At 35.4% G+C, this 144,179-nt stretch overlaps 2 protein-coding genes across 2 annotated transcripts; one reads left to right on the plus strand and one right to left on the minus strand.

Annotated features, from left to right (window-relative positions):
• The first annotated feature begins 15,916 nt into the window (after positions 1–15,916).
• Positions 15,917–16,787, plus strand: LOC149548450 (UDP-glycosyltransferase 86A1-like). Its single transcript, XM_089794859.1, has 2 exons — positions 15,917–16,338; positions 16,436–16,787. The coding sequence occupies exons 1-2, from the start codon at positions 15,933–15,935 to the stop codon at positions 16,582–16,584; spliced, it is 555 nt and encodes a 184-aa protein (XP_089650985.1). The 5' UTR covers positions 15,917–15,932; the 3' UTR covers positions 16,585–16,787.
• Positions 16,788–17,349: 562 nt separating this feature from the next.
• On the minus strand, positions 17,350–120,466 carry LOC149548451 (retinal-binding protein). The gene is made up of 15 exons (XM_089792519.1): positions 119,841–120,466; positions 92,727–92,854; positions 92,259–92,391; positions 82,208–82,364; positions 82,036–82,114; positions 81,470–81,510; positions 81,172–81,288; positions 80,887–80,970; positions 53,822–53,884; positions 52,661–52,712; positions 50,856–50,921; positions 18,516–18,563; positions 18,097–18,132; positions 17,890–17,964; positions 17,350–17,794 (listed from the first exon to the last, which is right to left on the minus strand). Exons 1-15 carry the CDS (start codon positions 119,998–120,000, stop codon positions 17,714–17,716), a joined length of 1,320 nt encoding a protein of 439 aa, XP_089648645.1. The 5' UTR covers positions 120,001–120,466; the 3' UTR covers positions 17,350–17,713.
• Between the last annotated feature and the right edge of the window lie 23,713 nt (positions 120,467–144,179).

Consider the following 144,179-nt stretch of genomic DNA (forward strand, 5'->3'; position numbering starts at 1 on the left):
TGGAGGTTTCCAATATTGGTACAGGTACTGTTATGGCTATTTTTTAAAAATAGAAGACGGGGTACTTAGAGAGAACAATTTTTTAGTACTTTAAAGAGTATATTTACTAAATACAAAATAGTAAAATAAAGTAAATACCTAAGTTAATTTACCAAATTCTCTCCAGCAATCTTTAAAGTTTGGTTCGTTTGTACGAAGTATTGGTCCTTGTCGAATTCACCCCAAATTCTCTTACTACAAATTTGTTGCAAGCTCTGTCAGAAGAACCCAAGCAGAATTCACAGCAAATTTTGAAGAATTTGCGGCCCAGCAACCAAACCTAGGCTGAATTTGGTCTGAAGATATTTTTTAGACTTTATTAAGTTTTTGTTTTTACTCTAATTTGGTCTATTTTATCGTCTCACTCCTAAAGGGACCACTAAAAAGACCAAAAATGATAGTCTATATGTCATTTATGCATTTGTGAATGAAAATAAACACTTGCTTATAGAGGAAATCTAAATTGACAATTGGTGACATCCAAATTGATGGTTATAGAAGAATTTCTTTTTAAAAGATAGGATATCTTTGAATCTAGGGTTGAAATTTGAATCTCACCTTTTGATCTGGCCTTGTTACAAATCCTCTAACCATTACAAAATGAAAATTCAGAGAACTGCATTTATTCAAACCGTCCCCTTGATATGGAAATGTGTTCCATGCATGTGACCAAGCAAATGTACCATGTTGTATGTATGGCTAAATGATGCAGTTAATATCCTAGAGAACTGAAACATAGATATGGTGGTGTAATTTGTTGTGTTGCTTTATTGCTACCATAGTGATGTATGAACTTATTTGTTGTTGCATATATATACACACAACATACATATTTATTTTAAAACATATGTTTTGTACGTATGAACCCAAAATGAATCTGAACCCAACCCCAAAAACATTTGGATGAATTTTGAACCTGCATCTGTATCGGAATCCAAACCGGCAACTTAGGTAAATACTAATAGTAATTTCACATTAATATAGAGTTAAATAGTTCAAAACTCATTACATGTCTCATAGGCATATCTGATTTCTGAATTTTGCACATGATCGACATCATATTAGATTAATAATTGCTGAGATTATCATTCATATTTAAATTTTAAATAAAATATATATCGTTTGAAACTAAATTGCTGACACGCAACAAAAAACTATGAATTATAAACAAAACAAAAAAATCTATCTAGTATTAATATAATGATGATACTATCATCTACTCCTCAAGGTTGTGATCCACAAATTTCAAGTTTCAGTAAATTTCCACAAATGTTTGTCATCGTTGGTAGGGTTGGAAAAGCAATAAAAAAAAATGATGTTTATAAATTAAAATATTTCTAAAGTCTTCTAACTTATTAAAATATTTTAATGATTATTGGTTGGACTGGATTTTGGAATTATGGAAAAAAATGAAAATATTTATAATGCTTTTTAAATTATTAAACAAAATATTAAAACGACTTAAATGATTAAATCATTTAAATTGTCATTGATTTTTCATTAAAAAATATTATAATGAGGGCCAAAATTCATAAAATAATTTAATATTACATTTAAGCCAATAGACTTCGTGTGGAAGCTTTACTCCCGGAAATAACATTTGTTATCGGAAAAACTATAAGACTATTTTCCAATAACTATCTTTTCTAGTGATTTTTAAACAGGGTAACTAATCATCATTTCTATAAAAAAAAAAAAGCAATATCCAAAGTATCAATGTAAAAGTCATGTGACTATGGAGTAGAAGTGTGAAAAATCTCGAGAACTCCACTCATACTGACGTAAAGACTTTTTATTTCATCTTTGTTAAGGAATTAGGGTGGAGACGATTTTGGCAAGGACAGAGAGTTGAAATAATCCCAGCTACCATTGTCACGTATTTTGTCTTAAAAGCCCCCTTCTACATTTTATATTTGATGGCTACCATTTCCCAAACATCTCAAGCAAAGGCAGAGATCATTTTTGGATTTGACTAGCATTTCAATCTTGATTTGTTTAATGTAAATAAGCAAATCTCATTCATATTGTGGTTAGAATAAAAAAATATTAATATATGTAAGAGCTCTTTAGAAACAAATTTTCTCTTAGAGCAATGGAAAACAATTTATATTTTTATAACATATTTTTTGTTTAAAATTTTCGAGCCTTTTGACATGACTTTATTTGGGTTTGAAGCTTTTACTTTTGCATGGGTTTGCGATCAAATGGAAAGGCATAAACATGTTCTCCAATAATGAATTGGGATTTCAAATTAAAGGGAGGAGGATAGTGTTGGTGTAATGGGGTTAAAAGATGGTTCATCATTACTTCTCAATCTTAGTCATCGACTTTTCATCTATGTATACTATAATGTTTCTCTCTTGCCCTTTTCTCTCTTTACTATTAGTAGCATACTTAATGTGTTATTTTTCTTTTGACAACAAGAGTTTATGTAAAATTTGAGAAAATGGAAACTAAAGAAATAACTGAAAAAAAAAAATTGATTAATGTAAACTATTGTAAAAGCTTTGAAAAGAAATGGTAATTATATTTCTATATTATATTTTTGATTAAGGAAAACAGGTTTTGAAGGGCCTCAAATTCTGTACATAACAAAAAAAATTCAATGAAGCCCAAACCAACAATACAACAGGCCTAAGGGGAAACAGGTCAACAATCGAGAACAAGCGACCAAGGTGGCATTGCAGATAAACAATATTCTCCAGTCACAAAAACAAGTTTTAAACAGGCACCTGAAACCCCATGGTAAAACATACCATGATGGAGAACAAAAAACAGCAGGGCAAAATAGCCAGGAGAGACAAAAACAGGACAGCCACACAAGGGAATCAAACTTTCCCTTTCGGTTGTATTATCAAGCTTATAAAAAATTCTTCTATAAAATAAAATTTCAAAACCAATTTATGTTTTAATTTTTATCGTGTTTTTTCATTATAGAACATTGTTTTTTAAAAATGTCTAATTTTGTTATCAAGGTTTTTGATGAAGAAATAGAAACATAAATCAATCTAGATACTAACAACTCTAACAAATCTAATGGTTTATATATCCTATCGGCTCACCGTTGCATGCGACAACTAGTATAGATTAATTTTTTAATCAAGAGACTCCAGGGAGACTTCACTTTTAGGATTCTTGAGACTTGAAGTCTCCAACTTTTTTTGAGTTCTAGATGCAAAGTCCCATAAGGGGTTGAAATGAGTCTTCTGAAATGATGGTTAAATCTATAACCCTTACAACCATTAATATAGGTTATTACCAACAAGATGAGAGCAAGGCATTAAAAACTAAAAAAAAATCCTAAATCAAAAAATATAGGTGACGGTCCCATTGTCTTTGTTCTACTTTTTATTTATTGAGAAATTAGGGGCAAACTTTGGCTCTATAATTATATTTTTGAAATTCTGATGCGCAAACCTCAACAAAGCTTCCATGGATATATATTGAGCCTCTTACGTTGGATTGAGAGTGAAGAGAGAAAAAAGCTCAGTAGTCCTACCTTTCCTATTCTTTGGAGCTACTATGGGAAGAAAGGGCAATATATATTACTAGCACTTGCACCCAAAAGAGATGCAAGAGGTACTCCGATAGTTAAAAAAAAGTGCAAGTCTATATAAGATGGTTTTGCGCATATTTTTCTTGTTAAGCATTGAATATGATGTGAAAGCAAATGTAAAAGATGAGCACAAAATTAAAATAGTTAAATAATAAAAGCTTGGACCACATACATAGTTTTTTCTTAAATTCACTTTTCTTGCAACTTCACATTGATAGATATTTGGGCATTCCTTTCTTAGTCCAACCTTCCATTAAGGATATGTGGTTGTCGATCTTTTCTGAGATTGAAGACAAGTATAAAAATGGAAATTCCAACAGTTATATCTTGTTGGAAGGGTCCAGATTGTGTAAAAAAAATTGGCATCTCATGTAATATATTACTTCTCTTCTTGGATGTTTGCCAGTTATTAGTTCAATGTGATAAAAAATCTTTTAAGAGACTTTTTGTGGTCTGACGATTTGGATAAGAAATTAGGCATTGTGCTTGTTGGTATTATCCTTGCAAACCTAAAGTACTTGGTGGGTTGGGCTTAAAGGATCTTAAATACATGGTGTTTCTCTTGCTACCAAGTGGATTCTCAAGTCCTTGCTTGGAAATGAACCATTGAAAATTTTTTGTTCTAAGAAAACATATATTTGTAGGTTTGGAATAAAAATAGGTAAACAATGGAAAAATGTCCCTATATGTGATCTATTGTTTTTCGGGATTTTGAGATGAAAACATTTGGCTCCTCCATCTTTCATTCCTTATAGAAGGCATGGTGTCAAGTAAGGAATCTTCTCTATTGTCGAGTAGCCATTAATAAATCTCATGCATATGTTGTCCTTGATAGATCTTTATCGTGGGTCCCTGAATCTTAAGCCTCTTACCCTTATCCAATGTGGTTTTTTCAAAGAGTGGAATGCCAAATGGACTTCATTCGTTAAGGATATTTTGGTTGACAATTGATTAGATTCTTGGGATGAGGTTAGCGAGAAATTTGGCCATCCTTCCTCTCTGAAGAAAACATATATTTTGATCACCCAAACAATGGACAATTTATTTCTAGGTAAACTATATGACAATGATAGTTTTTTTATTTAATTACAATGAGATAATAGTCCTATGTTTTTTGATATATCAACTAAATAACTTTATAATATGATGAAGAATGATTTAGTTTTTATTAGCAACATTAACCAAAGTTGGGGCCTTGACTAGTCTATCTCTTTTTGGCATTCTCCTATGGAGCTTAAGAAAACTTGTTTTAGATGGTTTATTATTCTCAAAAAGTTAGTTGTTGGGTCTGTTTTATCCCCTATTGGTATTGAACCCTTGATGTGTTCTCTTTATAATTGGCCTAAAACTTTTGAGTGTCTTGTTCTTGAGTGCAAATTTTTTGTTGAAATCTGGTCATTATTTTTTGGGAGGCCAATTTTCTAGGATGGTCGTGTTTGTCTATCATAGCATGAGATCTAGGTTGGTTATGTTGATGCTATTAATCTCAAATTAAACAAGTTCTAGTTTTCCTTTTCCATTGAAGTACCTTCCTATCTTTGGAAAAAGAGGAATGTAAAGGTTTTCCAAAACAAGAGGAGGGGTCTTACTGAGTTTAACTTTAAACTCGTGTTTTTTTAACTTTAAACTCTCTTTTTTAACTTTAAACTCATGTTTTTTTTACCATGTCACATGTTTTTGTTGTTCTTGAGATCGTGCAAACTAGACTTGTGATTTTGTGATGTAGAGCATCCTAGGTGTATGGGAAATCTTGCATCACCCAAAAAAAATTATATTTCTAGTTTTATATTTTCAACAAGGACTATTCCTATGCAGAGTTGTTATTTGTAGAGGCTTGCTAATTTTAGTAAGTTAGTCTTATGTGCTCAAATTTTTCTAATCTTATAGGTGAAAGTTTTGCAAATGGGGTTGCAAGCTTTGGGTTTAACCATGGAGGAAACTATGTAGTTAAGCGCACTCCAGCTGGAGTAGTACTGGGGTGGGTGACCTCCTAGGAAGTCCCGGTGCTTCACCCCTATGAGCATCACCTAGATCCAATGAGTGCTAAGTGTTCCATTTATTCTCATGAGAGATGGATTCATGTTGAATCACTACTCATGAAACATGGGTCAATGAGTTTGACTCAAAAATCACACAGTTAAATCCTGATAGCAATATCATAATTTGACTAGCTATGGAAATTATCTCCTACTTATCAATTGATGAGCTTAAGGGGCTTTCTAATGAATGGTTCATAAGGCACAACACTTGGTGAAGGTTTTGCAAATGGGGTTGCAAGCTTTGGGGTTAACCATGGAGGACACTCTGTAGTTAAGCGCGCTCAGGCTAGAGTAGTACTGGGATGGGTGACCTCTCAGGAAGTCCTAGTGCTTCACCCCTGTGAGCATCACCTAGATCCAATGAGTGCTAAGTGTTCCATTTATTCTCATGAGATATGGATTCATGTTGAAGCACTACTCATGAAACATAGGTCAATGAGTTTGACTCAAAAATCACACAGATAAATCCTGATAGCAATATCATAATTTGACTAGCTGTGGAAATTATCTCCTATTTATCATATGTGAAGGTTCATCTTAGACATATGAACCTACCCAATGAGTTTCATTACCATAGATCATATGTATTAGTATAGTTATTATAGATTTTTTATCTGAATTTTGGCTTTGAAAAAATTGAAAAAAAAAAAACAAGTAACTTTTCTTTGCAACTACTACAAACACGTTGCAAAAAATAGAAAAACCCCAAATTAACAACATAGGAGATGAAAAAACATAGACTTCACTACCAAACTTCTCTAATGAATGACTTAATTATGTACTATTATTTTGGCCACCCTTCAACATCACACTAAGGGAAAAATTAAGTTTGGAAAAAGTAAGTCAACTTTGACTATTTAACACTTTTAGTCTAGGAATCAAGCCATAGTGTGTGGTGTTTAAACCATCCATATTATTTATCTATTGTGCTTGATTATGTTAATCATTTTTTTAAATTTATTTTTTATATAAATTTTAATTTGATGGTTTGTTTTCAAGCTATAATTTTGTAATTTTAAGTTGATGGTTTGTTTTCAAGCTATAATTTTGTATGTTATAAATTATAGTATTTATATTTTGTACTAATATTATTTACTAATATTTTGAAATCAAACATTTGATCAAAAATCATTTATTTTCAAATTATTCTTTAAACAATTACTGAAAAATCCAATGAACTCATGGTGTGTTATAAGGTGAACACACTGCCAATTGAAGAGGATGTATGAGATTGCAAGGGAGTACATACAGACAGCCTAGTAGACAACATATTTACACTTGTCCCAGCATCTATGTACTGTGAAGAAATGAAGCCACACAAACACCATGCCATTGGATATGCGAAAATACCATTTCCACCATGGAGGACACCTCTTCCATTAGTACATTAGTTCTTCCTTCTTTACAAGTTAATTTTCATTCAATCAGAAAGGAGGAGTACCTGGCGTGAGAAAAATTCTCAGAGGAGGATCCACAATAGTAGAATAGCCACCGAAACAACTAAAGCCATATTTTGGTCAGAAGCAATTGCTACATCGCTTGTCATTTGGAGGAGCCTATATGAAAGGAAGCCAAAATAGAAGAAGAAGAATCATTATAGGAATTGTTCTACATTGTAGTCAAAGTGCATTATGAATCTGTAGGTGAGTGCTTGAATCAACACATGTGCAAACAAAATTGTTACTCAGTGTGGCAAAAATGAAGGATAACTTCTACCATACATTTAATTCAATCATATTCCGAAAACTATAGGGAATTCAAAAAATGAAGGTACTGTTGAAGTTATATATAAGCCATGATTATGACCAATTGTGAAGTTGTAATAAAAAATTAGATTGAACTCAAAGCAAGGGAAATCTATAAGGAATATTTGTAGCATTTGGCTTCAACATCTCCAATTATGTACAGTCTTTGCAATGTCTTTTTTAACAAGAAAATTAGATCCACATATGTCCATGCATAGAAGATTATGAAGCAGTAGATAAGGAGATGGCATCGACAAATATTCAAGTAAGAGAGAAAATAATGATAGATGGCATGATGTTTTGATCAGTGCATAGCATGCAAGCCATGTCCATGCTACAATTTCGAGGCATGCCAACACTAACGAGAAGTTAAGGACACAACTAACAATACTAATGGAGATTTAAAATACTTGAACATTATTATTAGACAATCTTTTTAATTAATAAATTATTTAAATATTCGAGTTTCATGACTGTCTATTTCAACAATAGTCATATTAACAATTCAGAAATCTTGTTTTTTATTCAAAAATTTTGTTTTTAATAAAATTGACATAGAGCTTAATTTCTACAACCAATATTAATTCACTCCTTAGGTTGAATTCCCTTCTCAACAATTCTTCATCTACTTATCATTAATAATTCTTCTTCAAAGCTCCCCTTAATACACTTGCATGAATTCTAGAATAATTTTCTAAATTTAGAAATAGGGATATTTTTCTAATGAAATAGGTTTAAATTTTATCTTCTATGATAATAATTCTACACTAGTTTTAGATACTTTATTTTACCTATGTTTACAAGTGCCATACCATAATGTTAGTGCCTTCTATGTTGATGTTTTTGTATTCTTTTCAAATGTTATATCAAAATCCACCACCTTCCAAACATCTCAATATTTCTGTAAGAGATATCATGACTTTTTAGACGAGAATTCTCTGCATAAATTGACTAAATATAAGATATAAAAATAAAACTCAAATCGGTTGCAAGAATACACAGACAGACAATGGAAATTAAGGAGCCTAGATTTTATTGTCTCAATTGCAATACGCAAATGCACCCAACAAGCAAATTCTACATAAAAAACAATTTAAATGTCTCAATTCCAATACACAAATGCACCCAACAGCTAAATGCTACAAAAATAAAAGGAGGAGAAAACAAATGGGAAAGTTGAATCTTACACGGTTGGGTTCTGATAGAAATATTATGATTTGACCTATTGACTTATCCTCGAAAATATCTTTGTCTATCAATTAATGAGCTTAATCTAATCAATGGTATCACTTGCTTAAGGATTTACAAATGGGGCCCTAAGAAAAGTGACTTTAACCATGGAAGAAACTTTGTTGTTAAACATGCTCAAATTGGAGTAGTCGTAGGATGGGTGACTTCTTCGAAAGTCTTGGTGGTTCACCTCTATGAGCATCACCTATATGCAATGAGCACTAAATGTTCTATTGATTCTCATGAGAGATAGGTTCATGTGAATCACTATTCACGAAACATAGATCAATGAGTTCAACTCAAAACTACATAGTTGAATATTGATAACAATATCACAAATAGGAAAAGTTATCAAAATATGGAAACTATAAGGAATTTAAAAAATCCCTAACATAGTAACACTAGAGAAAGGGAATATGGATAATGCAATTTATATAGAGAACTATATTATAGAAAACTTAGTCCACTTGAAAAGCATGCAAACTAAGGGAAAAAATGGTGATAGCAATCAAAGCATTTAACCAATAAAGAAACCTTGTAAAGAAGAGAAAGTAAAGAAAACTTTGAAAGGTCTTGTGGAAAAATCTAGAGGACACACAAAATACATTTTCAAAAGGGACAATAAATAGGAGGGAAGTATCATGAAATTAATCAGGATTGAAAGACCAAAAGAATAGACTATTTATGGTGGGAACTGGCACAAGATGTAGAGTGAGAGTTTTCTTAGGAAGACAACATAACAATGAAAGTAACATAGTAAAAAGGGTTTTGTCTTTTGAGTACTCGGATAATCAGACAAAGCAATGTGTATTACCAATGATAATGTGAATGCAGAGGAGAAGAGTGATGTAGGATTATATTTGTTATTTGTAATTTGTATTATATATTCTTTAATAATTTAATAATTTATTTTTTATTTTTAATGCATTTACTTCCATTGTTGCAATCTAAATGTTAAATTGGAAGCAAAGAGTCTCTATGAGTATTTTACATTTGAGTTTTGTGGTTGGGGTCAACAAAGAGTATTTTGACTTAAATCAAGTTGTCTCATCCCATCATTGAATTTTTTTTTCCAAAATTTACTAAATTAAATCAACAAAATATAAAAATAACACATATTATGGAAAATATAAGAATCAATCTGGTCAATTGTTTCAATATACACTTGAATGAATTATAATTGACATATTTATTCCAACTAAACATCAATCTTCAATTCCTTTGTTTTTGCCTTTGATAAGTAGCCCATATTTTCCAAACAAGTCAAATTGTGATATTTTCTAGTAGCATTGGATTCAACTATGTATTTTTATTTTTATTTGTAGTTTTTGCATTTGTTGTCTTCAAATTTTTGTGCATGCATTACCAATGTTGCCTAAGTTTTACAATACCACCTTCGCTACAATCAACGTACCATGTATTTGCAAGCTCATCGAAATGTTTTCCCTTTAGAATAAAAAAAATAGTAACTATTTTCATTTACTTGTAAAAAATAAAAGTAATGTTAAGTTTTTACTTTATCCATACAAAGTGATTGGAAAATATTTTAATATTATTTAATAATTTAATAATTAAAACTCTCCCAACTTTCTTACCAATGAAAAATGTGGAAAATAAAGGGGAAATTAAAAGTGTACATGAATTCTACCATTAAAATAAATAATTTAATACTATATAAATATTTTGTATGATTGCCACATCAACCCCATCCAGGGCGAGGCCACATCAATTCACAAGAAAACTCGCCTCTCATGGAGTTTCGCTGACTTTCGTTCTCACTCAAGCCTGGCACAAAATCATCACAGAGGCCGAGAAGGATATTTTCTCAAATGCTCATAAACCTGGCCTAAACATTCAGGTGGGCATCATTCCACACTGCATTGTGGGGGAATCAAAAAGGTGGGGTAACAAGGAGACCTTTCTCCTCTCGCTTGCAAACATGGAATCCCATGTGGCCGACCTCAATCGCTCAGAAGTCACGTCGTCCTGCTTAGTAGCCGACATTGCACTCAGTTGGGCGGTTCCTCTTGCCAAACGACTTCATCTCCTCTCTGTTTCACTGTGGACGACTTCCGTCACATCTTTCCTCTTCTTCAATCATTATTTAATTTGGGTACAAATGAAAACTCAAAAATCATTAGCAGTTAATTTATTCCTAATTGCTTGGCATTGAAAAATCAAATGTGATTGTTAATAATTTTTCATTGCAATTGGGTCGCAAGGAGATGATATTCCTGGTGTGTCTTCGTTACTATGGACAGAATTTGTGGTCAAGCGTCCCCCTCGATCCTCCCCTGCGAGCAATGAGGTTTTGCGGTGTATAAATGCGAGAAAAAATCTGAGAATGATCTAGCGGAAATGACAGGTCATTGTCACATTTAATGCAAAAGCAAATCCATCTAAAGATTTTACTGATCATGGAAAGATCACTTGAGATCTTACGTCCACCCAAGAAGATTATCTTTGATTAATGCAGTCGGTGTTGTGTCGGAGTTGTATAAGATTGTATAGATATCTTCATTTAATAGTATGAGCAATTTATAGGGGAGATTAAAACAGGCAATGGTATCTGGTTTTAACAGACAGGTTTATATGAAATGCTCACATATAATAGCCTATCGGCTAATAAATGAAAGGGAATGTCTCCCTCAGCCTCTGTACATTTCATTGTCATAGATTTCTTACTAACACATTACCCATGCATTACCAATTCCCAATTTCCTTCATAAGATCTCATACACAAAATCTAATAAGCGTGCATATAAATAATATGCAAAATAAAACCTTACAATATACCTTTGTGATCGACATCTCACAAAAAATTGTCATATACCCCATTGAACATCAATGTAATCAACATTAGCACCATGGAACTATGTATTGGGAATTTAAATCCAGGAATGTAATCACTGACTGAATGGTTCTCGTAATACACGCAAGATTCCACCTAAAAATAATTACTAACCTGCAAACTCCAATTTGCAGACATCGTGGTACACCACATAAAACTTACAACAGTCACATTTAGAAACAGATGCACCTTGACCAGTCACCCATCATATTGTACACATTAAGTTTCTATTGGACAAAAGTCCACAGAACAAAAAGAAAAAGAAAATATTAGAATTGTTTAACTATTCGTATTGCATTTTAGTTATGCCCACAAATAAATAAAGCAGGGCAAAAAAATGCAGCAAACAATCATTGGTTTGAACATCATAGTACCTAAAATACATTCACCAGTCCTTTCCAAACTACAGGATTGATAAAGAATTTCAGTGATCACATAGATGAATTTGATATCTCACCATGAACCATTTCAACCAGAAATCAGCACCTTTTCTGGGAGCATCTAAATCATAGAACAAATTATGTGCTTGAGTTCAATAATTTGTAGTACATGCCTTCATAACCTTTCTTTAATTGTTTGATCACAGTTCTAGTTGCATCTCAAATTCAGTAACCACTGTAATCTACATCTTCATTCATTTCCTTCATTTGGAAGATCTAACTGTGTTGTCTCAACAACAGGTGGGAAAGCATCTACTTTATAACGCAAGACCTGATCCAAAAGAAATACAGGTCAAAATAAATATCAATGTCTTAAGAGTTTTGTTTGAAATGTCATAAATTTTGTTTTAAGTTGATGAATTGTTTTCAAGCTATAATTTTGTATGTTATAAATTATAGTATTTATATGTTTGTACTAATATTATTTACTAATATTTTGAAATCAGACATTTGATCATAAATCATTTCTTTTCAAATTATTCTTTAAACAATTACTGAAAAATCCAATGAACTCATGGTGTGATATAATGTGAACACACTGCCAATTGAAGAGGATGTATGAGATTGCAATGGAGTACATACAGACAGCCTCGTAGACAACATATTTACACTTGTCCCAGCATCTATGTACTGTGAAGAAATGAAGCCACACAAACACCATGCCATTGGATATGCGAAAATACCATTTCCACCATGGAGGACACCTCTTCCATTACTACATTGGTTCTTCCTTCTTTACAAGTTAATTTTCATTCAATCAGAAAGGAGGAGTACCTATCGTGAGAAAAATTCTCAGAGGAGGATCCACAAAAGTAGAATAGCCACCAAAACAACTAAAGCCATATTTTGGTCAGAAGCAATTGCTATGTCGCTTGTCATTTGGAGGAGCCTATATGAAAGGAAGCCAAAATAGAAGAAGAAGAATCATTATAGGAATTGTTCTACATTGTAGTCAAAGTGCATTGTGAATCTGTAGGTGAGTGCTTGAATCAACGCATGTGCAAACAAAATTGTTACTCAGTAGCAAAAATGAAGGATAACTTCTACCATACATTTAATTCAATCATATCTCAAAAACTATAGGGAATTCAAAAAATGAAGGTATCGTTGAAGTTATATATAAGCCATGATTATGACCAATTGTGAAGTTGTAATAAAAAAATTAGATCGAACTCAAAGCAAGTGAAATCTATAAATAATATTTGTAGGATTTGGCTTCAACATCTCCAATTATGTACAGTCTTTGCAATGTCTTTTTTAACAAGAAAATTAGATCCACATCTATCCATGCATAGAAGATTATGAAACAGTAGATAAGGAGATGACATGGACAAATATTCAAGAGAGAAAATAATGATAGATGGCATGATGTTTTGATCAGTGCATAGCATGCAAGCCATGTGCATGCTACAGTTTCGAGGCATGCCAACACTAACGAGAAGTTAAGGACACAACTAACAATACTAATGGAGATTTAAAATGCTTGAACATTATTATTAGACAATCTTTTTAATTAATAAATTATTTAAATATTCGAGTTTCATAACTATCTATTTCAACAATAGTCATATTAACAATTCAGAAATCTTGTTTGTTATTCAAAAATTTTGTTTTTAATAAAATTGACGTAGAGCTTAATTTCTACAACTAATATTAATTCACTCCTTAGGTTGAATTCCCTTCTCAACAATTCTTCATCTACTTAACATTAATAATTCTTCTTCAAAGCTCCCCTTAATACACTTGCATGAATTCTACAATAATTTTCTAAATTTAGAAATATGGATATTTTTCTAATGAAATAGGTTTAAATTCTATCTTCTATGATAATAATTCTACACTAGTTTTAGATACTTTATTTTACCTATGTTTACAAGTGCAATACCGTAATGTTAGTGCCTTCTATATTGATGTTTTTGTATTCTTTTCAAATGTTATATCAAAATCCACCACCTTCCAAACATCTCAATATTTCTATAAGAGATATCATGACTTTTTAGATGGGAATTCTCTGCATAAATTGACTAAATATAAGATATAAAAATAAAACTCAAATCGGTTGCAAGAATACACAGACAGACAATGGAAATTAAGGAGCCTAGATTTTATTGTCTCAATTGCAATACGCAAATGCACCCAACAACCAAATTCTACAGAAATTTTTTTTTAAAAGTCTCAATCCCAATACACAAATGCACCCAACAGCTAAATGCTACAAAAATAAAAGGAGGAGAAAACAAATGGGAAAGTTGAATCTTACACGGTTAGGTTCTAATAGAAATATTATGATTTGACCTATTGACTTGTTCTCGAAAATATCTTTGTCTATCAATTAATGAGCTTAATCTAATCAATGGTATCACTTGCTTAAGGATTTACAAATGGGGCCCTAAGAAAAGTGACTTTAACCATGGAAGGAACTTTGTTGTTAAACATGCTCAAATTGGAGTAGCCTTAGGATGGGTGACTTCTTCAGAAGTCTTGGTCCTTCACCTCTATGAGCATCACCTATATGCAATGAGCACTAAATGTTCTATTGATTCTCATGAGAGATAAGTTCATGTGAATCACTATTCACGAAACATAGATCAACGAGTTTAACTCAAAACTACATAGTTGAATATTGATAACAATATCACAAATAGGAAAAGTTATCAAAATATGGAAACTATAAGGAATTTAAAAAATCCCTAACATAGTAACACTAGAGAAAGGGAATATGGATAATGCAATTTATATAGAGAACTATATTATAGAAAGCTTAGTCCACTTGAAAAGCATGCAAACTAAGGGAAAAAATGGTGATAGCAATCAAAGCATATAACCAATAAAGAAACCTTGTAAAGAAGAGAAAGTAAAGAGAACTTTGAAAGGTCTTGTGGAAAAATCTAGAGGTCACACAAAATACATTTTCAAAAGGGACAATAAATAGGAGGGAAGTATCATGAAATTAATCAGGATTGAAAGACCAAAAGAATAGACTATTTATGGTGGGAATTGGCACAAGATGTAGAGTGAGAGTTTTCTTAGAAAGACAACATAACAATGAAAGTAACATAGTAAAAGGGATTTTGTCTTTTGAGTACTCGGATAATCAGACAAAGCGATGTGTATTACCAATGATAATGTGAATGCAGAGGAGAAGAGTGATGTAGGATTATATTTTTTATTTGTAATTTGTATTATATATTCTTTAATAATTGAATATTTTATTTTTTATTTTTAATGCATGTACTTCCATTGTTGCAATCTAAATGTTAAATTGGAAGCAAAGAGTCTATGAATATTTTACATTTGAGTTTTGTGGTTGGCGTCAACAAAGAGTATTTTGACTTAAATCAAGTTGTCTCATCCCATCATTGAATTATTTTTCCAAAATTTACTAAATTAAATCAACAAAATATAAAAATAACACATATTATGGAAAATATAAGAATCATTCTAGTCAATTGTTTCAATATACACTTGAATGAATTATAATTGACATATTTATTCCAACTAAAAATCAATCTTGAATTCATTTGTTTTTGCCTTTGATAAGTAGCCCATATTTTCCTAACAAGTCAAATTGTGATATTTTCTAGTAGCATTGGATTCAACTATGTATTTTTATTTTTATTTGTAATTTTTGCATTTGTTGTCTTCAAATTTTTGTGCGTGCATTACCAATGTTGCCTAAGTTTACAATACCACCTTCGCTACAATCAATGTACCATGTATTTGCAAGCTCATCAAAATGTTTTCCCTTCAGAATAAAAAAAATAGTAACTATTTTCATTTACTTGTAAAAAATAAAAGTAATGTTATGTTTTTACTTTACCAATACAAAGTGATTGGACAATATTTTAATATTATTTAATAATTTAATAATTAAAACTCTCCCAACTTTCATACCAATGACAAATGTGGAAAATAAAGGGGAAATTAAAAGTGCAAATGAATTCTAACATTAAAATAAATAATTTAATACTATATAAATATTTTGTATGATTGCCACATCAACGCCATCCAGAGCGAGGCCACATAAACCCCATGATGCACCTCGCAAGAAAACTCGCCTCTCATGGAGTTTCGCTTACTTTCGTTCTCACTCGGGCCTGGCACAAAATCATCGCGGAGGCCGAGAAGGATATTTTCTCAAATGCTCATAAACCTTGCCTGGACATTCGGGTGGGCATCATTCCACACTGCATTGTGGGGGAATCAGAAAGGTGGGGTAACAAGGAGGCCTTTCTCCTCTCGCTCACAAACATGGAATCCCATGTGGCCGACCTCATTTCGAACCTCAATCGCTCAGGAGTCACAATGTCCTGCTTAGTAGCCGACATTGTGCTCAGTTGGGCAATTCCTCTTGCCAAACGACTTCATCTCCTCTCTGTTTCACTATGGACGACTTCCGTCACATCTTTCCTCTTCTTCAATCATTATTTAAATTTGGGTACAGATGAAAACTCAAGAATCATTAGCAGTTAATTTATTCCTAATTGCTTGGCATTGAAAAATCAAATGTGATTGTTAATAATTTGTCATTGCAGTTGGGTCGCAAGGCTGCGTAAATGATATTCCTAGCGTGTCTTTGTTACTATGGACGGAATTTGTGGTCAGGTGTCCCCCTCGATCCTCCCCTGCGAGCAATGAGGTTTCGCGGTGTATAAATGCGAGAAAAAATCTGAGAATGATCTAGCGGAAATGACAGGTCATTGTCACATTTAATGCAAAAGCAAATCCATCTGAAGATTTTACCGATCATGGAAAGATCACTTGAGATCTTACGTCCACCCAAGAAGATTATCTTTGATTAATGCAGTCGGTGTTGTGTCGGAGTTGTATAAGATTGTATAGATATCTTCATTTAATAGTATGAGCAATTTACAGGGGAGATTAAAACAGGCAATGGTATCTGGTTTTAACGGACAGGTTTATATGAAATGCTCACATATAATAGCCTATCGGCTAATAAATGAAAGGGAATGTCTCCCTCAGCCTTTGTACATTTCATTGTCGTAGATTTCTTACTAACACATTACCCATGCATTACCAATTCCCAATTTCCTTCATAAGATCTCATACACAAAATCTAATAAGCATGCATATAAATAATATGCAAAATAAAACCTTACAATATACCTTTGTGATCGACATCTCACAAAAAATTGTCATATACCCCATTGAACATCAATGTAATCAACATTAGCACCATGAAACTATGTATTGGGAATTTAAATCCAGGAATGTAATCGCTGACTGAATGGTTCTCGTAATACATGCAAGATTCCACCTAAAAATAATTACTAACCTGCAAACTCCAATTTGCAGACATCGTGGTACACCACATAAAACTTACAACAGTCACATTTAGAAACAGATGCACCTTGACCAGTCACCCATCATATTGTACACATTAAGTTTCTATTGGACAAAAGTCCACAGAACAAAAAGAAAAAGAAAATATTAGAATTGTTTAACTACTTCGTATTGCAGTTTAGTTATGCCCACAAATAAATAAAGCAGGGCAAAAAAATGCAGCAAACAATCATTGGTTTGAACATCATAGTACCTAAAATACATTCACCAGTCCTTTCCAAACTACAGGATTGATAAAGAATTTCAGTGATCACATAGATGAATTTGATATCTCACCATGAACCATTTCAACCAGAAATCAGCACCTTTTCTGGGAGCATCTAAATCATAGAACAAATTATGTGCTTGAGTTCAATAATTTGTAGTACATGCCTTCATAACCTTTCTTTAATTGTTTGATCACAGTTCTAGTTGCATCTCAAATTCAGCAACCACTGTAATCTACATCTTCATTCATTTCCTTCATTTGGAAGATCTAACTGTGTTGTCTCAACAACAGGTGGGAAAGCATCTACTTTATAACGCAAGACCTGACCCAAAAGAAATACAGGTCAAAATAAATATCAATGTCTTAAGAGTTTTGTTTCAAATGTCAAAAAAGTTGGTGATAAGGACAAAAGTTCACCTTCTTATAGAAGGTCGAATATGAATTATCCCAAACAATCCTATAGGTGCCAGCTTTTGGGGTGCAAAAGTTTCCCTGCAAAGAGCAAAAATTACATAATTCATAATTTTATATTTATTTCACCATGAAGATATGCGGTGTAAGTATTTGTTTTCACAAATAGTCAAAAGTCTTATAAGTGCATGAAATTGATTATAACAAACATGCCTGATCCGATTCACATCGCTTATAAGGAAACATTGCCTGCAGAAACAAAGAGAAAGAAAAATACATTCTGAATTAGTTTGAACACCACTTTCAAAATCCAAACATGAAACAATTGGTTTGCTCTGCATAATATCAACACATTAAAAAAATTGAAAACTGGTCGTGAAAAAGCTGTTGCTTTAAATTATGCTATAAAAATGAACAAAAAGCATTCCACATGACTATATGCAAGTGCCACCATGCATGCCCATTTTCTTCCACACAATTATAGTGACATTTTTATATAATATTAAGAAATCTATAAAAAGATCACCATAATACCATTACAATATAGATTTAAAAGGTATATGAACTTTAGACATATGAATATCAGTTTAGAGGTAATGAAACCTCGGAAGAATAGTGCAGAAAGAACTTACAATGTTTTGCCCTGACTGGCCTATAAGCTCCACACAAAACCCTACATCCTGAAAGCAAACATGTGATGGTTAATAAATGTCTACTTCTTTTTAATTTCATTCATTGCACTGGCTTTATAAACTCTTGCCCGCCCTTTTGATCACTAGCATAGCTTTTACAAGTAAAGGCCTCAGAAACACACAAAATAATATAATATCATATAACGTTTAAAGTTACAGAGGACAGCAGAGTAATGAATGATCACAACTTTGGGAAAGGATATTGCATTGACTTGGTTCCCATTACAGCCTACATATGAGATGATGAGACATTGAGAAAAAAATATAAAATTCTCTTCTTTGGAACTTAGGCATGATAAGAAATGTTGTCTAATAACCTGTGACAATTACAGGAAGTCTTCTAGCATAAAGAAAGAATGATATTAAGAAGATTATATTAATTTTGTATTCCCTGCGAAATCAATTCCATATAAGTTAAAAGACAAAATGGTTAAAACACACCAGAAGAAATGTGTAGTACAAGCAAGATAACAGAACGAAGAAGATTAGATATCCAGTAAATATATACTTTCTAAAATATGCAACTCGTGAAATTAGAGAGACAAGAAATGAGGGATATCTCTTCTTCAGTAAAGAATGACAAACATAATTTATAGGGAATTAATTAGATGAGTTCGGTAATATAAAGGATCAAATAGGGTGGAATTGTAAGGAGCCCTGCTGGCTCTCACTCAAACTATGCCGAAGAATGGATCTTTTTGTGTTTTGAAAGTTTATGATTTTTGTGTTATACAAGCTATGCTTTATTTTGTTTTTCCCAGATTTTTGAAGAAACAACAATGCATAGAAAATAAACTGCAATGCACTTTCTTTATTTATTATGCAGATATATATATAATGCACACCTTTGAAATCAAAATGCAAGAACCTGATAAGCCATTATGCAACCCTTGACTTTAATTGTAGAGGAAATGATCATGGATTGGTCCCCATAGTGACATGGACCCTCCAGCAGCAAAATGCAGACCTGGGAATGTGAAAGACGGGTCTATATGAACAGACAATGCCACTACAATACAGATCACAGCCCTGTGATTTTTAATGCTGCTGCTCAATGGGTGAATGGAGCCCTTCTCCCATTGACTCTATGCAATATAGATGCCAATACTCAATGCTAATTGCCTCTGAATTCCCAGAATTTCTAACTGTCCCTTCACTTGACAATCCTAAGTAAAAAGAAAAGATAATCTCCAGCCAATAGAATCAATCCACATCAGCAAAATTCAGTCTCAGACCCTAACGCCAGCAAACGACAATCCTTCAGTTTGTAATCTCAATCCAACCCTTTCTTCAAAAACTTCATTTGCTCATGAATTTCCAGCAGTATAAAAGAACACAATTCATTGGTAAGACACCAACTCAAACTGCTGCAATAAGTCTGAAAGAAATTTACAATTTCTTCCGCTCAAACCCTCAAACTCCAAATTCACCAAAATAATAAATGCATAGGATGGTTTTTCATCTCCAAGAGCTTGCTTTTATAACATTTTAATTCAAATAGCTTCTTCACACCAAAAGGCTAGTGGCTTCTTGTTTACTCTTTTCATTTAAACATATTTTTCTTTTTGGGTGCACAATGAGGTTCTTTTAATAATAAAATTGTGCCAGGTATTATAACAATTACTCAACTCATAAGGTTATTTAATTAAGTAAAACTTAATAAATAAATTTCATAATGCCAAGGCTCCAGTCGAATACTGAAATAGCCAGAACAAGGGAATCACCACAGTGCACTGCTAAAAGTGGAAACTAGCTCTCCTGACTTACTACAAATAGAAGCCTGCTAGAAAGGGGTCATCACAGAAATTTACATACAAAATGCTCATGCTATCACAAAGAAAAAGGAATGGTATCTATATCATATTATTTCCACACGTTTTAGAATAATCCATCACTTAGAAGCACAATGCTCATATCTGGATATAGTAAGTAAAACTTATATAACAGTTGGTGGCAAGGGCACAAAAAAAAAGACAAACAAAAGGACAAACAACAGGGTTAGTACAAAAAACAAAGGCTCCAAGTGAACTAGTTGAGGAGACCTCGATAGTCAAAATGTCTCAAACTCTAATATCATTCTTGGAATGTTATTGCATGAGCACAAGTGGTCACGTGGAAGGAGAAAGCACATATATCAAAGTTACGATAAGAGACCATGATCCAACCAACAAGATAGGTGTGTTATGCTTTATGATCTTACAGGGGGAAGAGAGAGAGAGAGATAGAGAGAGAGAGAGAGAGAGGGATTGATTCCGTGGGCTACTGTAATGGGCTCTGCTGGCTTAGAATCAACTATGCTGAAGAATGAATTTTTTGTGTTTTGAAACTTCTTTTCCTTTTTCATGTTTTTTTCAAATATATGCTTTTTCAGGATTTGAAAAGAAATGAATATAATTCATAAGGAAAGATTCAACTTATTTCATTGCTTAAAAACATGAAACCATTTACAGTGTCAAAACTGCAACAGATATTTATTCTAAAAACATTAAGAACATGGTCATGCATATCAGACGCTGATAGTTCTTAGAAAGTGGTGATTAACCTCCTCCAAATCAAATGGCAGCTGGGAGGAATGCGATCACAGCCTCTAGAATTTCTAACGTGGCCTTCCAAGGATCGCATGCCTGCTAGAAGCCAACACAGCCTGTAAATGAATAATGCAGCCCTTCAAAAGCTCTAGCTATGCCCAAAATATGAAACACAACCTCTATCTTTACTAATATTGGCTTTTGATAACAGATCATGGCTATTCTTGGACCTTTGTTCTCAGCATAATACAAACATCTGGCCAAATTTGATGCCAATACCATAGAGTTCTCAGAATCTCTAGCCATCCCTACTTAGATTAAATCTTCAGCAAAAAACCATGCTTCTCCGTATAATCAATTCAAACATCAATAATGCAAGACACAGTTCATGGGCAAGGAATTCCCACTCAAAGTGCATAGAAAACTCTGAGAAATTTACAATTTCTTCAGCTCAAACCCTCAAACCCCAAATTCACCAAGATAATAAAATGCATAGAATGAATATCAATCTCCAAGAGCTTGCTTTTATTATATTTCAATTCAAATGCAGCAAACGGCTACTGGCTTTATGTTTGCACTTTTCACTTTCTCGTAAAGCAACTTTGTTATAATTTAAAGTTTACAAATAATAGTCACTTTATTAATTAAACTGCCCCATCGCTCCAAAATTAATCTTTTCACTGATATAGTGGTCCTGACACACAAGGTTCTTGTTTCGTGTGCCCATTATTTAAAACTTCTCTTCCCGATTCCAACAAGCTATAACACTTAGGTGCCCATTAACAATTTCAATTAAAATAGAAACCTTAGTAAATATAATTAGATTATAATCAATAGTGCACCCAACTTGCAAAAATGGCCTAATAGCGCTAAAATCGAAAATTTGATAGCACATGAGTGATCCCGATGATAAAAGATGATGAATGGTCCTGATTGGGTTACTAAAAGTAGATGCTCCCTCCAAGAATTTTGGATCCCAAACAAAAAGTCACAAGTAACATCTGAAAGCATCATATAACTCCACTAAATCATCTAAGCTCATTGGAATCATAATATTAAGTCCCTTAAAGCAGAGTCAAACTCACAATTGACCACTAGAGAGCCAAATAACTCCTCAACAAGGTCCTCTAATTGCCACTATCAGCCTACAAGGACCCAATGATAGCCATTAACTCTAATGCAACTCAAAAATCGGGACACTACAAATAGCAAGCTATGTTATGCTTGGTGATCCATGAAAGAACATAGATTCTACTGAACAAGTTGTGTTATGTTGTTGCATCTGCGAGATAGAATAGGAGGAAGAGTCGTAAAAAGCCTAGCAATCCGTCTTATGCTATTTCCACTCGTCCCAAGAGGGTTTGGTGCAAAGAAAATTTATAGTCTAGCAGATTGTACTATGCTAGTCAACTCATCTGGAAAATGTATAGATTCAAAGAAAAGGTCAAATAGTCTAGCAAGTTGTGTTATGCTAGTTGACCAAGCCCAAAGATAACCAAGGAAAGCATTGTATGCAAAGAAATTTGCTAAAAAAGGTGTCCAGGATAACCAAGCAAAGCATTATATACAAAGAAACCCGCTAGAAGTTGTGCAAAGGATAACATAGTGAAACATAGTATGTAAGAAAATCTACTAAAAAATTGTGCCTAAGGATAACCAAGCAAAGCTTTGTATGCAGTGAAACTCACTAAAATTAGTGCCAAGGATAACCAAGCAAAGCATTGTATGCAAGGAAATCCATTGGAAATTGTGCAAAGGATAACCAAGCAAAGCATTGTATGCAAGGAGATCTACCGAAAATTGATATCATGGATAACCAAGCAAAGCATTGTATACAAGGGGATCCACTAAAAGTGGTGCCAAGGAGAGTCAAAATAGTCCAGCAAGTTACGACCTGCTAGTTGACTCACCCTGAAAACAAGTTTTGGAAAAGGATAACTAACCAAAGCATTTTGTTTGTAAGGGAAACTCGCCACAATTGAAGGAAGGAGGATAGATATATGCCCCTCTTTTTAAGATGGCAATATAGAGCTATAGTGGCATCTTAAGGAAAAGCATAAACAACAATGTATACACAATCCAAGACAAAGAGGCATTACTCTTTTGAGGCAAGGAAGAAATAATTATTAAAAGTGTCATGCAACAAATGTAAAAGGATACTTTTGAGGGATGCACAAGAGAGAAGGAAAATATATTTGTTTAAAGGCATCAACGTCCAAGAGTAGATATTGAACAAAAATAACACCCTTGACCAAAAGAGGTTAAGGAGAACAAGAATTCACACTGCCCATATTGCAAGGTAAAGGGATTCTAGGGGAATGATAGCACACTTTCAATCCCAAGTGAGGGATCATTATAATAGACATACACATTCAAGAAAGTTAAGAGGTTGTAATCAACGACATAAACATGCAGCTCTTGAAAATGAGAGAATCCTTGAGAAAAACAAGCACTTCTATGCAAGAAAGGCATAATATTATCAATGAAGTCACTCAACAAAGGGAAAATGGATCCTTAGAAAGGATAGAAGATTGAAAAGATAAGCTTTGCTCCCCAACCATTCAAACAAGGAAAGGGCTTTTATGTTGTGCATAAAGTAAGATTGTATATGAGAAGCATAGCACCATTCAAAACAAAAGCCTCCAACAATGTAAAATACTAAGGATACATAATGTGTATGGATGTGGGTTTTGTGACCACTCCAACATGAAAAAATAAATACTAAGTATAATATTTTCTCATAAAAAGAAACTTTAAATGCTAAATAATATAAGAAATCTATGCTCTGTGGGGACATGTCCCCTGCGAAATTCCACCTGCACCCCTCCTAGGGATGGTACAGGGATGGGACTTTATTGTCCACTAAGGCGTCCCATTTTTGCCAAATCAAGTACCATCCCTAAAATGCCACTTTTAGAGGAGCATGGTAAAAGAGTACAGGTATAAGTCCTCGAGACATCAAGGGAACGACTAGAAATCTCCTACCTGTCTTGGAGACTTTCAGTCATCCCTTATGGCTCAATCCATTTTTGGAATGTCAGTGTTAAAAAATAAGGAATTTTTAAATATGAAAAAGATGTTGGCTGGCCCATAGAAACACCCATACCAAATTTAACAATACCAAAGCCCAATCCAAGCATTAAATAACCAAAAAGAAGAAAAAGAAATTCATTTTCACATTCACAAGGAGAAGAGCAGCAAGAGGAACAGTTGGTCAAGGAATGAACAATAGTTGAAAGAGGGGGTTAGGCATCAAATCTACTTGATTTAGACTCTTAAGACTTCCCATCTACTAATTATGGACAGTTAAATATTATTGCAAACTTCTACGTTTACTGTTTAGCTATCGTGTTTACATTTTAATATCACAATGGATAGTTGATTATGAAGTAGGACTTCTATGTTATTTTTTACTGTTTAGTATTTTAGTTATAGACTTATAATAGTATGTCTATTGTTAACATTTCAATATTTTTGCCCATATTTTTACAATGGAAGTATTTGAAGTTTGTTAATTTGCTATGGATTGAGCTTCCAAAATGTCTATCATAAATGGTTTTATAAATGTCATGATATGCATATTTGAAATCTCGCTAGATACATACATACACACACACACACACATACATACATACATATATACATATATATATATATATGAGTTTCCCTAAAAATTTTAATAGTCATACCCTAAAAATTGGCCCCAAACTGTACCTGTACTGGAAACATGTCCAGTCCTTGAAACTCCATGGAGCATAGTAACAAAAATTTGATCAAATGAAGCAACCACAAGATTTATACTACATACTTGCGACTATATGTTGAATTTACTCAATCTAATGATGATATGCTAGTAATCACAAAGGTACTTAACAGTATTTGTTTTGGATTAATCAACCCTTCTTCCAAAAATGACTAGAGCTTGAACATCAAAATGAATGACTTGAACCTTGAATAAAAATGCAAAGGGTTGAAGGGTTGGAAAGTGTATTCCTAAGGACATTGATATCAATGGATAAAGCTAAGATGAGAGGATTCCTATAACCAAGCTTTGCGTAGTGCCTCCTATGATTGTATTTTGTATTGTCTTATTTTGATCCAACCTACACTCTTTTATGTGATTCCAAGACTGTTTGTATGTGTGATTTTGTATTGGCATTGTGAGATGCACTAGGTTACAATACATTCTTTTGTTCTTACTAATATCATTGCAGATGGAGATGAAAGGTTATTACTTGTGCTCTCAATGGTAATCACATTTGCAAGATGACCCTTTTGTTATGTCACATGATGTTATATGATGATATCTGGTTTATTTTATATCCAAGGATATTTTGATTATGTTTATCTTGATAAGATTTTATGAAATGTTATAACTGATTCACTAATGCATGTGTCAATGATCATTGAGATATTGTGCATTACCATGCTTGATTATTATTTGGCTTGGGGATTTACTTGATGTAATGCACTTATATGTCATGAAATTCTATTTAAATGCTTTGGTTAAAATGAAATGACAATATATGATGTTTATTGAAGATTAAATATGCAATGAATGATTTTGTGCCATTCAAAATTCAAATACATCAATATGATTAAACTATTAAAATATCCTTTCATTAGTTTCATTTCAAGAGTATATATATGTTCTTTGTCCAATTAGCATTTGAGAAACTAAACTTGATGTGTTAGTGTCTTAGTGATAACAAGTATCAGACATTGTATTCATTAAGCTTCATAGGTCTAAGTGTGTCTTATCCTCAATGTGGAACAAAAGAGAGTTACATTGGACATACATAGTCTTACATGTCTGTCATGCCTATTTGGATGATGTATCTACATATGGTAACAATTTTATCATTTGATTTCCATAAGTTTGTATATTACCTCTTCCATTTTGGCCTTTTATTTGTTTTGAGGTAGGAATCCTCATATTTCACTTGATTATCCATTTTTTTATTTTTTGCTGTTGCATTTAGTTCGTGGGATGAGATGCTAGTTTTTCCATCACTTCCTTATTTGGGAAGGATTGCTCGAATTTTGTATGTGCCATCTTACGCAATATGATGTCACTCTCACTCTTGAGTGTCTGCATTAAACCATTGTTTAGGTCTAAGTAGTGACCTTGTGTATATGTGACTTGTTGTCCTTTAGTCTATGAGATTGCATTAGGCTTGTTATGACACCATCTGACTATATGCACTTGTACGACATAAGTGTTACCCTACTATTCCTTCTATCTATTATGCTTGTTTGGGTTATGTGACTATTTTTGCAAGTACTATGGGATGGCTCCTAAGATGACCACATGGTCGAGTGATGTGGCACATCAATGTTGGGGTCCAACCTAGAGCTGGTGGATCAGATTCAATGACACAATATCAAGCATGTTGTGCTCATTCCTATCCTTGTTTATTTATTTATAGTATGTGTGCTCTTATGCTATCATGTTTGGTTGGATAGTGTATTTAAGTTTTAATTGATCTTATCGAGTGAGCTTGACCTTGACCTTGTATATCTTGTACTCCCCAGTCTAGATCTAATTATATTTTACTTGTACCTTGGTGACAGCATTGATTTCTATATAAATTTCCATGTTTAACGTGTTTTTGCACATCCACCTACCACCCCTATGCATTCACCCTTTATTTATGCATATTCACCCTCTCTTCTACAAATTTGTTTCTATGCATTTGTTTTTACATGTTCACAACAGCAAGGTGTTCACATGGGTGTTAGTAAACAAGTATATTCTTTGATACCCTTTAATTATAGATTCTTTTGATATATTCATAGTCTGAGATTGATCATCGTAGGATCACATTTCCTTTGGTTCTTTAGAATGAATCTTTGTTTAGTTGTTTTTGAGGATTGACCTAGTCTCCTCAATTGTTAGCCATGAGCTATTGTCTAGCTTGGACTTGTGTACCTCGTTGGATATTCTTCAAGCTCTTTTGAGGCAACATGTGGATCATGGGTATTTCACTTCCGTGGCATTTTTTGGGTTGTCATGGAACCCTTGGGAGTTTGTGAGGCCACTTATGCATGATTGTATGATGATTGTTGTCCTTTTATTCTTATTTATACAACGTATATTATGTTGATGCACTTATGCAATCGTTGCTTATTTTATTATTTATATTAGTGCATGTTTTACCTATATTCCAAGGGTTCCTTGGCAAGGCATTACATCAAAGCTTCACCAACTAAGACAACACAAAGATGATATAATCTTCTGAAGGAACACAAAGAATTTTCATACTGTAATCATTCATCTAAATACCCATACTAGCACAATCCAAATGAATGTATCAAACTTAGTACTTAATCATGTCCAAACTATCCCTACACTATCACTTGCAATCAACAAGAAACAAAAGGTATGGATATGGAATTCATCATCCATCTTTACATTTTTCCCTGTCAACCAATGAACTTTAACTAAACTACGAGAAGTTGAAACCGTGAAAAATGCTGAAATCACACAAAAGTTCACTATATCTTCAATGGAAATCATGTCTTTATTACAAATATCTTGTTGGCAACAATTTCTAACCTCCTCTTAATAAAACTTCTACTCTAATGAGTTACAAATGAGGCCTTGCCTTTAGAGACCTCTCAATTAAAATGAAGGGCTCAAATTGATTTGGATTAAGGTTTGTTACGACTAATAGTTACAATCATTTAATGTCATCCAATGAAAGAATTACATTTCTTAAGAATACGTATCTTTTTTAGGATGAAACAACGAGAAAAATCACTATAGCAATTCGTTAAATGGTGTTCACATGTCTACTTGTGAATAAATTTGATTGGATGATCTTGGGCATGACTTGGAATTTCTTGATTGGTTGAAGATAAGTGAGCACCACCTCAGCATGTACATTCTTATCCTTGATTGACCAAGAAGATATATCTCTTAATACTCAACTTACTTTGATTAACTCTTTTAAAACTATCAACCTCACACGAATGATTGTGATGGCTCATATTCCCAAATTGCTTATTTTTGTGAATGTTCATCCTCTTCACCTTGAAAATCTTCTCATCCAATTAGTTATGAAATCACTTGTCTAGATATCTTCTCTTTCTTAAAGTGATTGGTTCCTTCACGTTGATCTTGGATTTCCAAGGGAAATCCATGATGGGGATAACATTCTTCACTCGCAAAGCAATCCTTCCCACTTGAATTCATCCTCAAGCTTGTACATCTTGAACTCGTCCTTATCAAAGTACGAAATTTATCTTTCCCTCGCATTATTATCTTGAATCTTTGGAATTCTTTACACGACTTGATTTCCCATGTTGAAGTCTTGTCTCTCTTCTTCACCTAATCATCATGGCTTCACCATCCCATGCGCTAATTCCTACCAAAAGATCTTAAAGTCATGAACGAAAACGAAATATAATTTTACTTCTATTAGAATATTCTCCAATTTTAGTTTTCTTGTTAGTTTGCTACTCTTAGCGTTTCTTAGGTACTTAATTAATGGTCATCTTAGTTTAAGTTGTCGCTATTTTTAGTCTTGTGCTTTTTAGTGCTTCAAGCTTGTAATCTTTATTGATGCAAATTTGGTCTCCTCGGTTTAATACATCGGATCACATTGAATATTTGAACATGATATCAGAGTGGGAGGTATGATTCCCTCATGAGAGAGCCCCAAGTCATGAATTTTTTTTTTTGGCATTTTTCAGCAGAATCAAAGGTTCTGAAATTATCAGAGCAGTGAGTTTTTGTTTGGGCAAATTTTTTGGGTGAGAAATTCAAAATTTCTTTTCTACAATTTTTTGCAGTTAGCTTCAAACCCACACTATGGTTTACTGTGAAAATCAATGCATTGGATCCAACTGCAAGAGTTCCATGGTCACATCTATTTGGTCTAGAGAAAATTCAGGGTTTTTGCTTAATGTAGAAAAATCACGTCAAACTGGTCTACGAAAATTCAGGTGAACTCCAAACACCTGGTATTTACAAGCCGAAAATTGCAGAATTTTTTCAACCACAGTTTGTATGTCTTGAATAAATTTGTTTTCTTGATATATTTTTATTCGGAGAATTTTGTATTTGTCGTGTGGCCTTCATAAAATGTCACATCACTTTTTATAGGCTAGTAAACTTTGATGCCTCATTAGCCAATTTTGCCTTGGACTTGTGGCTAACTGGGATTCCTCAAGGATCAGATCAAGTTTTGGTCTAGGCAATTTCCAGTTGTAAGCCAACCAATATAGCTTTAGTTGGACTAGGAGTGTCTCGTCAAGGCCTTTCCATCAAGCTATCAGACATGCCTAACCGAGTCATCTGATTAGTTATTTTAATGACTGAAGATTTGAATGGTTTATTAATAAAGTGACTTTAAAACATAAGTTCATAATATTAATGTCACTTTATTATTATATGAGCACTTTATTTTCTTACGTGGCAAAAGGGATATTTTAAAAGGAAATAAAAAAACAGGAAAGAAATGTGAAGAGTCACCAGGTTGGGCTTAAAAGGAGAACGAGGACGCATTTGCAACATACTTGGTTTTATGCTAGTGGATTTCTTTTCTCTTGGAGAACTCTGGAAAGCTTCAACTTTCAGCAGTTTTGAAGATAGAAACCTTTGAGCTTTGAGGTAGTGGATGAAAACCCATCGTCTGTTGGAGATATCACATGGGTGTCTCATAGGTGCTTATTTTATTTTCTGGTTTTCTAGTTTGACTATTATTTTTGTACTTATGATTAGATTTCGTTATTATTCTGTTGGAGACTAACTGCAATATTCAATTCTGAGACTTTGTTTTATCTAGATATTTTGTGGGGTTTTGTTGGTTAAATTTGATATACATTGCACAAAATTAGTTGTTTAAAACTTCTGAGATTTCATTGAGAAATCAGGGTAAATATCCAGTTAGGTATATTACAATAGTATCAAAGCTGGTTTTCATGCCAACCTGTATGGTTTGTAACATAAAGCATTTCAGACTTGTACTATTTGTTGTTGACAAAGTGAGCAAATTTTTGATAGTCGAAAATTACTCTGGAACTGTTGGGAAAATATAAAGGTTGAAGATAAAGTCGACATTCATAGAAATATTCAATTCAAGAGAATTGCCTCTCATAGTGAAAGGTTTAACTCGTTACTCCATTCCAAGTATCGTAGGCCATATATTTTTTACTTGGGGTAAAATTACTGTGAGTTTCATCTAGAACCAAAAAAAACAAGGTTTGCACAATAATTTACTTCTAAAGTTTGAGAAAATAATTGTGGACTCGATTATGAATGTGTTTTCTGAATTGACGAAGAAATTAAAAGCAAAAATTTAATAGTCAAGGATATATTTTTATTTGTGTAACAATAATCATTTCCTAGGAGTGCAAATATACTGTTGGCTACAACTGAAGATTATTAAATCACGAAAATTATATATAAAGCTTATGGAGCCGCTTCAATTATCGAGTAGATATTTGTATTATTATTCCAAGGTTGAGATTTATATTATAATCTGTTCACTTCAGTATTTTTGGGCACTAATATTACCAAGTCTACTATTGCGCAAGCCCATTCAATATCATAAAAAAAATTAGGTGATATTGAAGCACAAATGTGTGCTAAAATATTATATGGGGCAAGTACTATCTTTGGAGATGAATGTGAAGTATCGTTGGGGTCAATATAAGTTCAATGTTTGATTTATGTGTGGCAAATATTCGTTGGGGGTCGATAATAAATTGTCTATATCTCTTGAGGTTTAGAAGAAGAAATTGAATAGAGGATATTGGTCATGCATTTTAGTCATCACTAGGCGTAGACGTTGCCATTGGGTGCAATTATAATCTAAAGCATACAAATCATTCTAGATGTGAGATTTTAAAAGAGATAATTTTTATGGTTCAAGCTAGTTGAGATTCAAGATAGCCAAAACGTGAAGACTAGACATCAAGTCCCTTTGTATTTTTCCATGCGAAGAGTCAACTCTAAATCTTTGTAACCAAACCATTGACAAGGAGCAATTTAAAAAGAGACAATAAGAACTATCATGCGCCAACCCTGGGAGTTGAATGTGCCTACTACTAAATTAAAGGATGAAGAAGCCACAATTTGTTATGTTCGTTTTTCTTACTAAGCCATAGGATGAATTCTATAGATAACAAAGAAAAACGATGAATTTCCAACAAAGTAAAGAGCAAACAAAACGGTTGTTGGAGTTGTCCATAGCAACTAGTGTCCACACCCTTAGAATAGTCGACTAAGCATTTTGGAGTTTATCAAGACACCATCAATTAACAACAATCTTGAAGTTCCTTTTCATGAAATTTGGACTGAATAAGGACTTGCATGTGCATTGGAAATTATTGTAATTTCAAATTGGAGCATTTTGGGAAGGCAAAAGTTAAAATTTGAAACTTGTTCATTGGGCATTCTTGGAATCATTTGTCAAGTATCTAAGGTTTTAGGAAAATGATTTCCATCACCCTAGTTTTACAAGTGCAAGAGGGAACTATTTGAAGAGAATGATGCAAGTATGGAAGTCGTGCTTGTGGATTGACTTGGGAATGTTGACATGCTTGGAATGAATGCAAAGCCATTAGACTACTGAAAATCATCGTCAAGTTGGTACCTCTGCCATTAGTGACATCCAGCAAGAATATCTATTGTTCCATCAGTAGGAACCTTTACACCAAGCTGACTCTTTTGGATACTTTGATCGGATTGCCTCTGCTTTATGGTTTCGTGGTTTGGAAATTGTCCTTATTGGAGTTGTTCTGGGCTCCCATGGAGTGGATCCAAACTCTTCTTCTTTGGCATATTATCAAATATAGTTAGCATACCCCACATAGCGTTGTTCTTGGAGTTTAGGACCCACATATATAACAGAGATTAAGCCCTAGAGGGTTGTAAGACCACGTAGATATGTATCCACTCAACAGTGGCTTTCTTTTACCAACGTCCTCAAGAGTTCTCAAAGACAACTTGGGACTTCATGTCCTATGACCTATCTGTCAATTCTTGATTTTTTCCCAATGGATCGGAATAGCTAGTTTGTGGGTTTTCTCAGCTTGGCGGCTCTCACTTGCCTTGGTTCTTTGCTTCTTTTCTTTTTTAGTTGTCTTCCTCCGAACACCGTTAGGGTGCTCCTACTTTCAACTAGGTTGTTTTGTTTCTTGCAATCCCTTAGACCCTTCTTTGATCTATTGTTGGACTATCATAATACATTTATCTTATCCCATTTTGATCTATTATGACTATATATGCAGTATAACAATAGTTACACCATCCAGGGGGACGGAGGGATGGGGGTACAAGTTTCTGGGATGGGGGGCCAGAGTGGCCTTAATTTGGGGGCAGCGGGGGACTGGGGGGTTGTATATATTATACATATGGTACTTAAAATGCTAGTTATGGAAAGATTTATTGCAATATAAGATATAAAGATGTAAAATAGTAAATACTTGAACATTGCATTGAATTGGAGCATCAAACATTGAACATAAATAGTCAAATCAGCAAATAGTTAACACCGGGACGTCCCCCCATCCTCTTCGGAGGTGGTGGAATCTGGTGGCACCACTGAGGATGGGGGAACATAGTCCCCAAGTCCCTAGTGTGTCCAAGTCCCCAGTGCCTGGGGCAAGGAGGGTGGGGGGACGCGTCCCCATGTTACTATGACCTATATAACACTTCAACAAATTGAATCATGGTCAAAAGATCTCAATGTCTTACAACTACAAATGAAGATACTATGTCAGGAGACATTTTATAACATGTAAAGAGCCCTATTAGCTCTATGCTAGAGAATTGTCTTTAAGGTTTTTGAGAAATTTCATTATTTCTTTTGAATTTTGCAATATATGAATTTTTGTAATTCTTCAGAATATAAGATAACAATTTAAAAAATAAATGCAACTTATCAACTTCTATTTTGCTATGCAATTTTGCAATTATATACAATGCACATTTATTTATTTCAGTAATGCAAAGAACCTGGCAATGGGAATGATTAGTATTAGATCCCTATTGGTGGTGAATGAATAAGAAATTGAATTCCAACAGCAAAATGCCAACTCTGGATGTGAACGCAGCCTCTTTATTTGTCACCCATGACTAAACGAAGCTCTGCAATTTGTGACGCTACTCCACAAAGATGATCGCAGTTGTTCGTAAACTCCATGCTGCCTCTAAACTATGAACACCACTTCATTTAGCACACCAATGACATCTAACACAGGCTGTAATGGCAGAATTATAACCTGTTTGGAATAGCCATTTCTAATCCCAAACACCAGCAGCAATATTAAATCAATTCCTTAAAAAAAACTCATTCCAAACCTCAAGATCAATTTGTAGCTAGTAATCAGATTGTTGGCACAATTCATTGGCATTGGAGAACCAATTCAAAGTGCTGAAAAGATTGAAGAAATTCTCAATTCCTTCAACTCAATGTCTAAACCCTTGAATGCTCACAACTCATTAATTCATCACAAAGATAAATGCATAATGAGATGGATCAATTTTTGCAAGTTTAATTTATAACATTTAATTCAAAAGCTTGATCAAGACACCCAATGACTAAGGCTCCTCCGTACTCACACAAATATATCCACTTCACCCAAGCTCATTGCACTGACACAATTTCGTAGATAGTCCTCAACCCACTTATTAACAATCTCAGTCTGACCATCAATCCAAGGGTGGTAATTAGTGCTCAAAGTAACCTTGGTCCCATGCAACTTGAACAACACTTGCTAGAAATGACTCATGAATTGGCTATCTCTGTCACTAACAATGCTCTGAAGTAAATCATGCAATCTGAAAATCTCTCGGAAAAACAACTCAGCTACATGTGTTGCTGAAAAAGTAGAGGTGATAGGAAAGAAGTGGCTATACTCAGTAAGACAATCCACCACTATAAATTTGCAATCCCGAGCTTGAAATCCATAGATAAGCATTCCCACTTCCTCTTGGGAATAGGAAGTGGTTGTAATAAACCAGCTGGATAAGTATGCTTTTGTTTATTTTGTTGATAAACGAAGCACTCTCTAACATGTTGTACATCTGACTTTAGGCCCTTTCATGTAGATCTCTCTAGTATCTGTTTGTATATCTTAAAGAATCCAGGATGTCTAGCAAATGGGGAATCACGAAAGACCAACTACACGGTCTGTTGGACACTCGATCCTCGGACCATTAAAATCCTCCCCTGGTAACTCATCATCTCATTTACAAGAGTATACATGTTGTCCATCCTGTATAGTACTATCAACAATACTAGATGTCTCAACAATGATCAAGTGCCTCCCCTGGTAACTAATCAACCCATTTACAAGAGTACACATGTTGTCCTTCTTGTATAGTACTATCAACAATACTAAATGTCCATTGATCCCTGATATACTCAACAATGATCAAGTGCCACTAATCCTCTGATATACCCACTTTTGTTGCCTTTCATTGATATCTCGCTAACCAAGGAAATGCTTCGCACTATTACGGTTAGTTTTGATGCAAAAATTATGTCATTTAAATACACTAAAATCTCTCTCAAGACCCTTGATTTTCCCAATCTCAAAGGTAATAAGATGGTAATCCTAGGAAAGAACAACACCAATGCCTTCACCTGAGGAATCACAATGCAACTCAAAAGGCCTCGAAAAATATGGCAATGCAAAAACTGGGCATGATGTCATAATCTCTTTTTACTTCTCACAGCACTCATGTACTTCAGAAGTCCACTCAAAAGCACCCTTACGGGTCAAATCAGTAAGAGGAGTTGCCTAACGTGAGAAACCTGCCACAAATTTGCAATAGAATGCACATAGACCAATAACCCTCTATGTTGTGTCAAGTTCTATGAAGTGGGCCAGTCAAGTATAGCACAAACCTTTTCACTATCCATTCAAACCTCCTCTACACCAATAATATGCCCAAAATTAACTCTGTCATACTCAAGGCACATTTGGAGTCCTTGAAATACAAGGAAGCCCTCTCCAAGATATCCAATATTGTATCCAAAGATTCCAAACAAGCTATATGATCATCCCACATCTTGTACACAAGAATATCATCAAAAAAGAACAAAACAAATCTCCTCAATTGACTCTAGAACACTGTGTTCATAGTAGGCTGAATGTCGTAGGGGCATTAGTCAAACCAAATAGCATGACTAAAAACTCAAATTGTCCATAATGACACATAAATATTGTCTTCTCCACATCTTGCTCCTAAACTTTGACTTGGTGATAACCAGACCTCAATTCAATCTTTGAGAAGTAGCACGCCACATGTAACTCATCAATGCATGGGATAGGATGTTACATCCCATATATTTGGCTCGAATTTTAAATTTTCCTTTATAGCCATTGAGGCTTCATACGAAGTTGAGTGATTGGTTAAATTAGTTATTTGTTATGGTTTCATGTGAAAAAGAAGTGTTGGTCATTTGTTATGATTTCATAGGAAAATGGAATATTGGTCAATCCTTATGATGATATATGAATTGGAAATGGATGGCTAATATGCTCGGATGCTATGATAATTTCTACTTTGTAAAATGATGAATTGTTATCATGATAAATTTTCACTTGCACGAATGCAGCAAAGGGGAGGAAGCATTGCCGGAAAAGGAACTGGGCACGAGGGCACCACCTATCATTTGGAAAATAAATGAGTCGTAAACCACCATAGGTAAGGGTAAACAGCTAGGCAAGCAAGAGTATGCCTAGTGATCACCATGAGCTAATTGGTCAACGCATTTAATAAAATAACAAAATAATCAATCTAGAACAATTATTACCTTTATGTTTTTAGACGATCTCAGAGCTTCCTGCCATAGCAAGGCATGTTTTAACATAATGATACCATGGTACCTACACATGCATGTACATGCACGCACATATACACATACACATGCGTATATTACATATGATTTATATGAATGTATATGTCTTATACAAAATATACATATACATGTATCTATATATGCAAGTATGGGTGGGTGCAAATGATACCCCTATATTAAAACATTTAAGGGAATTCTTCTTTCCAACTAATGTCAATAATTTATTTCCAACTTTGGCGAATTTTATAATTATATTTGTGCCATCAGCCTTTACCTTTTCAACGGCCTATTTTATTTTTAGAGCTATTTATTTTATTGGCCACCTTGTTAAGGCTCTTGTGCGTTACTTATTTTGGTGCCACCTTTTTTGCTCCTTGCTCGTAACTCCATTCTTGAATCAAGCATGCGATTGAAATGGCAAATATCCTCTATTCATGCAATTTTCCTTCATACTAGCAAACACATTCCATATCTGTGTTTTGCAACATATTGTTGTTGAACTCATACATGCAATTGCATTCAGATTCACCATTGTTTCTTATCAGAAATTTGCATTCGTGGTGCACCAATGAGAATTGCATCCATACTGGGTGGATTTATATCTGTGATTCCATTATGTTACCTGTGATTTCCAATTGATATCTACATATTGCTCTATATTGACACTTGCAATTGCATTTACCATTGTTCATATCAGTACCTTGCAACCATAATGCCATTGACTCATACCTGTGATTTGCACTTATATTACCAAAGTTTTATATGAGAGAATCGCATACACAGTGCTGTTGATTTATGGGAACCGTGCTAGGAAGTGCAAGTTTCCACCAGCATATGAGGGTGACTAAATCCCTGCTACAAGCCAGGTCGTGCATTCTTCTGCACACCGTCTCTTTCATTATTTATGTTATATTTTATGTGTTTTAAGCATATAGCAAAAACAAATCATAATGTCATAGCCAGACAGACTGAGATTGGATGATAAGATTTTATAGTTGATTGTTTTAAGTACATAAAATAAAATCTAATTCCTCTGTTGTATAGAATTTCTTTTCCAGAATTTAAAATAAAAGAGAAATACTCCAGTTCTGTGAAATTATTATAAAGGGGCATAGTTCATTTGTCTCTGAGATACGAAGAGGCATCATCAGAGAGAGTTGGCAATGAACCTTCTAATATCGATCTGTTATAAGCCCAGGTGGGGCAGAGTATAGACTTGTCTGTAGTAAATAGAGTTTGGTTATGGTTTATAGACAGTCACACTCCGATTCTTCAAGGGCCAGCAAGGTCAAGATGAAGAGTGTGGACCGATAGCAAATGAATAGCGGGATATACCTGCAAGATAGAAGAAGAAATCAGAAACAAAATAAACAAATGATAAACAAACAAACACTGACTACGTCAGCTCATGGTGAACAAATGGTACAATTCTTGGTATCTAGTCAAGCGGTGGGTTAATACTCTAACACCAGGATGCTCAGTGGCAGGACAGAGGTGTCCTATGCCTAATTTTGGCTAGGATGGGCCTTTCTTGGTTGAGATTGTGTAGGGATGCTCAAGGGTCCACAGTTGGGAGGTTAAGCCCCTGACAATGCTTCTCCTCTCCACCAAATGCCAAGGCTTGCACAAAACAGAAATATGATCTACATTCAAATATTTTCTGGTAACGGGTATTTTACTTTTATGAATTTGCAATTTCAAGTTGAAGATATTTTAGATGTTTAATATTGTTTAATCAATTATTTTCTTTTCAGTTATTCTGTTATAGCTGTTGATTCTCTTCCATTTGAATATGTAAAGTAGTTGTAAAACTGTCATCATGTGATTATGAAAAGTAATGTATCTTTACTAGTAGAAAATGATCTATCTTTCCATTAAGTAACGGTTAGTTACAAAGGCAATTATATTCATCATATTTGTTGATTGAATACTCCATCAATCGTTAGTCAAGATATTTCAGTAAAACTGATTTTAACTGTTGATCCCCTTTCATATGAACATGTAAAATAATTGTTATAACTGCCTTCTCACACTCATGAATATGTAAAAGTATCTATGTTCAATGATATGATAGTTGTTAGTTAAAACTAGAAAAATGATATGTTACATAGGATACCAGTTCTTAATTGTCCTCTTATTCAACATCTGGTAATTGATGCACATCCTTAGTGTACCATTCTTTCTCTTCATTGAAACAACTGATAAAGCAAAAGGGGACTTATTCTGCTTAATGTGACCCATATAGTGAGTAGCTCTTGAATAGCCTCCTTTGTCTCATCTTTCAAATGCTTAGGGTGCCACTAAGGAGTAATCACGATGGGCTTAGTTCCCTCCTCTAACTCAATGATGTGCTCTAACCTGTAAGGGGTCTACACTTTGGGCTGACTAGGCCGGCTCATTTTACCTTGTTGGCACACCGACTTGGTAACTTTCTTATTCATGCAGGCCCACTGGGTCTTCACATTTGACTGGGTGCCAAGATGTGAGGCCGACCCACATTTTTTTGGAGCCAGGGTAACTTGGGTCCCATGGTGGGGTTCCCATTCTTTCCAACATCGGATTTGGTAGCGCTTCATTGGAGTTGTGTAACTATCTTTTTAACCTTGGAGATTTTTCTTTGGAGCCGACTAATGTAGCCATTATGGCTTCTTAACTAATGCAATATGTGGACTTGCACTGATTGAGGAGGTGGGACATTTGGGTCTAGCCCTATTTGGCAACGGCTAGTTCTGGATGCATACCTGAGGCGATCTCTATTTAAAGGGATCTTGCTCATTCATTTGGACATCATGTTATATTTCACATTTAAGTAACGAAGTAGTTGGGCGACAAGCCTTGGAGCAGACGAGCAAACTGGGTACTCCTGCTAGGCGAGTTTCGGAGCACACTTTGTATTCAAGCCAAGGGGCTCTTTTCTTTGTAATAAGATCTATGTCAAAACTGCCTTGGCAAGATCAAACCTTGGGGGTGATGTGCATTTTTTAATACATCCTATCCTTGTTTATGTAATATTGACTTGCATATAATAAAGGATTCTGGGCAATTCGCCTCACCATATCTTGGTTTGTGTTATTGCATCCTTTAATTTTGGCATCGTTCTGTCATGCACCACATCATTAAGCTTTAGCATACTTGGAAGCATCTGATTTGATTGTTTGTGCATTTTGAATAGGCACATAAGAGTGGCATAATCTGGGATACTATTTTGTAAGGTAACCACTTGCGAATTCCACACAGAATAGTCAGTATCGCATGGGCAGCTCCGAAAGTCCATGACAAGTGGTATCAAAGCAGTTCGACTAGGAATCAAGTTGGTACCAAGAAAGAAGTTGCTTGGAGATCAGATTTAGAATTGAGCAAAAGCATGGATGATGTAGGCAACCAATTTGATGTGGACTAGCCCCAGCCTCAGCCTTATGATGGAATAAAGAGTAAGAGTAGGACTCTGAAACACAAGGACTGGTTGCTAGATCATGAAGCAAGATTGGAAGCTTTGGAGAGTTCCAACATGGAGGAAAGGTTGGAAGATAGATAGACTGAAGAGATGGCTAAACTAGGTAATCAAATGCACTCTTTGAAGGAAGAAATTTGTTTCCTTAAAGAGGGCCAACAAATCTATCAAGTGTTATTGCAAGGGGGTGGGCAGGCTTCTAAGACAACAAGGATTGGTTCCTATGATGGTGAATGTGATGACACGATACTGCATAACTTCTTTTAGGATGTTGAAGAGTATCTAGCATGCACACCAAGCTTAAGTGATAAGGCTCAAGTCAAGGAGATTGTGAGGCATTTGACTGGGAGTGCAAAGCTTTGGTGGCAAACTCATCAGGTGGATGAACGTGCACCAAACTCAGCGATTTTGAGAAGTTGTTCCTTTTTACCAAGCGTTTGCAACCCTCAGCCAAAGACGAACTAAGGTATCAAAGCGTACAGACCCTTGCCAAAACTATCACAGTTGCAAATGGGTTGCTTAATTACAAGGACAACGCTGCAAAAGGCCTTGGTGGTGCCCAAACTAAGAACCATGGGAAACAGTTCCGCTGAAATGACAAGGGTGGCACCTACTCAAATCAAGACGACAATAAAAAGGGCAAGAAGAAGACTAACAAGTTGAATGTGGAAACAAGAAGGATCACAACCCTACTAAGAAGAAGAAAGATCGTGATCTGGGTTGTTTTATTTGTGGAAAGGATGATCACTAGGCAAGGGAATGTCTAGATCGGAGCTAGATCAGTGCACTTTTGGTTGAGGAAAAGAAGATGCCGGGGATGAGCACCTTACAACTCCTTAACTCAATGCATAGTTCCACAAGTACATATGTTGCTGATAAACATGAGCTTTTTCTATGTTGAGACATTCTTTGGGGGAAAGAAGGTGATGGCGATGGTCAATTTGGGGGCAACACATAACAACATATCGATTGGGCGAGCTAGGATGCTTGGCCTAAAAATGGGACCAACCTTGACTCATTTCAAAGCTGTTACAACACCTATGTAGAAGGTGAGTGCAAAGATCCAGAAAGAAGTCATCCGAAGTGGACCTTGGCATGGTGTCGTAGACATGGTTGCCATTGAGATGAGTGAGTTTGATCTCATCATTAGACAAGAGTTCCTAAGAACTGCCACAGCAGCAATTATGTTGCGTATGGGATGTGTGTTGGTACTCGATCCAGGCAGACCTTGTATGATCCCAACAGCGAAGAGCAAGGATTCTGAACAGGAAGTTAGTGCACTGAGCACGAAGCAAATTTACAAGAGCAGCCAAAGATGAGTTGCACTTAGCCACATTGCTTGGAGGATGGGATGAAGGAGAGTCGTCTGGGAGTTCCAACACCTTGGTTGTCCAGAATGTTTTGCTAGAGTACACAGATCTCATGCCTGACAAGCTTCCCGCAGTACTACCACCACGGAGACTTGTGTCCATCCGAATATCCCTATCTTTCTACAGTGTTGTTTCAGTGCAAGAAGGAAGGGACAATTAGGTTGTGTGTCGACTATTAAGCAATGAACAAGTTGACAATCAAGAACAAATATCCACTCTCCCTCATTGCAGACAGTTTTGACCGCTTGGTGGATGCACGAGTGTTTAGTAAACTGGACCTAAGACAAGGATACTACCAAATCAGGATTGCACCAGGTGATGAAGAGAAGACAACCATAACAACCAAGTAAGGGAGTTATGAATTTTTGGTTATGCCCTTTGGTCTTACTAATGCCCCTACTACATTTAGTAACTTGATAAATGATGTATTTAGATCTCTGTTGGATAAGTGTGTGGTTGTGTATCTGGATGACATACTTGTGTACAATGACAACTTAAATAAGCACAAGGAACACCTCAAGGAAGTGTTCAAGTTGCTTAAGATGCATGATCTGTATGTGAAAAGAGAGAAGTGCATGTTTGCACAAGAGGATGCACCATTTTTGGGACACATTGTTGGATGTGGTCAATCCCACCCAGATTCGGAGAAGCTAGCAGCGATTCACAACTGGGAGCCACTTCATAATGTTCATGAGGTGAGGTAGCTACTAGGTCTAGCCAACTACTACATGAAGTTTACAGTAGGCTATTCCAAGATAGCAGGTCCTCTCACCGACTTGCTAAAGGACGGAAGTTGGAAATGGGGAGATAAGCAACAACATGCATTTGACACCTTGAAGGAGAAGTTGACTAAGGAGCCAATCTAGCCCCACCGTGATATGGCGGACCATTTAGAGAGCAGGATGCATTGAACCTTGGTGAAACTTCAGTGCAGGATGGAAGCACATTTGCTCGAAGTCTTTGGAAGGTTGAAAGCACAAGCTATGATGAAGTGGTTGCAACTGGCCAGCTTAAGGATCCTTGGGAGGAACAAGCCGACAATCATACTTCCAGTGTTCATACTACCTACATTTTGTTCAAACGGCTTCTTGTGAGATTCTCACACCATCGCCCCAAAAAAATTTGGCGACCCCCTTTTTTTTAGTCACCTCAAAAAAATTTTGGATTGTCCAACAATTTTTCGATTTTTCGAGAATCTTGAGCCTTGGACACTTTCAAGCCAATGGAGAGACTTAGCTTATTTTCACCCTGTTTCTCTTGATTTTCCAAAACAACCAATTTCATCCTTAGGTCAGACAAAATTTCAACATGCAACGCTTGGCAGGATAAAATTGTAGATTTGTACTTAGACATTTTCTTTTGAAAATCCGGATATAATTGTGTAAATTTGAATAATCTTTCAAAAGAAGAAATTTTGTTAGACTTGAGTTTTGGAAAATCTTAAATTTTTCTTTGGTGAAAATTTTGATTTTGTAGAAATGAGGCTAAATTGCAAAAATCGATTTTTGACCCTAGAAGCAATTTTATTTTATTTTGGTCAAAAAAAAAAAATTCTAAATAGCCTAGCAAAATCGATTTGAATATAAATTGCAAAATTTAGCTTTAATTGGATTAAAATTGCCTTGAAAACTTTTTAGTCTTTAATGAAATTAGTAATTTAATATTGACAAATGGCTTTTGGCTAGCCAAAATACAATTTTAATGACGTATTAATTACTAAATCCTCATTAAATGAAAATATTTTACATCTCCAAGGCAACATTTAATTTCTTTTTGCAATTTAGAACTAATTGGCAATTTTCATCATGGCAAAATTAATTTTGGTTAAGTATTTAATTATGGGCCATAATTTTGCATTAATTATTATTTTTCTTGCTCCCAAGGTTCAAGTTGGCTAGCTTGGGGGGAGTAAGAAAGTTGGGTATAAGAGGAGGCCTCTCTCCCATTTCCTCCTCACTTCTCACTTCTCCTTCTCAAGGTGTTGGCGATTTTGCAAGAGCAGATCTGCATTCTTCTTGCTTGGCAAATTTTGTGGGAGCTGAAATTTGTGGGAGCCGAATTTTTTGGGAGCCGAAATTTGTGGAAGATAAAATTCTGATTTTTGCAAGAGGCTGCGATTTTTGCCCTAGGTTGGGCAATTTTATTTGGAAGTGAATTAAATGGTAAATTTCTGATTTGCAAGTGGATTTGAAGTTCTTGAGGTCTAGTCCTAATTCCGAAAAGTCACTGTACGATTATTGGTTAAGGTGAATTTTAATCATTTAGAGTTGAAAGGGGTCCTTAAGCTGACATCCTTCTTTCGTTCTAATCTAAGGATTGCTTCCCTTGGTTCTACTTGCCTTCCAGTCCACCACTCTACCATCCCGTAATAGGGTGACGAGTATGGAGAATGTTAGTGCAAGTAAGAATCTCAAGCGAAGAAACACTAAGAAAGACAAAGAGGATATGATGCCCAAAACACCCTTCTTCTCAAAAATGAAGCAAATAACCAACACCAATATCGGTACAGTGGACACGATACGGATGAATAACAGACTAAAGAAAGGACAATCCCCCTTAGCAAAGAAGATATAAAGAAGCGGAATTGTACACGCAGCGTGGTGAAGTCAGCAGAACTCAAGGCAAAGCACACACCTTGTCCTCCTATAGAGGAAGTTAACGAAAGGCTAGCTAAGTTCATTGTCTTAGCTAAAAAAATGAAAGAAAAGGGAAGAGTTATATTAGAAGGTCATTTGATGTAAGCCCAAGTTGCAAATTTCTCTTTCTTCTAGAATAGGACAAGTGTCTATTTCTGATTGGCCACCATTTTGGTGCCTTCTCATTGGTTGCCACTTTTTGCACTTTTTTCATTGGCCCATTGATGAGGTGGCGGCTTCTCATTGGCCGATGGGGTGGCAACCCTAATTAGGGTTTTGAGGATCCAATCTAGATCGTTGATCTTGTTTTGATCTCCACTGTCCGTTGTATTTTTGGCCCCTATATAAGGCCATTTGCTCTCATTTGTAAAGTATTGGAGAAATTGTTGCTAAGATAATACCAAAATCGCTCTCTTTTTCATTGTTGTGACTTGCATGGTGATTAAGAACATTGGGTGTTATTGCATGTTTTCTACTTCCACATAGTTAGATTTCCTTTCAAGTTGTTAAAGTTGGTTGCATTTGAAGTTGTTTAAGTGAGGTTAAAGTAGATGGATAGTTGTATGGTAGCATTGGTAGATGTTTGATAGGGATTGATACTAGACCACTAGCATCCTAGCGGCTGGTTGGGAAGCCTTGTGTGGTAAACTAGTTCATTTTCCTTAGAATCATTGCATCTATGGAGGTGGGGCCGCTGGTTGGCCTTCATTAGATTCGATCCCCGTCCATTTGCTAACCTTCCATTCATAGGAGTAGGAGTAGTATAGTGAGTAGCTAGGTAGTCGAAGCTTAGAGAAGGAAGTTAGAGAAGTAAGTCAAGCATCCGAACACACCCATTCACCCTCTTTCCCATCAGCATCATCATTGGCAAACACATCCTACATCATCACCACCATCAGCATTATCTGCCACTCGCATATTTCACAAACCCATCATCATCTCCATCATTCCACCAAAATCCAAGACACCCTTGAATGAACAACGTAAGGCCACCTATGTGATTACCAACAAATCAAATTGATAAAACTGAGCATCCAACGGTGTAAGGAACATTGGAGTTATTGCTTATGTCTTCATGAGCATTAACTTTTCAAGAGAGGAGTTGCATGTTTGATATCCCATATCGAATATTCAAATCCTAATATGTTATGTAAGTGATACAAACTCGCATCAACACCGTCAAGAAGAGACTCAGCACGCCTGTACATTGATTTAAGAATTGAGCAACATCTTTCCGACCCAACAAACATAGCTTTGGAGGATGACATCTTTGATAGATGGGAGAGTTGTGAATCGATTTCTTTGAGAGATTTGATGATTCTTGGCTACAGTGCGAGCATATAGTCTAGAGGATGCACAAAAGCCTTAACACTTTTGGCTAGTTGCTTGGAGGCCCTTGATCGATGGAACTGGGACGGTTAAGTGATACTAGATCCTCTGAATGATAGACTTTCAAACTTGACCGAGTTGCTTTCCCATGAGTTCATGTGTAAGTTTGGCGCTCATTCCCCGACTTAAAAGAACAACATGGAGCGGTGTACTTGGATGATGCGATGATCAATTTGGGACAGGAAGTGGTCAATCCAATCCAACCATAGGAAATGTTAGCATGATGTTGAATACATTGTGTATCATGGAGAATGGAGTTGAGGACAGCAAGTAGTAGCTCAACTTGAGGATGCAGATGTAGACAAGTTGGAGACTTTACCTCATGGTGCAGATCAAGGTAGCATACCTTTCAAGCCTCATGCAATCCCCATTTCCTTGAAGTAGCTTGGTAATAATTTGACATAGCTTAGTGTTGATTTTGTGGACACCTTTCCAGATTTCATTGGCTTCAATGATGGACTTTGTGAAGATGGTATCATGACGACATAGGATGCTCATGGGTTCATCCATTCTGGAAATCTGGTATACCTTGTAGACAGTTCAGATGTTTCTAACTCAGATAGGTGCAAAAGGACTTCGTAGATCTTGACACATTGCTCTCAAGTCGTGGAACACTAGACTTGGGACGATCATGAAGATGCACCTTATGAAACATTTTGGGACAGACTGGTTTGATTGGCAGATTTTATACCGAGACAAGATGATTAGGAGCATGTGATCGATAAGGAGTCTAGTTTCCTTGATGAGAAGAACTCGTCTTTGTAAAACTAAGCATACTAGTTGATCTCCTAGTGCATAGCAAGCTTGCACAAGCGACAAGGGCGCCACCGCTAGTTTAGAGGGGGAGGATGTAAGGGGTCTACACTGTGGGCCGACTAGGCCAACTCATTTTACCTTGTTGGCCAACCGATTGGGCAACATTCTTATTCATGCGGGCCAACTAGATCTTCACATTTGAAAGGGTGCCAAGATGTAAGGCTAACCCACATTATTTAGGAGCAAGGGTAACTTGGGTCTCATGGTGGGATTCCATTCTTTCTAGCATTGAATCTAGTAGCGCTTCATTGGATTGTATAACTATTTTTTTACCCATGAGATTGTTCTTTGGAGCCAACTGATGTAGCCGTTATGGCTTCTTAATTTCTGTAACATGTGGACTTGCACTGATTGAGATGAGACATTTGGGTTCAACCTATTTGGCAACAGCTAGTTTTGGATGCATACTCGAGGCAGTCTCTATTTAAAGGGACCTTGCTCATTCATTTGGACATCATATTCTATTTCACATTAAAGCAGCGGAGTAGTTCAACAACGAGACTTGGAGCAGAGGAGCAAACTGAGTACTCCTGCTAGGTGAGTTTCAGAGCACACTTTATATTCGAGCTAGGGGCTCTTTTCTTTGTCATAAGATTTGTGTCAAGACTGCCTTGGCAAAATCAAACCTTGGGGGTAATCTGTATTTTCTAATACAGCATCTTATCTTTGTTTATGTAATATTGCCTTGCATATAATAAAGAATTCTAGGCGATTTACCCCACCATATCTTTGTCTGTGTTATTGCATCTTTTAATTTTGGTGTCGTTTTGTCATGCACCACATTGTTAAGCTTTAACATACTTTGGAGCATCCGATCTGAGTGGCGTAGTCCAGGATACTGTTTTATAAGGTAACCACTTGCAAATTTTGCACAGTATAGCCGGTACCACACAGGCAACTCCCAAAGCCTGTGACAATACCTCTGTCAGGTGGTAGATTACTAAACACTTTAGAGGGTTTAGTTCTGAGTTGTTGAATATTAGGAAAATAAGCTAGTTTATCTGTTGCATCAAGTGTAGGTAACATTCTACACTCTGCTACCCACTCAATTGCATCATGATCAATGAGATGTTGCATACGTCTAAATGAAATCACCTTCAAGTTGTTGTCCCTAAGAGTTTGAGACCTTTGAGGATATGAGTCTTACCATCAATTACAAATCACATTTCCATTTTCTTAAGGCTGAGATAAATGTCCTCAAAAGTGTGTAACCAGCTCATTCCAAGAATTACATCAGTACCTCCCATATCAACAACATAATATACCTTAAACTCATAATCATTCAGCTTCATTTGAGGCTCAGAAATCATCCTGTTACACTTAAGAGTGTAATCATCAGCTACCTTAACTCTAATACTGTCAAACTCCTCTACCTAAATGTCTCCCCTAGATACCAACCAAGAATCAATGAAATTATGAGTGGCACCTATGTCTTGTAAAGCAATAACTCATTGTCATGCTAAGAGACCTCGCAACCGAAAATCCTTCCTTTCTCATGCTAGAAAGGTATAAATCATGAACAACCTCTTCACTATTAATAACTCGTTGCCCTTCCAAGAGACCTCATAACTTGAAAGATCCTTCGTTTCTCATGCTAGAAAGGTACACTACCTTAAGGTTGGAATCATCAACAACATTCTTCACTATTAATAGCTCCTTCATGAGTTTCTTGTTCATTTTCAACTGGCTGTTCTAAAAAATCAGAATCTTAATCACCTTTGTAGAACCACTCGATAATTTGGTTTTTACCCCAAGGTTTCAAAGTGAAATGATGCTTTCAATCATAAGGTCCCTTGCAGTAAAAGCAAAGCTCTTTTCTCCTTAGACCATTAAGTGTTTCTTGATCTAAAGGGCCTGAAATAGGTCTTTTAGAATCTAAATTTTCAACTTTCTTTGGGGCTGCTTAACTATCATAAGAAGTAGATGGGTTAGAAGCAAATTTGTGTCATGGAGTAGAAATTTCCACATTCTTTGCTTTCTTTGTGACTTTCTACAAGGTAAGTGGATCAAGAGATTTAACCCATCCTCTTAGAGGCTCAATTAATCTCTCTATAAGGAGCATCAGACACCTTCTCTCTAAAATATTATAAAACATCTCTAGTAAATGTTGAATCATGTTGATAAATGTCTCAAGACCTCCAGTTTGCCTCAACTATGCTAACTCACGAAAATAGAACTCTGGGTCCTTCCTGTCAAATCTCTCTACCAGGTCTATCCACAAACTCCTAGTAAGATGCTGATCATGATGTAATGAAACTAACCAATGGCACTACCAATCATGAACTATGTCATTCAAATGCAATACATCAAATCGTATAGCGTCCTCCTCGATCATAGGATGTAATGAAAGATATGTATTCAACTTGTGTACCCAAGCTCTAGCTATAACCTTCCCACTTCCATCAAAGTGAGTCAAAGTCATCTTGTTGGTTGTCTACTTCAAATCATTCGGTCTAGGCCTCTGTCTCATATCAGGTCTAGGTCTACCTCTAGAGTGCTCTCTAACCTGAGTCAAAAATCTTTCAAAGTTCAAATTTTGTTTAACTGCCTATGGTAATGCATTGCACCCAACAAAGTGAGCTACTACAACATCAGAAAAAGGTGTTGCCTCATTCTCAGTACTAAACACATCTAACTCAGACCTCAAGAAAGTAGGATGTAAAGGCCTATCACGTGTACCTGTGGGGTCCTCCCTGTCATCAGCTCTAGACCTGTGAGAGTTGACTGATACATTCCTTGCAATGGTCTACAAGTAATGAGATGCGTTGCAATGTGTCAAAACGTTGTGGTACATCAGCGACCTAGCATTGGCCAGCTGCCAAATGACATTGTCCCTTTGCACTATCTCTAAACATATCCCTAGCCTCTCAATCTATGTCATTACCTGAACCACCGGCATCTCTGTCACCCATAGTGCCAAATTGTATCTCCTGTCTGCCTTCGCCTAGTGGCAAAGTTCTACCCATGCGAGTATAATGTATAATGTACTCTTGGTATAAATCTTTATGCCATAAATGGACCCAGTTCCCTATAGATTGGCAGAAAACCACTCTGATACAAATGTAAAAAGAGCACTGCTGGCTCTATTCTACAGAAGTCCTTTTTGGTTTTTGAAAGTTTTGTAATTTTTTTTGAGTTTTATAATATATGACTTTTTTGTAATTTTTCAGAATATAAGATAACAATGCAAAAAATAAGTGCAACTTATCAACTTCTATTTCACTATGCAACTTTGCAATTATATATAATGCACATTTATTTGTTTTCAATAATGCAAACAACTTGGCAATGGGAATGATCAATGTTGGATCCCTATTGATGGTGAATGAATAAGAAATTGACCTCAATTTAGCACACCAAAGAAATCAAACGTAGGCTGTATATTAGAAATATAACCTATTATGAACAGCCATTTCTAAACCCAACTGCCAGCAGCAAATATTGAATCAATTTCTTGCAAAAAAATCCTTCCAAACCTCAGATTCATTTGCAGCTAGAAATCAGATTGTTGGCATAATTCATAGGCATTGTAGAACCAATTCAAAGTGCTGGAAAGATTGAAGAAATTCTCAATTCCTTCAACTCGGCATCCAAACCCTTGAATTCCACAACTCAAAAATTTACCAAAAACATTAATGCATAATGAGATGAGATGACTTTTGCAAGGAGTTCAATTTATAGCATTTAATTCAAAAGCTTGATCAAGAAACCCAATGGGTAAGGCTTCAAGCTCACTCTTTTCCCTTAGGAAAATTCACATTTACGCCATTCATTTTTAAAAATATATCTCATTAAGTTAATTAATTAAGCAAAACTTAATTAATAACCTCCATTACGCTCTTAATGTCAAAACTCTATGAGAATACTGAAGTCACAAACCCAAGGCATCACCACAGTGCACTGCTAATAATAGATACCAACTCTCGTAGCTTACTATAAATGGTATGTCGACCAATTAGAGACCCTCAAATCCAAGTGTTAGCTCACAAGGGTCACAGAGATGAGCTAACTTACCCATACTCTTGAAACCTGCTAAATTGGGGACATCACATAACATTGACCTTGATTGAAAACTTCATCTTCCATTGGCTCAAAGCCTTCATGAACCAATCAACTATAACCTACTCTATCATTTCTCTCATTCAAGCTATCCTTGGATCTTCTTGGAGGTGACTCTTACCAATGGACCATTTTGACAGAAAAAATATATACATTCTTCAACTGTATTCCTTTCATTACAAACTAATTTTGCATAGATGATAAAGGGTTCTTGAGTATCACAACCACAATTCTCCAGGGAGTGCATTGCATACTGGCATGGACATCAACACTGCGAAAACTACTACAAGCACCTTTCCTATATTTATTATTGTTTGTGGCTGAGCCAGGAAGACTCCCAAAGACTCAACTGTTATTTAACTAACCATCAAAAATTCTAACTGTTGATAAAGGATCTTTCTTCTTAAAGTTCTTCGATGTCTCATCATAAGGTATGCTCACATATTCACTCCTAAACCTTGATCAGCAGTAACACTTGAAACTTTAGCTCCAATGATGTTTATAGCAATCTAAGTAATGTCTTTTCCAACCATGGTTGTGTCCCTATCTTCAATAATTTTTCCATCTTTGTTACAACTTATGACTAGCATGATTCTTCGCAAATATTTTGACCAAGCTCTATATCTTTCTAAGGCTTTTCTTCCTATAAGAAGACCATATCAAATTTTCAAGATTGGAATTGATTAGTAAGATACTCTCAACTCACAGAATCCCAAGTCAGTCACTTATATCATAGTTCCAAGAATCATGGCGATTCACGTGATTCACACGATTCAGCAATTTGATTCAAGCCAAACGATTTTTTGTGAATCGGTGAATTGGATCAGCGATAAAAGGTATATGAAATAAGTTACTCACTAAATTTCAAGGGTATTATAAATTTGCCAATTCATGGCCGATTCATGATTCAATTCGGCCTTGCCGATTCCAATCTAATTTCGATTCTTGTTACTTTGACTTATATTATCAAGGCTCCCAGAAGCCTTTACTTGAGACTTCTCACAACAATGTTGATTTCAAGTCTTCTTACTTTATATGCAGTATTTAGAGACGACATAAATTGTTTAAGCATCTACTCTATTTAATTTGTGAAGGTATCTATCAAAGGCATCCATTAGTCTGTATGAAAAATGAATATATATAAACATCTTATACATCAAAACTCAATACATATCCATGGATAACAAGAAGATATGACAGTGTATTTACCTTCCCAGATGTCAATTTGAAATCCCAAGCAATATAGGAGTTCACGGTATCAAGTGCAAGTAGGACCTGAGAATTTTATATTACATAAGAATATCAGATACAGTTTCAAACAATCATATGGAATATCAAATTAAAATACTGGCAACCACACATCCATAAAATATTACACTTCTGAACCTTCTATATGCATTTTAGCCTCACAGCATCTACCTAATAAACCCGTGTGCTTTGGCCTGAGTGTCAATGTACTTACAAGATGCATAATACAAGTCAATTATGAAGGGAAAGTGTGAGCTTACATGTCATGAAAGAGATCAAATGAACCCCATTGTTTCCAGGGAAAACTCCTCTATGGTACAAGCCTCACCATATTCAGGGAAAGGGAATAACTGAGTTATAAATTTTGGCTGTGTGTGCATGTTTTCTTCTCTTCAATTTAGATATCTGCATTCAACTCTATAAACATTTGCCCAAACATCTGTCTATCAATCTATAGATAGCTCCATCTATCATTTCAACTATCTATCCGTGTACTTATGTCTATCTGTCTCATTATCTCATTTCTGCATGCCCACCTGTCCTATATTCATGCATCCATTCCTCTGTTTAGGTGGGTGCACATGTGGCTTCTTTCTATCAATGGATTCCGACTAAATTTTCAAACTATTCAATTCTAAATGATCTTAGAGGAGAGAAGTTAAATTTGTATTAACAAAAATGTACTAAAATTTCATTGTTGTGTGGCTTCGTTTGATCATTAACAGGCAACAAGGTTAATGAACAGTTTATCTTCAGTTTTTTATAAGACTTGTTCCTGAAATGGTGTTGCAGCAGCAAATAGTACTCCGAACCAGTTTCGGCATATACTTGTGATATGAAGAGGCCAAACAATCTATGAAATATTGTACATTTCAGGCATAGTTATGCAGATACTAATATTCTGAAAAAAACTGATTTGAATTGCTCAATTAAAACTTTACTACATATTCCTATTTATACTTTTTCATAGATACTAGTTTTCTGGGAAAATCTGATTTGGAATTGCTCAATTAAAACTTTACTGCATATTCCTACGCATACTTTTATTTTTCATGTTTATAATAGTTGTCTGGTTCATCCTTGTCTCTGTATTTGAGGCTAATCATTCAAAGCAATGCATGCACAAAATAAACCTGCTTTAAATTATGAGCTTCTGCATACTGCTTTCCAGAATACTCAAACATCTAGGCCTTAGGGAGCATGGGAATGAATGCTTTAGTCTGATTTTCTTGAATTGATTCTCCTTGATATAGTCATGCTATCATTTTTATGTTTTGTGCCTCACTTTTCCAAACCTTATCTCTTCTCTCAATTGCTTTAAGAGTTTCTTTTGTTCCCTTATAATGTCCTCTCAAAATTGAGGGCATTGTTCTAAAACCACGTATCAAAAATGTAGTATCTCATTAGAAAAAGAATTGTAAATGTTTCCCATTTTCCATTGTCTGTTTTATCCGGTACAAGTTGCTTGTTATAGAAAACCAGTGTCTGATGCTGAGATATTTGAATTGACAAAAATTAAATCAAATATATAGCTACAAAAAATAAGTGTAAAGCTTTTGCTAATGTTCAGGGAAACGATAGTGTACTGCCATCCTCAACTGTATCAAGGTTTGAAAGATTTTGAATTGTTACTTAAATGAGGTTCTAGATGTTTCTGTAAATCTAGATGTGAATACATGAGAGAAGGATGGTTTTTACAACTTATTCTTCCCAGGGGTATAGCTTAATGACTAATTAGGTTCATTGATCTAAATCCAAGAATGTACCTCATGTGTCTTTCCTGCAGGAATTGTTGTTTCCTTGAAATCATCGCATTGGCTGCAGAGACAACATGAAGCTCTCAGCATTAATCTAGATGAAATTATTAAAAAATTAAATACTAAATTATATAACAGCAAGTCATGTTTGTAATACATCTGGAAAATGGCTTTATCTTATTCACTTAACAATGTTTGCTTCCCCAAAAATGTAATTCTTTTAGTTATTATGACATATTTTATCCCCCATACATATATTGTACTCAAATGGATTTTAAAAAGTGCTCAAAACACGCTTGATTCAATATAAATAGTCTACATTAATCATGATCACAATTTAATTATTGATGATATATTTACTCTGTTAATCATGAGCAGATTATCAAGCATATGGATATAAATATGTGTGTACATAATTTCTTCACTGATTTAATTCATAGATAAACACCAAAATCTATGATGAACATAAAAAAATAAGTGTGCTCCTTGTTCAAAAGCTTCATACTTCTTCATTCCAAGATCTATATGTGTAGAGGTCCGATGCAATTATAAACTAAATTTACATCTAATCCAAAAAAAAATCTGTTCATCAAAAATATGATCCCATTTTCTCTATTCATTGCTAATAAGTTTTATAAATTATACTGTTAATATTAGGAACTGGAAGAGTTGGCTTCATAAGGATATATGTGTTCATATAAACCAGCTTACTCTGTTATTGGTAAGGGGGATAGACGGAAACAAGATTTTCATCTGAGACACATTTGTCATGCCAGAATTATCATCTCATCATCCTTCAAATATAATCCACCTGATATCTAGTGTATTTTCTGCTGAATTTATCCTTCAGATGATGGGCATCGACAAACCTTAAAACGAAAGCTGTACAACATCAGGTCATCTACAGTGTAGACGATCTCATTCCAACAACGTAGATTATTAAGGATATTAAAAATATATTTATTCTTAAGTATCCTACTGGACTGTTTGTATGGTACTCAAATCTAAATTATGCATTATATATTTCATGAAATAGCCACCAGGTGCTAAATGGATGTTGCTATAACTAACCGTTTGCATTTTCTGTCTTCAATAGAAAAAATATATATGCAAGACAAAGTAATAGAGTATTGATATCTACAAAAGAGATTAAAAGTCCATCTCACGTACATTGGTTCTCTAGCTCCAGCCTCTTCTGCTGATATTAAAAATGGAGAATTCTTAAAGACCTCCCTGATAAAAGAAAATTCATTAAAAACAAACAAAGCATCAGATGATTAAGAGTAAATTCAGTAAAGATGGTTGAGTAATTTCATGCGCAGAATATGGCAACAATATCCAATGATATTATAAGCACTAAAATTCATTAAAAATAAACCAAGCATCAGACGATAAAGAGTAAATTCAGTAAAGATGGTTGAGTAATTTCATGCGCAGAATATGGCAACAATATCCAATGATATTGTAAGCACTAAAAATAAAATGAAATTTAACTTTGATAAATCTGTACAAATATTTTGCTCACACAACTAAGCTATATATATAAAAGCATTGGTATAATGAACAATAACAAAAATTAGAAATTTTCAAAAATAATCCTTTTCCTTCAAACTTCAGTTTTCTTGATGTCTATTGTCATGCATTTGTGTTGTCCTTCATTTATTTGTTTATGATGTTTGCTAATTTTGGTTGAGCTACTTTTGTTATCAGATTGAGGTTATTAGGCTTCCTTTTGTTGGTTGATTAGGTTTCAGGCTGTCCAAGTTTGGTCAAGATTGTTAAGCTTCTTTTTCCAGGTTTCCCTTTATTTTCCTGCAGAGAGTGGGTGAGTGCAATAGCAGTGCACAGATTTCTTTCAATGTGAGTGTATGTTCCATCCCAGCAGTGAAGTTAAGGAGTTGCAGTTGAGGTTAGCAACAATGCAGATAAATCTTAGAGTAATTCATTTGTTCTATATAATAAAGTTGATATTTGAAAAGGTGCCACATTTGTAGAAAATGAATGATCCCAACTGGCAAAAGCTAAAAAGGGTAAGGATCGTGTATCATTGAAGCTAATCCCTAATGATGCTATGTAAAGAGTTGTGGGGCCTCATCCTGACCCATCATAACTCAGCTGATTAACTTATTTTGATACATTATGATTCGATATTTTGAGACATTATATTCGATGGACTATACATTTATCAGTATGCTTTATGTCATGTGATGATTACTTCAGTATGCTTTAATTATGATGATTTAGGTATATGCATGCATTCTGATGATTATTTCAGTAATTTAATTCGAATTGATAAATATGTTATGGTATTTCAATTATGCAATCAGTTATGATCAGGTGCAGAAATGTAAAAGTTTATTAAAATGAGATCTAATATGCTTCAATCAATTGATTATGCAATTTGGTTATTATATACATGTGATTTTATCTAACTACTAATATTCGAATTGAGTGTGCAGGAAAGTTACTATGGAAATTTATCAGAGAAACAATAGTAAGCCCTATGTGCAAACTGTAAAAACCAAGGTTGAATCTAATGAAGAGATTTGAACCTCGTTGTCAAGTGATTTAATTCGTGACTGTAATCCGTATGGATGTATTAGGTTATTTCATCATGTTTTTAGTGACATGTCAAATGTTTATGTAATGTGATTTTTATAGTGTCACTTGACACTTGTTATGTGCATGTGTAAATTGACATGTCTACTAGGGTTGGCAATGTAACCCTTAACCTAATTGACTATTAGGAGCCTAATTAAATCCCCCTTGATTAGAGTTAACTTGTAAAGTCTCGCCAATTAATTTATTTGAATTTAAATTTTCTAGTCACTTCTAGAGGCCAAAAAGCGGTCCTAGAGGCCAAATCTAGAGAAATTTAAGTGCCTAAGTGTTAGGGGTATGGGTTGGGGACCTTTTTAACACTACTAGAACCCCCTGGTGATTTTAGTGACCCTCTAAATGTTCCACTTTTCAATTGTTGCGAAAATTGGATGACCTCTTGACCTTCCCCAAACCCACACTCATTCCCAATCTTGTATTTATGATAGGGGACATGATGATGGTCAAAGGACTTAGGGTCAATTCTGAATTTATTGTTATTAGGTGGGTGGGATTTAGAGGTCCTTTTAGATGCCCCTGGAGAAGTTCGTGGGTGTTCACACGAAATTAGGTTTTGGAATTGGAGCAACAAGGGAAAAAGGGCTCTTCTCAAACATCATTTTCCCATAACACACTATGAAGGTTGGTGATCTCCATTGCCATGGATACTTGTTCTTGTTTTTCAATAGATTAGTATGTGCTTGTAAATCTCTAGTTGTAATAAATGCCCTTGCTTACAAATGCATAATGATCTTGTTTGGGGGAGATAAGGAGGAATGAGAATGGAAGTTGTATGTGAAATTTGACCTTAGAAGAGGCTTTTTTTTGTATGTTCTTCATTGGCATCTCCTACATAAATGTTCCACTTTCACCCCTTGCCATCGGTTCAAGGTGAAACCCATTTGTGAATACCTTGGATGGGTGTTTATGTTGTGTTTTATTGTGTTGTGGATTGGATTTTAATGTCACCCGACTGGCTATGGTTTCTCATAGCTCGGTGGGTGGCCTCCTTGAGGCCTAGGTTGGGAGGTGAGCTCTCCATGGTATGTTATGTGTATTTGCAGATTTGGGATGGATTCGAAAGATGGAGAAAACTAGGATTTCTGGATGGTGTTCTTGAGTCACCTTGTGTTGGAGGCTTCTCTATTGTCACACCTTTCTTGTTGTATCATTGTATTTATGTGTTGAAGGAAAGAATTCATAACTCCATTGTGATCTATTAAATGTATTCAATGTTGTAGATTTCATTTTCAATAAGAAGAAAAGAGATTATTTTATGAACAAGGTGTATAGTATTGTGATAAGATTCAAATTTATTTCACTTCATGTCTTGCTTCTAAATGCATTTGAATAAGCATAGTATCAAAAGTTAGTTCATGCCATAATTTATCCTCTTGTAATCGTGGATTTCAATCATGAATAAAAAGGGATTTGATTATTGCAAAGTCATGGTATTGCATGAAGAAATCAAAATGAAATGTGTATACATATCCTTAAGTTCTTGATTTAAGTTCAATGTGCAAATTTATATATTATTCTATAGTTGCACCTAAATTTCACCAAGCAAACTAAATGATAAATCAATAGATTAAATCCCATATTGAAATGCATGTAAACTACCTATAATCACCCCCTAAATTATTGGAAATAAACCTATTAACAATACTATGAAAATTGGAAAATACCCAACTGAGCTTTTTATTCATTAGGAAATTTCATTAAAATTCCCTCCCAAAGAGACCCCCTACAAGTCTCTGGAAATTGTATGGGAGGAAACTAAATTGCTCCCATACAAATTTCCAACTTTCAACAGTCAATAAAATATTGACATATAATACCCACATGGACAAATATCGTGTTCAACTAAAGCACTTTAAGAGACATAAATCCATTTGAAAATGCCTTTAAGGCAACTAAATAAAATAAAAAACATCAAAGGAAGTAAGTAGAGGGGACGTGTGGAACCCACGCCCACCAATCATCCTCAAGCAATCCTAAACTCACGCTGGTTTTATTGCATGAGTTGAAAACAAGCAGAGAAAGCATAAAAGGATGATATGCATTACCTTCAAACTCACCTAAAATACTTTTGCAATTAATTCCAACTACCTCCCATCACATGCTAGCCCACTCCAGCACACCACATCACTCTCCCCTCTGCCATGTGTGCTTGGACATCCGTCATGAGCGTTGACTTAGGCTGGAGCAAGGTTGGAATTCAAAAAAACATGATAAAGTTTCACCTTTTTCTTCCTTACCTTATTCCCAACTCCTTTGCAATATCTTCCTTGTTTCCCAAGCGTACCTTACAAGGACTGGCATGCTGCCAAGTCCTGTAAGACTTGGGCAGAGACTTGGGCAGCGCACTTAGTCCTTGTCAGGCCTTGGGGAGCGCTTCTTGTGCTTAGGGGAGTGGGGAAAGTGGCCAAGTGGCCATAGGGGCTGGGGTAGGTTAGAATTTAGAGAGTTGTTAGGATAGTATTATTATTTGTTAATAACTGTTTAGAATTGTAATTATATGGTGAAGAATTATTAAAATGGAGTAAGTTTTAAGTGAAGCTTGGTTTATGGAAGGATTTTGGTTAATTAAATAAAGTTATTTTTAAATAGCTAGTGCTAGGAAAAGGATATTAGCATGTAGTAATAGGAATAGTTAGTAGGAATTAATGTTAATCATTTTTGTTTTAGTAATTAATATATGTGATGAATTTGGTATTAAAATTTAGGCATTTAAATTTAATAAGAATTTCTAATTGGAAGGTTGTTAATGGGAAGTTCATTATTAAAGGTCAAGATGTGTTATACGAAGGATTGATTGCATAGACTACTTGGTAGTTGATTGGAGTTTTGGTAGGCGATGATTTTAATGTGATATCTGATTTAATGATGAATGATTAATGTTGTATTTAGTTCTATTAGGTTATGCTAATAATTGAACTCAAGTATTAATATATTGCAATGTTACACCGGCACAGGGGTGCGGTGGTGTGGGGGGACATCCGAACGAGTTCCGGGGGTGGTAAAAAAGGGCTTCAATTTGGGGACGGTGGGGGACGGCAGGGGTGCGGAGGGGGGGAGGCGAGGAAGGGGTTGCATAGTATATATAATAATATATGACTGAAAATGCTAATTATGAAATGATACTTCAATATATATTATATTATATAACATACCAAATATAGTTGAATAGAGAAAATTGAAATGCGATTCACAAATCATAAGTTCAAACTTGAAACTTGAAACTTCATAACCATTACCAATGACCATTTAACAAATTTACTTAGTTCAAGATGCGAGATTCAAAATTCATTGTTCAAATATGAATATCATATATCATAAAGATGCTCATGATGACAATGAGCCGAGTAGCATGAAATAGTGAAATGAAATAATGTATCATAGCCATATCAAAGTGAATACAATCAACAAAACAACAAAATGTCAATAATGAGAATGGAATCATCCCAAGTGCTCTCTAACCATCCCCTATACCGAAGTCCTCATCACTGGAACTACTAGACTCGTGGGTAAGATTCGGATCCTCTAAAGAAACATCAACTAGCCCTTCATTGGCTTCTGCTACATCGTCATCCTCATCAATCTAAGTTGGATCCTCTGGCTCCACATCCCATCGTGCTGCAAGGCTGTCCTTGTACTCACGTGTCTTGCGATCTTTGAGCCGCAAGAAACAATGTACAACAAAAAACTTCTCCGCTCTCTTAGAGGTAAGTTTGTTCCTCTTGACAGAGTGAATGAAGCTATAGGTGGACCAGTTCCTCTCTACAGTTGAGGAGCTAGACACCTGAGATAAAAAAATTGAAAGTTACAATTTACAAACGTACGTTCATACAATTTGTAACAAATGATAAATGGTAAATCATTGAATCGATGAATCATAAATTAAAATCAAAAAAGTAAAACTCTTAAAGTTAAGATTATAAAAGGGTGGGATTCCAAATTACACACTTGAGAAAGCAGTCAGATGGCTAGTGAGGTGATCTTTGACTTCTGTGACCCATGACATTTCCATCACAAAATGGGATTCTCTTGTGCCATATTTTTGAGATCCACCTTTGCAATATCTGAGAATCTTACAAGTTACAAGTTTACAACATAATATTAAAATAACTTAAATAAAGTTATAAGTAACAATTAAAAGAACTTATAATTATAAAGAGTTTAGAGCACTAAATCAAGATTTAAGGATTACTTGAATCTCACTAGCAGTCTCAGTATCATACATCCTAGCAATGCATTGAAAGAACCCATTCTTCACCTCATCATCCTGAAGTGGTGTGACTCTACCAGGCTTAGGTATGTAACACTTCGGGTTCAATGCATTGGTAGCCATGTGCAAAGGAGTGTTCAACTCTCCCAACTGCGGTGAATGATAGGCTCAATGTGCTCCGTATAGAATGCTAGAGTGGGGTCTTTCTCACGCACAACAGCCCTCATCTGCCCAAGCATGGAATCAATGCACTCATAAACCTCTCCAAGGCTAGGTGAATCTGCATCTCCATATCTAATCACCTGAAACACTGGAGTAATGATGGAGACTATATATTTTGCGTCACTCCAAAACTGATTACTCTTCACTGTCTCCTTTACCCTCTTCCCCTGCTTTGTTCTGGACTCAGGCCATTGATTCCATTCTTGTGTCATAACCATGAGTTGCAATGGCTCTTGCAACTCAATCATTCTCTCCAAGAGAATATAATATGATGTGTACTAGTCTCAACTAGTTTCAAGAACTGCTTCTTTGCGAAGCTCCTAAAAAGTGCATGTGATGTATGGTGATTGCAGATAAACATCTGCACCTCTTCCCATCATTAACCACCTTTCTAATCCACTCTATTTTCCCCATGTCTTTGAGTGCATTGTTCATGGCATGAACACAAAATGGAGTCCACCAAATATGCCTATAGGCTGCCTCAACAAGCCCCCCTGCCGCTTTGCACACGTGTTACATCTGTCACAACTTGGACCACATTTTGTGGCCCAACCTCCTCAATGACTTCCCTAAGCACATGGAACTGAAAATCAGCATCTTTACGATGCCCTGAACAATCAACTGCCCTCAAAAAGTATGAGCCCTCAGTGCATGTAACCATAATGTTGATGAGTGGACGATGACTAATGTCTGTCCACCCATCTATGATAATGCTGTAGCCTAAATCCATCCAACATGGTTTCATCTACTCCATCAAGATCCCAACCTTGTCATAGGCTCTATTTAACACTGTGGTCCTCAACTTGTGGTCACCTGGTGGCACATATGATGGCTCTCCCTCATTCACTGCCATGGATATCATCCTCACAAAATAGGGAGATCGAGCCACATGTGTAAGGATGCCATTGGAAAAGAAGAAATCACCAACAACATAATCTAACCAGTCCCTTGCGTGCATGTTAAATAAATGAGCAATGGGATTACTACCACTACGACTTGTAGTTGCTTTCTGTTTCCCCCTACTGCTATCCCCTGTTGAACTGTGTGTAGGTGAGGAAAAGGATGGTGTAGGTGACAGTCCCTGCTCTCCAATGCAAGATACGAGTAAATGTATCTTGCTGCCCCTGTAACTATTGTATACCCTATACCTGTTGCCTAGCAGAAAATGATCTAGGCACTGGAGCATCAATATCGTCAGGAATGCCCCATAATTTGTTCACTTCAATCTTGTATTTCACATTCTCAGGATTTGACAAGAATATACATGGGTTCACGCCATAGCCAGTCAAAAAAAGGTGTGTGAATTAACTCTTGTAATGCTGCCAAACCATTCTGCGCCACATATATTACACTTTCATTTATGTGTGCCACCACTTGAAGGTATAGAGCGTGTAATTTTCATAGCAAACTGTTTTAGAGAGGACTATGTATCATAAGGACCCCTAGCATACTTTGCCAAAATCTCTAAGGGGCAATCGATAAAAGGCACCACTAGTGCAACATAAGGAGGCTCTTCCTCAAATTGATCATCTACATTAGCCCCATGATCACTTCCCTTAGGCTCAGGCTCAAGCTCATAATCAGATGCACTTGCCTCATTAAATTTCTATGTCTTCTCCACTTTGGCTGGATCTAGATGTCATTTATAAAACTACATTTCACAAAATGAAAATAAAATTATAAAAATGATCATGATACATTTCAGCCCAAGTAAAAATAACTAAATACTAAATATGTTTTAGCATATTTTTTTATTTTTATTTTAAGAACAATAAAAAAATTAATATACATAATAAAAATAATATAACTATCAACAAGATTCAAGAATGAAACATTCAAAAATTTAAAGTTGAAACTTGAAAGTAAATTTAAATGCTAAATTTAAAAATTACAAATTGATTTCTAAAATTAAAAAAGTTGTAAAATAAAAAAACCTACCTTGAACTTGAGGAGACACTTGCCAAATCAAATCTTCTTGCTCCTCTTGCTCCTCTTGATCTTGCAATCCCTTGCAAAATCACCCACTAAGCTCTCACAAACTCTTCCAAACTCTTTTGCTCACTTAGCTCCTTGCTACTCCAAAACAATGAAATGAAACGATGAAATGAAAATAAGGTCTATTGGTCTTATTAAACCTTCAAATAGAACACGTGGGACCCACACCCAATTAGGGTTAGCATGCATAAAAACAAATCTAAAAAAATGCAAAAAACAAAAAATTCCAAATTTTTCAGCAATTCAACCGGTCGTACCTTGCGAGCACCTTGGGAGTACCCCCGCACCCACGCACCCGCCACGCACCAGGGTCTCGCATCCCACTCAAGTGCTCAACCACTGCGGCAGAGGTGCGGCGGCACAATTTTAGCCGGGGGGTACTCAAGTGCGTGACGCACCCACACTAGGTGCGTCGCACACCCGGGTTACACTAATATATTGTTAGGTTACCTTTTAAGTGTAGATTAGTTCCTCTAGGGGATTTGACCTAGTAAAATGTAACAAGTGTTTGGTATCAGATAAAACCTAGTGTAATTAATGTTATTGATCAAATTAAATGATGTGTAAGTTCATATGGTTAGCTAAGGTTTATCAAACCATTAACTAGGGTTAAAACCCCAAATGTGGCCATGAAGCGATGTGTTCCCACCCTCATGACAAAAGGTGAAACTTGTGATCCTAACTCTACTAAAGCTAAACCTAACTATCTCGAATGCCACTTAAGGTCTTGCACACCATAATGCTTCTCGAACTTGATGGCATACCTTCGTAATAATGAACCTAGGGTTTGATTAATCGAACTTAGTCAACCAAAACTGAGTGTTTCTATAGCACTCTAACTTATGGTTTAGAACCAGTGCAATATGTTTGGATACTAACTCTACATCCTCATGAAATGTAATCGGAATTCAATTGTTGCCTAAACCTTGTGACTCGAATCTAACTATATCATGTCGTCATCTTTCTGCAACGTATTCAATGCTAGTATATATTAAACTTAGTTGTTATCTTTTAAAAAAAATGTTGGTGTGTTTTTGCCTTGATTTTTGGGCATGACAAGCAATTGATAAGGAAGAACAAAGGTTAAAAATGTTGGGATTTCTTTGCTTGTATAATGGAACCTTACTTCCCATCAATTTTTTGATGACTGTGTTGTCTTGGTGTGGGATAAGAAATTAAGATCCATATGTGTGCAGAATGATTTAAAAAGGGCCATATATTATTTGTTACTATACAAAGGGAGTTTTTACAGAGAATGTTTTGAAAGTGAGGAAGTGTATTTTCAGGGCTTATCTGAATAGGATAGTGGTTCCTGTGTTGGCACTCTAGCCCTGCTTCTATAGCTAACACCCTATTATTAATTTTTGATCGCTACAAATGTACTAAGCACTGCATGTTAGGTATGTGTTTTCCAAATGCAATGACCTCTTCCATTTATATGGAGAATAATCAAGAAGAGACATGTCCCATGAAGGGACATGTCTATTCATTAATATAATGACAATTTAATTATAGTTATATAAATATCATTAATCATTATATTAATTTCTCTAGTATAATAATACTTAGATGTATAATTTATATCTCATATATAATGAACATATATATATATACCTTATATCTCATATATAATAAATATATATATGTATATATATCTACATTATTATTGTCTTATATGTTTATCCGACTAAAGCTACCAAACATTATCACTTCCTCTTAGTTAGGGAGGATAAACACAAGATATTACCTCAATGTAAAATTAGGAATGGCAAGTTTTAAGAATATCTTTAATCAGAAAATATCCACGATTTAGATATCATCTCATTATATCAAGAGTAATGGCCTCCTGAATGTGTCAAGTGACATTCACCAAATACTCTAAGAAATGATATTAAGAGTAATGGCCTCATAAATGTCAAGTCACATGACATTCACCAAGTACTCAAAAAATGTTCATCAGGTATGTGCACATATATCCTCAATGATACTTACCATGGCATGTTTAAGGAACTTAATGGAACTTAATCCACCATGCAAGATGTTATCTATCATGATCTGTTTCAGCCATCATAAGATGTCTATCACAATAGAATAAGTTATTAAAAGATTGTCACCTTTCAATAACTACTACAAATACAAGTAATAATCATTTGAAAGTCGTCACTTCCTCATGATATACCAAGGGGGTAGGCCCATCAAAATTATGCAATATCACACATGGATTTTCAGACTCCCTCTATACCAATCTTCTAAGCTCCTCATCCAATGTTGTCTCTAATGAAGTATCAAACTCCCTCTGAATCTGATATTATTTTCTTGCAAGAACATCCTTAGAAGAAAAGATCAAGGAAACTAGCTTATATAGAAATACACAACTAAAAGAGAGACTAATATAGCACAATAAATAATTTTGCATAATAAGATCATTCCAATATAATATAGATAAATATCTAATTGAAATATATACTTTAATCTATATTTTTCAACAATATTATTTCCTTATCAAATAACTAACTATGATTATGAGATTCCTTATTTAATATTATGAGTGGGGTCCAAAGTCTATACCTCCCATGTTAGGATCTTTGGCCACATTAACGATCTCGTCCTTCGAAGGAGTCTTCTACTATCCCAATATTACAGTGCGTCTTGTTTTCCATATAACGTGCACTTAATGTCTTCTCACTTCATCCTCTTGGTGGGAAGATTTGTATGAACATGTATCTTACACTAGACATTCCCGTGGGCACCAATTGTCCTATCCCTAGCATCTCTGCTATGCTATTCCTTGGGTTCTATACATGTCTCCTCTACCCACATCCTCAATTGCCTCGTCAATCCTCATGAAACAGGAATCCAAAAACAATCGTAAGTGAAAAATTAGGGGTTGATCTCCTACTGGACGTCGGTACTCACGTACTCTACAAACTTAAGAATGTTTGATGTACCCATTGAGTTGTTGATCTCAGGTTCTTTGCTAGTTCAAATATATTAAATTTTAACCTCTGCATCCTTTGAATTTGCACTAGATCTTCCATCACCCATTTGCAATTTTCTATCCGCAGTGATCTTTCTCCACAATCTGCAATTTTTTATCTGTAGGGATCTTTCTACACAACACACCACGCTGAGCCTAAAACATTTTTTTGTTCATGGTAAGAAACTATATCGAGCCCCTTATCTTTCCATCAGATCGGGATTGTAGTTTGATACCAATCAACATCATTGATCGTGTTTCCTTTATTACATTGCCATATTTTTTTAATGACCTTGAATTGTAAAACACTATGGTGTACCATCCTTTTGACACGAGTTCATTAAGATATATGTATGGTAATTGTTCTCTTACATTTGCAACCCAATTCTGATACCATCTTATTATTTTTGGATCGCTGCAAATGTATTGATCACTTCCTATTAGGTATGTGTTTTCCAAATGCAATGATCTCTTCCATTTATATGGAGAATAAACCAAGAAGAGACATGTCCCATGAAGGGACATGTCTATTCATTAATATAATGACAATTTAATTATAGTTGTAGTTTTACTTTTATATATATTTATATTTTCCATTAATCATTATATTAATTTCTCTAATATAATAATGTTTAGATATATAATTTATATCTCATATATAATGAACAGATATAAATTATATCTCATATATAATATATATATGCATATATATCTAAATTAGTATTTTCTTATATGTTTATCCAACTGAAGCTACCAATCATTAACACACCCAACCCCCCACTTGAGCCGCTAACTATAGACCTGGTGCAGGTGGGGTCCACACCTGCATCACCGCAGTAATATAGATCCTTGGAAGCCACTATAGAATAGATGTGGTCCATATTCAGGACTTGTAAAATCAGTGAGGGTAGAGCCCCCACCTTGACATTCTGGTAATTGGGGATTACATCTTTGCAAGCCTAAACTATGTGTGATGTTGTAGCCCTGTTAATATGAACAAAAATATTTTCATTAGAACTATGGTAGCGCATGCACACTTCCAATGAAAAACAGGGACCCATTGTGCAACTACAAGAGTTGATTAGTCATCCCCAATATGGATATAAGTCTCTCATATGCCCCTAGTATATGGTCCTTGATACCTCAATTGCTCAAGCCTTTCAAAGAAGTTCTTAAATTGATGATATCAAATCTTTTCTCCAACACATTAATAATAGAGGTTAAATTTCTTTGGACCACTCTAAAGGATGTCCCTACTTCATTGAATTTCAACTGCATTGTAAAATTGCTTTTTACAAAGTAACTGGACTTGGTGGAAAGGATGAGATGAATTGTCCTAATTTGCAAAATAAAAAAAAGAATTCTCAAAATAAGCAAAGAGCTCTAGTCAATAATAGTGATATTATATCAAGTGAAATGAATTTCTCTAGCTTTGGTTCTCTTTGATGGAAACCCTAAAATCTAGGATAGTGTTGCCCATAGAGTGATAAGGGTTGCAAAGGCTCCTCGCCCTACCCCTCTCTTTGATAACTCCCACAAATATATCTACACCATCTCAAGGAGCAAATAAAGATAAATCTTTTAAGAGGGAAAATCTCTTCAAGTTCTTTAAGATAAAGATAGGAAAAAGATGAATTTATTAATGTTCAACAAGTGACCACAAATGGGTCAATAGAACTAGAGAGCACAAACAAGCAGGCAAGCCCTCAACAAGATCACCAAACAGTGACCAAAGAAAAGAATGACAAAAACAAAAGCAAAGACAACAACAAGGCAATAGGAGCAAACAAGGAACCCCAAACCCCCACCAAAACTTAGAAACTAGAGCGGTGGAAAAGAACCCCAAGAGTGAAGGATAAGTAGAAGAACGTTGGCATTGGATGTTGTGAGTCCAACTGGAAGAGGTAGACCGCTATGTGTAGCCTCTGCGGGATTCACAGACATAGGTTGACAAGGAGAAGACAAGTTCCTTTCAGTGCCACATGTATGGGGAAACTTGGAGGAGGCAATGAGTTGCCAAGACTAAAGACATGGGTCATACTGAAGTGGTTGATCCTAAAGTCTAAAGGACTCATGTGGGTAGAGAACAAAGTATCTCTAACCAATAAACCTGAAAAAGGTGGAGAGGGACCAGGTCTCTCTAAAAAGGCAATAGAACCTTCTCCTTAGCTCGTACTAAATAGGGTAGCAGAAGATGAAGTGTTCCTCATCTCAACCTCATTGAGGGTGTACAGTCGGCAAACTCTGTCAATTTTGTCCAACTAATGATCAGTGTCTACACAAACCCAATGGGAGCCAACTCTAAAGGAACCAAGGGGGTTCCTAAGGGAATGAGACCAGTGACAAGAGATGTAAGAAGGACGAACAATGAGACCATCCTATGACTATAGATAGTACACAATACAGGAATCCGTCTTAGGACAGAGGCACCTATGGGGATCTTAGTTACCAAAAACGTAACATTTAGGCTGCATTTCGCGTTTCAACGGCCTAAACCGGTTTCTCCTTCCAAAACAGCAATTTCTCTGTCATTTCTAAGAAATTTCTGCAATGTTTTTATATTTGTATGACATGCAATTTCAAAAAAAAAAAATTTAAGTAAACTTGTGTTTATCTCCATAAATTGTGCGTGTTGCATTATGTTTGATCACTAGTTTAGGGGGCTGCGACTTTAATGTAAATTTAAATTCCATTATAAATAAACTAAAGTAACAAGCTGTCAGTTTTATAATAGGTAAATTAAACTCAAAGTTGAGATAATAAATTATTTTTTAATATTAAATTGTTAGTTTGAAGATAAAGATAGGTAAATTAAATTGAAAGTTAAGATAAAAATTTATCATTATATATATATATATATATATATATATATATATATATATACGGGGAAGCCTCATTTCCTGTTTGAACGGATGAAATAGGTTTCCCGTCATGAAACACCCTTTCTGGTCAATAAAAAATTAATATTTCTAATTTGTTTGATCTGTTGTTTTTTTCTTTAATTTCAGGAGTTCAATTACTTTGCGATCAGTTTTATTGCACACTCATCCTGCCCGCTGCATACAACTGAAGTTTTACTTTTATTATGCATTTAGTTAAATACTAAAGTTGTATTTATTATGATTGTAGTTTAATAAATAAGAATTCTTATTTTGAAGTTGTAGTTAAAAAATTAATTAAACAATTAGTTTTAAATATGAAGTTTAGACTTCAATGTGTGTAAATATTTGTATTCAAGTTAATAATTAAGATATTGTATATAAAACTTACATGCATATATATAAGTTGAAAGCATATGTGCGTGAAAGAAACATGCAAGTTATATATGACCTAAGATTATATATATATATATATATATATATATATATATATATATATCGTTTCTTTTACACAACCTTAAAAAATTTATTTCTCGTCACGTTTTTGTTGCTGTCACGTTTCTCGTTTCTCATTTCTGGTAAGTATGGTGGGGATTGACACATATGGTATATGAAACTTTAACAAAAATAGAATGATTGTAGTGAGTTCTAACAAATCACACAGACAAATAGCATTTACACCATAAAAAGCATTAACTAAAGGGCAAAGATGTCTAAACAAAGACAACATCTAAAAGTAGTACAAATAAGACAAAAATAAAGTCTAACTAACCATTAACTTAGATTCTAGAATAACAAGCTAAAAAGAACAAGAACCTAGGAGACAAAATATTCTAATAACCACCCCTAATGGTCATTCTACCCACTACACCAAGTTACCCCATAAACTTGACAAACTTTTCCCAACTAAGAGACTTGCTTAATATGTCTATAGTGTTGTCCCCAGTGGATACATACAACAACATCACAAATCCATCTTCAACAAGCTTTTGGATGTAGTGACAATGAAGGTCAACATGCTTTGTCTATTTATGGGTTCTTCGCTACCTTTAAAACTCCCTAATTACCAAGATGAAGGTCCTACCTGAGGCATGTGCATGCATACAAGCATTTGACTAAGCCAAATTGTTCACAAGTTGCCTTAACAAAGAGAATGCTATTGTTGGTTACTTCTTTTTGGTCCATGTGACTATAGACGTTTTATCGTCAAAATAATTGCCCAATCTAAGTCTAAATAACCAATGGGTTGAAGACCTTTACTTCTTACATACAAAATGTCAAAATCAAAAGTGCCCTTCACATATCTCAACACATGCTTCGTAGCAACCTAAAGGTCAGCTTTTGATGTTGTCATGAAGCGATAAATGTAAATCACAACATAGCCGATATAAAGTCTAGTGGCAGTGAGATGGATAAGGTTGCCCACTAGTTGCCTAAATGTTGATTCATTCTCCTTCAATGAATCAGGTTTGGCTGAAAGTTTTAGTCCTCTCTCCATACGTGTAGATGTTGATTTGCAAGCATGCATCCAAAATTTCTCCAACAAACTTGTGGCATACTTTGACTGAGGTGTGAAGATAGAAATATCTATCAGCCAAACCTCTAGACCAAGGCAATAACGGAGAAGTCCCAAATCTGTCATGTCAAATGTCTAGTGCAAATTCTATTTGACCTACTCAACCAAATGTGTTGCACTACCAGTAATGATCAAATCATCAACACAGATGACAAGAACAAGAATCTCACCACTAGCATGCTTCACATACATATTAGAGTCTGAAGGCTTGCACTAAAACTCTTGATCAATCAAGTACTTATCGATCTTGATATACCATGCATGGGCTGCCTAATTGAGGCCATAGAGAGATTTTACCAATTTGCAAACATGATGTTCTTTACCTACAACCTGAAAACCATGAGGCAGAGTCATGTAGACTTCTTCCTACAAATCGCTATTGAGAAAAGCACTCTTGACATCAATTTGATGGATTCACCATCCAAACTAAGTTGAAAGGGCAAGGACAAGACGAATGGTACTCATTTTGGCAGTGGGAGCAAATGTCTCATCATTGTTGATCCATCCTTTGAAAATCCTTTAGCTACTAATTGTGCCTTGTACTTATCAAGTGTGTTAAAAGATCAAACAACACCCAAGTATTGTTTTTCAAGAGACTAATGTTCAATTACCATAGCTTGTTCTTGTTATGATACTCTTTGAGCTTCTAAATATGTCTCGAGCTAAAATATAATATGAATATTGGCCATATGAGAAAGAACTAGCATTGCTTCCACCTATCCCACTGCAAAAGCTTGTTATAGAGATCAAAAAATGTCAAAGTTGTTAAAAATAATAGTCCACCAAGATAACTGATGGGGGGGGTGAATCAGTTATCCATTTAAAACACTTATTAACCTTAATTAATCGTAACCATTCAATCAAAGTAAACAGCAAACATAACAAAATGCACATACACAATTACACCAAATTTGTTAACTAGGGAAACCCTTGATCAAGGGGAAAACCCCAGTGGGGATGGTACCCACAAGATGATGTACTAATATAAATATTCCTTGTTAGAGGATAGACCTTGTTAGGACTCTGTTACAACATTTAGTACATATGAGTCCCTGTTAGGAGATTCCAACCCTGTTAAGAGTTGAAGAAGACAGAAGGACCCACTATCCAAACAACTTCTGTGGCAAGACCACTGAACTTCACTGTCCAGCTGATCTATCAATTATTCCTTGCAGAATAATTGTTCGTACTGTGCTTTATCCTCTTTCCTCTATCCTGTCAACCGAACCAATCACTGTCAAACCTTGTATACCAGGTCACAAACCTTAGATCCAAATACCAAACCTCAAATCTCAAAATAAAACCTCGGCAACGAAGTTTTCTCCAACTTCGCTCTGCTCTGCTTATCTTCACATATCAACCTAATTACTCAGTGTTCATATCTTTTCTCCTCTTTTCCGCTCTTTGTACTTGCTTGTATAACAAAGGAAAATGTCCTTCCTTTATACCGAATCCAAAAAAAAAATCCCTTGAGTCGGCTATTACACCTTCTCAATTAATTATTATAGGACCTCATTAAGAACACGTTTTACATAGCGATAACATTAATCTGTTGACTTGTAACTTGAATAACTTTCCGTACGTGTAATATTATGACGAGCGAGCCTAGCCATGTCATCTCCAACATGTCTTCAACATGCCTTTAACCTTGCTTCTCAGAATAACAACTCTACTAAGAGATATAACAAGTTTACTAGAACATGCTTCTATAGACTCTATCTCAGAACAATCTTCACCAAAACTTGCATAACTACTTCTAGACTTGATATCTTTTGCATCCGAGGTTAGCTGTGTATACTAGACACTTAGTAGTATCTCTCAATAACCTCGCTAGTGAAAATACTCAACAATTTGTCCGTACAAACATGATTTTTACGGCTGTTCTTTTGTCGGATACCACAGAAAACTGCTATGTTAACATCAATGACAAACACAATCATGAATGTAACATATCATCATAATAATGATCTAATCATGTTTCTACAATACTGCCCCATAGGAATATCATCACCATTCATGCTTCCAACAAAAGCAACACTAGTAAAAGTGATATTGATTGTCTTATGAAATGGTCGTCGAATCGAGGCATACTTTTCAGCATGATCACTGCCATATCTTCTTCCTCCATCTTGCGGCCAATCACCTCAAGTTAGTCACGAATGTCCTTGATATTCGTAAGATGTGCCCGGAGAGACATCTTCTCATCCATCATGATAGAAAACAACCAATTTTTCAGAAAAAAGCTCAGCTCTTATCAAACGTCTCATGAAGATCCTTCAAGATTTCTCAAATCTCTTTAGTTATTTTGTCGTAAGGCACCTATTGGAGGTCATCATCTGTAACTAAAATTTTGATCAGCATGACAGCTTCCCAATTACGTCCATCCCATTTGTCCTGATCTAGCTGAGTTTGAGTAGGAAATATCTCCTTACCTAGAACTATCTCATCCAGACTACAATATCTAAATGTCATCATCATACACTACTTCTAGGTGTTGTAATTGCAGCCATTGAACCATTGATTTTCCCCCAACATAATGTTGGTCAAAGATGACATCAATAAAACTGAGGTTGTTGGTCAACCATGTAAAGACAAAAAAGTCAAGGCAAATGTCGCACAACTCCCAAATGAAACACACTGAAAAAACTAGAAGAAAAAAAATCAAACATGATGAAATTTTTTTTTAAAAATCATTAGAAAAAGAAAAAGAAAAGAAAAAAAAAAAAAAAACTATTTTGGTTTTGGAAAATCCAGAACAGCCCTAGTCAGGTTCAAGGGTTAAGATCCCTATTTCCAAAAAGCCCAAAAACCCCTAAGAGTTAAAGGATAGGGTTTAAAACAATATTTCTGCAAAACGAAACGATGCTGAGAAAAAACCCAAATCAGGCGCCAAATTGCAGGCTTAAAACCTTGTCATTCACAAAAAAACACAGTTGAAAATCACAAAAAATCATGGCTTAAAAACGCAGACAACAGCAGAAACATCAAGATTTTTTTGTTTCATAGACAGAAAAAACATGAAAGTTGCAATGAAAATCTGTCTGTTTTAAAACACAACAAAATCGCCTCACGTGGGCACAACCTGGGAAAAAATTTGCGAGCCAGCAAAGGTGAGAAAATCATATTTCAACTACCATTTTTAGTTGTGTTTTTATTTTGCAGTGGAAAGAATGCAATTAGAGAAAGGTGAGGGTCAGGATAGGTAAAAAAAGATCATAGCAACTAGTAAAACTGCATTTATCGTAGAAAACGAAGCAGAAGAAAACTGCACGATTCTAAAAAAAAGCTTTCACAGAATTTTCCCTTGAAAAAGTATAAATTTTTTTCCAAACAAATAGACGTGATTTCTTAAGGAGAAACTCCCACAATTTTGTTGTAAACCCTAGCTCGGGTCTGAAGTAGACTGCATTTTGAATTTCTCACAAAAATTTGGCGAAAAAATTCACTGCTCTGATACCATGAAACAAAAAAATGAAATAATTGTATTAACAAATCACACAAATAACTACGATTTGCAAATATTATAAAAAGCGTTAAGTAAAAAGCAGAGTTGTCTAAATAAAGATGTATAAACATAGAACATATTAAGACAGTTGAAAATAAAGCCTAAATGACCATTAACTGAGATTCTAGAATAAAAAGTTAAAACTATTCTAATAGTATGAATGAACTGCCTATAGATGTCGGAAATGATGCATCTGTTCAGTTCCCATCTAGAAGGGAGGAAATGGTGAAGGGCATCAACCTCAATCCCGATAAAGCCAAGGAGGGCCAAGACCCCAACAAACCGTGAGTCATAACAGAAGTAGAAAAGAAGAGGCAAAAGACTTTGAGGAGCAGTAAGAAAGGTGGGTATACCTTTTAGTCACCAATAATCAGAAAACCCATAATGTGAACTCTATTAAAGATTGTGTGAAAGGGTCTTCTACTAAATGACCTAGATATATAGAGATTGACAAGAAAACAAAGGCCGCAATCCTATGACCTGTGATGTGGAATGTATACAAAATGATACCTACTGTTCACTTCTTTTCATGTATATAATGAGATACCTAGTTTTCAAAGGCTTTGTAGAGGAGGGTAGTCTCCCCCTCTTGAATGGTTCTCTTCTTACCACCATTTCTTATGAAGATTATCGACTGAAATATAAGGGACTAGAAAACCAGTATAGGAGGTTTGAGGATAAGTTATTCTATAAGTCTAGGCTTGATATTGACTTTTATAAGAGGAGAAGTTGTAGGTCTCAGCCTCGATTGCTCACTTGAACCTTTTTGGTCAAACACATTTTTCCTCTGATCATTTTAAGGGCAGAGATGCTTTTGTTGTTCTCATTAGCAGTGAGTTTGCTAACTCTATATTGACGATGATTCTCCTCCCCATCCTAGACCTACTTGACTTGTTCCATTTGAGAAAGGTTGTAAATTTAGCCTTTGGTTTGTTTATGCCCCCACTGACTACAAAGAATGTTCTATTCTATGGAGTCAATTATCTTCCGATCTCTCCAATGTGCCTTGGGTTTTGGGAGGTGATGTAAATATGATTGAAATAATGATAATAAAAGTGGTGGTAGTAAATATGATTGGAAAGGTAATGAGCTCTTCTTTTGGGCTAATTTTAAAAGAACAAATTTGATTGATCCAGTTGTGGAGGCATAAAAATGAAACTTTGGCTCACTTGGACCAATATGTACATAGGGTATTAAAAGGCTTTTTCCTAGGCTCAACAAGTTGCATTTAGACAGCCCTTTTTTTGTCACCACCCTCAGTTTGGATAACAATGTAGTATTTCTCCTTCACCCTTGGGCCTTTTTACTCACCCTCCCATTGAAATTTCCTTATTTCCCTCATCTGCTCCTATCATCTTTAATCTTCCTTTCAAGGTCTTTTCAAGCTTAACACCTCCCATGTGAGAGTTGATTCTTTCTTAAAGGTTCTCTTTATCTTTAGAATATTTGTCAAGACTCAGATAGAGGGCAGTCCTGTATTTTCATCTGATCTAAATCTATTTCTGTTGCACAGAAATGTTTGCAGGTTAATGTGAAAGATTGGGCCAAAAAGTGGTCAGTTTTTTTAGGAATATTCAAAGGGGTCTTATTTCACTTGAGCAGAAGTTTCAGTGTGTCCCAAAGAATACATTCTGCAGAGCAAAGTTGTTTTAACGAAGCAAGTCCTCGGATGTGATCACATAGCTAGAGCTTAAGGTGCTAGCTTGGGATCTAGGCTTAGCTCGCTCAAGCGGGATGACAAAGAGTCAAAAAAGAAATTTAATATTTTTAGGGTCCAGCATTTCAGAGAGTATATTGATGGCTCTTTGGCAAATAATGTTTTCCTAATTGAAAATCTGAAATTCCTTTCAAATTTTTTATAAGAGTTTATTTAATTATAAGGGTGTGGGCATAGAAGTTTCTAAGATTGGAGACAGTATCAAAGAAATTGACCCTGTAAACTCAATTCAACAGACAACATCTCCATAAGTGTTGGATGAACTATTTACCTTCGATGATGTTAAGAAACTCATAGCTTGCATACTCAAAATTGAGTTGGACTTGGCGGACCAGAAATTTTTTATTTGGAAAAAACTTGAAAACTTAAAAAACACTCAAGTTTCACAACTCAACAAAGCTAAGCAAAATAATGAAATTGAGAAACCCTGGGTACCTAAATATAATATATGTGCCTTTTTATGCTATAGTCATCTTGAATTCAGTGGTTGATTTAATCAGAAACAAAGTGTTACCCCAAGTTTCCAAGACAAGATGTCAAGACAAATTTCTAGAGATGGCAAAGATATCCAAAATTTCAGTGTCGGCAGTCTGTTGTTCATATAGCTATATATATTTGCATGTAGATATAAATAATCTGAAACCATAGTGGTCAGGCAGTTTGGCTAGAGACCATTAAGGCCACAGATGCGAGCAATAACGAGGCTGAATTTTGTGCTCTATATGATGTTGACAAATGGTGCTGGATGGAGAACATCAAAGAAATCCAAATCAAGGGAGACTAGCTTATTATTGTTAACATAATAATAGCAAATAAAGCAATTAGATGGAAGGTACAGCTGTAAGGCAGATTTTGAATGACTTAAACTACTATTCCATACAGCATGTATATCGGGAGGCAAACACTGTCGTCAATTTTCTGTCAAATATAGCGATTCATGAGACAGACTTTGTCATAACATTAGATCTGAATCGTAGAATTCTATGCGGGACGTACTTGAGGAAGATAGAGGTGATATTCCAATGGCAGAGGATGAGGTGAGATGGGACGATCTCAAAGTTTAAAGGAGGTAAGATGGCTGAGAAATTTCTCTCTCAAGCCTGGCCAAACAATGTGATAACGGCAAGCTCAACAACAAGTTTGAGAGTTCAAAATGATTTCCTCTCCGCAGTGCGAATAATATGCAATTGCAAGCAAAAGGGTATTGACAATCAGCTTTAGTAAGTGTTCTCCTTCTCAAGAGACATTGAGGAAGGAGTTACCCAAGACATCATAGGAAGGAAGTTCATGGAGCAGGCACGTTTTCATAACGCTCAACTGTTGTTACAGTTTGTGTACACAATATTGTGCAAAACTAATGATATGGTCCACCCACTGTGCCATTTTCTAGGTAGTGCACCCATAGCCTTGGGATGAGTCCCTTGAGGCTCTCAAATGTGTCAATGAGACCCGGAACAAGCTTCATCAGGGACACCACTATATTGAGGCCATGAAGAACAATGATTAACTGGAAGGAATTGTTGAGAATCTTCATGTGGCAGTCATACAACACCAAATGGACATGTATACATATTTAGTTAGGTTTCATAATGTTTTTTTAAGTCCTGCACAAAGTGTAAGGCTCCAAGAAGAAGTTGTAGCAATCATATTCTGTTTCATACTCAGATGTAATCCTCTTCTTTGATATCAGTAAAGGGGAACCTACTCCTTGGTATATATATATATATATATATATATATATATATATATATATATATATATATATATCGTTGTTGCACACAATGTGTCTAGATGTGTCACTGACCCCTTGGGACATGTCTCTTGTACTAGAGACTTTGCTCGTTTAGTGGTGAAAGATCTCATGGTTTTGGACACCATTTCGATGTTTAAGAATTTAAGTGCATCTATAACAAGGAAAATGAGAGGGGATTTCAATGTTGGTAGGAGACTTTGGTGTTACAATCACTAAGTATCATTAAATTATAGTTACAGTCCACCATTATTTTCAGATTTCCTATAAATTATTAAATTATATCAACTCCATGTACCCTTGTCTCCTATTTTGAAAAAAAAGCATACAATACTAATACCAACCTCTAGATTCTCCAAGTACTCTCGTCTCCTATTTTCTTTTATGAAGGGTTCAGACCTGCAAGGCAGCCCAGCGAAGGCACGAGGTCTGCGAGCTACCAACCAACAAAGGCCACCACAAACGATTTAGGAACCCGATACGGGTCCACTTGTGCCTGAGACCTCTTTGGCTTCGAGCCAAGGACTAAGGGGCTTAGCACTTGAAACCTCGTAACAATTTGTAATGTCCCCATTTTTGCCAAGCTCCTGTAGTGGATTGAGTCAGTTCATTATACTAACCCTCATGAGCTGACAGGGTGATTTGGAGGTCTCAATTGTGGGCTTACTATTTTTAGTAAGTCAAATTCAGGCAATTGCCATATTTGGCAGTGCAGATGGTGGCACTGGCATTTGGTCGTCACCTGCATCGGATGGGGATGTTTATTGCAAGAGTTCATATCTATTAATTATTTATTAAAGTTTCGTTACTATAATAGCACTTTATTATAATAATGTTATAAAATGATGTTGTGTTGGTGAAGCTCCTTAAGTGAAGTTGCATTTGGGAAACTTTGTGCCTATGGGGGTTATAAATATGAGCCCATTTGATGAGAAAAGCATTTGATTAATTATTTTCTTTTGTTGTATTTGTGATGTTTTTGAGATTGCTACCTGTGCCCTTGCTGAAGTATAAGGGTTTGAAGCTGATTGCGTTTTTCCACAGTTGAGGTTATGGTTAAGTCTGAGAATTATTCCAATTGAATTATCTCCATTTCTATACTATTGCTTTAGAGAATATCATTGGTGCTGAGAATTGTGCAAGTCTGCTATTACTTCTCTATTGTTTACACTGTATTTGAGAAGTTGTTTACTGCTGGAGAAACTCGTCTGGTTTGGTAAGAGATTTGGTTGCATATTTGAAATATTAAGACCAGTCATTCTGATTGGAGAGAATTGGTTTGCATTTCAAGGCTGCCATTTCATCTGTGGCAGCATTAGAACATCCTAAGAGTTGCGGTTACAGACTGGAGGCCTGTGTTTCATCTATTAAGGCCTGCATTTCATCTTTCCAGGCCTGCGTCACCTTAATTAGGGCCTGTGTTCCCTTATTCAGGCACCTGCACTACAAATAGAGGCTTCTGTGTCCCTTATTGTGACCCAAGATCAACATTCAAGGCCAGTATTTGGCCATTAGATGTCTGCGACCCATTTCTGGGGGTCAGCTAATTAATTTATAGGCCTGCATGTGGAGAATTAAAAGCTGCATAGGACAATCCAAGGACAGCATTTCATATTTTGAAGAATGCTATTGATCACATTGCTGGCATCAATGATCTAACATCTGCTGGAAGGTACAGGTTCATCTCTGAATTTAACTACTATAGAATGATGCTCAAAAAATTTCTTTGAAAGTAACTGCTAGTTCTGATCAAGGAAATCCACTTTGTGTTTCATTCTGTCTAAGATATAATCATCAAATGTTTTTTTGCAATCTGATTTGTTTGAAGATAATTGCTTGATCTTCTAATTATCTAAGTGAGGTAAGTCAGGAACTGCGAAATTTGCATTCATTAAATATCTGGAATTCATTTAGCATAGCATTGTCAAGGTGTGAGCCAGTTGGATCCATTTCCGTGGTATTGAGATAGCTTACCAATGTTTGATGAAATGTCAAACTACAGAATAATTGATGTTTGTTAGAGTTATAGCCGGATTAATGTTGTTAACATTTTTAGACCGACATGTTTAGCATTTCTATGTGGGACTCGTGATATTGAAAAAGGATTCAAGATCTTTGGATCTTCAAGGTATTCAGTTGAGAAATGAATATTGTACTGCAAAACTGAAAATGTCTGTATGACATGTTTTCAGTTCAGATCAAATAATGCAAAAAGTTAAAAACACTTCTGTGTTCTCTGCAGCTTCCTCATTAAGAGTATGCACATTATTTTCAGATAAATAAATCAAGGGTTTCTATGTTTAGCTATATAAATTTTCTATATTGTGTATCTTATTTGTTGCTTCTATTCATGTAAGATCAAACATACCTTGCTCCTATTCATGTAAGATTAAACATACCTTGAAAAAGATATGGAGGGCTGTGTTGCATTCGGAGATTGTTAAGAAGAGTTGCAAGAAATACCCTATCTTGGAAATGTCATCGTAAGGCAGTCATGATACCTTGAGTCCTCTGAGCTTGAAGTTTTGATGTTAGAAAAAGGGATTTGCATGGTATAAATTGACTCTACAACCCCAAAATAAGTGTCGAACATGGATTTTTTGGTCTTAAGTTTAGATTCAAAACCCTAAAACATAACTATTTCAATATTTTTGTTATTTGAAGTTTATACATGTTCTCAAAATACTGTAACGAAGGCTTAATGGGGATCTAGTAAATCTTGTAACCACCATACAGATCTACATAGAATTTGAGAGAACCTTTTCTACACAAGGGCTATCATTTGTAGATATTGTAGTAAGGATTACCCTGCTAGGTCTAGCAGAACCTAATGTGCAGAGGAGAACAATACTTAGTCTGCTATTTGTCGGCCACTGATCTGAAAGACTTGAACATTGAAGATAGCTACTCTATATAAATATTCAGGCAACCAGTTAATGGCACCAACAGGTCCACATAACAACCATCTTTTTCAAAAACCATAAGAAAAAGAATTCTATTAATCTCTTGCCTATGTTACCGAATTCGCAAAAAAAATAGATGTTTCCAATTATACTATATATTGGCATCTAAACAAGTTTTAATCTATCAGGTTGGACAAGGGATGGAAACTTTCATCTAGATTCAGTTGGAATCATGCTTACATGTACCTGAGATATTAACTATAACAATGTAATTTCAAAACAATTTCAAATGATTGTTGAATAAAACATTAAGGTTTCATTAGTTTCCATTAAATACTATGATATCGTTGCATAAACACTTGCATTTCTTCTATTTTAAGCCTAATAGTAATTTTTAATCAGCAAGAGCTTCTGCTAAGTGCTAAAGAATCTCATAAGCTGCAATAAGTGTCTTCAACTAGACAATGTTGAAAATGCCAAGCTATATTTGTTTTAAACAACACAAATTTTCTTATTTTTACTAATCATTGAACCACTGAAAGGTATATTTTCATTTGTAAACAATAAATATCATATTTATATTTCATATTCACATTATTATGATATTATTGCATTTTTTGTTTCTTGAACGTTTTTAATTTCGCATTTTTAAAATTTGAAAAAACAAAAAACACATAATCTTTCATAGTGTAAGTTTCTTGTTATTATTACTATTTGATTGATTGCTATTAGCACCAGCTATATTAAGTTTTGAAATTTGATAATTGAGAGTTAACATATTATATTTAAAATTTATATGTGTTACGAATATAAGATTGTAAATTCATATTATTTAAATTTGATAGACTAAAGAATTCGTAAGCTCACCAAATTGCAACTCAATGGCAAATATGAAGCTTGTGATGTAGCTTCATCTAAACTAGCTCCTAGATTTATCATCTTATGAGTTCCACTAAAGATGACTCTTAACTACCAATTACACAGACCAGTTATTGTATTGATAATTTAATACTGAACAATGAATATCCAACATGACATTCAAGCTTGAAGATTGGTATTGAATCAGCATACTTTATTTCAAACTTGTAATATTTATGGCAGTTTTGTTAAGCATGTGCATAACATGTGGCATGAGTTTTGTTTTTTTGTACAAAAATACTAAATACCCTAAATGCACCCCCCACTGGCCCTCCCCCCGCCTCAATCGAAATTTGTTGTATGCACATATCTGTCTAAATCCCCTATTCTGATTCAGTGAGCTATCTACTAGTCATCAATGAGAGATTAACCAGTAAAATTCCAGTGGGTGTATTTTTCCCCTCAGTGGATAGTTTTTTGGCCCAAGTAGGTGCTCAATATATCAGCAAACTTACAACACTTTTTCTATCACAAACTACATTCTTGCTCAAGCTATATTGGGCAATGCAATGGCATCCTCAGTGTGAGGAAACCCAAAAGATGATCAGTTTTAGGGGCTTTGATGACTCGAAATGGTTGGGAAAGGAAGGAAAGCATCTATAATTTGCTGAGAAAAAAAAATACGTGTGGTGGTGAATAAATTCAGAAACTGTGCTAATCATTTTGCAGAAGAAAGTCTATTAATTAATGTAAACACTGTCTATAAAAAGATCTGAATTGGACTGAACTGATATGGATATACTTGCTTCTAATTGTTAGCAATTATATGCTGTAGAAAAATATTGCACACCATGTCCAGTAGTTGATAACAAAGACAATCTCATTAAACTCAGAATTTTAACAACCCTTCACATTTTTAAATTCTAAATCTCAGAAGTTCTGGATTTCTACAAAAATATTTCTTATATTTTTGAATTACAATTTTCATGTTTTTAGAATTATATAGAGTATGGTCACCAAAATATACCCAATAAAAATGAGAAACCGTTTGAATTCAGAACAGTACACCAGTATGGACTGCTCCAGAAGAGAAAGAAGATCATCCTTTGGCCTATTTAGAAAAAATAAAAAATAAACATTAGAATGATATTAAAACATTTCATCTCACATTCCAAGAACATATTCAGTCCCGTTTTTTAGTCAAATGAGTTCACCACTTGTATTTAAGTTCACAGCAAAATCTATACTCCTAAGGAAAACAACTAAGATGTGAAACTTAATCATAAGGTGAAGGGAAGAAGGAAGTCATTACAATTCACATTCATCGAAATATCTCCACCACAGCTTCAAAAAGAGTTGGATACTAAAAGCCATTCTGGTGAGTTGGTAAAGTGGAGGTCCATATCGAAGCCGTTGCTCTTCCATTGGCCTGAAATATTATAACATAACACCAAAGCACTTACATGAAAGTAAGCATAAGAAAATCTTGAGTGTACAGTAATCTTAGAAGGAGAGACTTCATGTTGTATTTAAAATGACATGACACGCATTTTGATTGAACAATCGAAAGTCAACAAATATTAATCTGTCCAGAAAAATATGCTACTTACCCATGGTGGTCATTCACCTTTCGAACAAAGTCCAAAAGTACCTGCACATAGTTCAGAGATTAAAATTTTAAATTCATCAAACATATATATCAAAACTTACTTCTAATCTAGTAATGGTCACAAACATCCAAATGACAGACAACTTGCAATCAAGTAAGCATCATTGCAGAAGATTCATAGAATGTTTTTCCCACATTGTTCTTATAAAATGTCTCATAATTTTAAAATAAATATGAACACTGCCTAAAAAGGAAAAAAACAGTGTACAGTGTCATAATTCATTTTAACCAAATTGTTGGATGCAAATTGTCTTGATTTTTGAACTAAACTCAATCCACAGACTTCATGCAGCTACTAAATATAGCATAAAATCATCCACGAACTGCAATTCTCGTTTACAACCTTGAAAATGTCTCTTAAGAATCCAACAAATGGCACGTAGAGAAAATCCAAGTATAAGAGCCTCTAACAGACTAAGTTAAATAAAAGGTCTTATATCTGTATCTAGTATAATGCATAGCATAAACCAGACATATCTGGCAGAAATATCTCCAGTAGCATGATACCTCTGGTACTCCAACAAGATACTTTACAATGGTTTTGTAAACCCCCGTTGCAGAGCCAAGTTGAGCAAGTTGTTTTCGCCTGAAAAGCCCCAGATAAGAAAATGCTTCTAGTAAAAAAGCACAGCCTATCATACAATAGAGAAATGTAGCGAAACAAGTCTTCAAAATCTACCTATCCATCTGCTGCTTCCACAAGAGACCATATTTGTCATGGATGCTTCCTCCTGAATTAACAACAGCCTCAACTTCTGCTTGTCGCTTTCTTTCTGAACGCTCACGCTGTTGCTTAAGAAGTGTACCTCGGAAATCCTGTGGCATGTACGTCACAACTGCAAGTAACAACACTTGGTTGAATAATCAAAAACTAACAGAATTTTGACCCTCCAGTTTTAAAGAAAGGTTTCATATAATAATTTCCATTATCCTATACAAAATCCTACCTCAACATCTAGAATTTCAAGACATAGGAACAGCCACTTTTGAGTTATCAAAGAAAACAAAACAATTTTTAGACACAAGACCTCTAATAAGAATACAATACCGATCAAAGATGATAAAATATAATATGACCACTAAGAAAATGTAAAAAAAGAAATTCCTAGACCTTATTGGATGTGAGAAACCTGGACTTTGAATTTAACTTCAAAAATTTGAAGTCTCTGAGGAAAACCTACTTAATAATAGATAAAATGATACTTGCTTAAAGAGCCTCCCAACAAAAGTAAAGCTAATGAAGTAAATGAATAAAGAGAGTTTGGTCAGATTCTGAGTTAAATGGATGATCTCACAATAGTATGTCCCACATTTTGGACTAAATGGAACAGTATTTTAACCAAAATTTTCACTTTTTGCCAATTGTAGCAAGCAAATGCTATAAATCTGAAGATGAAATGAGCTGGTGGTTTTTTAGATTTTGTCTGGGTTCTAATTTTTTAATTCTATGTTCACTAAAAACGCTATACTTAAATAACATCTATTTCAAACTATATTTTTCAAAAAACTTACTCCAAGGACTACAATCCTACAATATTTCTTGTCATTGTGCCCCTATTTGACAGTACAACCCTGCTTCGAAACAAAAAAAATCTCTAAAAACTTTGTGAGCACTAATCTATGAAACAAATAAATTAATCATATTCAATGCACCTATTTAAGATCTAGAGTTACTACATATCCTATACTAGGTTTGATAAGGCAGTTACAAAGTAATCACAGGAATTCACTAACTTAGAGGGGAGTCTAAAGGAAATCATTGAGATTGCAAGTTAAGATGGGAGGAGGGCCTAGTAGAATAGGCATTACTTTGGCTGCTTCTTTCTAGTTTTTTTCTAAAGTTCAATATCTACTTAGTTTTATTGTTTTGGGAGGAGGTGTCAATCCCTATGTAACAAGCTAAATTAAATGATATGATCCATGGATGGAATCTCTAGCATGCAATCACGATGAACAACAACATCGACCAATAATTCGTTGTGGGATTAAATAATTTAATGAGGAACAACGATTTGGTCATTTCTAAGTCTGAGCTTCAAGCTTTCAATAATTTAATGAGGAACAACGATCAGGTAATTTCTAAAGAAGATTAAGGTAATGCCATTGTTTTCATGAGCAAGCCCATAACCCATGCTCCAAGATTTTAAGAAAGGTCAAGTCGGTGGTATCCTCATCCTCCTTTGAAATTGAAACCAAGAAGCGCTCGTTACCTATGAAAGAGGTAACTCCTAGAATCTATGGTCTTCCGAAAATCCACAAAGAGAGAATTCCTCTTAGACCCATCGTCGACACCATAAGCTCTCTCACCTACAAGTTGGCTTCTCACCTTGCTAGCTTGATCAACCCTCTAAATAGGCAAGTCTGATTCCTTCATCAAAGATTCTACCCACTTCGTTGATTTTATCAAAGACAAAAGGTTGGGATACCATAATCTCTTGGTGAGCTTTGACATAGTCTCGCTCTTTACAAAGGTCCCCATTCCTGATGCCATTGAGATTGTCAAGAGGAAATCTAATAATGAGGTTGCCTCTCTCGTCGAGCTTTGCCTTAGCTCTACTCTTTTCTCTTTCCAGTATGTTATCTATCAGCAAATTGATGGGGTGGCTATGGGTTCACCTCTCACTCCCATCATTGCCAACCTTTACATAAAGCACTTTGAAGAAGTTGCCCTCTTTTCTTTTCCTCTTAAGCCAAAGTGGTGGAAACGTTATGTAGATGACACCAACGTGAGTTGGCCACATGGAATTGAGAGCCTTGAAGATTTTCATGACCACCTTAATAGCATGGCTCCTAGCATCTCTTTCACCAAGGAAGTTGAAATAGACAACAAGATCACATTTCTTGATATTCTTCTCGTGAGGAAACTAGACGGCCCTCTTGGTTGTGTTTTTCGAAAAGCGACACATATCGACCTCTATATTTACTCTTCTTTTCATCACCACCCTAGCCAAAAAGTTGGCATTCTGAAGACCCTGGCCATGAGAGCCTATTGCATTTGTGATGAATAGAACATTAGTCAGGAGCTTGCCCATCTTCGTCAAGTTTTCAATTGGAATGGGTACTCTAATAAGCAGATTTCGAGAGCTTTCAACCAAGCCAAGTTTCAACTTCTCTCTAGCGTTAAGCCCATCCAAACTAAGACCCCCCCCCCCCAACCCAGTGCTTCCATCCCTTTCATTGAAGGCATTTCCCATAAGATAGCCAAGATTCTTCACAAGAAAGGTCTTCGCTACTCATTCAAGCCTTTCTCTATGGTGAAGAATCATATCCCTTCTCTAAAAGACTGTAGGGACTTGTTTCTCGATGCTGGTCTCTAAAAGATAGTAAGCTCATGTGGCGTTCCCTATATAGAGGAAACTGCTCGCTCAATTCCAACTAAAATTAAAATAACATAGTGCTGACATCAAAAATGAGTGGACCAGCAAATCAGCTCTAGCTGACCACTCCTCTTCCACTAAGCATTATTTTTGCCTTGAGAACACCCACGTCTTGTGTAAAGAAGATAATTTCTTCAAAAGGAAACTTTTAGAAGCCATCGAAATCTCTAATCACCTGTCCAACCTTAATCGTGATGACAGTTGGAATGTTAGCACTTCATGGCATCCTCTTTTATCCCACCTCCACTAGTCTTTGTCCTTTCCCCTCTCCTTTTTCTTCTCCCCTGGTTGTGCTCCTCTCCCCCACTTTCTCGAGTTCCCCCTCTCCTTCCTTTCTCTTGTAGAGTTCTCTTCTTGGCTTTCTTTGGTCTCATTTGGCCTTCTCATTGTTCTTCTCTTGTTAGGCCTTCTCTAGTTTTGGTGCCTCCCTTAGTCCTTCCTGCTGCAGTGGCAGAGAAGAGAAACGCTATAGGAGGCAACATTGTTGAAAATGTAATAGGGAATTTAATGTTATGTTTTAAATGCTTTTAGTTTTTAAAGTTTGTAATAACGTCCTACATGTGGTGGCATACCTAGAGTAGCAGTTCGATAAGCTCTCCAGATATAGCCACCTAGGACCAGGTGTGTGGATCTTAAATTAGAATAGTTTTTTTTTAGTTCGTAGGTGGAGTGTTTAATGATTTTTAGAATCCAATAATAGGTAGTAGGCAGTTTTGGGAATATTCCTGACTTAGAAAACGACTGTCTAATATTGGTAGAAAAAACGTTTCAGATTCTTATCCTTTTTTTGGATAGAAGACATTCTTCTTTTCTAAAATAAGAAGAAAACGTTTCACATCCTTTAATAGGAAAAAGAAAGTCAGTTTTAAGGGTGAGCCAGTCGGCTATGTAAGACACGAATCGAATTTGGAGAGATATGGAATGTTTTTTTTATTTTGTCTTTGTGCAAGTTATCAATGGTCTGAGTTTTGAACGGATTTTTCTTATCTTCTCACTGGAAACAAGTTGATAATTTGCAGAAGATTAAAAAGTTTTAGTTTTGGGTCGAATTTGGTATGTTTGCAGAAAAATGTACTCTGATGCGGGGTCAATATCTCAGGTTTGAACCGTTAGATTTCTCTCAAATTTTTATATGTTGTTTGAAACCTAGTTATGCAAAATATCAACGGTTGGATTGAGAAAATATTGTCTGGTTCAAAAGTTATACATGTCTGTTCATGGGTCTATCTAGAGACAGCAAGAAGCAATGTTTTGCAGAAAAATGTACTCTGATGCGTGGTCAATATCTCGGGTTTGAACCGTTGGATTTCTCTAAAAAATTTATATGTTGTTTGAAACCTAGTTACGCCAAATCTCAACGGTTGGATTGAGTAAATCTTTTCTGGTTCGAAAGTTATTCATGTCTGAGTGCAGGTCTATCCGGAGGCAGCAAGAAGAAATTTTTGGAGGGGTTTATTTTTAAAGTTTTGAATCTAGTGGATGGTTATAGGAGTCTTATGAGTTGAGTCTAAGGTATCTCTGGTTGTGTTTTCATAATAATAATAATGATAAGAACAGTTGGTTCAAATTACAATGGGTGGTTATAATATATCGTGTGTGATCCTGAAGGTTGTAGATGCCCCTTGAAGCAACTCAGTTGAGTGACTGATTCCTCCTGAGTTTTCCAAGGTGTGGCTCTGCATCACTTCCCCACCTCTTTGTCGCTCTCCCTTCCTTTTCTTCTTATCGGGGTTTTCCTTTCTAGTCCTCTTATGTTTCCTTTTCGGTTCCTTTCTTTCCTCCTAGTTTCTCTTGGTTCCTCCTCGGCTCTCTCTCTCTCTCTCTCTCTCTCTCTCTCTCTCTGTGATGCCTATTTGAAAATTATCTATTTTCATTGTGTTTTTTCTTTCTTATTTCACTTCTTAATATTTTTTGCCTCATTTTTCCTTTTCCTTTTGTTTCATTTTCATGTGTGGATGTTAGTGTTAGTATTTAGTGGGTTATATTTAACTTGTTTGGATACTTCATTAGTTTTTATGTGTGTGTGTGTGTATTTATACGTATATATGTATAAATATACACACATATATATACATGAATTTATCTTCCTATTTGTTTCATATTTTTTTGTCTTATTTTTTTGTTGTGTTCTTGCTATGTATATACATATATATGTATATGTGTGTGTGTGTGTGTGTGTGTGTATATATATATTTTGTGTGTATATATATAGCACACACACACACACACACACACACACACACACACACACATATATATGTATGTATTAATATAGATATATATGTATATGTATAAATATAGATATATATGTGTGTGTGTGTGTGTGTATATATGTAGGCAGGAGCCTACAACACAATGGTAAATTGTGAGCCTCTTATCGAAGAGGTCTTGAGTTTGAATCTACTCCCAATCGCACTTGATAAATACTAATAATATAATACATAATAATTAATCTCGGCTTCGGCCTCTTACCAATCAAAAAATATATATGTATATATGTATGTGTGTGTGTGTATATATATATATGTATAAATATAACATATGAATTTATCTTCCTATTTGTTTCCTATTTTGTCTTATTTTTTTGTTGTGTTCCTTGCTATATATATACACACGCGCATATATATCTATATATCTATGCAAATATATATACATATATGTATACATATATATACATATAAATAAAAATTAAAAAGACAAAATATAATGGACACACACACACATACATATACATATATATATATATATATACATATACATACGTATATATAGTTGTCTTTTTAATTTCTACTTGTTTTTTATCTATATATATCCTTCTATATAGGGGTTGATTTATATGTGTGTGCTTTCGTGTATATATATTCTTTTGGCTAGCTCGGTTTTTGCTTGTCTATTTTGTTTCTTCTTTTTCCTTTCATATTTTCTCATTTTTTGATGTTGCTTTTATTTGGTTTTTGTTTTTTGTTCTTGTTTGTTTATTAGTTTTCTGTCACATCAGTGGTCTTTCTTCTTTCCATCTTCCTACCTCTTTCCCTATTTCATCTTGTTTGGGTCTGCAACTTTATTCTTTTCTCCTTATACTCTCTTGTGCTTTGTTTCATCCTGATGATGGATCACGGAGTCTAATTCGCAACGTTGATGCTAAAAAACTTCACATGATTGAATCCAAAATGCTTGCAAATAAATCTTCTTGTCAAAAGAAAATTTGATTAGTCACATATGAGCAACATAGGTCAACTTTGAAGAGGGTGATGAAGAATAACAATGTTCACCTCTCAAATGATCCTACCATGCCTTAGATCTCCATATGTTTGAGATGTGTTGTCTTTCATGTTATCTACATTTATTTTGTGGGGCTTGTATAGTTTAATTATTGTTACATGTAGTCTTTACTGAAAGTATATCAGTTATTGTTTAGAATATTATTATTTTATTGCTTTAATGGTCAATTATGTAATATATTTAATTCTTTGTAGATAATATCGTTTCTAAGATCTTCTTTAGTTTCTTATTTGAAACTTTCTATTTTGTACATTTATTAGTCATCAAATATTTTACCAATTACTTTGTGTAATATGGTATCAGAACAAGAAGATTAAAAAAATTTTAAAAAACTCATTTTTCTAAAATTTTGATTTTTGGAATTTTTTAAGACTTCTGAAAAATGATGTTCTTTTGCAGAGAGTTTCTGGGTTGTCTTTCTTTTTGCAGGATCGTGAATATTTTCTCAAACCGGACTAGGGATTTAAAGATATTCTTGGGCCCAATTTTTTCCCAAACTCGTGGCCTTTCTCTGCATTTGGCTTCCCAAGCAGCATTTATTGACACATGTTTTTTGCTTCACGCAACCTCTGTTATCGGGTTTCTGCAAAATCTATGACCAGCCTCTGCCACGAACATTGGTCCAGCTGCTGCCCCTTTGTTTTTACACGCCGTGAAGGTTTTCTGAGCCACACGACACTTTCTGGTGTTGTTTTAAAAACTCAACGCCTTTGCTTGTGTCTTTTAGTCATTTTTTACTAAAAAATGGCATTTGGCACAACCACCTGAGGGTCATTCCAACTTTCAACTACAACAGCTAGGGCATCTACTTATTCACATTTTGTTATGTAGTAATTTGCCATTTTTATCACAATTTTTTGGCTCATCTTTAGCCAGCTAGGGTTTCATTTGAAACTCTCATTTTTCATGTTGGTTTGGAAAACTAATTGTAAATTTTTGGTGGGTTTTTTGAGAGCTCAACTGAGTCAGTCTCAAAAAAATTGGGCACCTCATTTTCCGTGCCTCAATTTTTCTGCCAGCAAATTTGACTTTCGGTTTCAGATTCTTTTTGGGTTTTTTACAAGGATTTTTGGGTTGTCTTATGGATTTTGTTGGGTCAGTGGAAAATTATCGTGGAATCCAAGCCAACCATACTCCATCTTGCTGAAGTCTATACTTGAATTTGCCTTTGTTTCCTGCATTGGGATTTGTGTTTTTGAATCCATGCATTGCCTCTTCTATAGTTTTGCTTTTTGTGCATTGGGTAACCTGCAAGATGGCATAATTGAACAACTTAATGTTGAAAGGTAATCAGAGATTCAATGGCAAGAATTATAACACCTAGAAGGAGCCCATACTGACAATCTTTGAATACCATCGCCTTGAGACAATTGTTTCGAACACAGAGACTCGTCCTACCACAATCCAAGCAGATATGGACATGTTCGATGATCGGAATCGAGAAGTTGTCATGCTTCTCAAGCTTTGTCACGGTTGATCAGTTGCTTTCGATCCCTTTAGGCAAGTCTGTAACAGACACAAGGCAACATCTAAAGGTGTTGCATGAGACATTTGACAAAAGTTGAGCATTCTTTCTACAAAGCCAATTGTTCTCAATCATAATGGATGGATGTATGTCCTTACAAGAGCATCTCACAAAGATTAAGGACATTCAGATTCAACTCGAAGCCATTGGTCGGAATATGGAGGAAGAAGAGATGGTAGTCATCGCAACAATTAGCTCGCTTGGTAACTGTATCCCGTGAAAAGTTGAAACCTTGGAGGAGGCAGCAATAGTGAGAGCAGAGAAGAGAGGGAATTTTAGAAGAAGAGGACAACCAAACCTACACAGTCGATTGCTACAGATTGCAACTCACTTTTGTTGGCAACCAATAAGGTCAAGGCAATAATTGGAGAAGGTGGTAAGCAATTGAAACTTATTTTTGATCATTCGCAGTTTTCTACACATAGCAAAGGTCTTTTCTGAGTTGTGCGACACTTTTTGGCATGTTTTTAAAACTCAATGCCTCTGCTCACATTTTTAAGTCATTTTTACTAAAAAATAACATTTTTCACAGCCGCTTGAGGGTTATTTAGCCCTTCAACTACATCTAAGACTAGGACATCTAGTTATTCACAGTTCGTTTTGCACTAATCCACCATTTTCATCTCTCTTTTTTCTGCTCATCTTCAGATAGGCAGGATTTCATTTGAAACTCTCATTTCTCATGTTGGTTTGAAATACTAATTGTAAATTCTTGGTGGGTTTTTTGAGAGCTCAACTGAGTCAGTCTCAAAACCTCATTTCTTGTGCCTTGATTTTTGTGCCAGAAAATTTGACTTTCGACTTCATATGCTATTTGGATTTTTCACAAGGAATTTTGGGTTGTCTTTGGATTTTTCTGGGGTCAGTTGGAAAATTTTCTCAAAATTCGTGCCAGTTGTACTTCGTCATCTTTTTGAAGTCCATAGCTGAATTTAACTTTGTTTCCTGCATTCAGATTTGTGTTTTTGAACCCGTTCTATTGCCTCTTCTATGATCTATGTGTGCAAACAGGTTTTAAATATGGTCTTTAAACTGAAAAAGATCTGATTTCCTATTCAAGCCCCAACACCCACAGCTGATGCTCACATGGCATTTGAGAATGGAGGGAAGAAAGGAACCCGTAATAATAAAAGCTAGCGGAGCCCATGCACATAAGGTTTTTTATTTATATTTCCTTTTCAACGTTTCCCTTGTTGTTGTTTGTGTGACTGGTACCTCAATGCACCTTATAATTGTGCTAGAGGGACAGCATCTGCCTAGCTTGATCAAACACCCTGGCAGTTTAATTGAATACTTACCTAATGTTAGTCTTTTTTTTCAGTATCAAATAATTCGTATTTTGTGTACCCTTGTCTTATGAAATATATGCAAAAACATCCAATTATTGTAAGCCGCACACAATTAATACTTTCAAATATAAAACCTAGTCAGATTTCAGAGAGTTGTGTGCAGCTTGCATGGTGCACAAAAAGCATAAAAATGATAAAATCTGAAAGTCCAACCATTTTTCCTTGTATAAGTTTCACCACTAAAGAGTGAGTCAGAGTTTACATATCATTGTATTTGCATGAAGATGCTAGTTTGTACTCTATTGGTATTCAAGTCCAATACAAACCACTTCCCCAACACTGTTCAAACTCATTTGATACATTTTTTACTTTTAAGTTGTCTTTTGCAAATAGTTTATGTTTCATCACCAAATTTAAGGAGTTTGAGAATTATGACTCAAATATCTCATACACTTCTTTGCATTGGCAATCAAAAGTGTCAAAGAATTTATTCTTCCATACAGAACCTAAAAGTAAGGATGTCAAATACCACTATTTGTGGGTCTTAGACTCTTAGTGATGAACATCTATTGTCTGACTGTAACTCAAAAAGAAGACATGTTTACAAAATCTCTTGACATGAGCAAATCTGAGAAGTTTCCAAGACAGCTTGGCATCTATCCAAGATTCCAATGAGCTAATTCAAGATCACAGCGGAGTCTGATAAAACTTGATCCTAAGTCCTGTAGCATAGATTATTGGCATACTTTATAGTTCAATACATGTCAGTAATTGGGGGTTGCTTCTCCCAGTGAGACACCCCCTTCGATTTGTTAGTAGGATATTTTTTATTATTATTGTAATGTATGTTGTTTGTGGGTAGTTGACCCAGTAGGAGATTTTACTGAAATTTCCATTGTTTACGTGGGACTTGTTCATGGTTAAGGTCTAATTGTGTACATTGTGGATGCAAATTTCATCTGAAACTGTCTTGTGCCTGGACTATAAGCAGTAAGAATATTGAGATGGCTGTCGAAACCAACGTTTGCGGTCTACCATATGGCATAGACTGAGAAATCTTGGAAATGGTTATTTTTCAACAAAAGAAAATCTAAAAAACTCAAACACATATTACATAAGATCATTCTACAACTGAACACACAGCTATTCTCTATTTACCAGTAACAAAAGCTTCTCTATATGAAATGGTTCTACCTAGATAAGCATTACTAGCCAACAAAAGACAATGCCTACTATTGCATTTGACAGAAAGCATACTCATATTAAAAATCCTCTCAGTGTTTTCGGCTTGGAATGACTGTAAACTCTTCAAAATGTTTTTTACTTCAGTGTCAAATCTTTCCACAGTGGTAACAATAGCCATATCTGCTGGATGCTCTGGTGCCTGCAGCTGGAAACCAACACAGAAGTGAAGCTTAAGTATTTAATTGCTTGTTGGTTTATTTCACCAAGCTCCACAAACACACATACAAGAACCCTTCTCCCTGAGATGCATCAATGGTGATCATCAGAGTACCCCACACACATAAAACTGAAGTTTAAATAACAATTTATGACCTCAAATGACGTATATTAAGTAACAATATGATACAAAACACAGTTTCACAAAATGAAATTTAGTAGGTTTGTGCAATTTATAACTTACAAACCAAAAAGCTAGCCTCCACAACTATTGCTATAAAATAAATTGCAAAACTAAAAATAAATTTCACTTTCATTTCTCACCTTTGTTGGCAAATGTGCTTTGTCAAGTGAAAACAATATTTCCTCAATATATTCCCGATTCTTCCACAAATTTTCATCAATTTTATGAGGTGGATTGCATTCAATTTCAGATACCATTAACTGCTCCCCTGGTAATAAAATGAATAGTTCTAATGAGACAGGTTTTACACATTTTGAAATAATTAACTATCCTCAAAGACTGTACATACTAGCAAAATAAATTCCATTTTAATTCCTTAACAAATAGATACATCTAAAAATAGTACAACATATCTGTACCTTCCATGGATAAGTTATACATCACCCTCTAAAATATTCTGTGGTCTAAAATGCGAAGAGCATCAAGAATCTAGATCATGATAGCCATAAAAGAAACACCAAAGTGATAGGACTGGAGGCAAAAATATTAAGCTAGTTAAAAAAGAAACAATGTTGATGCATGCACATAGATTCTGCTCCATTTCCACTTGCTAGCTTGCACCTGTATGCTCTTTTTGATACTTTTAAAAGGAACACATTTAAAATATACCTTGCATAATATTTATCCATGAAAAACATATCCCTGATGAAACAAAAATATTTTGACAGGTCCTACAAACACAATTACAAATATTCAAGCCCCTAATCAAAAACAAGAGTTAAGAATATAGAACCAAATTGTTCTGATAATATGACATTATTTGGAACTAATACGTTTCAAAAAGAGCTACATTTGTTCTTTGTGCATGCTTCCTAGCCCTTGACAAGGAGGTGATTTTAAAATTTTATATCTTGTTCATTATTTATTTTGTTGATGCACCTAGGAGGCTAACATGCAAACCAAAATAAACCTCCCCAAAATGAAAAGAAACAACACACAAGAAGCCATTTCATCAGAAAATTAACTATTGCACTCATGAGAATGAGATATTACACAATGTACAAGCCCCAAAAAATATAGCTAGGTGTGATGAGGTACAGGAACAACAACTTCCAACTACCTCAACAACAAAAAATTAAATGCACATAACATTATTAAATAATGTACGACCAATGCAATTAAATGAATTTACCTATGTAAACTTGAGTTAATGTGCACAGCATAAAAGCATACATCAACACCCCCCTTAAGTTCAACTTTGGGAGATATATGCAAGAGATTCAATTAGTGAATGAAAATGCAAATATGCAATATGAGATGCATTATGTGTCCTAGAAACATCACCATATTAGGTAACATGTACAACTACACTGCAATGAAATGCAAATCCCTTACAAATGGAGAAAAGGAGAAAAAACCTATGGAAGAAAACTACTCTCCAAAAGAGAAAACAAAAAATGTTGAAAAGCAAAAACTGAATGGAAGGACTCCTCATGACACCTGTGGACTACTTCCTTCACCCCTAACAGTAATTACAACTGAAGATGTGAGGAATGTCAATGGTTACTGAAGATGTTCACAACATACATCTTTATAAGCATTGGAGTTGGCATGCAATCAGCTATCCCGAGTCTACCGGCAAAATATTTATGAATTTGAAGACCAAGGAAGTAATGCAACAAACTAAGATCAATCATATCAAAACATTCCATCAAATCTCATTATCTTCAATTATGGTTAGAGAACTCCTTGTAAGAATTAAATCATCCACATAAAGAAAAAGAATGAGAAGTTGTCCCCCGTTCCTTTGAATATAGACTATAGGTTTGGATTGACATCTACTAAATCTAGAAGCAATTAAAAAATTGTCTCTCTCATACCAAGCTTTGTGGGCTTCTTTAAGTCCATACAATTAACATCGAAGCCTACAAACGTGTGAGGGCTCTTGCACAAATCCTAGTGGCTACTCCATATAGAACTCCTCTTCAAGATCACCTTGCAGAAAGGTACTCTACACATCCATCTAATACATTGACCAACCCTAAAATGTGGCATTAGAAAGTACAAGATGAATGAAAACCACCTTGGCTATAGGAGCAAAGGTATCAAAATAGAAAATATCCTCAACCAAAGAAAAGCCCTTGGCCACAAGATGAGTCTTATACTTATTATTTATTAATAAAACCATCAAGGGAAAACTTGGTACAATGTACTCATACTGAACCAGCTTTCTTCCCTTAGAAAAAGGAACCAAGTCCCAGGTATAATTCTTCACTAAAAAGGAATTCTCCTTGGCCATAGCATTATCCCACTCAAAATACGCAAAGCGTCAGAAAACTTTTGAGGATCAGTAGAAACTACATAACTTATAAGACTAACACCTCAAATTGTGAGAATGAATACAACGTATGGCCATGGGATCACTTGCTAGAGGACCAGCTTTCTCAAGAACTACATGAGCCCATTAAGGTTGATTGAGTGCAAGTGGAGGAGGAGAAGATGGAATAATGTCAATAACTAGACCAATACCATCATCAGTAACATCATTATCAATAGCATCATCATTATCTTCCTCCTGGAAGCAAAATATCCTCAAAAAAAATTTGAAAATAATAAAGGCAAAGGCATGTGATGGAGAATCCATTGGAGTGAATCTCATTAAAATGAACATCATATCGAAAAATGTACCTCTCAAGTGACAAGATCGAACCAATAACCCTTCACATCCTCACAATAGCCAACAAAAATGAATTGCTAACTCTTCTCCTCCATTTCCTTACATCTAGTATTTGGAATGGAAGTCCATGCATCACTGTTAAATGCTCTAAAATAGGGCACCTTGGGCTTGACATGAGATCAAGCCTACCTAGGAGTCCTACTTCGCACTACCTTGCGAGGCATACAATTCCAAATGTAGTTGGCAAAATTAACAACTTTTTCCCACAATGCTAGAGTCATGGAACAACTAGACTAAAGCACTCAATTGGCCATTCCCTGTAAGATTCTATTCTTTTACTCAGCTACACCATTCTACAAAAGAAGGTATGGCACTATGTGTTGATAAAGAATACCCCAAGCATAACAAAAATCTTGAAATGCCTAATTGACATACTCTTGTGCATTGTCTGTGTAAATCTTCTAAGGGAATGTCCAAACTGCTACTCTATAAATGCACAAAAGTTCATGAAATGTCGAAGAACCCTCATCCTTGTAAATGAAAAACTACACCAATATCTACCTATAAAATTCATCAATAAAGGTAAGCACATATTTGGCCCATGAAAATGGAGTAGGGAATGACATGAGGTCACTATGCACGAGCTCAATGGGAGTCGAAGCTCATGTGGCCAAATCCTTGCCAAATGGATCTCTATGATGCTTGTCAAGAACACAACCTTGACAAACTCCATTTGAACTAGCAATCTAAGGTAGAGTAGTCACCAAATATTGTGTACACGTTAGCTAAAGATATTTGTAACTTAGGTGCCCAGATAGTTTGTGCCAAAGCAATAAGGGATGATGCTTATGAAGACTCAAATCTATCAAAGCTATACAAACCCGTTGCATGGTCAAATATGCTTGTAGCAATGACCTCATGATCGTGCATCTCTCGAATTGTCACATTATTATGAGAGAACTCAATAAGCCTTCCATCACCATGATTGCAAATCTATTAATAAAAAGCAAGTTCTGTGAAATATCAAAAATGAGTAGAACATCATTAATGCTACTATCTTGCATTTGAACTAAGCTTGTCCCAAAAAATGGAGGCTAAGAAGAATTCCCAACAACAACATGTGAAGTAGGACTATCAAAAAGAGGTTGAAGAAGATTTATAATATGAGTCATGAAATGAAAAGCACCCAAATTAAAGATCCAACTAGAACAAGTAGATGACAAAGTCATAATTAAAAGGGCTCGCCTTTTTCCCAAGAAAGAAGACTTCAGCATGGCAAGATTGTGCTTCTACGTAGCTTCCTCCAATGTTGCTAGCCTCGCAAAACAATGTGCATCAATATACCCATATTTTTCACAAAAGGAACAATTCTCCTTCTTGGACTTGGAGGAAGACTCCCTTGAGTTAATAAAAGGATTAGCCTTCTAATCATTCTTTGCCTTAGAGATGGAGGGAGGAATATCACCTAAGGACAAATCTATCTTGGGCTCCTTATTCTTATGCTTGGAAGCATGACTCAAAAAGAACATCCATCCGAATTAACTTGGTCTACCCCCTTGTCGTTTGATCAAAAAACTCCTAAAAGGAAGGCATCTTATGTTCTATAGCATCAAATGTGCATGTATGCAAATAGGTATATATAAATATATACATACATTTGTAATATCCTATTATCGAATATATGTATGCATATACACATATATACAAATATTCATATAAATAAGAATAGCTAATTATGCAACTCGACCGTCCGTGTGTGTGTGCGCGTGTGTGCGTGTGAGTGTGTGCGTGCGTGCATGCAAATCTATCAAAAAATTTAGCATCCTACATCTCACTGATGCACCTTAAGAACCCTGCCCTCACCTCATCATCCTGAATCAATGTAACTCCACCAAACCTAGGCATGTACCACTTCAGCTTCAATGCATAAGCAGCCATGTGCAAGGGAGTGTTCAGTTTGTCCCATCTCGTTGAATGATTAGCTAAATTTCCTCATTGTAGAATGTTATAGTAGGGTCCTCTTGCATAGTATCCCTCATTTTCTCAAGCATAGATTTGATGCACTCATACATCTCTCCAAGAGTAGGTACATGCCCATCCTATATTCGTTGATCTAGAAAACTAAAGCAATCATAGAGACTATATTTTTCATCATTCCAAAATACATCACTCTTCACTATCTCCTTCACCCTCTTTCCTTGCTCTATCTTGGCCTCAGCCACCCCCATTCCAAGCATTCTTCATAACCATGAGATGCAATGTCTCTTGCAACTCAAGCATTTGCTCCAAAAGAATGAAATAGGATTGATATTTGGTCTCAATTATTTTCAGGAACTCCTTTATGATGCTCTAAAAGAGTACAGGTGAAGTGTGGTAGTTGCAGAAAAACACTTGCATATCTCTCACATGGCTGACCACTCCTCTAATCTAGTCAATCTTCCCAATGTCCTTGAGCAAATTATTCATGACATGCACACAACACAAAGCCCACCAAATATGTTTGTAGGCTGCCTCCCTAAGCTTCTTTTCAACTCTACATACATGTGATGCATCTATCACTACTTTGACCACATTTTGTGGCCCAACCTCCTCAATAACATCCCTAAGGACTTCAAACGATATATAGAACAATCAACCACCTTGCGAAAATATGGGTTGTCTACACATATATCCATGATGTTGATGAGTGGACAATTCTTAATGTTTGTCCACCCATCCATAACTATGTTACATCCAAACTTTGCACAACATGCCTTCATTGCCTCCATCAAAACTTTAGCCTTGCCATAATTGTTATCCAAAATCATGGTCCTCAATTTGTGCTTACGTAGTGGCATATAAGATGGTCCTCCCCTCGCCACCATTGACAGCCTCCTTCAGATTGAGCTACATGAAATGGGATGCCATTAGCAAAGAAGAACTTCCCAATGGCATCATTTATCTAATCCTTGAGCTGCACATTGAACAAATCAGCTATCAGATTACTTTGCATCTTGAGTTTCCCCTATCCCTTTCGTAATTCAACCATAGCACTACAAGAGAATTAAGGCCCTAGGACTAACCTTGACATTGTTCCTACTCTCTAATGCAACGTACAATTAGAAACATGTGGTTGTTCGTGCATCTATTGAATAGTTTGTAATGTCCCCACTTTTACCAGGTTCTTACAGTTGGCTTGGCCAATTCATCATCGCGACCCTCATGAGCTGATAGTGGGATTTGAAGGTCTTAGTTGTGGAGTTATTAGGCTTTCCGGTGGCCTATGGTGAGTTTTGGCTCCGCTTTGAGGGACTCACTATTTATAGTAAGTCAAAAGTTGGTTCCAATGAGCTCAGTTGAGATAGAGGAGTTGAATGATGCTCTCAGTTCTTATTTCTAGCTTCTAGTTTGGGCTCCAAGAATCTTGGAGGGAGCTTCTATTTATAGTAAGTCACCCCGCCGGGTTCATTCATCATTTTTCTTCATCGGGATCCCTCCAGTGTTGTCAGATTTTGATTATGATGCTCCTTCAATCATTTTTGCAAGACGAGTGAATTATTATTATTATTCAACTAAATTTGTTGAGGTTGCAATTTTTGCTAATATTGTATGTCGGTCGCCTTCGCCTCATAGCTCGTTGGAATTGGGTTGAAAAGTTTTAAATTTCGGGCACAAGAAACAATGACCTCATGTGTCAAAATATCATGATATAGTTAAAAAGGGCATTTTTGGGAGCCAAAAGAAAATTAATAAATTATATTATGTGCCTAAGTATAAAGCAAAAAGGCTTTTGAGTGAAAGGTGGGTAGTTGAAGCTAAGTTGCACAGCAGAGATTATAAATATGGCTCCCATTACAAGAATTCATCATCCGATTCTCTATTTGCTTTTTATTGTCTCCTGTGAGGGTTTTTGAGTTTGTAAATTTTCAATCCATTGCTGAAGTATAATGGATTTGGACTGAGATTTTGGTGTCTTCTCATACTGTACTGGCTGTGGCTGACAAGAGAATTGATTGGTGTTTACCAATACTGAGGTATAGTGGACTAAATTCTGAGTTGGGCAATCTGAATTTGTAGATGTCTTCCATTCTGTAATTGTTGTTGTTGAGGATGGGAGTTTAGTGTCTATTCTGCTGCAACTTCGACCCAGATTGGGTGGTTCTTCCTTACTGCCCTTTGCTACTGTTATTGCCACCAGACAGCAAGTTTAAGGGCTGCAGTTACATCTTACAAGCATTGTTAGAAACATTTGATGGAGAACTCTGATATTTGGCATTGACAGGAGGAGTCTAGGCAGCATTAATTCTACACAGGCTGCATTTGACATTGGAGGCTGCCAACTTTGGATTGGGCAATGGAATTCTGCTGGAATTAATCTAATATCAAGGTGCAAAAAAAATTCTGATTTAATTGTCTTGTCTCTGCCCTTGCCTGTAAATGATGCAAATAGATTATTACCATTGTGATCACTGAATTGATAATTCCAATCAATTTCATCTATGATATTTGTACTAGCATTTCTATTATTCTATAAAAATATTCAATAATCATACATCTCCAAAACAAAAGAGCTACAGATTACAACAACAAAACAAATTCTTCAGCATAGTTTTGAAGTGCGCCAGCAGGGTCCTTTATGAACTTTGAAATTGATTCCTACCAAGCAAAGCAGTGGGCATTTTAACTAAAATGACTTAAGTAGCAACCCAAAGCTTGTTGAACTCAATTCTATTGTGGATAATTTCACATCCCTTAAAAAAATCACATGGATCCACACTTTTCCCTGTCCAAAAGAGGAAGTGTACAATAAATCTAGTAATGCTCCCAAGCCTTTTCATATTACAAATGTTACATCTCCATTTCCTTGTCGATCACCTGTTGGTGTTGGGGTTGTTATTCTTGTTGCAAACTGTTTGAGAGGAGACTTGGAATGATAAGAACCCCTAGGAAATTGTGTCAAAAGATCAAAGTGGAAGTCTATAGCAACTGGTGCACTAGCCATGGAACTAATTTGGCCTTCCAAATCAAACCACATGCTCATTCCCCTCAACCCCATACTCAAGGTCAGATTTTGATTGACTTGCACCATGAGATTGAAATTCCATCCCATCCTCACTCATATCATGACTAGGAGTTCATTGTGACATACCATTTCACAAAATGAAAATAAATGCAATAAGCACCTAGTTTCAGCCTACTTTAAAAAATTATAACTCTAGATTTTTTTTTAAAATAACATATTTCAAATTCTAAAACAAAATTTTAAAATTTTCAATGTTGAGGGTATTTTGCCCTCAAGATTCAACATCAAGTCTGATTTAGGAAAAAAGAAATTAAAAATGAAAAAACATTGAAACAGTAAAAAACAATTACAAAGGAAAATCAGAAAATAAAACCAAAAAAGCCCTACCTTGTGGTTGAAAAATATCTTCAAGAAGGTGTAGATTCTTTTTCCTTCTTCTTCTGCTTGCTCCTTGTTACTCTTCTTTCACTCGCACTTACTCCTTTTACTCTTTTCTCTTATTTTCATTTTTCTCTATTTTCTATAGCAAACAATGAGGAATGAGTAGAAATGAGGGCCCAAGATGGGGCCCACCAAGAATTAGGGTTCAATGAAACCCAAAACAAAATTAAAAAATTTGCACTTTTTAAAATTTATTTAGCTTGTCGTCCACCACCAAGGAACGCAAAGACGTTTATGGAATGGTCAAAGAATGCCTAAGTGTCTCCACGTTGTTCCAGGAATGTCAAGTCATCCCCACATTTTGGTGATGATTGGGTGGCATTGGGGAGATGCCCTTTCCTCATCCCCCTAGCTCAAGGATGTCCCCATCCTGGAAATGCGGGCTCTCAAGGGTTGAGATGTGTCCCTGTGTAACATTGACAAAAACAAAACAGTCGACCACACTCTTAGTGTTGGCTGATAAATTTCACTAACACCTGGCCACCAATATGTGTTATACCTCAATGAAAAGGAATTTTGCCTGCAGAAAGTGTAGATGCCTGGATTGAAAATCTCATGCAATAACTTGCTCTCCTCACTATTTGATCACCAAGCCAAGCAGTATTGCCAAAGAGCAATGACGATTTCTGATAGAAGATAATGGTACAATCAATTGTCAAACTGAAAAACCTTCAGTACAAAAAAAAATATCCTCAAAACACTCATGAAAACTCTGTTGCCAAGAAGGGGTTGCAAGATTAACTGATACCATGTTGATGCACCCAAGAGTCTGAACTGAATACCAAAATAATCTCCAAAAAAAAATGAGAAGCAACAAACAAGAAGCTATTTGACCAAACAATGAGCTATTGCATTGATGAGAATGAGATATTACACAATACACAAACTCCAAAATACGTAGCCAAGGGTAATGAGGTACAGGAACAACCTCAAACTACCTCAACCACAACAAATTAAATGCACCTAACATTATTAAATAACGTACAACTAATGCAACTAAATGATACTTCCTACGTAGACTTAAATAAATGTTCATGGCATAAACATGTACACCAACATATTTCACACGATAAATACTGCCTACGACTAATGATTAACTCAACCAGATATGCAATACAAAAATTAGAAACCACTAGTTTAAAGAATACTTTGCCTAAAGGGTGTGGATATTATGGGAAAATATAAATAGAGTATCAATGGTGCAATGTAAAGAAATATAATAAGCAGAGTACTATAAAATTGATGTGCACAACGCAATGCCTCTATTGTCTTAATACTTACACAACATGCATTAATAGCTAATTGCAGTGTCATAAATCTTGACTACAGATGGAGAACGATTTATGCTGGTATACATGGATAAGTAACACTTGTGAGTAGGAGGATATAAATATACAGGCCAACTATAGGTGAAATGATCGTCTAATGTTTCCCCAGCACACATACCATAAATCAATGGAATGCAACGTACAGTTACTATCCAAGAACAAATTCTCATGAAATGTGCACAAATTATTCTGGAGACTGATATTCATAGCCTAAACTTTTTCCTATAAACATAGATATTTATATAGCTTCATAATGCTTAGATGCAGTGTAACTGGACTACGTCCATACAGTCAACAGTTTATGCTCATAGGAATCCATATTCCTTCACAGAGAACCCATGTTGATCTGATTATAGACACACATGTATGACAATGTCATGACATGTAAACAGGTAGGAAGCAATCAGATGTCCTGGACTTTCTAAGGACTTGGAAACTTGGAGGCGACGTCCCCTTTTCAGGGTTTATTGATGATTCTATTCAGCAATTACAATATTTGGGCATTCCAATTCTTCGCCAATTATTGCTCTTTTTCAAATGAACATTTTGATGAACAGCTTGCTTGCATGTAAGGAGATGATATTTAACTTTATAGTTTCAGATTTGCTTATTATTTGGGACATTACATTTTTTCAGGGTTTCTTAATGATTTTATTCAGCACTTGCAATATTTTGAGCATTCCAGTTCCTCACCAATTTTCGCTCTTTCTCAAATAAACAGTTTGATGAACAGTTTGTCTGCTCTTTCTCAGATTTTTTTATCATTTGGGACATAACATTTATATCCATGCTTGGTTTCATTCTGAAACATACATTAGTATATTGAAAGGTCATAAAAAGCTGAAACAACAATGAACTCTAATAAATCTGCTGGTATTTACTATTAATCAATTTACAGAAATATGTCAATTGAGATTTGCTATACAAATTACATAGCCCAATGAACTTGTTTCTGACCTCACAAACGGTTACATTATTACATATATTGACCCTTTGAGGAAGCTTGGCACTTGTCTAAACCCACATTGCAACCATAGTTGAACAGAAACTGAAATACAGACTGTAACTCACTATTTTCAGCTTGAAATCTCCACAAGTGTAAATAATAATAGAACATCTACAGGTCACACAAATACTCTGATGTATTTTTTGCCATTGTCCACATCCAAATGTTAGAAGAGGAAGCCTTCAACAGAGCCAACTTGTCAACAACTCTCTACCCTATTATAGAGCATTTAGCCTTTCCTAAGCCAAATGCCCTACCGCGACCTCCAGCGTTGAAGAAAATGGTCTGAACCAAAGCAAGGAAGAACTTGACCTGCCTAGCATAAAACGCCCAACTAGTCAAACGAATAGTCTCCAGAATGAACGTACAAATCTCTGCAGAAAACTCACCCAGCACTAAGCTTTTCCAACACTAAGATAAAATTGGACTTTAACACCAGATTTTACTACCAATCACTCAGAAGAAAATGGCTTTTAGCCCATGCTTTGACAGATAATAATATACCTCAACACAAAAAACTCCAAATTCCCATTCAAAGCATCATCCAATCTCACACGTGACCCTGTTAATGCTAGATGATACTGAGAGGAGGGGCAGATGAATCAGTGTAATCACAGATCTATAAACTTTCACCAATAATTTCCACAATAACCAACATGCAATAGAAACAACAATATGGATGCAAAGTAAATCAAACATCTGCACATGCACCAAGTTAACACCAATATTTTAATGTGGAAGCCCTTGGTCAGAGGGAAAAACTACGGTGTGGGATAGTACCCACAAATCTCACTACTGCAGTAATAAGTTTTCCTTGTGAGGAGCAATTACATCCATCTAGTTAAGAGTATCTTAGCCCTGTTAAGAGCTATTACGAAGACTTGTTACGATCTACCCGGTTAGAGAATTTTGATCTCTTCTAAGAGTCATCGTGTTACAGGATTTACACTTCAAACCTGTTGGGATCCTGGTTACCCTGTTAGGAGTGACCCGGTTAATGGATTTTTCTTGTCAGCTTGTCAGTATCAACAAGTGAAAAGTGATCTGACAATTGCACTCAATGCATGACAGATCCAATGTATCCTTGATCAATGCTCTGCTCTGAACTTCTTCTAACACACTTCTGCTCGTTCATGCTGTCACCACAACAATAATACTCACCAACAATCTCTGCACATTGATCTTTCGATCCATATTTGTACTTGTCTTAAGGTGGTGGAAAAATCCTAAACATGTTACCATATAGTCGATTCCACATGTAATTTAAATTTTGTGAGCAAGTGCCATTACATAAAAATTAGTGTCATGATGTCAACCCAAAATAACTAACCAATCAAACATTTCAACTTTTAACTTTATGATTACCGGATTACTGGACCTAGAGCAAAACACTCTACCAGTTGCTTTGTTCTTCACACTGTGACCTGTTCATTACATCAAATCTTCATCTGTACTTATCTCCGATAGATTAAACTCTGGAAATAGATAGAAATGCCTCTGATGAACCTTCACTGTCAACCACACAGACTGAAACAAAAATCTGATTACCACACATCAAAAATACTTCATTTAATTGTTTGTTCACCGGTACACTGCATACTTCACAATTCTGTCAATTTGATCAATTCCTCTGTCGGTATAGCTGATCTATCACCTACTAAGTTACTGATTCGGATGCGGATTCCGAAGCGGATTCCGGAAGCGGATATAGGATGCGGGGATTTTTTTTTTTTTTTGGATGTGGATGCGGGAGGAAACATATATATATATATATATACACACACACACACATATATAAATTATAATATTAACATATGCAAAGAAATGCAAGAAATATACAAAAACAAATCATTTGATAAATCATAATATGACTATAAATCTATGATACTTAACAGTTAACTGGAACCCTTAAACAAAATTCAAGATATTTCAAAATTCATATGATATTCATATATCAATATCAATATGTGCTTGTCCAACATTAGCATTTATTCTTGACTCTTAAACAATAAGTTCAAATAGGTCATGTTCAAGATTCCAACAAAATAAAATTTAAAAACATGGTAAACGATTGAAGTCTGAAGATTCAATCAATCAGAGTCTGACTCTGAATCGTAGGGATTCTCAAGAAAATCCACATTCTCATTGTCATCTCCAACTGTTGAAAGATCATTTGAACCAAGCATGGTTCCACTTATGCTAGATGCACCACATGCCACACTATCATCATCACCGTCTCCAACTGTAACAAGATCATGAAGTGTTGCATCCAAATCTGCACACTCAGGGGCTACATCCCAAAGCTTTGTTGCCCCTTCCTTGTAATGATCATTCTTACGTGACAAAAGACGCAAGTTGGTGTGGACAAAGACCAAGTCCTCAGCTTTCTTGGAGCCTAACCGGTTGCGCTTCACCGAATGGATAGAGGAGTATGTACTCCAATTCCTTTCAGCAGCAGAAGAACTAGCAACCTATATAGTTGTCACAAAACATACAAATGAAAAGTAAATTAATTTTATAGAATGTGTAAAACACTAAATTCTACAATGCAAGTGTAAACATAAAATATTAAAACAAATTTACAAAACAAAATAAAACTTACTTGTGATAGGACTTTGATTGCAAGAGGTTGAAGATGCTTGAAAGGTTGACCATACATGTACCACCATGTGATAGCTCCCATTCTATTTTGGTCCTTTAGTGCAAATGGAGAATGCTTTAACCCCAAAGCAAACGACCCAAATTCTTCCCTCACTTTTTCATGCATTTCTTCCAATGGGAAGAGTCTTGTAAGGGCTTTGTGGCACCTCTCAACAACCTCCTCATCCACAAATGGTGCAACTCTACCCGGCATACCAACTATCTCCTCACTATAGTACCTAGGAGATAAGGCATATGCAAGTAGGTGCGATGGGGTAGTCATCTTATTCCAGCGATGGTTGATAATTGCTTGCACTTGTTTGCATAAGGCTTCACATTGTGTGGGGTCACTCTCATGTGCTTGTATAGAATGTTTTACCTTCTCAACCATGGTGTCCATGCCATCATACACATCCCCTAAGCAAGGTGTATCTGTATCAGCAAAACAAAGCATAGTCATGATGGGCTCGGTGAAATCCAATACATATGCCACACAAGCCCACCAACTCTCATTCAAGATCAAATCCCTGATCCTTTGTGCTCTTTCCGAATTTGAGATCTTCCATACACCCCATTGATGACCGATGACCATTTGACTTAATGCATCTTTCAACTTGAGGAGTCGTCTCATAACAATTGTATGAGATGCAAAATGGGTCTCAGCAACCTAAGCAAGTTAACAATATATCAATTGACAATATAATTATAAATTTTAATTTTTAACTAAATTACAAAACCATGAAACTTAGTAATTTAAAAAAATTAATTTGCCTTTAGCAACTCCAATTTGGAGTATGTTCTAAAAATGGATTGTGACATGTGGTGGTTGGTCACAAACATCTGTATGTCCTCCCCCTCTTCATATATTTTCTTCACCCAATCTACTTCAGTGCCAATCCTCTGCATGATCAAGTTAAGGGAGTGAACAGTGCATGGAGTCCAAAAAATATGGTCATACCAACTCTCAACTAAAGCACCCGCACCCCTACAATTTTTGGCATTGTCAGTGACCACCTGTACCACATTCTCACTACTCACCATCTCAATGGCCTCATAGAGAATTCTAGAGATGAATTCTAAATCCTTCACTTGCCCCTCACAATCAATGGCCTTCAAAAACATTGCCCCTTTGGGGGAAATTGCAATCACATTAATCAATGGCCAGTTTCTTGTATCCTTCCAACCATCTGACACAATAGTTAGACCCGAAGTTTTCAAAGATTTTTTGATTGGTTGAAGGTCTCTCTCTATATGTGCCCTCTCTTGTTGCAATAAAGTCGTACACACCTTTTCATAGCCCGGGCTTGTGTAGTCAGCTAGTGATTCTTTGATTGCTGCCACCATTTCCTTCCAATATGGTGATCTCACCAAGTTGAAAGAAAGCCCATTCGCATAGAGGCAACGTGCAATAGCTTCATCAACGCGGTCTCTTGCCCCCATTTTAAATGCGGTGTCCAATGGGCCTCTTTTGCGGGTTGAAATTTCCACTTCTTCCTCATCCTCTCTTGGCACAGGTACCTGCAAGAATGGGTGTTGGGAGGATGCAATTGGTTCAGTGGGTGTTTGTGGCTTGCTCTTTGAGGAAGGACCTTGATAGTAGCTTTTTTTTTATCTATTGATCAATGCATCAGCAGCTTCTTGTTCTCTTACAAATGAAAGTATTTCCGCACTAGTCATCCCAGTACCATTTTTGACTTTGCACATTCCAAATCCTTTGCCAGCAAGACCCATAAAATGAAGCTTCACTCGGGAATATGAGCTATTTAAAGGTTTTCCTCTGTTACTTTGACAATAATTGCACTTCCAATAGTATGAGCCACCTCCTCAAACCTGTGATATCCGTGTTGTATGTCTCCACAACGGAGAACCTACATCAATTTTGAAATTATTAGTCCTTTCCCCTCCTTGGCCCCCCACTAAACTTTGACTAGCACTACCACCGTGATCCATTCTTGCCTAGTTTTTTGCAACCTATTTTATAAGAAAATAAATAAATTTTAATTAGTTCCTAGCAACTATGATCATCAATGATCATGCATACAAGTGGAAAGAAGTGAGAAAAATTACTAAAATAGATACCCAAAGTTGCTTCTACATATCTTTCAAAAAAAAAAATTAGAAAAAAAACTTTAAAAAAATCTTCAAGAATTAGAAAAAATTCGTCAAAAACTCAAAAAAAATCATCTAAATACTCAAGAAAAGGATTGATCACTTACCTTGAATGGTTTGAACTTCTTTGAGAAAGCTATCTCTCCCTCTTCGATCAATCCTCTTCGAAAATTCTGAACTTAGCTTCACAATGAAGGAGTGGTTGTAGGTGCAAACAAAGTTCTAAAATGACTCTTGTGAATGCTTCTATGTTGACTTCTAGGGTCGTTTTAGGGTTTCATAGTGAAAAAACACTTTAAAAATGCTTTTCACCACATGTTGTAAGTGAATAAATCATATTTTATTGTTTTAGGGCGTTTAGCCGGCCTTGGGCTCGTGGATGCGCCCGGATGCACTGTGGGTGCTGGCCGGAAGCCAGCCGTAGGCATCCTGGCGCATCACGCATCCGTCCGCATCAGATGCAGAAGCCAAGCCACATACAGATGAATCAGTATCTGAGATCACCTAGAGAACATCTTACACTAGAATGATGATCTACCCAATCTAACTCCAACAATCCCCCCAATTGCATCATTATCATCCCAATAGACCCATGCCAATCATAATATAAACTTTCAGCCTCGACAATTATCTTCCTACAATCTTCACCAAAATTTCAAATAAGACTTCAAAAAAATGAACTCCCAATCACACCTGTCATCCTCAATCAAACCTTCAATCCTCTACACTCAACCTGAGAATCTGAATAAATATCACTATAATGATCAAGAAGGATCTTTCACTACCACGACCAATCTTTTTTGAGGCAGTTTTCATCTTCAAAAAAGTTGAGATGAACCAAGTTTAATATCACAAATCCCTAAACGTTTTGTTAACTACTAGGGTTGTCGTTGCACCAAAAATTGACCTGTCAATGCCCATTACAACCACTAGACTTATAGAGGACACAAGAGGTTGGTAAACAATGTCATGAATCCAGCAAGGGGCACTAGCCCATTGCCAACACATTGCAACATACAAACAAAAAAATAATCTACCTTCTCCAAATTTGCTCTCCAAACCTTCTTTTATAATCTTTCTATAAACTTCCAGGAAAACACAAAATAAAATTACTTTATAATTAAAACAAGCCTTATTACTCCAAAAAGCTAAGTTACTAATTTGAGTTTGGCACATGGCTATGGCAATTTTTCTCCTTGAGTGTGGGTATGGGTAAATGGACCACTCTGTGTGTGTGTGTGTGTGTGTGTGTGTGTGTGTGTGTGTGTGTGTGTTCATATTTGTACATATGCAGATATATACATACATTTTTATTTTTTAATACACATATACATACAATATATCAATATTTGTGTATGTGTTCAAACCAGAGATCCCAAAATCACCACGATTAGGCGATTTTACGATTCGATTCAACCTTGACGAGTTTTGGCAACTCAGTAACTCAGATCGGCGATTAATCACCAGAAATCGCCTAACTCTGCAATTCATTTGATTCAAGCAAAGATCGCCATAAATCGCTGCCATGAATCGGGATTCTAAAACTGCATATAAAAAAATCAAACTTCATTTCACCCAAGTTGGGATGCGAGATTAAAATGACATGTGCAAACAGTATTTTACCATGAATTTGTTACTATATAATCATCAGATGTGAATCAAAACAGTTACTGTTTACATCCAAAATTTCATACAATTTAGGTAAATTTAATCACAAGACTTGTCAACTGAGATCAACCTACAAGCATTAATTTCTACAAAGACAGAGAATGAACAACAATGCGCACAGTTACCAATGGTTAACAGTTATCCTCACTGAACCACGGATCCTCACCACCAACAAGTATTATAAATATCTTTTAATATTCAGACAAAATACATTAAGAAAATTTTAGGGTAAGATTGGGAGAGAAATCGGGAAAAGTCTCTAAATCCTCTAAACATTTTTAAACATGTGCATCTCAAAAACCTCTAGTTTGATTTAAGTTGTGAGAAATAAGTGAATGCTATTTGAAATTTTGGATTCACATTAGATGAACTATAATCAAGCAAGAGCATTGAATGGAGTATGCTATAAAGGCAAGTAAAAAATTAACGCAACATGAGAATCAGCAGCATATGCAACTAAATTGGGCGCATTCTAAATGGCTACACTTATCATTTTACGTATGTGATGGATTTATCATTTGTGTTCCTTGTTTATGTATGTTAGCTTCTATTGATGATGTTATAGTGTGTTTAAGTTATATTAAATAAAGATTGCATTGAATAAGTTTTAAATAATTAAAATCTCTATATTTCAAGGGTTTTTTCATTTAGCTGATTCCTAGCCGAGTTATAGCCGATTCACGAGTACATTTTGAGTTTTGGTTTTTTGGTTTGAACATCAAAATTACAAATATAACCATAAAAAGAATGACACTCATAAATCCATACTTGCCAATAGATAAAAAATGTAAATGGCTTGGCTTATAATATCATATTCATAATTTGCAAAAGCAATGATATTCAAGTCTCAAAATGACATTACACAATGACGAATTAAATTAATATCTGTATTAATCCTCACCAGAAGCATCAAGGTCAACATTTGGTTCAACTTCCTTCATTTGAATCACAATCCATTAGATTGTCACTCCCACTAGCTATGTGTATGTCAAGTACAAATTATGTCTCATCTATAAAGATCTAGGCAAGTTGTGCAACTATAGCATCTAAATCAGCAACCATCAAAACTAGCTAGGAGGGAAAAAATGGTGAGAATGCACACTTTCTGTTGAAAAAATGAGGTGAAATGACAAAAAAAAGGAAAGGTAGGGTAAAATTAGAGTTGGGTCGGCATTTTTAATTTTTACTCGTGGGGCTTCTTTTTGGATGCCCACAACACTGGAAACGTCAGGGTTCCCCTGGTTTTGACTCAAGTGCCCAAGTTCAAACTTGAGTGAACCCATACCCAAACCTGTACCCAAATCCACAAATCTGGTAACATTGACAAGGAGTGATTTATTCCAGCACATAAATTAATTTATCAAGATTATGACATTTAGAACTTTTTATTCTCATTCAAACAAGCTATTAAAATAAGATACTATTTAAATTATTTTAATTAATTTAGTAGCTCAATATTACACTCGAGCTACAAGAATTGCCAAAAAGCATTGGAATTGAAATCTTACTGCACTGGAGTGATATCAAGGATGAATAAAGAAAATCAAGCTCGATCGAGTGACTTAATATTAATGGACGTTCTCTCTAAATATCCCACTAAAAGTCACTTTTCCTTTGAAAAGCAACATTAAGGTCATCTAGACCAATTGAGCTCATTGCCAACATCAAACATTCCTTTTGGCACTGTTGATGGTTACCAAGAAAGTTGGAGCTAACTACAATACTGAAGTGACCAAAGATGAAAGCGTTGCACGTATCAACACTAGATTTGGAAATGTTTTTAGTTTTTTCATTTTCCAATCAACTATGCAAAACCAATCATAAGCTACCTCACCTTTTGCAATGTTAAGAGAAAACTCCCAACTGTCAAATCCAAACCACATAGCCAAACTTGTAATTCAAATCAAGACTAGCAACCAACTTCCAACTAAAATCTACACTAACTTGGGGTGATGGTTTGACATCCCAACCTCCCCTGGCACAATGCCTTATTTTTAACCCTACATCCAAGTGAGCTATACCTACATGCATACTCTTCAAAGTGGTGTGTTGTAATGTCCGTATTTTTAGCAGGTTCCTGAAGTTGGCCAGGTTAGTTCACCATCGCGACCCTCGTGAGCTGACAGTGGGATTTGAGGGTCTCAGTTGTGTGGTTATAGGCTTTCCAGTAGCCTATGGTGTGTTTTGGCTCTGTTTGAGGGACTCACTATTTATAGTAAGTAAATTTGTTGGTTCCGATGAGCTCAGTTGAGTTAGAGGAGTTGGAGGATGCTCTTGGTTTTTATTTCGGGCTTCCAATTTGAGCTCCAAAAATCTTGGAGGGAGTGTCTATTTATAGTAAGTCACCCCATCAAGTTCATTCATCATCTTTAATCATCAGGATCACTTTGGTATTGTCTGATTTTGATTCTAATGCCTCTTCAGTTGTTTGCGCAAGACAGGTGAATTATTATTATTATTCATATAAATACCTTGAGGTTGCTATTTTTGATAGCATTGTTGGTTGGTCACCTTAGTATCATAGCTCGTTGGAACGAGACGAAAAGTTTCAAATCATAGGAATAAGAAACAGTGGCCTTAAGTGTCAGAATTTTAAGTTATGGTGGAAAAGGTCATTTTCGGAGCCAAAAGCAATTAATAAATCAGATTATAATGGCACTTTATTATATTTTAATATCGTGTGTGGAAGCTTCTTAAGTGAAGTTCATTTGGAAAACTTTGTGCCATTTGGAGATTATAAATATGAGCACATTTGATGAGTAAAGCATCCAATTATTTGATTATCTTATTTTGCTCTTGTTGTCTTTGTGACATTTCTGAGTCTGAAGTTTGTGCCCTTGCTAAAGTATAAGGGTTTGGGATCTACAGCTGAAGTACTGTAGATTTAATTTTGAGAATCCACAGCTGAGGTATTGTAGACTTTTGAGTTTTATTATTGTCTCCTCTTTCTGTATTAACTGTGGCTGAGGAGCATATATACAATTGAATATTATAATTTCTCTCTTGCTAGACGAGGGTTTAGACTGCAGATTGGAGTTTGTTTTGGGCAGCATTTGCAAGGGCGGAGTGTGAATGCCAGATTGAAATTGGACCCGACGGCTTTCAATTTGACTTTGCAATTACATTCTATGGCAAAGACCAAGTTCTTATTTTGTAAAGTTCGGTTTATATTACATAGTTTGAAAGTAAACAGGCTGGCTTCAAATTCTAATTTATAATCAACCAACAATTAAATTCCCTTTTCATTATATTGCTATATGGTTTGTTGATGAATGAATTCAAAGGCTGGTGTGAATCATTTCAGAATTGTTTATTGGCGTTTGATATTTATTTATGCAAAACTAAGGCCAAAATTAAGTAAATTTGTGATCAATGTGTTGTACATCCTAATATTGTGTTTGCAAAATTAAGACATCATAGATTCAGTAGTAATTGGGATGCTTGCCAACTATTTGAAAAAATGTCAAACCATCAAAATGTGAAAAAAATTGATGCTTGATTTAGCTATAACCAGACAGGGTTACTAAAGTGGTATCAGAGCAAATTTCCTGCCAGCTTGCAGGAATTGGTCTCAGTTTTTATTTTGTTCAGTGCTGACTTTGAAAATTTTCAGATGTGATTCCTAGAGTGACTAGCACTTTATTTTTTCCAGCTATGGACAAACATAGGATTGGCAGTTCTAGAAGTCAATGGAGTAATGAAAAAGTTAGTGTAAAAATAAATGCCTTGCAGGAGAGTTTGGAGAAACTAAAGCTTTGTCAACAGAGGTTGGCAGAGAGCTTGTCAGATCCCGTGACAGTTGAGAGGGCAGCAAGGTATATGGTTTCCACCTTTAGAAGTCTGACATCGAGATTGCAAGGAAGGAAGCTTGAGTTTTCCCCGACAGGTGTCCATGATGCTGATGTACCTATATTTAGTACAACACCTGTTAGCCCCATCCGCAGTGTTGATGATGGACTCATTTCATAGAGATTAGTAGATGTGTTAGTACCCTTGGTGGATAGCAGCATTGAGCTTCAGCAGGTTGAGGCTTCCAGAGTTGTTGCAGCTAATACAGAGACAATTGATGCAATTGTTACTACTGACACTTCTGGCTCTCTCGAGGAGGGGGTTATTATTGGAGATTTGTATGTGAGTTATCATAGTGCTACTCCAGTACAGGAGGCAGTTGTTACCTCAGGTGAGACCAATGCATGTATGGAGTCACCGAGCTATGATGTTGGTAATTTGTATGTTACAGTGGAGTCAGTAGATGTGGGTTCGTGCTCTAGTGTTATTGATTTAAAACTTGATGTTGAGTCATGTGTGTAGTATCAGGTGTCAGCAGTTGAGGCTTTATTAAGAGATGTGGATGCAGATACTATGAGTTGCATCAGGTATGATATCCCTTATTAGATATTGGGTGATGACTCTAAGGAGGTTTTTGATGAGTCCCAAGATCAATGTTTACATGATCTTACATTTGAGGTGGAAGTTGAGACATGCAAGGAGATTGATATTGCGAGGGCTTCCATTTCTTTGGATGAGGAGTTGTGCGAGGGTGATGGCACATGTATGAGTGATCTTGTGGTGGGCAGTTCTGATTCAGTTTCCTATCACAATGCAATTAGTAAGACAGAGAGATTGCGTAGGAGTCAAAGGTTACAAAGGCATCATGTGACCAGTCAGTTGAAGGCGAGTGATAGTGACATTTCTTCAACTCTTGGGCATCATGATGTTGTCCGTCAAATGCTAGCTACGTCTAGTTGGGGTGCTACTATGTCTAATGAGCACGGTGATAATACTCTTTCTCTAGCAGAGGTTCATGCACTTCGAGAGGCTATTGAAATCTTGAAGCATAATTACTCGCATCTAATTGTTGACTGGGATTACCTTTTGGAGTGGGGTAGCACCTGTCATGAGACATTGTTAGAGAAAGAGGAGAAGGTGGTAGAGCTCACCCAAGAGCTTGAGGTGACTATGGACTCTCTTCAATGTATTCAGTGGGCTCTTCAAGAGTCACGGGCACAATTGGATGAGGTGATCATGGATTTGGAGATGTTTGGACCACACTAGCCCCAGATCCAGTTCAATTGTATATTGTGGTTGGTGGTGAGTTTGCTTCTACGGTTGGGGATGATGGACGTGATGATGTGGCCGACACATCCATCCAGGATATGGGTGCAGTAGATTCGAAGGAGCTCTCATGCTGATTTGCTTCCTTCTGCTGGAAGCGAATCTATTTGTTCATCTCATACAGCTGATAGCATTGGACAGTTGGCAATGCCACAATTTCAGAGGGATCAGTTATGGGTCGCAAGGGAGCAGGTTGATGCTTCCACATATAATTTCTACTGCATAGAGTCCTTCATGGAGTATCTATTGGAGAGTTTAGATGTAAGGGAGGATTCATATAGAGTATCTGAGGATACTCTTATCCGAGGCTCTCGTGTTATTCGAAGGTTGGTGGGAAAGATTGCAGAGACTGTCTACTATGCTTCCCCATAGGGATTTCTAGGTTGGCTTTGTTGAGCGAGTTGCTCAAGATCCTTCTCGACCAATAGTTTGGAGTCAGAGATTGAAGCCATCTTCTGATTCCCAGTTTGATGATGATGAGCCCTTAACAAAGATCGGGAGTTTTTATCGGCATTACACTGTGAGGAGTGCTCATCACTTTTCTTTTGACCCACAAGTAGAGGACTTGGTTTCATGTCGATGCGGGTTGGCTCTGGTTTCATACCATCCATTATGGGATGGGTTAGCACCATCTTTTGCAGATGGGATTGACAACCGCAAGTTAGATCCCTTGCAATATCTACACACCCGGGATAGTTTGGCAAAGGTTGGAGTTGGTGGTAGCGTTTCAGTTACCTATGGTTGTAACCATCTCCACAATGCAGTTGGGTGTGAGTATCAGTTTGATGGGGACTTAGGTGTGGACAGAGTTGGTATTTCAATTGGATTTAGTTTTGTCATCACCATTAGCATCTACAATCAGTTTCCAAATGATTTTGTCATTCATATCAGTTATATGAGTGCTGATGCTATAGGAATTTTTTGTACACAGTAGGGATAGTACACAGTTCTACCTTGGGGATCTCGAGGGATTATGATGTTCATTTTGCTCCGAGATTGCTTGGGGACAAGCAATCTTCGGAAGGGAGGACTGTAATGTCCCCATTTTTAGCAAATTCCTGCAGTTGGCCAGGTTAGTTCACCATCGCGACCCTTGTGAGCTGACATTGGGAATTAAGGGTCTCAATTCTGTGGTTATAGGCTTTGCAGTAGCCTATGGTGTGTTTTGGCTCTGTTTGAGGGACTTACTATTCATAACAAGTCAATCTGTTGGTTCCGATGAGCTCAGTTGAGTTAGAGGAGTTGGAGGATGCTCTCGATTTTTATTTCGAGCTTCCAGTTTGAGCTCCAAGAATCTTGGAGGGAGTGTCTATTTATAGTAAGTCACCCCGTCAAGTTCATTCATCATCTTTCATCGTCAAGATCACTTTGGTATTGTCATGTTTTGATTTTGATGCCTTCAGTTGTTTTTGCAAGATGGGTGAATTATTATTATTATTTATATAAATACACTAAGGTTGCTATTTATGATACTATTGTTGGTCGGTCACCTCAGTATCATAGCTCGTTGGAACCAGGATGAAAAGTTTTAAATCATGGGAACAGGAAATAGTGGCCTTACGTGTTAGAATTTTAAGTTATGGTGGAAAAGGTCATTTTCAAAGCCAAAAGCAATTAATAAATCAGATCATAATGGCACTTTATTATATTTTAATGTTGTGTGTGGGAAGCTTCTTAAGTGAAGTTAATTTGGGAAACTTTGTGCCATTTGGAGATTATAAATATGAGCCCATTTGATGAATAAAGCATCCAATTATTTGATTATCTTATTTTGTTCTTGTTATCTTTATGACATTTCTGAGTCTGAAGTTTGTGCCCTTGCTGAAGTATAACGGTTTGGGATCTACAACTGAAGTATTGTAGATTTAATTCTGAGAATCCACAGCTGAGGTATTGTGGACTTTTGAGTTTTATTCTCGTCTCCTCCTCCTGTATTAACTGTGGCTGAGGAGCATATATACAAATGAGTATTATAATTTCTCTATTGTTGGACGAGGGTTTAGACTGCAGATTGGAGTTTGTTTTGGGCAGCATTTGTAAGGGTAGACTATGAATGCCAGATTGAAATTAGACCAAGCGGCTTTCAGTTTGACTTTGCAATTACATTCTATGGCAGAGACCAGGTTCTTAATTTGTAAAATTCAGTTTATATTACATAGTTTGAAAGTAAACAGGCTGGCTTCAAATTCTGGTTTATAATCAGCCAACAATTAAATTCCTTTTTCATTATATTGCTATATGGTTTGTTGATGAATGAATTCAGAGGCTAGTTTGAATCATTTCAGAATTGTTTATTGGCGTTTGATATTTATTTATGCAAAACTTATAAGGCCAAAATTAAGTAAATTTGTGATCTGTTTGCTGTACATCCTAATATTGTGTTTGCAAAATTAAGACATCATAGATTCAGTGGTAATTGGGTTGCTTGCCAAGTGTTTGACAAAATGTCAAACCATCAAAATGTGAAAGAAATTGATGCTTCATTTAGCTATAACTAGACAGGGTTACTACATGCATTGGCTATCAAAGTAACCCAATCAAAACATTGTTGCCTGTCACACACCAGTGATACATCACTTAGCTCTTCGTGTTTGCACTACGTCTTGTGCATGATCTGTCACATAACCAATTGTTGACCTTCCTACATAAATCTAGGAAGCCTTCCAAGGCACATTTGGAGGATGATATAAACAAAGTTTCCAATGGACAAAAAAAGAACCAAATAAATTTTCACAAGGAGTCCAAATGCAATCAAATTTAAGCAATACCACTCTTGGAAAGGATTTCTCGAGAAGCCCTAGCTCTCTTATAAGAATTAAATCTTAGACAAGAAGAGCTCCATGAAATGAACTCTCTTCTAAATAACTTTCTATTGTGTCCAAACTCCATAGTGAATTCATATTTGTACTAAGAATATCATTTTTCCCACAATCTATTTCAATCTCTTCTCTTCTTCAAAATAATGTCCTTCACAACAAAACAAAAAATGTGGTCACCCTTCACACACCTTGGCAGTAGCTTAAGTCCAGAACATAGGGGGTTTAATCCCTAAATTTTGGTACCATGTCAAATTGATGCCACTGGTCCATAATCAATCAGATCAAATCCACGGATAAAACAAGGGAACAATGATATGTGATGGTGTCAAGTATAGTTATGGGACTCTCCACGAGTCTAACGAGTATCCCGAGTAGGTGAGTCGGCTCAGCCCTATCGGGTCTGGTATGGCGAGTCGGGTAAGCCCTGTTGGTTTCAATATATGATAGCAAAAGGATGAAGGCAAGGGTAAAACTTCATAAAAATTTCAAGGGTTTCGTCGCTTTGTCGAGTCACTACCGAGACACGGCCGAGTCTAAGCTAGTTCATGAGTCGAGTTACCCGTTAAGTCCAGAACATAGGGAGTTTAATCCCTAAATTTTGCTACCATGTCAAATTGATGCCACTGGTCCATAATCAATCAAATAAAATAAGGGAACAATGATATGTGATGGTGTCAAGCATAGTTCCAGGACTCCCCGCGAGTCTGGCAAGTATCCCAAGTTGGCGAGTCGGCTCAACCCTGTCGGGTTTGATATGGCGAGATGGGTCAGTCTTGCTGGTTTCAATATATGATAGCAAAAGGATGAAGGCAAGGGTAAAACTTCATAAAAATTTCAAGGGTTTCATTGCTTTGCCGAGTCACTGCTGAGTCACGGCCGAGTCCGAGCTGGTTCATGAGTCCAGTTACCCCTTACGTCCGAAACATAGGGAGTTTAATCCCTAAATTTTGCTACCATGTCAAATTGATGCCACTAATTCATAATCAATCAAATCAAATCCACAGATAAAACAAGGGAACAATGATATGGGATGGTGTCAAGCATAGTTCTAGGACTCTCCGCGTATCTGGCGAGTATCCCGAGTCAGTGAGTCAGCGAGTCGGCTCAACCCTGTCAGGTCATGTATGGCAAGCCAAGTCAGCCCAGCTGGTTTCAATATATGATAGCAAAAGGGTGAAGGCGAGGGTAAAACTTCATAAAAATTTCAAAAGTTTTGTCGCTTTGCCGAGTCCGAGCTGGTTCATGAGTTGAGTTACCCTTGCCGAGTCAGGGCCAGGTCCGAGTTTGGGAACTTTGGACTGTCAAGAGACCCCAAAAAAAGAAAATACCATACAATAAAATCCCAAAAATGAATGCAAATGTCTTGATTAATTAAAAAGTTGTAAGGCATTGCATTTATTTACACACCTCTCCGGAAATGAGATAAAAGGGTAGGCCAACCCATTAAGGCTCTAATCAAATACAATTATAGTGCCAGTCACATATACAAGGGACGCATAACAAAATGGTAGACCATAAGTCTTGGTAGGTCTGCAAAACCCAACACAACATGTGTTTCACACTATCAGCATGTTAAATTAAATCCTTTAAGTGTATACTGAATGCAGCACCAGTTGCATCAAGTTCTAAACGTTTTGTTTTCTGGTGCTTATAATTTTAATTTGATAGCCAATCCAAAGATAGAAGATTAAATATATCGCATATCCATATCAAAGTTCGTTGAACAACTTCTATTGCTTCTCTGCAAAACAATCAAGTGTTTGTGCTTCGAAATGCGTTGTACTGCGACTATTGCTTCAGCATATAATGTCAATTCTTTCCCATATGTAATTTTGCCTGCACTTCAATTTTTCTGTTTCCTGTTACAAGAATTTTACACATGATAGAAAAACACATACAAATTTGTAATTTTTAAATGCTAATTTTCCAGTAGATTTCAACTTCATTGGCCCAAATTTGGAGTTTCTATACTTAGCTCTACATAATTAGGAATATGTGCATGAAATGAATTCTATATCTGATTTTCCTCACTCTTTCCCGGAGCATTATTCACGCCTTCTAATGACTCTACTTTCTTCGTTACCAAAATGGCAACAGTGCCTCTATATAAATGCTAACTCTGGACTCTCATTACCTTAAAAAGACTTCTTTTTTTTCCATACTCTACTTTCGAAAGTACCAATTAAGTTTATCCTATGCTACGTGAGATAGCTTCAGACGGGCCAATTCCAGATTTTAACAAACAAAAGCAGTACGTTAAAAAGTGCCAAATTTGCCCCAAGAGTTTCTAAATAAAACCACTAGGTAATCACTAGAATGACAAAAAAGGAAACGTAGTCAATCTCATACTGCTACAAACACAAAGAAAGAAAGAATTAAACAGCGAAACCCTAAAAAATATAAATTTAACAATAAAACTAAAAATGCAACGGTCAATGAATGAAAAAACCTGGTCGCTTTCGCGAGTGGGACAAAAGGGAACTGCAGCATTGACGAAGCTGGGTGGATAAACGGGAGACATCTTCAGACAATTCGCCAAAGACATATCTATCATAGAATTTGGCAAGGTATTCTCTCGTTATTGGCACCAGGCCTTCGGTGGAAGCCATTTATTGCAACCCCTGACTACGTCCTCTAGTCAAATTCTATATTTGAAAGTGCAGAAAAATGGACTCGTTCGCAGTTACACATTCCACGGACAAGCGAACAAATTCTGAATTCACTTAGCCGCGTACTGCCTCCATCCAACGGAGCTGACGGCTGCCGTTCCGTTTTCACTTACGGAAGCGAAAATTCCGAGTAGCTGCTAGCTGCCTAGTTAGCACAGGATCCGCCGCCGCCGTACAAAATAATTGTTTGTGCCACTTTCGCAACAGTTTGAATGGAAGTCAAGACGATCCACGGAGCAGTCTGTCCCTTTCTCTTGGGGGAAGAGAGATTTGAATTTCGCGTACATGTAATATCATAGTTGGGATGGTCAGATTCGAACCTTTGTCGGAGCCACCCGACGAGAAAGCAAATGGTGAGATTCGAACCTTTGTCGAAGCTACCTAATGATAAAGCAAATGGTGGGATTCGAACTTTGTACTCATGTATGTCTAATCAGGAAATTCGTGTAATCATATTTAGTTTTGAATTTGTTGGCTTATCATAATAACAATACTAATGTATATGATGATATTTATTTTCTATTACTTTCTTTAATTAGTCAATGACTTAGGAATAGTAAAATTTTGTAGTCTTAATTTATTTATTTATTTAATAATTTTTAAAATACCATCTATCTACTTTTTATTAATTTATTTGGGGAATAGTTAATGTACATATTAAGCTATTTTTAAATTAATTTATCTCATTTTCAATACATTGAGTTCTTTTATAAAGTACCAATTCTAGTAATTAATAGTATAAATCTATTTAAAGGTTTATATTATATATTATTAATTTTTTGTTATTGTTTAATAACATTTGACATTAAGTGATGAGGGCACAACTTAAGACAAAATAAACACAACGGGAAAAGGGAATATTATTATAAGAAGTGATATGCTATTTCAATGAAAACAGACTCAATGACGTGTATTAGGGGCTTGCAATATTGTCTGATTCTAGAGAATAGCCCTCCTCACAGTACCTTCTCCCAAACTCTCCCAAAATTGCGTTTACAATGCTAGAAATGACCTTAAGTGACCCGAATTAGGTTTAAGGTTAGGAATACATTTTAGAATATGTCATTTGGCATCCACTGCCAAAATAGAAGGTTCTAGAAAACATGTCAGAAGTCGGTGTAAAATTAGAAGAATTCAGAAATGGTAGTCCAACTTCCAGGAGGCAAACTTTTGATTTAGGATTTCGATTAACAAACCGTTTACATTTCTAGAAAGCTCTCCAAGCACTTTATAGCCCTATGGACCAGCTATGCTTGTCCCCTATTTTTGGGGCCTGTACGAGCTCATTTAGTGCCTCAAATATTACTAGTAAATTTGGACTCAATTTTCGACAAATTTTGGTCAAAATTTTGACCAAGCAGTTTGTTGCTATTTTTCTCGTCGAAATTTTGACCAACTTGCTGGTTGGTTGAAATTTTGACAAATACATTCGTCGAAAAGGTTTTGTCTTTGCTCACTCTGATTTGCCATTTTTGGTCGAAATTTAGGCCAATTCTTGGTGGAAAACTTTCAAGAATTAGTCAAAATTTTAACCAAATTTTGGTGGAAATAATTCAAGAATTGGTCAAAATTTCAACCAATTCTTGGTGGAAAACTTTCAAGAATTGGTTGAAATTTCCACCAATTTTTGGGGAAAACTTTCAAGAATTGGTCAAAATTTTGACCAATTGTTGGTAGAAAACTATCAAGAATTGGTCAAAATTTTCACCAATTTTTGGTTGAAAACTTTCAAGAATTGATCGAAATGTCAACCAATTTTGCTCCATCCCTCGACCAAGATGTCATGGTCATGACCAATGGGTTGGTTGAAATTTCTATCAATTCTGGTGGAAAACTTTCAAGAATTGGTCAAAATTTTGACCAATTATTGGTGGAAAGCCATGAGGAGATGGTCAAAATTTTGACCAAACTAAGTTGCTTAAAAAAATACAATGAGTGAATCCCCCAAAAAATGCCTACCTATGGACTCTCTCTTAGATCATCTTCTTGGACCAACGTAATTTCGGAAGAGGATTGGTAGCAGTTGCCATTCTATAGTGTGTCTGTTCAACAATTTTGAAGTTGATCTAATGGTGAGCCCTCGTCTAGCATTAGGTGGCTACTTGGCACTCTAGCAATTTGTTATGAACCTATAGTGGCTAATGGGAGATTTGATAATGAAAGCTCCCAACGACCCTCCAATAGAATCAGTGCTAGTGTTCAAGAAAGACACATTTTCTGAATTTTGAATATTGGCATTAGCATCCTTTCAATTGGAGGGTCATGAAGCATCCTGATTGCTATGCAAGGGCTCCCCAAAGTCGTCTCTATGAAAATTCATTGGCACAATTTGCAGAATGGTTCGATAGCAATTATCATTGTGGTTGCCTAGAAAGCAATCTGAAGGGCGAGCTATTGTCTAGCAGTTGTGTTGCTTATCACAAGTGATGAGGGAGCCATTTCCAAGAATGAGCAAAGGATGAATGTAGTACCAGATTCCAAATGAAATCAATGACATCGGATCTATAAGAGCGAAATGAAGCAGCAGCCCATTTGCTATGTGTGACTCCCTAAAGATGCTTTTCTTTCTCACTCCATTGGCACAAATTCGAGAGTGTGGTTTGACAGCGATTATTGTTCTAGTGTGTCATTGCGATGAGCTAGAAAGTGATGGTAAGGGCGGAGCTTGCATCTAGCACTTGGGATGTTTGTGCAAGCGAATAGGGGAGCTTCTATTGTGCAAGTCTGGTCAGACGGTGCAGAGCTATTAGCACCATCACCAACCACAGACGAACCGTTAAGAGTAAAGTCTAAATCCATAAACCATTAGGGGCATGAAGTTTGATATTCTCAGGGAGGCCCTTTTAAAGAATCAACCACCATGAGGATGTGCATGAAGATCTTCCATGACAACAAGGCTTCGGCATAAATGAAATTATTATTGTGACAATCGCCAAAATTCAAACTCATTAGATCACTGCATCCATAGGTCAGGTGCTTTCATTGGGCTGATGTATCTGACATATCTTCATCTAGTGCCAGAGAATTTTGTTTTCGAGTAGCTGAAATCTGTTTTAATAGATATGGAAGTAGATGTGGTAAGGATGTTGTTCTCAAATACATATCTTTTCCTATATCTTGTTGGCATATATGATTCCCTTTTTTTGACATTTTGAATGGATTTGGGTCTATGTTTGCTAATGCTGCAAATTTTTAGTTTGTGAACAGTCTAAGACAATGGCCTTGTAATATATTTTATTATGTAGGCTTTACTTTTGATGGTTTGGAATTGATTCCATGAAAATGTGGGTTTTCATAGTTTCCTATATCACCTTTGCAATAAAATTAATGCTAAGCTAATTTTTTCAAGTATATAGTGGATTCTGACTATGGGTCAACTATCTGCATATTGGTTATAATTCTTTCTGCTTGGTCAAGAAGTGTTAGCCCTATGATGCCTTCTTGATGTACTCCTTTTTTGTTTATTTGATATAAGTCTAGAAAGCTAAAGGCTCTTGCAGTTTGAGTTTTCAATGACATAGGAAATTTACTTCTACTCTTTGGTAAGGGGTAGGCATTGGCATGCCATATAAGCTAGTCATGCTAGATGAAGCTATAAGAGAGGTGGTAGACCTCAATTACATTTCCTTGCCATAAGGAAGCATTAGGTGCCTTTTCTATATGTACATGCAATGTTCATGCATATGTCAAAAGTTTAAACCTTTTGTGATTTAGTGATTCAAGCACTAACATGCTTTTAGCATACTTGATGGTTGAGTGTGCATAACATTCTTGGTTTCAACTTTGCACCAGCACATGAGGTATTATTTTTTTAAATGATTTTATTACCTTTGAAAACAAGTGTAGGTGAAGATAGGTATGCTTCCTTTGATTGGCATTATTCAAGCCTTGTGCAGAAGCCTAAAGGAGTATCTAGTACGAGGTACATTGTATTGTAAGTAAAAAATAGTCACAAGTACACTATATTGGAAAGCGATGGTAAAAGCAGAGCTTGCATTTAACACTTGGGATGTTTGTGCAAGCGAGTAGGGGAGCTTCTATTGTGCAAGCCTGGTTAGACGGTGCAGAGCTATTGGCACCATTACCAACCATAGATGAATTGTTAAGAGCAAAGTCTGAATCCACAAACCATTAGGGGCGTGAAGTTTGATATTCTCGAGGAGGTCCTTCAAAGAATCAACCACCATGAGGATGTGCATGAAGATCTTCCATGACAACAAGGTTTCAACATAAATGGAATCATTATTGTGACAATCGCCAAAATTCAAACTCACTGGATCACTGCATACATAGGTCAGGTGTCTTCATTGAACTGACGTATCTGACATATCTTCATCCAGTGCTAGAGAATTTTGTTTTCAAGCAATTGAAATCCATTTTATCAGATATGGAAGTAGATGTGGTAAGGATGTTGTTCTCAGATACATATCTCTTCCTATATCCTATTGGCATATATGATTCCCCTTTTTTGACATTTTGAATGGATTTGGGCCTATGTTTGCTAATGTTGAAAATTTTTAGTTTGTGAACAATCAAAGACAATGGCCTTGTAATATATTTTATCATGTAAGCTTTACTTTTGATGGTTTAGAATTGATTCCATGAAAATGTGGGTTTTCATAGTTTCCTATATAACCTTTGCAATAAAATTAATGCTAAGCTAATTATTTCAAGTATACAGTGGATTCTGACCATGGATCAACTATTTGCAAATTGGTTATACTTCTTTCTGCTTGGTCAAGAAGTGTTAGCCCTATGATGCCTTCTTGATGTAACCCTCTTTTTGTTTCTTTGATATAAGTCTAGAAAGATAAGGGCTCTTGCAGTTTGAGTTTTCAATGATAGAGGAAATTTGCTTCTACTCTTTGGTAATGGGTAGGCATTGGCATGCCATATAAGCCAGACATGTTGGATGAAGCTACAAGAGAGGTGGTAGACCTCAGTTACATTTCCTTGCCATAAGGAGGCATTAGATGCCTTTTCTATATGTACATGCAATGGTCATGCATATGTCAAAAGTTTAAACTTTTTGTGATTTAGCGATTCAAGCACTAACATCATTTTAGCATACTTGATGGTCGAGTGCGCATAACATTCTTGGTTTGAATTTTACACCAACACATGAGGTATTATTTTTTTAAATGATGTTATTACCTTTGAAAATAAGTGTAGGCGAAGAAAGGTATGCTTCCTTCGGCTGGCATTATTCAAGCCTTGTGCAGAAGCCTAAAGGAGTATCCAGTACGAGGTATGTTGTATTGTAAGTAAAAAATAGTCACAATTAGTTGCTTGATGTCAGTTTCCATTCTTAGTATATTCATCTTTTGGTGTGCAACATTAGTAATTGACCCAGTTATGGTAGTGACAAGTGGAGATGTGTTAGCTAGTCCAAATATTCTCAACGAACTTCGATACAGATTCTTATGCAAGTCCTTCAATGGAATGTGCAAGATTTTTTCTTCTTCTTTCCCATTACTACTGTGTAACTAGAGTTAAAAAAAGAAGAAGCATATCCATTATATTCATTCATGCACAAAGAAATAATTAATATTATGCATATATATCACATCAAACTCAAGAAAACAAAGTGTACTCTCAAATCTAGGAAACATATCTGCCTTCTTCAACCCAAGAAAAAGCTTTAATATTTTCTCAATTTTGAATGTTTCTCTTTTAAAAAGGATTTGTTTACTTTGTGATTGTTTAATATTAACAAAGAAAATTTATTATTGCTCTTAAAATTGTAATCAATAAGGAATGCAACCACCAACTATTCTTCATTATGATGTCCCCATCCTTGACATAGATGCAATCTAGCAATAAAACATATGTGATCAAGGTGGCATACCTTGAATTATTCCAAGTAGCTAAAAAGTAATTATACATAGCCCAAACAAGATCACTACTAAAACAAGAGCTTGTTTATGGATTCCTATTTGAACACTACGCAGATATGAAATTTGCATGCAACATTGACATATACAGAGAATTAATATGTTGAAAGGACATAAACAACCATATAGAGATGATAGTATGCATTCTCATGGTAGACTTTATGAGATATTATGTGCCTCTTAATCTAATAGGTTTGATCTATCACAAAGGATATCTTGAACACTGATATCAGTTATAAAAGACATGATGGTCTAAAAAAGGCATGAATTTAGAGATGTGTGTATTTAGAGACTCAAACCTATAAGAAGAGCCTTCAACAGCAAAAGACACAATTAAACAATAGTGATAGTTTTTTTGGCAGGTATCAGTCAGGATCAGTCTCATGGAGCATAAAAAAGATGAAGTAAGTATATAGTTCCAAAAATATATCAACTAAAATCTAATAAGCATTAGGTTTGTTCGAATTATTCAGATGCAAATATAATTGACATACTACTTGATCCTCACCAGACCAAATCACTAAACTTTTGTATGAAGATGCCTTCTATAGAAATTAATTCCTTATCAGTACATAGCCAATTATCTCTCTAAGGATATGTGCGAATATGCAAACTCTAGATGGCATGGTGATATTTCAAACAACAGTGATAGCCAAGAAGAAACCAATTCTAGTTCTAATACTATAATCGATGAAGTCCAGAAATTGTCACTTGTTTCAGAGAAATGTGGAAATGATTATAATGGAACAAATCAGTATTTGAAGAGAAGATATTCCAATCAATCAAATTATATACAGTCAACTATAGGTGCCAAGTGAAGGGGTACTGTGTAGATCTGGTGAGTAAATTATGAACAAAAAGTATGGGATGTTTTCATTAGGACTAGTTTTATGTTAAACACGTACATAGTGGTAAGAATGTTCAAGTTTTGACCCAAATGTCTAACCAACAACTAAGAATGGAGAAGCAAGAATAACAAATTAAGTAGATCCAAGTAATAATTTTTATGCAGTAGTAGCACCTGTGGTGGCATTTTCAGATGTTCGATATAAAGAACACCCCATTAAAGGCATCAGTATTTACTGTTATGAAGTCACTTTGCAAGTAGATCGTCCATACCAAAGGATGAAGAGGATAAAACAAACATCTTTGGTGAACAAAGTATATTATCCTCTCACACACCACGTCAAATATCATGTTTGGAGCAGCGGAAGGAGCTATTCCAGAAATCATGATGATTTCTAATTGTCCAGTATGGGTTTGTGTCTTGTTCAGTCACTTGCATCTAATGAATATTTATGTTTTGCCGCAGGTACATATATGATGCATTCGGGATGAAAGGAACCTCCACCAGAAATTTTGGTATCTCTCAAGAGTATTTAATGACCTGTTGTGGTTGATGATGAAGGCAAAAATGTCCAAGACACACTAGTGAAAGGAGACAAATATTGAAGCTTGCATGTGTGATATCGCAAAAGCAAACATCCCTAGTATTAGCATAATATTTGTGTCTTTTAAAATCATCTCAGCATACTTCAATATGTGTGAATCTTTCTCTTTGAACATCTTCATAAGGGCTAGCAAGCATCTCTCCCAAAAATGCAAATGTAATAGGGTATTAAACACCATAAAATTAGCAAACAACTTCCATACACCCCATTTATCTTGCATACAATCCAAAATGGTAAAACCATAGAAATTCAAAATGGAGGAACTCAAGAAAAACTAAAGCAAGATAAAATGTTACAATTTTCAAGAGATCAACATTCTTCAAATCAGATCTATATTTTAAAGCAGTCCATCCCCCTAGGCTAAAACAAACCCAAAGAAAAATATAAGATAAATCTAGCATAATCATAGTAAAGAAGACAAGAAGGATAAGGATTTCTTGACAAAGTCCCAAAATGACTGTAGTAGCTTGCTTATTTTATTTTCTATTTTTTCTATCATAATATTAAGTATAACAAACCCTACTTCATAATTACAATGGCTTGTGCAACTAGTATAGATATAAAATCCCCATGATTGAGAAATCTCTTCTAATATCTTGTTCTATAAATCAGATTTTATGCTCAAAATAAAATAAAATTACTAAATTGCCATATTCTAGCAATCGGTAAAACAATGCTTTTCTAATGTTAGTTGGGTTCCTATGGGGGGAGGCTTGATCTTTATTTTTTGCGAAGAGGTGGTCCCATGGAGGAAAAAAAGGTTTGCTAAGGGATTATTTGGCATCTTTTCCCCAAAAATAGAAGCTCCTACATTTTAGGCTTGCATATTGAAGTAGGTGAAAACGGGTGGGGCTAGAAATTAGCCCACTAGCTTAGGAATGTTATGTGCCACTTGTCAAACATGTAAATGTAGATTTTCTTTATATTTTCTTAACATGTTTTAATTATGCATAGGTTATAAAAGACAAAGATATGGTTTCATGGGATCACCAGCTTCCCTAAATTTTTGAGCTTAAATTATTAGCAAAACTAGACTACAAAATTCATGGGACTGTCAGTTATAAAATATTCCTTAAAAACTTGAGTAGTTCCAGTTCTATCATTTACAAAGCCTCGTTCCATCAGACCCTATCCTCATTTATCTTTAATGGAATGCCTTTGAAAGCCTCCTAAATTTGACAGAATCGGGGGTTTTTTGTCTACTAATTCTACAACAAGTTTAGGGGGATTTCCTCCTCTAATTTCTAACATGGAGGGTTTCATCCTCATGTTGTTTGACATTTAGTTCTTGCTCCACACGGAGTAATAATCAAAGGTTTTTATTATTTTTTCATTCACCCCCTTCTCCTTATTTGGCCTCTCTTAAATAGATCTCTTGTCCAAAAGGCCCAAATTCCTCTTACTCGATATAAACTTTAATTAAAAATTTAGTTTATGATAGTATTTCTTCCATCTGTTATTCTATAATTTAATTTAATTTAATTTAATGATTGACATAAATGAAATTTGATTGCATTTTCTATGTGGGAGAAAATATTTGCTATTCAAATTTCTACATCCAGTCTACCCATGCTTCCAGGCCATAGACATGGTTCTTATGGTGAGAGCAGAGCATCTGGGTTTAATGTTTGAACAAGGGACATCACATTGATTTGTAGAGAATGCAAAAAAAAAACTACATGAATATGAAGGCCTACCTTAACTTTGCCACCCCAAAATACATTATCATTTCTCGAGCTTCTTTCTCCTCTACCTCTTTCATCTTCCAAAATCATCTAAAAGTGTGAAAAAATGTTTCACCTGTTAGAATCTGAAAAGATTAATAACCCAGAAAACTAGTGCAAAGAATAAATATCTAAACTATGAATGCAAATGATACAAAATCAAAATAGCATCATAGAGTTAGTCTCCAAGAGAGTAATGCAAATGCTAGAAGAAAAATAGCATTAAGAGGATGCAAAAATAAGAGATACAAATACAAGTCAGGTAGCATGCTTATATAGGCTAGGAAGAGGGAGGAGGTGGCAACACCAACCAATGAGGAGCAACCATCTATTGGACTAAAGATAGCAAAGTATCTTCCCAAGATAGCTAATGGATGGTCACATGTAGGAAGGTGACACCTCACAACCATTCACCTAATAAGACATGCTTTATTAACCTAAGCAAGATTATTAAAAGTGTAAGAAAAACCTAGCAAAATAGGGGGGGAAAAAAAAACTACACTAACATCACCCTATAGAAGGAGCCTTCTCTTTTTCTTATTGATAGTGAACACGTGTCACCTTTTTCCTCCTTTCTAGTGCATGGCAACCAACCATAGCAACTTCTTAGAAAACATATTACAAATACAGTGTGGACATAACATTTAACTCACAATTAATGGATCAAGAAACATTATAATTGAGGCAAGAAAGTGTTTGAGTTCCTTTACTCCATTGACCCCCCTTAACCTCTTGCAATCTTAATATGTTTATTTTATAGTGGGCATCCACCCAAAAAAATAAATCTACTGATAGCCATCAAAGGCTCCACCCATAATCCCACAAGGAATAGCAAATGAGCAAACATCTTTTATGGGTAATTTCTAATCAAACCCACGGACAACGAAGCCCAGCTTTTCACTTGAAATACACAGTATAAAAAGAACAAAGGCTAGTCATGCAGGCTCGAGCTAATATTATAGAAATGTCTAAAATCTCCATGTGAATGGGTAAACTAGTCTAGCATGTAATGAACAAAAGATCCATGATTTAGGCCTTAGGGATATCTAAGGACATGACAAACTAAATGTCATATCCTTAGTGATGGTTCCACACAAGACAATGTTGTTTAAAGCAAAAAATGACAACTTCAAAGAAGGGCAAGGGCTGCAGTCTAACGCATGAAGCACCAATTGTTGTCCAAAGTGAACTTCCACAGGAATTCTAATGGTTAAGTCAGCATGTGATCCATAACAAGGAAACTGTCACAACCAGTAAGCTAGAAACTAGAAATGGACAAAATACAACCTAAAAACATATATTAAATTAGAGTAAAAACATGGAAAGTTGAGTGGTCACTATTTTTGGGCTATGCAAGATTGCTTGGGTACCTGGATGCTTTTTTGTCACTTTGGGTTCACCAAGCTCTTAGGAACTTAACCTACAGTTATAAGGCCCTGACCCTTACTCATCTTCCTTACTAGGAACACTTATATGCTCTTTATACTGCATCAAAAAGGACATAAATTTGATCCCATTTTACACTTTTATATGCTTGTATTTCTCTGAGACATGGATTACAATGTTATATCTGAATGAACAACTATGTTCCTAATCACAAATCATGTAGTTGACTAGTCACCGATAGGGTTTTCAAGAATAAATATGGAAGTTATTTAGAACACAAGTGAAAAATGAGGATCTCCTTATCTCCTCACCATTAGTTTGTTGCACCTGTAATCTATAGAGCCATTGTACCCAACAATATGTCCAAGCATGTAGTGTTCCCTTCTATGCTTAGGCATGTTATAACCAGAATTAAGCCCTATCTAATATACTTGTGGCCTAAACTAAATGGACTAAGTTCCCTTAAATCAAATCTATGTTATTTGATTATTCAAAGTAAGGAGAGTTATACAATCACCAAACATATTAAGAAAACTTACTATTTATGATCCTTAGTGTCGATACCACCTCTAACACCATTTTAGTTCAAGAAGAAGAAGATTAGGCTATAACCAAGTTTCTTAGAGATCAATCACAATAGGTTCCCTCAAAGTTTAGAGATCCAAACCCTTATCCTATCTTCGAACTATGCCCTCAAGGTTTTGAAGGGATGCTAACCTCTACCCTATCTTGGGAATTAATCCATTGGCTGGATTTAGATAGGCATCTCCTTGGAAACACGTCAGTCCCTTCCTTTTCAGGTACTAAATGGTATCAAATCTAGACATGGACACATACACGCACACACACACACATATGTATATATATGAGATTATGAAAACTAATGAGTATATACTATATTATGAATTTATATATATTAGATTATTCAAAGATATGTTATCGAACATTTAGATATACATTATATATAGATGATTCTAATTTCATGTAATGTAGAAAATCCCATTGGGCAAGAGTAATGTAGAAAATCTAATTTTGATAGATTGGACGAGTCATATCCTGCAATGATTGTTGTTAAGTTTAACTACTGTTGAAATTCTCTTCATATCCCATTTGCAAGCAATGCTTCAGAGTTTGAGTTTAACTGCAAAATCATCTAGCATATTTCAATTTTGGATAAGTGTACAATTCAAGGAATGATTGACTGTGAAATCCTAAATTTTGGATGTTCTAAACTTTGAAGATGGAATTATATAACATTAGTTATGCTCATATGTTGGTCATTTCGGATTGATGTAATGCATTTTCCTATGACACAGGGTTCTAGAATTTGTTTGATGCCATATACAAATGGTCATTTATTTATCTTCAATTCATTTGTATTATATGGTATGGTTTCTACTTCGTGTTATGTTGTTTACTTATTCCTCCAAAACACTTCTATGTGACTTTCGATTGATCTTACTCAATTATGGGGAGGCATAAGAATGATCTTAAATTTGGAACCTCAACTTAAACGTATGAGTAGTTATGAGTGGCCTAGTTCATATTTCATGCAATCTTCTAGTTGTTATGAGTGATCTAGTTCATATTTCATGCAATATATTTTTATGTGATGGTATTCAAAAGTCATCCACTATGTATTTAATTTTGAATGATGGATTTGAAACAAAATATAGCTTAATGGTGGAGGATGGTGTGAAGAGAAATAGGAGGACGACTTGTATTGTTTGAAATTATATTGTTACTATTTGAATTGTTGATGACCTACTTCTAATTCCTCTAGGCTATCCCACTTTACACATACAGAGTGAGAATAGAAAAGACCTAGATTCCAAACACCTCTATTTTTTCATAATATATTGAGAGTTTCATAGGTTTCAACATCTAAATAAAGCATGAAATAAACAGGGAGCAATATAAATTTTGTGTGAGAAGTAGCTCAACATTATCTAACATACAAATAGATTACATAGTAGAAATTTTGCTCAAAGGCAAAGTGTTGGTAAAATGTGAAATATAATAATAAGCAAAGTAAAAACCAAAATAAGATGGCAACATACCGTCTGTGTGATCTCCACCAATGGCAATTCTAGTTCCAGCCACCATGACCATTGTCATTCCAATGATTACAATAAATAAGTATTCATATGTTCTATCAAATGCTAGTTTTGTAAAAGAAAAAGGTGTAAAATCATACCAACTTATGATGAAATGATACAAATTTCAGAGAATAGAAGATTTTGCAAAGAATAGAAATATATGAACATTTTTACCAAATACTATTAAACTCGTTGAACTTCTATGTTGGATCTTTCCTGTGTGATTAGAATATATTTTTACACTACACTAATTTATTTCCACATTAGATGCTATGAAACATGAATGCATATTGATTCATCTTAAGTTCGACGAGGATCTGAGTTTAGACCATCCACACATATTATGAGCTTTTTCTACTCTTCCAAACATGTAAAAGGTAAATAAACCCCTAAAATGCGATGTGATCTTCATTTTTATTCATTTTACAAACACATTGAATGGAAAATACTTTGTCATTAGTAAACATTAGTAAACATTTTGTCACCCAATTATGGGTTAATATTCTCATTTTTCAAATTAAAAGAAATTTAAAATGTTATCAAATGAAGGCTACCTTTAAACATTGCATGCTCACACGTTACTTTCTCTACTACCGTCTTTGAATAGCAATACCAATTCTGAGCATCAAAAGAGAAAGAGGAGAAATTAGTTTAATAAAGTTAGAATATGGATATAAGTTTACAATTCTTTCCATGGTATACAAATACAAAGTAAATGGGTTACCTTGGTTTGGATGTAGTAATGAAGGTTGCTCCTACAGTCCTCATCGACTATGGTTTGCAAATTTCTTATGGGTTTGAGGTTGTTCAAAGCAATTGTTAAATGACTACTGGAAACTAGAACACTAAGGAGGGCTATAATTACCTAATTAAAAAATAGCTAAGACCAAAAACAAACATCTATTCGAAATAAGGATTGTTTGTATGGTGGCTTGTGGACTTTAACACCATCTATTTTCATATGGGAGTTATGGTAGGAGAGAAATAGACACATTTAAAAAAATAAAAGGATAAGATAGGAATAACTTATGGACAAGATGGAGGCTTCCATTATCAAGATTGTGAATAATAGAATATTGAATATGCAAAAAGTGGCAAAAAAGATTACTTGTTGGGATGAGAAGATGAGAGGTAGATGGATTGGGTTTAAGATTCCTTGGTATGTTAGTTTGAGCTTTGCTTGGTTTCAAGAATACTTTAATATTCTTTGCTTAACAAGGCCAACGACGTGAAGGTGGAAGCTCATCTGGCCTCATCTGCCTCCCCTAACATCAATCTAAATTACCCAATATCATCTAATTACATACTTAATTCATTCATTCATCCATTTATGAACTATAACATTCAATCAATACAATCACATAACATTCATTAATATGATATAAAATTCATTAATACACAATACTAATCAAGACTTCATTAACACATAACAAGATTCATTAACATGAAATAAAAATCAATATTAATACACAACATTTATAGATAATTACTTAAAACAAAGTTCTTTCATTATCCAACAAGGGTTATCAAAGAGCATTTTTAAAACATCATTTCTTCTTTTTGTTTTTCTTACCTTTGTTAAAAAAAAGGCTAATAGGAGCATCAATATCTTCCTCATTGTCCTCCTCTTGTGGCACATGTAATGTCAAATTATAATGCCTCCTCCTGTTTAGAGGAGCAGGAGGCTGCTACACTAAAGGGGGTTATGTTGCAAGAACAAGTAAATGGGTTTAATTGGCATACTCTTTTTCTTTCTTTAACTGTTACCAATATTTAATTAAGTAGTACAACATAACATGCATTTTTCATACCTGACAATGCCACATCATGTACATTAACATTTTGATCCATCACCACATCAACATGTTGAACACTTGGAACATGCTCCACTCCTTCACCATGATGTTCAATATGCTCTAAAATATTTTTAAAAAGGATACATGTCAAATTGCAATTGAAGATGTTAAGTTGTATTCAGAATTGCATGATTAATTTCCAGTAGCAAATTAATACCTCCACCACTATAATGCATATCATGGCATTCATCACAAGTAGGTTCTATGATAGGATATTGTCATGCCCTATATTTAACAAGGCAAAGCACAACCAACAATTTTTTTTGAAAGGTAAACTAAAAGTAATGTGTATAGAACTATACTTGTTTATGAATGTTCTATCGAACTGTAAGGTGCCCGGATAAACAATTCATGTTTCCTTGAAGATGTTATAAGGTTACTAAATTGATCATTGAGTTTGGAGATGAAAATGTTAGTTGGTGTAAAGGAATTTGTTTCATTCAAAAATTTGGACTTCGAGTTTTCCATGAGAGGCCACCTTGTCTTCTATCATTGGTTGAAATTCCAAGTTATAATGACAGAGTTAGATGATATTATTGTATTGAATTTTTACCTTCTATACCTTAATTAAGACATTTTGTATATGCAAGTGAAGTATAATTTGTGTATCAATGTAGTTGCAATGATTCAATGATTACTAATTGAAGTATAATTAAAGCCCATCATTACCAACCTACATAATTTATCATCTCTATTTCTAGCGACTATCCCTCCTAAACCTAACCAAGCATTTCAACCCACATATAATATTGCCCCATTAACCTAAACATCTAATATTTCCAACATCTGCAATCTACTTTTTCTTTATTCCTAACATTATCCTATTATCCCCTAAGTCTACCCCCTTCCCAATGCAACTACTCCCTAGGTGGGTGTCCTTTTCTCCTTGCCCATGGTGGGACACATAGGGATGACTCCTCTGACTTTATGTCAAACACAAATTATGGTTACAATCCCATGCATGTACGCATAGTAGGAAGCTTGAACATTTTCAAAGGCAATGGACATACTTTTTAAACAACTAAACCCAAGGTAAGTTTTGTCTTATTCCAAGATGGAGGCACCTTGGTGGGCAGTCCTGACTTCATGTCGGTGGCATAACATAATTTTTGAGCGCTTTTAAGGGTTAGAGGAAAGGTGTATGTGCAAAGATATGGTGGGGTCCCATTGTCCCCCTATCAAACAATTTTTTTTTTGTTACTTTATACTTCCTTTGGAAGTTGGATGCCTAGGTATATAGGATTCTCCAAATTTAAGTTTTGATAAATGGATATAATTCTTTATTTTGGTTGGGTCCAAGTATGTTGAATTAAAAATTTATTTTATTTTATTTTTCTTTGTACCATATTTTGATTTGTATGTTTATATATGTCACTTTCATAAATCTTGTGACTTTGGGAATGACTTAGGAGACCTAGTGTTAACCATTTTATATTATAACCCCTAAGCCTTATAGGTCCTTACTAGGAGTATCAAGTATATTCCCTTATATTTTATTGGTCTGTAATCTTAGGGAAGGAATTATTTTCTTTCCCCGTACATTTTCTAGAGAAATAATAAGCACCTACAGGATTGTTTCCTTATGCATTCTTTTCAAGCCAAATTTTCTTTTAATCCTACCATGGAATTTTAGTGAATATGTTTGATGATGTGATGGTGTTATCTAACTTAGGAGTTTACTAGAACTTGGAATCCAAATGAACTAAATTTCATACTCATGAAACAAACTATCAAATATGATAACTTTCCTCCACTATATTGAATACATAACATATAAACTTACAATGCAATCATCTATGTTTTGATTTAGATCAACTATATCAAAAGAAACATAACCATTATGAAATATTTCCACCAATTGATTTATAAGAAGTGTCTCATTTACATGATTTTCCATATTACATCAAATCACATAATGTAAAAACTTACAATGAATATTTCCTTACAAGTAACTATATACAAATTCTCAACCTATCCTCACACCATTTCAACAATATATGATAATATGAAAAATTTCATTTTTACATCACATTGAAAACAAAATGGAGACTTAACATCATCACACATTTTGTGATAACATGGGAAGATTGGTCTCTCTTTACACTTGATTTTTTTTCAACATTGTCAAGGGTGAAACCCTAATATCTTCAAGGAATCCATCTTTAAAAAACTTGCAAACACACACGAACTAGGAACCATGGAGGCTCACCTCCAATCCTAGGCTTCTATGAAGCCACCCACTGAGCAAGGGAAACAAGGTCCAAATGGGATACACACACACATCACTTGCCAATGCATGAAACACATTGCATAACACAAAACAAATCCCTCCCATGGCTTGCACATTGATTCACCATTGGAATCATTTCACATTGGGTGAAGGTGGACTCTTCAAAGAGGAGATGCCATATTCAACAACATATTGCCATTGAATTTTGCCTCTCAAGGCCATCATAAAAGTCTCCTCCTTCTTACACACAAAACCCCTTGTATCTCCCAAAACAACAATAATATATGGCTTCAATGGAGCCCATACTCCATGAATGAAAGAACAACTCCTCATAATGAGGTAAATTTTCTCAACTACAATGTTGAGCCCAAATAATCCCTTCACCCAAGGCTTCTCTTCCCTCCCAAGGGTGAGTGAAGCCTTCACACTCATGATCACATTCAACATCAAAATCAAAATAAGAAAATTCAGAAAGAAAGCCAAGAAATTTACATGAACACAATACACATTCACATTGTCACAACACAATACAAAGATTCACCACACAATGCATGATTCCATGACACATACTCCATGCTTGTAGATTAATTATGCAATACTTAAAAGAAAGAAAATGAACATGGTTTGAATCACCAACCTTGGTCCAAGCTAAAGGCAATGATAGTTTTTGTAGAGCTCCCTTAGTCTCCCTCCATACCCTAACTGTCTAAAAACTTAGAGAGTGGGTGAAAAACCCCATAATTTGACCAAGACTCTTCTAATAAGGCCTTTCCACTAACTATTTTAGGAAAAACACCAAGCCACTCCCTCTCACAAACTTGTCTCCCTCTAAATTTGCTATATTTGATGTAGTGGAAACATGGGAGAAAACACATGTGACAACTCCAATTTCGAATTGATGGAAGAATGCATGGGTAAAGGGCCCCCCTAGGCTGCCTAGGCACTAACATGGTCAAAATTAGGTCCCTAACATGATATACTATCATATGGGTAACTTATTTTCACATAAAATACACTTTGGGACCATCTAATGACCCCTCAAAACCCTAGCCAAGTTCAAGTTTGAATTTCCTTTGATTGTGACCCATCCTACCCCTTGTCAAGTGGGTTTACTTACTCATTAACAAGGTAATTAGTTTTAGGGTAAATTTCCACCATGGCCAAATTCCTAAATGACATGTTAATTACACACAAAGTCCACAAGTGTCAAGTGACACATAAAAGTACATTCCACATCACCATGACATTTCCATATACAAGCACACTTACATTTACGTAGCAAAATACTTTCACAACAAGGCTTTTTTGAATCTTCCAAAGATTCGCCTTGGTTAAATTGTGTTCACATAGGTTTGGAACTTGTTTCCCCCAAATTTTTCCATGGTTCCACTTTTTGCACATTAAACTCAAGCATCAATAGTCCAAGGAGGTCATATAAAATATATATCATAAATGCATATAATTTTTAAATTTTATGAAATCCATGTTAACATAATTCAAATTAAATTTCCTTTCTTAGTCATTTCAAATAATTCATTCAAAAAATTAAAATATCAAAATATGCATATCATAAATCATCATAATCATATTAACATTTCACATCACATTATAATCTAATTTCTATCTTGTCATAAAGTTGCACCCATATGTGTTTGATCATCCCATACACAGTATCAGGTTCTTAGTACATATCATAAATGCAAAACACTACTGAAATATCAAAATCAATAGATAAAACAATCCATTATCCATCGAAGTCTCACATAACTATTGAAATATCAAAGTCATGAATATCAAAGTGCTAGTAAAATGTTTATGCTATGACGAGTTAGGTGAGGCCTCACAAATATGAAGGCTACAGTGAAATGTTATGCACATTGTTATGCAGTCAATTTATGTTCAAAACTAACACCAAATAATAAATTTCTCAACTATTCAATTTGGTTTACTTTTCATTTGACCAATTTACCTATGAGTTCTCATTTAGTGCACCAGATTCTTGTGCAAGGCTTTTAGATTATTGGCGTAGGCGTGTAGCCACGACTTTATAGCCTTCCTTCAAAGCAATTTTGTTATCTTCATCTGTGAGCTCCACATTGAATTTTGTGCCCTATATTTTTTGCTAAATATCATCTATTTTGCATGTATGGTTTCATTAAACAAAATTGTTTGCAACATTATATAAAAAAAAAAATTATATGAAATTTCATTGCTGCTACTTACAAGTCAAGACTAGAGATTCATATAGCCACTAGAGCCAAGTTTGTGTTGGCTAACCTTTTGTAGCCACGGATGTGTCCTACAGTCTATAAACAGTTTCAAACATGTTAGATTATATATTTACAAAGATCACTAATTAGTGCAGGATTACATTATACTTAATACTATCATGACATACGTTCTTTTGCCCTGTGCTAGTTTATTTCCTTTATTTTCACTAGCCTTTTCTCCTTTGCATCTTCTATTATTTCATTCCACTCCATCGATGGAATCATACGAGGATGATCGTACTTTGGGTTCTCCTTTAGACCCCTTCTATATTGATCCCTCTCAGCGTTTATATGCCTTAATGCTCTTTTTAGAAGTAGAGCGGTGTCAAAAATATTTTTTCCAAATAAGTCCTCAAAAGATGTAATGAGCTGATTTTTTAATTCAAAACCTTGTTCATTCCACCTTTAAAAAAATAATTAAATTGTTAGATCAATAACTTTAATATGTTACAATAAATGGAAGAAAATATTTTTTTTGTAGCAATGATATGAAATTACATACCTTTTACATATGGTGGGTCCAAATAGCCTCAATGTCATATAAAAAAGATGATCAAAGAAAACATTATTACGTACAAAAACATAAAGGGACTATCAAACCAAAACGAGTTATGTATAAGTAAACTAAAATTACACTTTAAATAATAACAATTTTAAAGCAACTGGAAGCTTTCATAATTTTAACAAAAACATATTTTTCTTGTTTAGCAACAATGTGCCTGCAGATGAACCAGTAATAGTCACACATACTACTCTAGGAAATGGATCAACTTCAATAATATTGGTCTCTATTGCTCTATCAACTAAATGTCTATCTATTAGTGCACAAAATAGGTACATGAGTACAAGATCCACCCAACAAAAAAATCAATGCATGATTAACACATTACAAAATATAGTAAAACAAGATTTTACCAATTGCAGTGGGCATAGATGAGGATGTTTACATGCTCCTTGTTGTCAACAATGCACAAGGCAATATTAGATTGTCGATCAAAGGAGGCATCTGCACTTCATTATGAGATGAAGAATACAATATTGTTAACAAATACATTTGCAATGGATAAAGATCAAATGGGATACTAGCTAGAAACATCCAAAAATAAAAGTTAAGGGTTATAATGCTAATGAAAACAAAGAAAGAAAGTGTTACTTACACAAAGATTGTGCGCTAAAACCCTCACCATGTTCACCACGCAGTGTCTCAATTGTCACATATTTTTGTAGAAGAACACATAATATTCTAGATGATGATCCATAAGATACTATATAATATAAACATCTATTGAATTTGTATTATTGCTTTAGATTAAATACTACTTACCTTCAAAGATTCGACCCTACAGTCCAATTCTTTTTTCAGTGCCTCTTTCTCCTTGCTTGTGTCATAGTCAATGATAATGTTAACAATTTCATCACTATATCTTTGTTTGAGTTGTTGGGTCATGAATATAGGGTCAAAAATAAGGGCGATGTCATGTAGAAATGACACCTGTATTTTAGATCTCATTTGATCTGCTTTCATTCTAGCTTTTTCCTATCATTTGTGACATCAATATCAGTAAAATTTCATCAAAATAACTCCAAAGCCATAAAGAAAATAACATAATAATATGACATTTGTTTCTATATAATTTGAACAGTTAAAATAATTAAGGCTTACCTCCATTGAAGGTCTGTGAAATGGTGCATCCCCGCTTGTGCATGGTGGTCTACCCATGTCGCCCTAGGAAAAAGATGAGTAATTCTTAGAAATCAGCAATGGAATGAAAGTATTTCACATGTTGTACTTAATGTTTATATCTGCACATATGGTTTTCAGAAAAAAATTTGGTGTAACTAATGTGTATATTTGCAAAATTCAATATCAGTAAAATTCCATCAAAATAACTCCAAAGCCATAACAAAAAGAACATAATAATACAACATTTGTTTATATATAATTTGAACAATTACAATAATTAAGGATTACCTCCACTAAATAAGGTGTGTGAGATGGTGCATCCCCGCCTATGGGACGTGGTGGTCTATCCATGTTGCCTTGTGAAAAAGATTACTAATTCTTAGCAATCAGCAATGAAATAAAAGTATTTGACATATTGCAGTACTTAATGTTTATATTTGCACATATTATTTTCAAAGAAAAATTTGGTGTAACCAACATGTATATTTGCAAAATTCAATATCAGTAAAATTCTATCAAAATAACTCTAAAGCCATAATGAAAAGAACATAATAATACAACATTTGTTTATATAAAATTTGAACAATTACAATAATTAAGGTTTACCTCCACCGAAGGTGTGTGAGATGGTGCATCCCCGTCTGTGCATGGTAGTCTATCCATATTTTCCTATGAAAAAGATTAGTAATTTTTAGCAATCAACAACAAAATGAAAGTAATAGACTTACCAAAAAAAATATTAATAATAAAGGAGATTGTATATTGGAGTCAATATAAATTGGAGGCAATTGGTTTAAATGTTATACTTACTAGTCCCATGATAGGGATTTTTTTGTATCTACACAATTCAAATTGTGATCTATCAGAAGCTCTTCCCCTGCACTTATTGATTTTATTGCACATACAAAAATATGATTTCCCTCATATGCCTCAAATATACAACTTTCCAACTTATTAGTTAACATAGATCGAGAACTATTTATAAATCCTGCAATATTCCCTATTGCTTTTGGCCTTCCATCAATATACATAGCAAACTTTTTACTTTGATCATTTTCTTTGCATTGTATATAATTTGGTGAGAATGCATACCTACGCATACTTTTTTTTTATTGCACAATCCCCATCCAATTGTTGTAATTGTAACAAGGTCCTACATACTTGATCAATTCAACAACTTTATTGTAACAAACTTTTATGCCATCCATGGAAAATAGGCCCAAACCATGTAATGAAGATGGAACTATGTGATATATCCTTTCATTAATAGAAAAATTAGTGTTAACTGGAGGTAGTTCCTTGGGTACCCATTCTTTCTGAAGATGTGTGTACCTTAAGGGAACCTCCCTATTGTCTTCACTCTCATTATCATAAGAACATGACCCCCCCTCAGCAAGAAAAAATTGCATTTGTTTGTTTATTTTTCTCCTAGTCTTTTGACCTCTAGTTGATCTCCCTATTTTAGACCTACTAGATGTCTCACTTTTGTCTTCTATTACTACATTTTTCTCACTCGAGGAAGACAGATCAGACAAATACCTATTTGGTGATACCTATAATCCATAAAATGAGAGACACACTAGGACAAAAAACTGATGTTGACAACAAAGAGAAGATATGCAAATAAAAAATTGTATCTATAGGGTATATTGACATATACCTATTGATCCTATCCAACCTCAGCAAACAGACCTAAATGAATCATGGCAAGATTTGAGCAGAGGTGTGTTAATGATCAAAATCCCCCCCCAAAAAAATTGGGCTAATCCATCAATCCTACATATGTAAATCATTTATCTTAAGTTAGCCAAAAATTTAGTGTAAATAATGTGTATATCTAAAAAAAAAATTAACATGTTCTACTTCATGTTTATATCTGCACATATGGTTTTGAAAGAAAAAGTTGGTCACCTCGCTTATCAAATTCACCCATATTGTTATGAATGAAACGTTGTCCACTTACAATGCTCTATAAACTACAAATTATGTAGAAGACAAAAATTACATGATGCATTCATTGAAATCAAGCAAATTTCTATAAATAAAAATCATGACCCCATCATACTTGACATTAATTATACCTTGATAGACATTTCATTGATCATGTCATTGACCATCATCTTCAACCATGTCTTCATCATCACCATCATCACACTTGTCACTTTGATCATCGTCGTCAACACCAACATCTTCATTGCCATCATCATCATCTTCATCACCATTATCATGACCATCATCACCATCACCATCACCATCTTCATTAGCATGATCATTATTTTCATCATCATCATCACCATTATCATCAGCATTACTAGAATCATCATCATCATCTTCTTCTTCATCATTGGGTAATAGTCATTTGTGATCATCATTTACTTCATCTTGTGATTCTTTAGTATCTTCTTCTTCCATCACATTATACTTTACCGGCCTTCCTTTCAGATCATGTCTAACAACAAATGACCAACTTGGTTTGTATGGAATGCCAAAGTAAAACACTTGCTCACATTGGTTTGGAAGAACATAGGGCTCATCTTCAACCAGCTCAAATGACCTTGTATTAATCATTGTAAATCCACTATCATGTTCGATAATAGTCCTATCAGGATCATTTTGATTCAGTCGTAGCCTGTACCATTTGACAACAAATAGAACTAATTTGAATGAATTAAAGTCACACTCAATTATATCATCCAAAATGTTGTAGTATCGATTTTTAGATTTTTGATGATGTATGTCAGTTCTAGACAAAATATTGGTGATTGTGAAGACTGCACTTATCCTGAAATCACTTGTTTTCTTCGTTTCATCTACCTTTTTTATACAAAATTTATACCCATGGTAATACATAGCTTTGTGATGTTTGATCTACAATTATTCAAACATTTCAAGATTATTTGTATCAATATATGAGTTGATATTAAACTTATGACTCATGATTAGTAATTTTTTGCGTACTTTTGTATCTCTTATGCCATATACTAGATCAAGTACCATTGGCATAACATTGAGATCTCTATTATGATGAGCTTCTTTAACCAATGACGCAACACCATCCCATGTTAATGAGCAACCATTTTCTTGAGACTGTTCAATCCATATTGTCATCCAATCAAAGATTGTTTGCAATATGCAAATGTAGTGCATCCCACTCATAACCAACTATAAAGAAAACAATTAGATTAGTTAGAAACAACTTATATTGATGATAGATAAGAATTAATTAACTACAAAGAAAAACTTATAATTACCTCTCACTCTCCTCAATCTACTTGTAATGCCCCGCCCGGAGATCCTTGGAAACAAGGATTCAAATCAAGCCAAGATATTTTTTTTTTAACAAATATGAATGCACATGACAACATCATACAGGGATCACAACAATCGCAATGGAAGACTTCAACACAATCCCGACAACCAACGAGTCTCCGAACGCCACTACCAAACTGACACACACAAACAAAGCCAACAACGACAACAACAAGATGAGGGCACAAGAAATGACCACTCATCAACAAAACACCA

The sequence above is a fragment of the Cupressus sempervirens genome, chromosome 7 (assembly GCF_028749045.1).
Source record: "Cupressus sempervirens isolate cs-2001-9-10 chromosome 7, ASM2874904v1, whole genome shotgun sequence".
Classification (NCBI taxonomy): domain Eukaryota; kingdom Viridiplantae; phylum Streptophyta; class Pinopsida; order Cupressales; family Cupressaceae; genus Cupressus; species Cupressus sempervirens.

Excerpts from the sequence above, each read along its gene's own strand:
- LOC149548450 (XM_089794859.1), top strand. The coding sequence starts at position 15,933 with ATGATGCACCTCGCAAGAAAACTCGCCTCTCATGGAGTTTCGCTTACT. Across the intron at positions 16,339-16,435 it reads CAATCATTATTTAAATTTGG|TTGGGTCGCAAGGCTGCGTA; the intron begins GTACAGATGAAA and ends TTGTCATTGCAG.
- LOC149548451 (XM_089792519.1), bottom strand. The coding sequence starts at position 120,000 with ATGGCTTCCACCGAAGGCCTGGTGCCAATAACGAGAGAATACCTTGCC. Across the intron at positions 52,713-53,821 it reads GCTGGAGCTAGAGAACCAAT|CCAATGCGATGATTTCAAGG; the intron begins GTACGTGAGATG and ends TTGTCTCTGCAG. Across the intron at positions 18,133-18,515 it reads GCCAGTCAGGGCAAAACATT|GCAATGTTTCCTTATAAGCG; the intron begins GTAAGTTCTTTC and ends TTGTTTCTGCAG.